This window comes from Mirounga leonina, unplaced genomic scaffold, assembly GCF_011800145.1.
Source record: "Mirounga leonina isolate KUSES-001 unplaced genomic scaffold, KU_Mleo_1.0 Mir_101414, whole genome shotgun sequence".
Lineage (NCBI taxonomy): Eukaryota > Metazoa > Chordata > Mammalia > Carnivora > Phocidae > Mirounga > Mirounga leonina.
In genome coordinates, this window is record NW_023270121.1 from 497303 (window position 1) to 641481 (window position 144179).

At 39.0% G+C, this 144179-nt stretch overlaps 1 protein-coding gene, 1 long non-coding RNA gene and 1 pseudogene across 4 annotated transcripts; 1 reads left to right on the forward strand and 2 right to left on the reverse strand.

Annotated features, from left to right (window-relative positions):
- Nucleotides 1-1913: 1913 nt before the first annotated feature.
- Nucleotides 1914-105517, reverse strand: LOC118020022. Its single transcript, XR_004681798.1, has 8 exons — nucleotides 104776-105517; nucleotides 104329-104392; nucleotides 102968-103100; nucleotides 56925-57063; nucleotides 7115-8084; nucleotides 6294-6464; nucleotides 4202-4416; nucleotides 1914-2908 (listed from the first exon to the last, which is right to left on the reverse strand). It is a non-coding gene; the product is annotated as an uncharacterized LOC118020022 (long non-coding RNA).
- Nucleotides 54441-61600, forward strand: LOC118019963 (annotated as a pseudogene).
- A 26740-nt stretch (nucleotides 105518-132257) lies between the features above and the next one.
- On the reverse strand, nucleotides 132258-133983 carry BEX3 (brain expressed X-linked 3). 3 transcript variants are annotated; one of them, XM_035015013.1, is made up of 3 exons: nucleotides 133678-133983; nucleotides 133226-133310; nucleotides 132258-132869 (listed from the first exon to the last, which is right to left on the reverse strand). In XM_035015013.1, exon 3 carries the CDS (start codon nucleotides 132840-132842, stop codon nucleotides 132504-132506), a length of 339 nt encoding a protein of 112 aa, XP_034870904.1. In that variant the 5' UTR covers nucleotides 132843-132869; nucleotides 133226-133310; nucleotides 133678-133983; the 3' UTR covers nucleotides 132258-132503. The 3 variants fall into 3 exon arrangements, with proteins under 3 accessions (XP_034870904.1, XP_034870823.1, XP_034870953.1); XM_035014932.1 differs by having other exon boundaries at nucleotides 133710-133982; XM_035015062.1 differs by having other exon boundaries at nucleotides 132258-132824; nucleotides 133710-133980.
- Nucleotides 133984-144179: the final 10196 nt, after the last annotated feature.

Sequence of the window (144179 nt, forward strand, 5' to 3'; positions counted from 1 at the left end):
ATGTAGTGTCCAGAGGGAGTGCACCAATATGGTTTAGTCAAGGAATTCCCCACTTTCCATTTTAACATGAGGAAGTTCTGGCTGGTGGGTTTGTGTCACAGACCATCCCTCCCATTTTCCGGTTACTTAGGATTCAAGCAGAAGTTCAGAATGTAGCCACAAGGTGGCGCCAAAGAACCACATCATCAAACCTCACTTTCAAGAATTTTGCAAGCTGTATAATATATAAATAAGTAAATAAGTATATTAGTAAGTAAATTAGTATCTAAGTAAATGAATGAATGAATGAATCAATCAATAAAAGTAGCATGGATGAACCTTAAAAATAGTAAGCTAAGTGAAAGGAGTCAAAAATGCAAAAGATCACAAATATGTCTGTATTTGTATTTAAAAATGATTCCATTCATATCCATGTCTAGAATGAGCCCTCCAATATGCTTTAGTCAAGGAATTCCCCACTTTCCATTTTAGCCTGAGAAAGTTCATTCTGGTGGATTTGTGTCACAAACAATCCTTCCCACTTTCCTGTTCTAGTGTTCAAGTAGCAGTTCAGGCTTTTGCCACAAGGTAGCACCAAAGAACCACCATCATCAAACTCCACTCCCAAGAATTGCCAGCAAAGTGTAAAATACATACATACATACATACATAGTAAATAAATAAAAATACAATGGATGAACCTTGAAAATAGTAAGCTAACAGAAAGGAGTAAAAAATGCTATAGACTGCAATATGTCTATACTTGTCTATAAAAATGATTCTAATTATATGCATTATCTAGAGAAAGCTCACCAATACAGTTTAGTCACAGAATTCCCCACTTTCCATTTTGAACTCCAGAAAGATTTATGTGGGGGGTTTGTGTGACAGAGCATCCCTCCCATTTTCCTCTTCCTTAGGGTTCAAGTAGCAGTTCACACTTTTGGCAAAAGGTGGCGCCAAAGAACCACCATCATCAAACTCCATTTTCGACTCTTTCTGCAAGGTGTAAAATACACAATTATAAATAAATGAATGAATGAATGAATGAAGCAGTAAATGGGTAAGTAAGAAAGCTAGAAAGTAAGTAACTAACTAAATAAATAAAATGGTTGAATCTTGAAAATATAGACTAAGTGAAAGAAGTAAAAAAATGCAACAAATCATAAAAATGTCTATATTTGTCTACAAATATGATTCCATTTATGTGTAGGGTCCAGAGAGAGTCCACCAATATGGTTTAGTCAAGGAATTGCTCACTTTCCAGGTTAACCTCCAGGAAGTTCTGTGTGGTGGGGTTGTGTCACAGACCATCCCTCCCATTTTCCCGTTCCTTAGTGTTCAAGCAGCAGTTCAGGATCTTGCCACAAGGTGGCGCAAAGGACCACCATCATCAAACTCCACTCTCAAGTATTTTTTGCAAGGTGTATAATATATAAATAAAGAAGTAAAAATTAAATAAATAAATAAACAAATAAAATGGATGAACCTTGAAAGTATTCAGCTAATGGAAAGGAGTCACAAATACAAAAGACCAGATATTGTGTGATTCCACTTATATGTAGTGTCCAGAGAAAGCACATGAATATGGTTTAGTCAAGGAATTCCCCACTTTCCATTTTAACCTGAGAAAGTTCTCTCTGGTGGGTTTGTGTCACAGACCATCCCTCCCATTTTGATGTTACTTAGGATTCAAGCAGCAGTTCAGACTGTACCCACAAGGTGGCAACAAAGAACCACCATCATAAAACTCCACTTTCAAGAATTCTGCAAGTTGTATAATATATAAATAAATAAGTAAATTAATAAGTATATTAATAAGTAAATAAGCATGGAAGTAAATGAATGAATGAATGAATGAATGAAACAATCATTCAATAAATAAATGTATAATGGATGGACCTTAAAAAGGAAGTGATGTAAAAGGAGTTAAAAATGCAAAAGAGCACAATATGTCTGTATTTGTATATAAAAATCATTCCATTTATACGCCATGTCTAGAATGAGCCCTCCAATATGCTTTAGTCACGGAATTCCCCACTTTCCATTTTGAACTCCAGAAAGATTTATGTGGTGGGTTTGTGTCACAGACCATCCCTCCCATTTTCCTGTTCCTTATTGTTCAAGCAGCAGTTCAGGCTTTTGCCACAAGGTGGCGCAAGAGACCCAACATCATCAAACTCCATTCAAGTATTTTTTGCATGCTGTATAATATATAAATAAATAAGTACAAAATAAATAAATAAATGAATAAATAAATAAAATCAATGTACCTTGAAAATATTCAGCTAAGTGAAAGGAGACCAAAATTAAAAACACCACATATTGTATGATTCCACTTATATGTAGTGTCCAGAGAGATCCCACCAATATGGAATTCCCAACTTTCCATTTTGACCTCCACAAAGTTCTGTGTGGTGGGGTTGTGTCACAGACCATCCCTCCCATTTTCCCGTTCCTTTGTTTGCAAGCAGAAGTTCAGGTTTTTGCCACAAGGTGGCGCCAAAGAACCACCATCATCAAACTCCACTCTCAAGAATTGTCGGCACAGTGTAAAATACATACATACATACATACATAAATACATACATAAATACATAAGTAAATCAATAAAAATACAATGGATGAACTTTGAAAATAGTAAGTTGAGTGAAAGGAGTCAAAATGCAAAAGACCACAAATATGTCTATATTTGTCTATAAAAATGATTCCAATTATATGCAGTATCCAGAGAAAGCCCACCAATAGGGATTAGTCAAGGAATTCCCCACTTTCCATTTCAAACTGCAGAAAGTTTTATGTGGTAGGGTTGTGTCACAGCCCATCCCTCCCATTTTCCAGTTCCTTAGTGTGCAAGCAGCAGTTCAGAGTTTTGCCACAAGGTGGCGCCAAAGAACCACCATCATCAAACTCCATTCTCAACTATTTTCTGCAAGACATAAATAAATAAATAAATAAATAAACAAACAAACAAACAAATAAATAAATAAATGATATGGTTGAACCTTGAAAATATTCAGCTAAGTGAAAGGAGAAAAAATGAAAAAGTCTACATATTGTATGATTCCACTTATATGTAGTGTCCAGAGGGAGTGCACCAATATGGTTTGGTCAAGGAATTCCCCACTTTCCATTTTGACCCCCACAAAGTTTTGTGTGGTGGAGTTGTGTCACAGGCCATTCCTCCCATTTCCTGTTCCTTAGCGCTCAAGCAGTAGTTTAAGCTTTTGCCTCAAGGTGGTGCCAAAGATTCACCATCATTAAACACACTCAAGAATTGCCTGCAAAGTGTAAAATACATAGATATATAACTACATATATAAGTACATAAATACATAAGTAAGTAAATAAAAATACATTGGATGAACCTGGAAAATAGTAGGCTAAGTGAAATGAGTCAAAAATGCAATAGACTGCAAATATGTGTATATTTTTCTATAAAAATGATTCCAATTATATACAGTATCAGAGAAAGCCCACCAATAGGGTTTAGTCAAGGAATTCCACACTTTCCATTTCGAACTCCAGAAAGTTTAATGTGGTGGGTTTGTGTCACAGACCATCCCTTCCATTTTCCTGTTCCTTAGTGTTCAAGCAGCAGTTTAGACTTTTGCCACAAGGTGGCGCCAAAGAACCACTATCATCAAACTCCATTCCCAACTATTGTTTGCAAGGTGTAAAATACATACATACATACATAAATGAATGAATGAAGGAATGAATTGGCAAATAAGTAAGCAACTAGGAAAGCTAGAAAGTAAGTAACTAACTAAATAAACTGGTTGAACCTTGAAAGTATTAGGCTAAGTGAAAGGAGTCAAAAATGCAACAGGTCATAAATAAGTCTGTATTTGTCTCTAAAAATGATTCCATTTATGTGTAGTGTCCAGAGAGAATGCAACAATATAGTTTAGTCAAGGGATTGACCACATTCCAGTATGACTTCCAGGAAGTTCTGTGTGGTGGGTTTGTGTCACAGACCATCCCTCCCATTTTCCTGTTCTTTAGTGTTCAAGCAGCTGTTCAGGATCTTGCCGCAAGGTGGCGCCCAAGAACCACCATCATCAAACCACTCCCAAGTATTTTTTGCAAGGTGTAATATATATAAATAAAGACGTAAGATAAATAAATAAATTATTGAATTAAATGGATGAACCTTGAAAGTATTCAGCTAATAGGAGTAAAAAATGCAAAAGACCAGATATTGTATGATTCCACTTACATGTAGTGTCCAGAGAGAGCACATGAATATGGTTTAGTCAAGGAATTCCCCACTTTGCATTTTAACATGAGAAAGTTCTGTCTGGTGGGTTTGTGTCACAGACCATCTCTCCCATTTTGCGGTTACTCAGGATTCAAGTTGCAGTTCAGACTGTAGCCACAAGGTGGTGCCAAGGAACCACCATAATCATATTTCACTTCTAAGAATTTTGCAAGCTGTATAATACATAAATAAATAAGTAAATAAATAAGTATTCAAAAAGTAAATTTGTAAGTAAATGAATGAATGAAAGAATGAAACAATCAATTAATTAATCAATAAAAGCAGAATGGATGAGCCAAAAAATAGTAATCTAAGTGAATTGCATCAACAAAGCAAAAGACCACGAATGTGTCTATATTTGTTTATAAAAATGATTCCGTTTATATTCCATGTATAGAATGAGCCCTCCAATATGCTTTAGTCAAGGAATTCCCCACTTTCCATTTTAACCTGAGAAAGTTCTGTCCAGTGTGTTTGTGTCACAGACCACCCCTACCATTTTCTTAGTGTTCAAGCAGCAGTTCCGACTTTACCACAAGGTGGCGCCAAAGAACCACCATCCTAAACTCTTAACTGTCAGCAAGGCGTATAATATATAAATAAATAAGTAAATAAGTAAATTAGTATGTGAATGAATGAATGAATGAATGATTCCATCAATAAATCAATAAAAATACAATGGATGAACCTTGAAAATAATAAGCTAAGTGAAAGGAGTCAAAATACAAAAGACCACAAATATGTCTATATTTGTCTATAAAAATGATTCAATTTATATGTCATGTCCAGAAAGAGCCTTCCAATATATGTAGTCAAGGATCCCCACTTTCCATTTTAACCTGAGAAAGTTCTGTCTGGTGGGTTTGTGTCACAGACCATCCATCCCATTTTCCTATTCATTAGTGTTCAACCAGCAGTTCAGGCCTTTGCCACAATGTGGTGCCAAAAAACCACCATCATCAATCTCACTCTCAAGTATTTTCTGCAAGGTGTAAGATAATAAATAAATAAATAAATAAATAAATAAATAAATAAATAAATAAATAAATAAATAATTGAATCATTAAATAAGTAAGAAACCTTGAAAGTAAGTAACTCTCTAACTAACTAAATAAACTGGTTTTATGTTGAAAATATTAGGCTAAGTGAAAGGTGTCAAAAATGCAACAGATCATAAATATGTCTATATTTGTCTCTAAAAATGATTCCATTTATGGGTAGTGTCCAGAGAGAGCCCACCAATATGGTTTAGTCAAGGATTTCCCCACTTTCCATTTTGACCCCACAAAGTTCTGTGTGGTGGGTTGGTGTCATAGACCATCCCTCCCATTTTCCTGTTCCTTAGGGTTCCAACAGCATTTCTGGCTTTAGCCACAAAGTGGCGCCAATGAACCACATCATCAAACTCTACTTTCAAGAATTATCTGCAAGGTGTATAATATATAAATAAATAAGCAAATAAATAAATAATAAATTAATAAGTAAATTAGTATGTACATTAATGAATGAATGAACGAACGAATGAATCAATCAATCAATCAAAATACAATGGATGAAACTTGAAAATAGTAAGCTAAGCGAAATGAGTCAAAATACAAACTACCACAAATATGTGTATATTAGTCTATAAAAATGATTCAATTTTTATGTTGTGTCCAGAAAGAGCCTTCCGATATGTTTAGTCAAGGATCCCCACTTTCCATTTTAACCTGAGAAAGTTCTGTCTGCTGGGTTTGCATCACAGACCATCCCTCCCATTTTCCTATTCATTAGCATTCAAGCAGCAGTTGAGGCTTTTGCCACAAGGTGGCGCCGAGGAACCACCATCCTCAAACTCCGCTCTCAAGAATTGCCTGCAAGGTGGAAAATACATGCATACATACATACATATACATAAATAAATAAATACGTAAGTAAATAAATAAAAATACAATGGATGAACCTTGAAATATTCAGCTAAGTGAAAGGATGCAAAAGTGTAAAAGACCAGATATTGTATGATTCCACTTATATCTAGCATCCAGAGAGAGAGCTCAACAATATGGCTTACACAAGGAATTCCTCTGTTTCCATTTTGTCCAGCAAGTTCAGTGTGGTGGGTTTGTGTCACAGACCATCCCTCCCATTTTCTTCTTCCTTAGGGTTCAAGCAGCAGTTCAGGCTTTCGTCACAATTTGGTGCCAAAGAACCACTATCATCAAACTCCACTTTCAAAAACAGTCTGCAAGGAGTATAATATATAAATAATTAAGTAAATCAATAAGTAAATTATTATGTAAATAAATGAATCAAGCAATAAAAATACAGTGGATGAACCTTGAAAATAGTAAGCTAGTTGAAAGGAGTCAAAAATGCAAAAGACCACAAATATGTCTACATTTGTCTATAAAAATAATTCCATTTATATGTCGTGTCCAGAAAGATTCCTCCAATATGCTTTAGTCAAGGCATTCCACACTTTCCATTTTAACCTGAGGAAGTTCTGTTTGGTGGTTTTGTGTCACAGACCATCCCTCCCATATTCCTGTTCCTTAGTGTTCAATTAGCACTGTAGGGTCTTGCCACAAGGTGGCACCAAAGAACCACCTTGATCAAACACCACTCTCAAGTATTTTCTGCAAGGTGTAAAATACATACATACATACATACATACATGCATCAGTAAATAAGTAAGTAAGTAAATGAAAAGCAAGAAAGTAAGTAACTAACAAAATAAATAAACTGAATAAACCTAAAAAATATTAGACTAAGTGAAAGAAGTAAAAAATGCAACAGACCACAAATATGTCTATATTTGTCTATAAAAATGACTCCATTTATATGTAGTTTCCAGAGAGCCCACCAATATGGTTTAGTCAAGGAATTACCCACTTTCCATTTTGACCTCCAGAAAATCTGCCTTGTTGGTTTGTGTCACAGACCATCCCTCATATTTTCCTGTTCCTTAGTGTTCAAGCAGGAGTTCAGGCTTTGACACAAGGTGGCGCCAAAAAACCACCATCATCAATTCCACTCTCAAAGAGTTTTCTGTAAAGGGTAAAATACATACATACATATATACATATACATAGATAGATAGGTAAATAAGCAAGATAGTAACTAACTAACTAACTACCTAAATAAATAAATAACATGGATGAACTTTGAAAATATTAAGCTAAGTGAAAGGAGACAAAAAGGCAACTGACTTCAAATATGTCTATATTTGCCTAGAAAAATGATTCCATTTATATGCCATGTCTAGAATGAGCCCTCCAATATGCTTTAGTCAAGAAATTCCACACTTTCCACTTTAACCTGAGAAAGATCTGTCTGGCGGGTTTGTGTACAGACCATCCCTTCCATTTTCCTGTTCTGTAGTGTTTTAGCAGCAGTTAAGGCTTTTGCCACAAGGTGGCGCAAAGAACCACCATCATCAAACTCCACTCTCAAGAATTGCCTCCAAGGTGTAAAATATATACATACATTCATACATACATACATAAATACATAGAGAAATACATAAGTAAATAAATAAAAAATAAAATGGATAAACCTTGAAAATAGTAAGCTAAGCGAAAGGAGTCAAAAATGCAAAAGACCAGATATTGTATGATTAGATTTAGATATTGTATGATTAGACTTATATGTAGTGTCCAGGGAGAGCACCCCAATATGGTTTAGTCAAGGAATTCTGCACTTCCCATTTCAAAATGGAAACTCCAGCAAGTTCTGTGTGGTGGGTTTGTGTCACAGACCATCCCTCCCATTTTCCTCTTCCTTAAGGTTCAAGCAGCAGTTCAGGCTTTCTCCACAATTTGGCGCCAAAGAACCATCATCAAACTCCACTTTCAGAAACAGTCTGCAAGGAGTATAATATATAAATAAATAAGTAAATCAATAAGTAAATTATTATTTAAATAAATGAATCAATCAATCAATAAAAATACAGTGAATGAACCTCAAAAATAGTATGATAATTGAAAGGAGTCAAAAACGCAAAAGACCACAACTATGTCTATATTTGTCTATAAAATAATTTATTTATATGTAGTGTCCAGAAAGAGCCCTCCAGTGTGGTTTAGTCAAGGAATTCCACACTTTGCATTTTAACCTGAGAAACTGCTGTCTGCTGTCTGGGTTTGTGTCAGAGACCATCCCTCCCATTTTCCTGTTCCTTTGTGTTCAAGCAGCACTTCAGGCTCTTGTCAAAAGGTGGCGCCAAAAAACCACCATCATCAAACTCCACTCTCAAAAATTGCCTGCAAGGTGTAAAATACATACATACATACATACATGAATATATAAATAAATACATAAGTAAATAACAATTCAGTGGGTGAACCTTGAACATAGTAAGCTAAGTGAAAGGTGTCAAAAATGGAAAAACCACATATTGTTTGATTCCACTTATTAGTAGGGTCCAGAGAGGGCCCACCAATATGGTTTGGTCAAGGAATTCCCCACTTTGCACTTTGAACTCCAGCAAGTTCTGTGTGGTGGGTTTGTGTCACAGACCATCCCTCCCATTTTCCTATTCCTTAGGGTTCAAGCAATAGTTCAGGCTGTAGTCACAAGGTGGCGCCAAAGAACCACCATCCTCAAACTCCACTTTTAAAAATTGCCTGCAAGGTGTAAAATACGTACATACATTCATACATATATACTTATATAAATAAATTACTAAGTACGTAAGTAAATACATAAAAAATACATAAGCAAATAAAAATAAAATGGATGAACCTTGAAAATAGTAAGCTAAGTGAAAGGAGTCAAAAATGCAAATGAGAAAAGATGGAGAAGGAGTAAGGGACCCTATTCCAACCAGTCCCCGGAATTGAGCTGGATATCTACCAGACCACTCTGAACACCCACAAAATCAGCCTGAGATGTAAGAAGATAGATCTGGATCTCTACAAACAGAATATCGCAGGCGGTTGGTTTCGAGGCACGAAGTGGGGAGCCGTGATTCTGCGGGCAGATATCGGAGGATAAATGGCAGGGGGAGGGAGCCTGGCCATGGGGATCCTACACCACCGGTGAGCGATAACCTCTTGCACTGGGGACGGGGCACAGACTCGCAGATTGGTAGTGGTGGGGAAAGGACTTTAGGGCAGCCCCCAGGACAGAAGCTGGAGCGCACGGGTGACCTGGGGGTGGCTGGCAGTTCTAGAAGCACAAAGGGCAGAGACGAGCCTGACCTGGACGCAAGGACTGGGAGCGCTGCTGAGGGGCGCACAAACCTGGACTGCAGTTTATAGCAGCACAGACAAAAACGGAGAGAGTGTGGCCTGGAGAGCTCACTGAAGAAGAGATTGCGATCTCTCTGCTCTGAGGCAGAGAGGAATCTTCTGCTCTGACTCTCCGAAAAGACGTGGAAAGCCACCAGGGAAAGCCACCAGAGAACAAAAGCCCCAAAAAAACAATTTTCCCTGAGCCCATCCCCTGCCACAGGGGGCAGGGCAACTCTGCTCAAACAGGGTTGCCCAAGTAACAGTGCAGCAGGCCTCTCCCACAGAAGACAGGCTGGGAAAACAAGAGGCCAGCAACCCTAAGGTCCCTAGAAAACAGGTGCATCTTGCTTGGGTCGTGGTCAATAATTTGGACTCTATACATTCCCTCAGCCACCCCTCAACAGAATTAGGAGGAGGAACCCCCAAAATAGGAAAAACTCAGAGATTATGACTTATGCAGCAGATTTACAAATGGATGCAGATATAACCAAGATATCGGAGATGGAATTCAGGCTAGCAATTGTGAAGACAATAGCTACAATGGAGAAATCAATTAATGGCAACATAGAGTCTCTAAGGCCAGAAATGAAAGTGAATTGGCAGAACTTAAAAATGCTATCAATGAGATCTAATCTAATCTAGATAATCTAACAGCTAGGGTAAGTGAGGCAGAAGAACAAATTAGTGACATGGAAGACAATTTAATAGATAAAAAGGGAAAAGAGGAGGCCAGGGAAAAACAACTCAGAATCCATGAAAATAGAATCAGAGAAATAAGTGACACCATGAAACGTTCCAATGTCAGAATTACTGGAATCCCAGAGAGGGTGGAGAGAGAGAGAGAGAGGACTAGAAGATATATTTGAGCAAATCGTAGCTGAGAACTTCCCTAATCTGGGGAATGAAACAAACATTCGTGTCCTAGAGGCAGAGAGGACCCCTCCCAAGATCAAGGAAAACAGGTCAACACCCCGGCATGTAATAGTAAAATTCGCAAAACTTAGAACCAAGGAAACCATCTTAAGGGCAGTTGCGGGAAGAGATTCCTTACGTACAGAGGGAGGAACATCAGAATAATGTCAGACCTATCCACAGAAACCTGGCAAGGCAGAAAGGCCTGGCAAGACATATTCAGGGTACTAAATGAGAAGAACATGCAGCCAAGAATACTTTCTCCAGCAAGGCTGTCATTTAGAATGGATGGAGAGATGTGAGCTTCTAAGACTGGCAGAAACTGAAAGAATATGTGACAACTAAGGCAGCTCTGCAAGAAATATTAAGGGGGGTTTTATAAAAGGAGAAAGACCCCAAGAGTGATATACAACAGAAATTTACAGGGACTATCGGGCGCCTGGGTGGCTCAGTTGGTTAAGCGACTGCCTTCGGCTCAGGTCATGATCCTGGAGTCCCGGGATTGAGTCCCGCATCGGGCTCCCTGCTCAGCAGGGAGTCTGCTTCTCCCTCTGACCCTCCTCCCTCTCATGCTCTCTGTCTCTCATTCTCTCTCTCAAATAAATAAATAAAATCTTAAAAAAAAAAAAGAAAGAAATTTACAGGGACTATCTATAAAAACAACATCTTCACAGGCAAAATGATGACAATTAATTCATATCTTTCAATAATCACTCTCAACGTGAATGGCCTAAATGCTCCCATAAAACGGCACAGGGTTGCAGATTGGATAAAAAGACAGGACCCATCCATATGCTGTCTACAAGAGACTCATTGTGAACCTAAAGATACATCCAGACTGAAAGGGAAGGGATGGAGATCCATCTTCCATGCCAGCGGACCTCAAAAGAAAGCTGGGGTAGCAATTCTTATATCAGACAAATTAGATTTTAAATTAAAGTCTGTAGTTAGAGACACAGAAGGACACTATATCATTCTTAAAGGGTCTATCCAACAAGAAGATCTAACAATTGTAAATATCTATGCCCCCAACATGGGAGCAGCCATCTACATAAGCCAACTGTTAATCAAAATAAAGAGTCATATTGATAACAATATGTTAATTGTAGGAGACCTCCACTCTCAGCAATGGACAGATCATCTAAGCAGAAAATCAACAAAGAAAGAAGAGCTTTGAATGACACACTGGACCAGATGGACCTCATAGATATATACAGAACATTCCACCCTAAAACAACAGAATACTCATTCTTCTCGAGCACACATGGAACTTTCTCCAGAATAGACTACATACTGGGTATGTATTATTATTCCCTGCATATTCTCAGACCATAATGCTTTAAAACTGGAACTCAAACACAAGAAAAAATTTGGCAGAAATTCAAACACTTGGCAGCTAAAGACCAGTCTGCTCAAGAATGTTTGGGTCAACCAGGAAATCAAAGAAGAACTTAAACAATTCATGGAAAACAATGAGAATGAAAACACATCGGTCCAAAACCTATGGGATACTGCAAAGGCAGTCCTAAGGGGAAGTACATAGCCATCCAAGCCTCACTCAAAAAAATAGAAAAATCCCGAATTCACCAACTAACTCTACACCTTAAAGAACTAGAGAAAAAGCAATAAACCACGCCTAAGCCACGCATTAGAAGAGAAATAATTAAAATTAGAGCAGAAATCAATGAATTAGAAACCAGAAACACAGTAGATCAGATCAACGAAACTAGAAGTTGGTTCTTTGAAAGAATTAATAAGATCAGTAAACCACTGGCCAGACTTATCCAAAAGAAAAGAGAAAGGACCCAAATTAACAAAACTATGAATGAAAGGGGAGGGATCATGACTAACACCAAGGAAATAGAAACAATTATTAGAAATTATTATCAACAACTATATGCCAATAAACTGAGCAATCTGGATGAAATGGAGGCCTTCCTGGAAACCTATAAGCTGCCAAGACTGAAACAGGAAGAAATGGACAACCTGAATAGGCCAATAACCAGTAACAAGATTGAAGCAGTGATCAAAAACCTCCCAAAAAACAAGAGTCCAGGGCCTGATGGATTCCCTGGGGAATTCTACCAAACATTCAAAGAAGATATAGTACCTATTCTCCTGAAGCTGTTTCAAAAAGTAGAAACAGGAAGAAAGCTTCCAGACTCATTCTATGAGGCCAGCATTACCTTAATCCCCAAACCAGGCAAAGACCCCATCAAAAAGGAGAATTTCAGACCGATATCCCTGATGAATATGGATTCCAGAATCCTCAACAAAATCCTAGCTAATAGGATCCAACAATACATTAAAAGGATCATCCACCACGACCAAGTGGGATTTATCCCCGGGATGCAAGGGTGGTTCAACATTCGCAAATCAATCAATGTGATAGAACACATTAATAAGAGGAGGGAGAAGAACCATATGGTCCTCTCAATTGATGCAGAAAAAGCATTTGACAAAATACAACATCCTTTCCTGATTAAAACTTTTCAGGGTATAGGGATAGAGGGAACATTCCTCAAGTTCATAAAATCCATCCATGAAAAACTCACAGAGAATATCATCCTCAATGGGGAAAAGCTGAGAGCTTTTCCCTTAAGATCAGGAACACGTCAAGGATGCCCACTCTTGCCACTATTGTTCAACATAGTACTAGAAGTCCTAGTAACAGCAATCAGACAACAAAAAGAAATAAAAGGTATTCAAATTGGCAAAGAAGAAGTCAAACTCTCTCTTTTCACAGATGACATGATACTTTATGTGGAAAACCCAAAAGACTCCACCCCCAAATTACTAGAATTCATCCAGCAATTCAGTAATGTGGCAGAATACAAAATCAATGCACAGAAATCAGTTGCTTTCTTATATACTAACAACGCAACTGTAGAAAGAGAAATTAGAGAAACGATTCCATTTACAATAGCACCAAAAACCGTAAGATACCTCGGAATAAACCTAACCAAAGAGGTAAAGGATCTATACTCTGGAACTACAAAACACTCATGAAAGAAATTGAAGAAGACACAAAAAGGTGGAAAAATATTCCATGCTCATGGATCAGAAGAATAAACATTGTTAAAATGTCTATGCTACCCAGAGCAATCTATACCTTCAATGCCATCCCGATCAAAATTCCAATGACATTTTTCAAAGTGCTGGAACAAACAATCCTAAAATTTGTATGGAATCAGAAAAGACCCCGAATCACCAAGGAAATGTTGAAAAAGAAAAACAAAGCTGGGGGCATCACGCTGCCCGATTTCAAGCTATATTACAAAGCTGTGATCACCAAGACAGCATGGTACTGGCACAAAAACAGACATATAGACCAATGGAACAGAATAGAGAATCCAGATATGGACCCTCAACTCTATGGTCAAATAATCTTTGACAAAGCAGGAAAAAACATGCAGTGGAAAAAAGACAGTCTCTTCAATAAATGGGGCTGGGAAAATTGGACCGCCATATGCAGAAGAATGAAACTCCACCATTCTCTAATACCATTCACAAAGATAAACTCAAAGTGGATGAAAGACCTCAATGTGAGACAGGAATCCATCAAAATCCTAGAGGAGAACATAGGCAGTAACCTCTTTGACATCGGCCACAGCACCTTCTTTCAAGATACATCTCCAAAAGCTAGTGAAACAAAAGCAAAAATGAACTTTTGGGACTTCATCAAGATAAAAAGCTTCTGCACAGCAAAGGAAACAGTCAACAAAACAAAGAGGCAACCCACAGAATGGGAGAAGATATTTGCAAATGACACTACAGATAAAGGGCTGGTATCCAAGATCTATAAAGAACTTCTCAAACTCAACACCCAAAAAACAAATAATCAAGTCAAAAAGCGGGCAGAAGATATGAAAAGACACTTCTCTGAAGAAGACATACAAATGGCTAACAGACACATGAAAAAATGTTCATCATCATTAGCCATCAGGGAAATTCAAATCAAAACCACACTGAGATACCACCTTACACCAGTTAGAATGGCCAAAATGGACAGGGAAAGAAACAACCAATGTTGGAGAGGTTGTGGAGAAAGGGGAACCCTCTTACACTGTTGGAGGGAATGCAAGTTGGTACAGCCACTTTGGAAAACAGTGTGGAGGTGCCTCAAAAATTTAAAAATAGAGCTACCCTATGGCCCAGCAATTGCACTCCTGGGTATTTACCCCAAAGACACAGATGTAGTGAAAAGAAGGGCCATATGCACCCCAATGTTCATAGCAGCAATGTCCGCAATAGCTAAACTGGAAAGAGCCGAGATGCCCTTCAACAGATGAATGGATAAAGAAGATGTGGTCCATATATACAATGGAATATTACTCAGCCATCAGAAAGGATGAATACCCAACTTTTACATCAACATGGATGGGACTGGAGGAGATTATGCTAAGTGAAATAAGTCAAGCAGAGAAAGTCAATTATCATATGGTTTCACTTATTTGGGGAACATAAGGAATAGCAGGGAGGACATTAGGAGAAGGAAGGGAAAAATGAGGGGGGAATTGGAGGGAGAGATGAACCATGAGAGACTATGGACTCTGAGAGACAAACAGGGTTTTAGAGGGGAGGGGGGAGGGGGGATTGGTTAGCCCGGTGATGGGTATTAAGGAGGGGCACATACTGCATGGAGCACTGGGTGTTATACAAAAACAATGGCTCGTGGATCACCACATCAAAAACTAATGATGTATTGTATGGTGACTAATATAACATAATAAAATTAAAAAAAAATGTTTATAGCAGCAATGTCCACAATAGCCAACTATAGAAAGAGCTGAGATGCCCTTCAACAGATGAATGGATAAAGAAGATGTGGTCCATATATACAATGGAATATTAGTCAGCCATCAGAAAGGATGAACACCCAAATTTTGCAGCAATATGGATGGAACTGGAGGAGATTATGCTAAGTGAAATAAGTCAAGCAGAGAAAGTTAATTATCATACAGTTTCACTTATTTGTAGAACATAAGGAATAGCATAGAGGACGTTAGGAGAAGGAAGGGAAAAATGAAGGGGGGAAATCGGAGGGGTAGATGAACCATGAGAGACTATGGATTCCGAGAAACAAACAGGGTTTTAGAGGGGAGGGGGTGGGGGGATGTGTTAGCCTGGTGATGGGTATTAAGGAGGGCACGTATTGCATGGAGCACTGGGTGTTATATGCAAACACTGAATCATGGAACACTACATCAAAAACTAATGGTGTACTGTATGGTGACTAACATAAAATAATAATAATAATAGAAAAAAATAAATATGTATGCAGCAAACAAACACAACTCATTTCTATGTTTTGGTTTATATCATCAAAGTACAAAATTTTGCTTTACAAAAGGGAAAAAATATTATTTCAATTGTCACTTCTTGGGAGAGTTTAATAATTCACTTATCATATATTTACTATAATCCTAAATCTGAAGATAATTCTGTGTGGTTTTCTACTTCAGTGCATATCAAATGGATAATTCATGATTCAAAAAAGAATTGAAAATCTATGATTCCCAGATACAAGCTTTCTTCTAGTAGGTATTATATACCAAATATTCAAGAAAGTATTTCCCAAGTATTCATAAATAATGTTCCATATATGCATGTAAAAATAAAAGATAATTCAGAACAATCAATCAATCAATGGCTGAATGTAACAAGCCACATGAAAATAAAATGCAACCTTTATAATTCTTTTCATGTAAAACTACAGGAAATCAAAACTAATCTACTGTCAGAGGAGCTCATACACAACTGCTTTTTTTCAGCTATAGTCACCCATGCCAGACATCATATCCCACACGGGATGTAAGGTGATGGGGTTTCTTTATGACCACTGTCCTTGAATCTGAAATAGTAGCTTCAGAAACCATCAGGACACAGACCCTCAGAAACTACCTCCTTTAGGTCCCTGATGTGAGCTTGACCACCAGCATGAAGAGCTGCACAGGGAGAGACAGATCCAGCACTCACTATGTTTTCCTGGAGTAATTATGTGCCCAGCACCATGCTAGACACTAACTCAGTGTCACTGACACTGCTACAATAGGTCATAGTCCTAACAATCGCATTTTAATGGATTTTCCACCAGAGCTCTTTTTTTTTTCTCCTTTCCTTATCTATCCCCTAACAATAAAGTTGAAAAGGAATAAGAAGTGTCCTTAATTCATACAGGCATTCATGATCCCACAATAACCACAGGGCCATGGGCTTGCTCCTGTGCATCACTGACTGTTCTCAGTGACCCTGTGGATGAAGCATTCTCATCCCCATTGTACAAAGGGGGACTTGGGGCTCAGAGTCATTACCCGTCTTACCTCCCACACCCCTGAATTGGAAGAAAAATAGCTCCAGGACACCCCTGGGGCAGGACCCACAGTCACTGGGGTCAGATGGGACCCCAATGGCTTTCCGTAAGTAACAACCAGGGCACCACGTCCCAAAGTCAGAAAAAGGTGACTTGGAACTGAATCCTGCTGTCTACTTACACCTCAGGGCATTTCAGCCCCCATCACCGAGACCCACTCTCCCAGATGAGTCCCAACTACCTGAAGGCAGACATGCTCTTCTTCCCAGGACATATCTGTCTCTATTAAAAAATCATTAACATCCCACAATGATGTCAGGTTTCTATAGCAATTGCAATGCTCAGGCTGGTCCTTCACATCTTGCATCCCATCTTGCAGCCATCAGTTGCTGAATCCTGAGAAGCTGCAGCCTCTCAACCACCCAACACCACAGGTTCATTAGCTGCCTGAAGAGCTTTGTCCTAAGATGCAAAAATCAGTGATTTCCCAGGACATGTTAGACACCTCCTGCATCTATTTATCCATTCATCTACTTACCAGGCATTAATACCAAACTCTATACCATCCTTTTAGTTAAGAATCAGACTTCTCCAGAATAGAAACAAGTAAAGTGTGGAAAGGGTGGAGTGGTAAATTCAGATGTTAAATCAAAGAAGAGATAGCTCCTTCCCTTTAAGATTTCAGCCTGCGCAAGTCTCTTATAATTGATGATTTACAAATATGCTTTAATGCTCTGGGCCCCTCTCCACAACTCTTGTGACTCTCCTCTTTACATATACTTTCACCTTTGCACCGAAATTCTAAGAAAAATCTCCATACTCAATTTACATCTCCATGCACCTTCTCTCCAACTTAGTCTTCATGCATTATATAACTAGGCCATGTTCCCCCATGCTTCCATGGAAATTACACTTACCAACTTAACGGCCACTTCTTTATCACATGTACATATCTATAATGATAAAATGATTGTTCAAAGGATGCAAACAACTATTTCCCCCCAAAGGGAAGGATCTCCTATCCCCAGATCAGAATTCAATTGCTTGGGTAAGACAAGGATTATATTACAATGGGATCAACTACATAAAAGCTAGAGTTGTAAAATACCTTCCATAGAATAGGAGTCAGATAACTGAAGTACTGTGCTTTTCACAAAGGGCTTTCAAATGAAGCACACATTTTCTCTGACATAGCTTATAATTTTGCTTCATTGAATGGATTTTGTAAATATGTTTTATGCATGTTAGCAAGAATTTGCTATCATCATTTCAATAGACTCTGTCATATGTTTTTATTTCTTTTTCAAGGAAATCAATCACGGAATAAAATCATATGAAAGTATAATGTCATTCCAAACTCTGCCATGGCTAAATATATTATCTGAAAGCATTGTCTAACATACCATATTTAGACAATACCATGGTAGTGATATATAATGGCAAAAGTTAGGGAACTCTTTTGCAGTTTCCTGGGTGTTCAGTCAAAATCCATTTTGTACACCAAAGAAATCATGATACTAGACCTTCTTTTGGGATGTAGCCATTTGAAAAAACCTGAGAAAATATGTATACATGAATCCATATTGACAAATATATAAATGTTTGAATTAACAAAAATGGATTCCATGATATAAACTATCTTTAAATAACTCCGAATAATATATGTGGATACCCTGCCTCCATGAGGTGAACCATATCTGACTCCCACCCCTGAGGGCAGGACAGACTTAGTGACTCACTTCAGAGAATAGAATAGGTGAATGGAAAATAGTTACTGTACACTGGAGAAACTAGACAAACACCACCCTAACCCTGTGATGAAGGTCAGCATCTCCAGTGATCAAGTGATGTCACGTGGGTATCATGTCCTCCTAAATATGAAGTGACAGAAGGGCACTTCAACTCTACGGTATTCTTTCTCAAAACCCATAACAGGAGTCCAATCAGAAGAACGACAGACTATGCCTGCACGCCTCAACACTGTCAGGGTTATGAAAACAGTCTGGCAGTTCCTCAAACAGTTCAACAGAGAGTTACTAAATGACTCAACAATTTCACTCCTAGGCACACAGTCAGGAAAAATGAAAACATATGTCTATATAAAAACTAGTATAGGAATGTACATAGCATCGTTATTCATAATAGCCAAAAGCAGAAACAACTCAAATGTCCGCCTATTAATGAATGGGTAAATAAAATGTGGTATATTTGGCCAAAAAAATGAATGATATACTGATACATTCTACAATATTTGAAACTTGAAAACATTAAGCCAAGAGAAAGACGCTCAATATGCGAAAGACAACATATTGTATGATTCCATTTGTATAAAATGTCCAGAGAAAGCCATCAATACGCTGTACCCAAAGAATTCTATCATTTTCATCCTGACTTCCAGAAAGTTCAGTCTGGTGAGTTTGGGTCAGAGCCCCTCCCTCCCACTTTCCTTCCCAGACATGTTCAAGCTACAGTTCAGAGTTTTGTCACAAGGTGGCACCAAAGTACCACTAACATCAAACTTCTCTGAAGCTTCTGCAAAGAGTAGAAAAATAATAATCTCCCAAAATCCCAGGCATTAAACTTACGAAAAATGACTCTAATTCTGTCTGGAAAAACTGCTAGGTGTAAAAGAATATCGTGAAAACATATACTTTGGTGCCTGCAGATGAAACACCTGGTAGCAGTGGTGCACCTTGGAAGATGGTGGCAGGTATTTCAAGGGTGGTTTAGGGTAGAACAAGGGGTAGGTAACTGAGAGGACAGGGAATCTGAGCAGGATCTGGGAAGCTGTGTCTTTTGTCATGAACAGGGGGTGAAAAGGGGTGGGAGAAGGTCGGGCAGCCTATACGATGTTGGGGTAATGGAGGGAGAATGCCCTATTCCCTGGTAAGGAACATTTGCCCAGTCCACACTGTACATCAGCTGACAGTGATGAGGCAAGAGATAAATCAATACACACGATGTAGTTTGGGGTCAAAAGCAAATGGATCTTCTTTAATATACATATGAATTTTCCAAGCAGAATTGGTATCATAGCTATTTTGTGGTATTTTTTACTCTTCGTAATGCACTCCTTTTCATAAAAAAAGAATAACAAAAATGGAGACAAATGTAATGTCACCTGGTGGTGAGATCCAGGATGGCAGCTCTGAGTCTCAGACCAGGGGGCTCCACACAGGGGAGGGAGGATGGAGATTGGGAGCTTGACCTCATGGGATCAGCCAGCTTTCTGGATTTTCACTTAACTGGAACAATCCCTCTGTATCCATCACTTGCCTAGAATTAAAAAAAAAAAAACAAATTTTCTGGGATGTCTAACCCTGAATTGGAGATCTGATGCTGGTCTTTACTGAGTTTCAACTATAACCAACAGGACCCACTGATGTGCGACTGTCGCCTTCTTTCTTTTTTTTAGGTGAAATTTACATAAAGTTCACCCCCCCCCCAAAAAAATAAACTATAACCATGAGTATGTGTAGGAGGTAGTAGAGCCAGAAGGGACATAGAAACACAAGAAACACACACACAGTCAATTCAGTTTTTTAAGAGAAAACAGGATAGTTTAATCTGTAAAGTGAAGTGTTGTTTGTTTTTGATTACAGCATTCAACAGGCAAATTCCATTCACCTCTTGGTACAGAAATGGCACCCTGCCTCTTCCTTGGGATATTGATCCAGATGAAATTATTCCTGGGCAACCCTTAACTTGTATCTACCAGCAATTGTCCCCTCTCATTTCTTATATATGTAAACTGTCTCTTATCCAGAATAACTGGAAAATAAGGTCATCTCTTCTATTGAGTATCCATATACAGTAGAGCACCACTGATTTGTCAATGGATTCGATATATTCTGAACTCCAGATCAAGACCTTGCATTATTTAACCTGCCTTTGATAATCCCAAAGGCACTTGAAAATCTGGCATGTTCAGCATCACTGGTTTTTGTACTGGATAGTATTAAGGAATATATAAGGTTTGCTAAGTCTGTGCTGGCTCTGGGTATCCATTCTGAAAAGAGTTTATTTGAATAAGGTCTTGACATGTTTGCTCTGTATGTCATTCTATAGGATCCAAATGAACCAAACAGGGAGCCCCCCTTTGCTTATCCATAATTGCTACATTTTCCACAATAAAAATGCATTATTTGTGTAAAGAAAGCTATAAAAACAGTGACACGAAGTTAAAGGTAAAATTCAGGGTATTTGGATTCCAAGAAAACAAGAGCTTACTGTGTGGTTAGTAGTCAGGCTGACTACACATAATTTGGTATAATCAACAATGCTTTTACACAGATTGAAATTTTGCTAAGTACTGCATATTATCACTAGCTTCAGTTTTCCCTCTTTCTCTGATTTTCACTACTACAGTCAGACACAAAGAAATTTAGCCATCAAAAATAGCTATTTCCAGGTAACTCACTCCCTCATGCTCCATATTTCCTCTAGTTTCAAACATAAATGGGATCCCAGCTCAGACAAGAATGATCCTTGCTGCACCCCTGCCACTTCATGCATCTTTTTACTCTGAGAGACTCCAGCTCACAAGAAAGTTACAAGGTTAAGGGCTACTTTGAGTTTCTGTCAGCTAATTCTTCCTTGGTTTTCAAAAAGTAAAGGTGTGTGATTCTTTTTATGAACATGTTTTTGAGGTGGAAGTCTTTAGCCATGAGCTCCTCTTCGACATCATCTAGTGCTCACTGAATGTCACACTTGGTTCTTCTCTATTGGCTCCTATTTCAGAAGCTCAGAGTCCACACCTTTCTCTGCTGATCTACTAGAAGAGAGAGTCAGGGGATCAGACAGCACATGGGATAGAGGGGAAACGGAAAGCACATGAAACACAGGGGAAAGGGATGAGCATGTGCTTGCTTATCCCTACTTAGGTCACTGGAAGCTGTGCAGTGATGCTGTGCTTCTTCCCCAGCTCCATCCCACAGCCTCCTCCCACACACAGCAGACACTGAAGCTCTCACATCATGGAAATGTGGGCTCTTCCCTGCTTGCTGCTCCATATCCAAGTATTCTCTCTGGTACTCATGCTATCATGTTCATGTCAGAGGCAGCAGGTTGACAAAATGAAGGAGGCAAAACTGGATTGGGCAACTAACATTTTGAGAGCTTTCTTCTTGCCACATAGTATAGGTTGCTATTTTTAAACTTTTAGTCTTTAAATGTTCAAAGCATTGCTCTGAGGTTGGTAACATTATTTTCTTTCCACAGACTGGGAAATACTCAGGCTCACAAAGCAAAGTACATTCTCAGGGAATTCAAGGGAGGCAACATATGGACACAGAAGCCAATTTGAAGGGGCTAACACTGCCCAATTCTGTGACAATGTGAGCATCAAAATATATAATTATAATGTCAGAGGGTAAATCTTTGAGCAAAATAGGAATCCATGAGTCATACTAAGAAAATAAATATATGAATAAATAAGTAAATGATAGAAGTGAATGGAGAGTGTTATGCTGAGCAAAATAAGTCAATCAGAGAAAGACATGTATCATATGACCTCACTGATATGAGGAATTCTTAATCTCAGGAAACAAACTGAGGGTTGCTGGAGTGGGGGGTGGGGTGGGAGGGATGGGGTGGCTGGGTGATAGACACTGGGGAGGGTATGTGCTATGGTGAGTGCTGTGAATTGTGCAAGACTGTTGAATCACAGATCTGTACCTCTGAAACAAATAATGCAATATATGTTAAGAAAAAAAAGAAGAAGAAGATAGCAGGAGGGGAAGGATGAAGGGGGGGAAATCGGAGGGGGAGACGAACCATGAGAGACGATGGACTCTGAAAAACAAACTGAGGGTTCTAGAGGGGAGGGGGGTGGGAGGATGGGTTAGCCTGGTGATGGGTATTAAAGAGGGCACATTCTGCATGGAGCACTGGGTGTTATGCATAAGCAATGAATCATGGAACACTACATCAAAAACTAATGTTGTAATGTATGGTGATTAACATAACAATAAGAAAATTTTAAAAAAGAAGTGAATGGAAAAGCTCTACCCAACATTTGAATGCTAAATTATTAATCTAGAAAGAATGATAGCATTATAAAAGCAACACTTAACCGCTATTAGAAAAATGAGTGATTCAGGCAAAAATTATAAATGTATTTTCAGATTGTACCAAGTTCCACAGCGGTCACTGAGTCACCATGGTAACCATGCTGGCCAAGGAAAGCTGGGAAAACACAAACAGCAACCATCCTGCTTTATTATAAAATATTTTGAGAGCTTTCTTCTTGTTCTATTCAGTCCTCCACTTGATTGGATGAGGATCATCTACCTTATGGAGGGCTAATTGCTTTTTACAGTTTTTTAAAAAAGATTTTATTTATTTATTTAACAGAGAGAGAGTGGGAGAGTGAGGAGAGGAAGGCTCCCTGCTGAGCAGGGAGCCCAACATGGGGCTCGATCCCAGGACCCTGGGATCATGACCTGAGCTGCAGGCAGACACATAACCGACTGAGCCACCCAGGCGCCCCTAAATAAATAAAATGTTAAAAAAAAAAAAAGAAGACATACCAATGGCCAACAGACAAATGAAAAAATGCTCCACATCACTTGGCATCAGGGAAATACAAATCATAACCACAATGAGATACCACCTCACACCAGTCAGAATGACTAAAATTAACAAGACAGGAAACAACAAATATTGGCAAGGATGTGGAGAAAGGGGAACCCTCTTACACTGTTGGTGGGAATGCAAGCTGGTACAGCCTACTCTGGAAAACAGTATGGAGGGTTCCTTAAAAAGCTAAAAAGTAGAGCTACCCTATGACCCAGCAATTGCATACTAGGTATTTACCCCAAAGACACAAATGTAGTGATCTGAAGGGGCACCTGCACCCCAATGTTTATAGCAACAATGTCCACAATAGACAAACTGTGGAAAGAGCCAAGATGTCCATCAACAGATGAACGGTTAAAGAAGAGTTAGTATATATATACAATGGAATATTACCCAGCCATCAGAAAGGATGAATACCTAGCATTTACATTGACATGGATGGAACTGGAGGATATTATGCTGAGCGAAATAAGTCAATCAGAGAAAGACAATTATCATACAGTTTCACTCATATGTGGAATATAAGAAACAGTGAAGAGGATCATAGGGGAAGGGAGGGAAAACTGAATGGGAAGTCATCAGAGAGGGAGAAAACCCATGAGAGACTCTTAACTATAGGAAACAGAGGGTTGCTGAGGTAGGTGGGGGAAAATAAATAAATAAATAAATAAATAAATAAATAAATAAATGGAAAAACATATTTGATAAAATACTTAATCAAAAGAAATATACAAATTTCAAATAAGGACATGAAATGATGCTGAATATTGCTAGTCATTAGGGAAATGTAATCTCACTACACCCCTCTGTGAATGGCTAAAATAAACAAACTGACCATACCAAGTCCTACAAGGTTGTGGAGGATGGAACTTGCATACGTTGCTGGTGGTAATGAAAAATAGTGCCAACACTTTGAAAAACATTTTGTCAGTTTATTTCAATGTTGATCCTACACCTGCCATATATGATCCAGCTGCTACACTCCAGATGTATCTACCCAAGAGAAAGAAAGCATATGTTCAAGCAAAGATTATACGCAAACGTTCATTGCACCTTTTTTTTTTAAATAAGAACAGCAAATTGGAAAAAAAATAATATCCATTACCAGGTGAGTGGATAGATCAAATTGTGGTATACCCACACAATGGAATGTTGGCCAACAATAAAAAAGAAAAAAATACTCATATACGCAACACATGGACAAATGTGGAAATAGCTTGACAGAAAGAGGAATGACAAAAAAAATACACATTTTATGAGTCCATTCACATACAATTATTGGAAAAAATCATAGTAACAGAAGATCAGTGGTCGCCCAAAAATGGGGTAGGGTGATGTAGAGAGGGAGGCTAGAGAGGTAGATGGGGGCATTACAAAGGGGTACAAAGAAACTTTCTGAAGTGATGAATATGTTCCTTATCTTGACTGTAGTATTGGATTCACAAGTGCATATAGATATAAAAGCTTATTAGAGATTATACTTTAAATATGTACAGTGTATTGTATGTCAACCAAACTTTAAGGAAATATTTGACATATATTTACATATTCATAATTTTTCGATACAATTCCATTAGGTGAAAAATTCCCATGATTATATTCTTATAATATTTTTAAAAAGATTTTATGTATTTATTTGACACAGAGAAAGAGCACAAGCAGGGGGAGCAGCAGAGGGAGAGGGAGAAGCAGGCTCTGTGCTGAGCAGGGAGCCCGACACAGGGCTCAATTCCAGGACACTAGGATCATGACCTGAGCCAAAGGCAGACTCTTAACCGATTGAGCCACTCAGGAGCCCCTATTCTTATAGTATTAATAGATTCACACTATGTCTTATCAAATTGGTCCATACTACATATAACCAAAATAGAAACAGTCATTAGCAATGAAATTTACCCAAGTATTTAGAGAAAGTTGATGTCTATTTCCTTCTGAAGTACAGAAATAAAATATTATGTATTAGGAATAATTATGATATTTATAAGTAACTGCTCAGATTATTGAGAGAGGAATAGGCCAAACTCTACTGTAATAAATATTTTTTAAAATATTAAAATCTAGGGATGCCTGGGTGGCTCAGTCAGTTGAGTGTCCAATTCTTGGTTTTGGTTCAGGTCATGATTTCATGGGTCACGAGATTGAGCCCTGAGTTGGGTTTTGCGCTCAGCAGGGAGTCTCCTTGAAGATTCTCTCCCTCTGCCCCTCTCCCCACTAGCGCTCTCTCTCTAAAATAAATAAATAAATCTTTAACAAAAAAAATAAAATATTGGGGCGCTTGGGTGGCTCAGTCGGTTAAGTGGCTGCCTTCGGCTCAGGTCATGATCCCAGGGTCCTGGGATTGAGCCCGGCATCAGGCTCCCTGCTTAGCAGTGAGTCTGTTTCTCTCTCCCCCTCTGCCCCTCTGCCCGCTTGTGCTCTCATAATACATAAACAAAAACTTTAAAAAAATAAAATAAAATAAAATATTAAAATCTAGTCATTGAAATCTTTAACACATGGAAATGTTCTGACTCTTTATTTTTATTTATTTATTTTTAAGATTTTATTTATTTATTTGACAGAGAAAGACACAGCGAGAGAGGGAACACAAGCAGGGGGAGTGGGAGAGGGAAAAGCAGGCCTCCCGCCGAGCAGGGAGCCCGATGCAGGACCCTGGGATCATGACCCGAGCCAAAGGCAGATGCTTAATAACTGAACCACACAGGCGCCCCTGTTCTGACTCTTTAAAGAATCTTTTTATAAATTGGGGGAAAACCATGAGCACTAGGGAAGAATCTATATTACCATGTCAAATTGCTAGGAAAATCTAAAAACTGTAAATTTCAACACCCTTCTAGGAGATACATGTGATTTGCCAATTATTATTTATATGGAAAGAACAATTTAGGTTATTCATTGCAAATGCATATTAAAGACCAATTTCCTTCTACAACTGGACAATTAATTGCTTTTCAGCAAAAAGGAATCCCTAATAGGGGCCTCAAGGGCTACTACACAGCAGTGTAGCTGCTGATGGACTAAAATTCCACCTGTTAAACCTCTTCTCCCATGATGAGATCAAAGTAGCTTCTCTACTTTTAGGCTAGTTTGTGAACTTCACAGGAGCTATTCCACAATATGCTTTTATTCAGATCTTTGAATACCCTTGTGTCAGATGTCGTTTCCCATTAAGGATTTGAAGTGATGGGGTCTTCTGAGGACTGCTGCCCTTGAATCTGGAGTAGAAGCTTCAGCAGCCATCAGGATACAGATCTTCAGAACCTGCCTCCTTCAGGCACCTGATATTAGATGGACCACTGACCAGAAGAGTGGCACAGGGATCAATCCAGCAATTACTATGCTTTACTGGTATAACTATGTGCCCAGCACCATGCTAGGCACTGGGGAAGGACAATGACACTGATACAATTGGGCCCTGATCATAACAACCACATGTTATTATAATGGGCTTCTTACCAGGACCTTTTCTTCTCCTTTGCTCCACTATCGCCTACAAAGTTTTGAAGGAGTAAGAAATGGCCTGAATTCATACAGGCATTCATGATCCTCCAGTAACCACAGGGCCATGGGCTTGCTCATGTGTATCACTGACTGTTCTCAGCAATCCTGTGGGTAAAGCTTTGTCATCCCCATTTGACAGAGGGGGAAGCTGGGGCTCAGAGTCCTTCCCTCTTTTACCTACTGCGCCCATGCGTTTATTTTTTTAACTTTTTTTTTCATTATGTTCAGTTAGCCAACATATAGTACATCATAGGTTTTTGCTGTAGTATTCAATGATTCATTAGTTGCATATAACACCCAGTGCCTTAAGGAGGGCACCCATGCCTTTAGAGGAAAGCATCTCCAGAACAACCCTGGAGCAGGACCCAAAGTCACTGGGACAGGGCAGGACCCCAATTGCTTTACCTATGACACAGCCTGTAACACCCAAGTATTATGGCTGGGACACTGAGCCCCCAAGTGGGAAACAGGCTTGGATCTGGATTGCTTTGCATCCCCACACCCCAGCCACTGAGGTGACCCATGCCCTCAGCTGAGTCCCAAACACCTAAGGTGGGACCTGATCTTCACACCAGGGTATGTTTTGTCTCTACTGAAAAGTCATCACGATGGCCTTAATGACGTTAGGTTTCTATGGCAATCATGAAGCACAGGCAGGATCCCCCACACCAGAAATGTGTCCCCTCAGCAATCCATGCCTTGGTCTTTTGCCAAAAGCAAAACACCTTCACTCTTCAGGCTACCAAGTGAGAAGGCATTGTAATTAGATGCACTAGACTGGGACCCCTGCTATTGGTGGAACTCTGCCCAGGTTAATGGCGCAAAGAATGTCCCTGTCATCTGGAGTTTTGTTTGCTTTGAAGAGACAGTAGGGGCATATTATCAGTACACACACCCCAGGGAGGTATTCTAGGGTTCTTGGAGATGAGCTGGCCCTTGCTGGGTGAAAATATAAAACCAAGGCTTTGGGGACGCCTGGGTGGCTCAGTTGGTTAAGCGACTGCCTTCGGCTCAGGTCATGATCCTGGAGTCCCGGGATCGAGTCCCGCATCGGGCTCCCTGCTCGGCAGGGAGTCTGCTTCTCCCTCTGACCCTCCCCCTTTCATGCTCTCTCTCTCTCTCTCTCATTCTCGCTCTCAAATAAATAAATAAAATCTTTAAAAAAAAAAAACAAGGCTTTGGTAAGCAGTTAGTCAGCCATCTGTGGCAGAAAACTAAGGGATTGTCTATAATCATGTGACTGAACCATCTAAACACACACACACACACACGCAAGTCATTTAAGAAGTCTCAGAGTTATTTCAAGGAGGCAGGTCTAAAATATTACAAATCATACTTTTCCATTGTATTTTCCTTATGTTTTTTGCTTTTGTCATGTAGTTTTTAAAATGGAATTAAATACATCACTCTTTCCCTTGTTAAACAAACAAACAAACAAACACAGAACCAAAATGGTGTTACTGTGACCATGTTCCCAAACGGGGACTTAATAACATAATCTAATTGCAGTTTCAACCTCCCCCAGAAATGTAATCTTAACCAGTCAATCAGGAATTTTCAATCAGTGCTAATTAATCCGACACGTGGGCCCTCTCCATTCTGCCCCCCAACAGTTGAGGCAATCAGTATAAGACCCTTTGCTTTCCACCCTATAGAAAAGCCAACTTGCCTGAAATAACTCTTTTCTTTTGCTAATAGCTTTCCTGCCCCACCTTCCTTCTATAACTACCTTCCATTTTTTTTTACATCTCCTAGGAATGCCCCTCTATTTGTTTGATGGGATGCTGCCAGATTCATGATTCGTTTAATAAAGCCAATTAGATCTTTGCAATTTATTCAGCTTAATTTTTGTTATATCACTCCCCAATTGTTTATGGATTGTTAGTCATAGCTGGAAAAGTTTCCTCTACCACCAGGTTATAGAGGAATTTCACTGGCTGTACTTCCCTGGACAAGAGAGAAAGTTGGATCATAGTGGGGTGTCAAGCATAAGAGGAACAGTTGAGGGGGTGACCGTTTTGTGAGAAAGGTACAGAAACCACGTTACCAACTCAGGAGAATTAGATGTTGAGATCAGGGTCCCGGTCTCAGCCTTGTCTTTGAGAACTGTCTCTCCTCTTTCTCCTGTGCATCTGAGTCCAGGCCCCCACAACCAGGAAACAAGGTCTTCAATGAAGCAGAAACTCTATGTCACCCCAGATAGACCCCCTCAGAGGACTAAATGGTAGAGATGAACTTCCTAGGATAAGACAGCCACAAAATCATTTTTGAAACCTACCACACAGGGCACCTGGGTGGCTAAGTCAGTTAAGCATCTACCTTTGGCTCAGGTCATGATCCCAGGGTCCTAGGATCGAGTCCCACAAGGGGCAGCCTGCTCCGCAGGGAGTCTGCTTCTCCCTCTGCCCCTCCTTCCACTTGTTCTCTCAATCTCTCTCTCTCTTCCTCAAATAAATAAATAAAACCTTTAAAAAAAGAAAGAAAGAAATCTACCATACAACCTGGCCATGGACTAAAGAGAAAGTAAAACTTCTAGTTTGCACCCATGAAAGAATCAAGACTGAAACCACACAAGTGTTACCTTGTCCTTCACTCTCTCTCTGGGAGTGAGGTCTCCTCAAGAGAAGGGAGTAGCCTCTGAGTGCTATTCAAGACAGTGGAGGTCTGGTTTACAAGTGGCTTCAATTTCTGAAGGTACAACTCCCCCCTTCAACTGAATTATTTCCTGTTGAAATGCTGGGTTTCTGGGACTCAGGGTTAAGCTTAGTCAAAAAGTGCTTCGAATGGAGTCTGTTTTAGGACAACCTAAACACCCCATGGGGTGCCCACTAACATCCATCTTTCCACCTGTGAACATTTTCAGTTATCCAGTCTAGATATCAAGACAGGGAAGAGGTGGATGCAGATATGGAATTGGAGTGACAATTTCTGGCACACAGTAGACATCTAATTCACATTTAATAAACATGAGATGTAGATATAGGCATCAGTAGGATATAAAATTATGTATATGTTCTTCCAGTTTTTTTATTCACATGTGAATTTTTCAAAGAGTATTCGATTACAACAGCTATTCTTTCATAATCTGGTTTGAAGAAAACTTTGCGTTACTTTATCTGAAAGTTACATCTTTTCATTAAGAAAAAATAACCTGTAGAAAATGAAATAGATACTTCTACGTAGATGTATGTGACCCTGTTTTTTTATATTCTAAGCAAGTGATACAGAGGGATTGTCCCAGTTAAGTGAAAAATCCAGAAATCTGGATGATCCCGTGAAGGCTTAATACATATTCTTTTCAAACTATTCTAAAAAAGAAGAGGAAAGAAATCTTCCAAATTCATTTCATGAGGCCATCATTGCCGTGATACCAGAAGCAGATGAAGATACAAAAAAGGAGAACTACAGGCCAATATCTCTGATGAATGTAGATGCAAAACTCCTCAACAAAACTAGAAAAATGAATCCAATAATACATTTTAAAAAATCATTCACCATGATCAAGTCAGATTTATTCCTGGGATGCAAGGGTAGTTCAATATTTACAAATTAATCAATGTGATACATAACATCAGTAAGAGAAAGGATAAAAACCACATGATCATTTCAAGAGCTGCAGAAAAAGCATTTGACAAAGGACAACATTTATTCATGATAAAAACCCTCAACAAAGCAGTTTAGAGGGAACATACCTCAAAACAATAAAGACCATATGTGAAAAACCCACAGCTAACATCATACTCAATGGGGAAGAATAGAGAACTTTTCCTTTAAGATCAGGAATAAGGCAAGGATATCTTTTCTCGCCACTTTTATTCAACATAGTACTGGAAGTCCTAGCCACAGCAATCAGACAATAAAAATAAATAAAAGACATTCATATTGGTAAGGAAGAAGTAAAACTTTTACTATTTGCAGATGACATGATACTATATATAGAAAACCCTAAAGACTCACCAAAAACTACTAGAACTGATAAATGAATTCAGTAAAGTTGCAGGATACAAAATCAATATACAGAAATCTGTTGCATTCATATCTACTATAATGAAGTAGAAGTAAAAGAAATTAAGAAAATAATACCATTTACAATTGCACCAAAAATAATAAAATACCTAAAATAAACTTAACCAAGGAGTGAAGGTCCCGTACTCTGAAAACTATAAAACACTGATGAAAGAAGTTGAAGATGACACAAACAAATCGAAAGATATTCCATGGTCATGCATTGGAAAAACAAATATTGTGAAAATGTCTATACTACCAAAAGCAATGTACACATTTAATGCAATTCCTATCAAATTACCAACAGCATTTCTCACAGAACTAAAACAAATTATCCTAAAAATTTGTATGGAATCAAAAAAGACCCCAAACAGACAAAGCAGTCTTGAAAAAGAAGAATAAAACTAGAGGTATCACAATCCCAGATTTTAAGATACACTACAGAACTGAAGTAATCAAAACAGAATAGTACTGCCACAAAAACACAGATCAACTGGAGAGAACAGAGCCCAGAAATAAAGCCATGATTAGTCAATTACTCTTCGATGAAGGAGGCAAGAATATGCAATGGGAAACAGTCTCTTCAACAAATGGTATTGGGAAAACTGGACAGCAACATGCAAAATAATAAAGCTGGATCACTGTCTTACACCATACACAAAAATAAACTCAAAATGGATTAAAGACGTAAACATGAGACCTGGAACCATAAAAATCCTAGAAGAGACCACAGACAGTAATTTCTCTGACATGGTCATAGCAACATTTTTCTAGGTGTGTCTTCTGAGCCAAGGGAAACAAAAGTAAAAATAAACTATTAGGGCTACACCAAAATGAAAAGCTTCTGCACTGCAAAGGAAACAATCAACAAGACTAAAAGATAACCGATAGAATGGGAGAAGATATTTGCAAATGACATAAGATTAGTGTCCAAAATATATTAAAAAAACTTATACAACTTAACATAAAAAAACACAAATAATCCAATTAACAAATAGGATAGGCAGAAGACATGAAGAGACATTTCTCCAAAGAAGACATACAGATGAACAACACACGCAAGATGCTCAATATCATCCATCAGGGAAATGGAAATCAAAACTACAGGTGTGAGATATCACCTCACACCTGTCAGAATGACTAAAATAAAAAAACACAAGAAATAAGTGTTGGTGAGGATGTGGACAAAAAGGAACCCTAGTGAACTGTTGGTGGGAATGCAAACTGGTGCAGCCACTATGGAAAACAACATGGAGATTCTTCAAAAAGGTAAAAATAGAATTACCCTATGATCCAGTAATCACACTACTGGGTATTTACTCCAAAAATACAAAAGCACTAATTCAAAGGGATATATTCACCCCTATTCTTACTGCTGCATTATTTGCAATAGCCAAGATATGGAATCAACCCAAACGTCCATTGATAGATGAATGGATAAGAAGATATTGCATATATACTCCCTCCCACACACACAATGGAATATTACTCTGCCATAGAAAAGAATAGATCTTCCCATTAGCAACAACATGGATGGACCTAGAGGGCATAATGCTAAGTGAAATAAGTCAGTAGAGAAAGACAAATACCATATGATTACACTCATATGTGGAATTTAAGAAACAAAAAAAACGAACAAAGGAAAAAAGAGGCAAACCAAAAAATAGACTCAACTATAGAAAACACACTAATGGTTACCAGAGGCGAGGTGAGTGGAGGGATGGGTGAAATAGGTGAAAGGTGATTCAGAGTACACTTATCATGATGAGCACTGAATAATATATAGAATTGTTGAATCACTATATTGTACACCTGAAACTAATATCATACTGCATGCTGATTACACTGGAATTAAAATTAAAAACTTAATAGAAAAAAGCATGATAAAGAATCACAACCAAAACTATAAGAATGAGAAGGAAAGAATAGTTAAAGGTAAAGAAGAAATGAATGGGTTAAGAAACAAAATCCCTGTTAAAGCTCAGAGCAGTTAGGATGGAAAGGAAGCAAAAATTAGCATTGTATGTGACGCACCCAATAGCCTTCTGGAACTGGAGGGAGGTTTACCCTTGAACTCTTCCCAACACTCCCTTGAGATTATGGATTGGGTTTTCTGTGTATGTGTATATATACACTCTACACATATACACATCATATATATGTACACTATATATATATAAATTATACACACACATATTATTTATAATACATATTATGAATGTATGTATGCATACATTTTGCTAAATTAGCAAGTTGAAGGATGAGAACATCTACTATGTTTATGTGTAAATGTGTTTGTGTGCATCTGTAAGTAATGAAATCATATAAAACATGATTTGTTTTATTCCCTATGTTTTGTTTAGGGAAGCTCTCATTCAGAATAAAGTAAGAAAGGAATGCATGGAAATGATAATCATGTCATTCTGGATACTGATTATCCTAAGGAGAAAAGGAAACAAGTGTTAAGATTTTCCTACCTGGATTAATTTCATGGCTCACAATATTTTTTAACTGAAATATTTCATAAGTAGCAGAGTTTTAGGGGATAATGTTTTTAATCATAAATATAATCCATACTCATATTAACAAATGTTTAACATGGAGCCAAGTGCAGAGGCAAAAATATCAACACTCAGTGGGTTTAGAGGGAACACACTTCAACATAATAAAGGTCATATATGAAAAACAGAGAGCTGACATCATATTCAGTGGGGAAAAAAATGAGAGCTTCTTCTCTAAGATGAGTAACAAGATAAGGATGTGCATTCCTACCACTTTTATTCAACATAGTACTGGAAATCCTAGCCACACCAGTTAGAGAAGGAAGAGAAATAAAAGGCATCCAAATTGGTAAGGCAGAAATTTAAATGTCACTATTTGCAGATGACACAATACTATAAATAGAAATCTCTAAAGATACCATCAAAAAAACTATTAGAAGAAATAAATGAATTCAGTAAAGTTGCAGGATACAAAATTAATACACAGAAATTGGTTGTGTTTCTATACACTAATAACATAGCAGAAAGGGAAATTAAGAAAACAATCCTATTTACAATTGCACCAAAAAGAATGAAATACCTGGGAATAAACTTAACCAAGGAAATAAAAGACTATACTCTGAAAAATACAAAACATTGTTGAAAGAAATTGAAGACAACACAAATAATCGGAAAGATATTCCATGCTCATGGATTGGAAGAATTAATATTGTTAAAATGTCCATACTACTCAAAGCAATCTACAGATTCAATGCAATCCCTATCAAAATGCCAACAGCATTTTTCACAGAACTAGAACAAATAATCCTAAAATTTGTATGGAACCACAGAAGACCCTGAATAACCAAAGTAATCTTGAGAAAGAACAAAGCTGGAGTTATCACAATCCCAGATTTCAAGATAAAGTATAAAGCTACAGTAACCAAAAATGTATGGTACTTACACAAAAACAGACACATAGATCAACGGAACAGAACAGAGGGTCCAGAAATAAACTCATGCTTACATATGCCAATGGAGGCAAGAATATACAATGGGGAAAAGATAATCTCTTCAATAAATGGTGCTGAAAATACTGGACAACTACAAGCAAAAGAATGAAAATGGACTACTTTCTTATACCATACACAAAAATTAATTCAAAATAGATGAAAGACCTAAATGTAAGACATGGAACCATAATGCCCTTAGGAAAAAAATATGCATAATATCTTTGATATTGGCCTTTAGCAGCATATTTTTAGATATGTCTCCACAGTCAAGGGAAACAAATGCAAAAATAAACTATTGGGCCTACACCAAAATAAAAAGCTTTTGCACAGCCAAGGAAACCATCAATAAAAAGAAAAAGCAACCTATTGAATGGAAGAAGATATTTGCAAATGATTTATCTGATAAGGGGTTAATATCCAAAATATATGAAGAACTTCTATAACTCAACACCAAAAACAAAACAAAATAAATAATCTGATTAAAATGGGCAGAGGACTTAACATTTTTCCAAAGAAGATATACAGATGGCCAACCAACACATGAAAAGATGCTCAGTGTCACTAATCATCAGGAAAATGCAAATCAAAACCACAATGAGATATCACCTTTCACCTGTCAGAATGGTTAGAATAAAAAATACAAGAAATAACAAGTGTTGGCAAGGATGTAGAGAAAAGGGAACCCTCATGCCCTGTTGGTAAGAATGTAAATTGGTGCAGCCACTGTGGAAAACAATACAGATGTTGCTCAAAAAATTAAAAATAGAAATATCATATGATCCAGTAATTCCACTAGGGAATACTTACCCAAAGAAATTGAAAACATTAATTCAAAAATATATATGCAGCTCTACATTTATTTCAGCATCATTTACAATAGCCAAGGTATGGAAGCAACCCAAGTGATAATCCATAGATGACTGGATAAGGAAGATGTGATATATATAAAAAATGGAATATTATTCAGCAATAAGAAAAGAATGGTATCTTTTGCGACAATATGGATGGACCAAGGTGGTGTTATGTTAAGTGAAATAAGTCAAAGAGAGAAAGACAAATACCATATAATTTAACTTATAAGTGGAATCTAAAAAAACAAACAAAAAATTACAATAAACCTATAAATACAGAGAACAAACTGATGGTTGCCAGAGAGGGGCTGGGGGAAGGGCAAAATGAGTAAAGGGGAGTGGGAGATACAGACTTTTAGTTGTGGAATGATTAAGTCACAGAGATGAAAGGTACAGCATAGGGATTACAGTGAATGGTATTATAATAGTGTTCTATGGTAACAGATGATAGCTGCACTTGTGGTGAGCATAGCATAATGTATACCTTTGTGCCATCACCATTCTGTATACCTTAAACTAATTTAACATCATGTGTCAACTACACTTTGAGAAAAAATTCAATATTCAGGAATCTCATAATCATCAAAATTAACATTGTACACTTTCATTTTTTTGCTAATGGATGTCTGCACATATACTATATATGCATTACATACACAATTCATGTAACTATTATCATGCCATATGTGCAGATTAGATCCTGTATTTTTGTTGGTTTTGATTTTGCTTTTATCTTAGCTTTTATCAAGTACTAACAAGTAGATGAAGCCTTCTTAAGTGACAAGCGTAAGATATGATTTAACTTTGCCTTTTGACAAACCCTTTACCAGCTGACCAACTCTTATTCTTGATCAATGCATCTGATTGGAAATGTCATACCTGTACCATATGAAATAATGTTATATGTGTGGGTCTGCTCTTGAGCTTTCCATAGAACTCCCTTTATATGTATGTCATCCACTCTATCCAAAATTTATAAAATTATAGGCTCATGGAACACTGTAATACCTGGCAATGTAATCCTCACTCCTACAGTTCATATTCCTGGGCAACCTTTAACTATGTGTCTGCCAGCAACTGTCCTCTCTCCCTTGTCACATAGATATGTAAACACTCTCTTATCCAGAAAACAGGTCTTTTCTTCAATTGAGTATCTATATATAGTACAGCACCATTGATTTGTCAATAACTTTGATATATTCTGAACACCAGATCAAGACTTCACATTATTTAACCTGTCTTTCATGATCCCAAAGGCACTTGAGAACCTGGGAGTGTCTCAGGGTCACTGATTGTCACAGGGTCACTGATTGTCACTTGACAGTATTAAGCAACATAGAGGTTTTGCTAAGTCCGTGCGGACTCTGGGTATTCACTCTGAAGACAGCTTATTTGAATAAGGTTTTGACATATTGCTCTGTATGTCATTCTGTAGGTTCAAAATGAACAATACAGGGAGCTTCACTTTGCTCATCCATAGTTGCTATACTTTCAATAATGAAAATGCATTATTTGGGTAAAGAAGTTATAAAAACACTAACAAAAAATTAAAGGTAATATGCAGGGAATTTGGATCTCAATAAAAAAAGAGTTTACTGTAGTTAGAAGTAAGGTTGACTGCATATAATTATGAATAATTGACAATACTTTTTCCACAAATTGAAATTTTGCTAAGTTTTGTACATTATCACTGGCTTCGGTTTTTCCCCTTTCTCTCCCCCTTACTGGAGTCACTAGAAGGAAAATTTAAATTAGTTTTTATAATAACTATTGCAGGTAAGTTGCCCTGCACACAGTCCTCATATTTTCTCTAGATTCAAACATAAAGGGGATCCCAGCTCAAACAAGAATGATCCTTGTTGCACATGTGCCAGGTCATACATCCTCCTTTTTATTCTGGGAGGCTCCAGCTCACATGAAACTTACAAAATTAAGCACTACTCTGAACCCAGGAATTCATCAAGGTGGGTGGATTTGTTTGGGAATAAAAGAAAATTTCACAATTAGATTCTAATCACACACAAAAAAATTGAAAGCTACTAAACTATTTCATTTTGGTGACTGATTTTCTGAAGACAACCTGTAGAATGTTCTGTGGAACATTTTACTTCCTAGGATCAATACATTGCCAATCACATCTAAAAGATAATATGGAAATCTAGGCAAATGAATATTGTGATGATGTTTCTACTTGGCAGGGATGCAGTGCCCAGATATTTGATCAAACATTATTCTGGATGCTCCTGTGAGAGTGTTTTTGAATGATATGTATATTACAATAGGTAGATCTTGAGTAAAGCAATTAGCCCTCCTTAGGGTTGGTGGGCCACATCTAATCAGGTGAAGACATGAATAGACCAGAGGGGCCATTTCCCTTTAGTGAGGAGTTCGTCCAGGAGACTGCCTTTGACTTCACTACAACATCAGTATCTCATAGTACTCAGGAAGACTACCTTCACACTCCCAACTGTAACTTTCTTGAGTCTCCAACCAAGTGACCTCTCCCATTAGATTTTGCCAAGGCTCCACACTCTCATGAGTCCATTCCTTAAAATAATTCTCTATCCACATATCAACATCCTATTGGTTCTGTTCCTTTGGAGAACCCTGACTAATACAGGTGTTAAGAAGTTTTAGGTATCTATTCTGTCCTAGAGTAACTTGTGCTTTCACCAAAAAACAATCCCTAATAACATTTGGCTACTGACAGTTCAGTAAAAATTGTAGTAAAAATACAGCCATTGACAACAGCAACAAAAAGTATGAACTATATAGAGATAATCTATGTTGCACACCTAAGTCCACAGGTGTGCAAGGCCTATGCTCTGAACGCTGCAAAATGTTACTGTGAGAAATTAAACAAGGCCTAAATAAATAGAGAAACATACTGTATTCAGGGGTCAGAAGACTCAGTATTGTTAAGGCATTTATTCTCCCCAAACTGATCTGTGGATTCAATGCAATCACTGTAAAAATCCTAGCACAAATTCTTTAAAAGTAACTGACAGTCCTACTCTAAAAGTCATGTGAAAATTCAAAAGACCTAGACTATGAAACTAACTTTGAAAAGGAAGAATAAAGTTGGAGGATAAGCACTACCTTATTTCAAGACTCATTATAAATCCATAGTAATCCATACAGTGTGGTATTGGGATGAAGGTGGAACTGTATATAAAAGGAACAACATGAAGAGTCCACAAATAGACCCACACATATATGGACAAGAGATTTTGACAAAGCTATAAAGGCAATTCAATGGAGAAAAAATAATCTTTTCAACAAATGGTGCTGGGATAAGTGGATCTATATATATACAAACATCAACTGTAATCCTTTATTGCACCATATGCAAAAATCAAATCAAAATAAATCAAAGACCTAATTATAAAAGCTAAAAGTATAAAACTTGTGGAGAACAACAGAGGAAACAGTCCTGTGATCCTATGTTAGCTGAAGATTTCCTAGATATGACATCAAAGGCAAAATCAAAACCATGAATGAACAAATTAAAAAACTAAACTCCCTCAAACTAAACACTTTTGTCTTTAAAGACAACGTTTAGAGAATTAAGATAAGCCACTGACCAGGAGAAAATATTTGTAAATCACATATCTGATAAAGGAATTGTACCCAGAATTAAAAATCTCACAAAGGAAAATAAGAAGAAAACAGACACTCCAATAAAAAAGTAGTCAACATATTTGAAAAGATACACCAAAATAGATATGCACATGTCAAACAATTACATGAAAAGATGCTGAATATCATTAGTCATTTAAGAAATGTAATCCTACTACTCCTCTGAGAATGGCTAAAATAAAAACTGACCATACCAAGTCCTGGCAGGGTTGTGGAGAATGGAACTCTCATATACTCACTGTTGGTGGCAACAAAAAATGGTGCAACCACACTGGAAAAAGGCTAAGCACTTTCTTACAATGTTGATTTTATAACTCCTCTGAGTAAATACACCTAAGTATTAAAGAAAGAAACCATATGTCCAAGCAAAAACTTACACCTAAATGTTCATAGCAACTTTATTTATGAGAGCCCCAAATTGGAAATAACCCAAATATGCATGACTAGGTGAATGGAAACACCAAATTGTGGTATATCCACATAATGGAATATAAATCAATGATAAAAAAAAGAAGGAAATTGAGGCGACTGGGTAGGTCAGTCGGTTAAGCATCCAACTCTTGATTTCAGCTCAGGTTATGATCACTGTGCTAAGTGGGGAGTCTGCTTGAGATTCTCTCCTTCTCCCTCTTCCCCTACCTCTGCTCACTCTGTCTAAATAAATAAATAAATAAATAAATAAAATCTTTGAAAAAAGTAAATATTCTTATATGTAACAAATGCATAAATCTAGACATAATTAGGTTGAACAAAAGAAGACTGATAAAAAAGAACACATTGTAGGATTCCATTCACATAAAATTATAAGAAAGGAAAACTTATCCATAGTGACAAAAGATCAGTGGTTGCCTAGGAAGGAGGTAGGGTGACATAGACAGGGACATTGGAGAGAGGCAGATGGCAGCATTACAAAGGGGTTGAAGAAGTTTTTTGAGGTGACTGATATGTTCATTATCTTGGCAGTAGTACTAAATTCATAAGTACATATATATATAAACTGATTAAAGCATATACTTATTAAATGTGTAGTGCATTGCATGTCAAGCATACCTCATAAAGTATTTGACATATATTTATATATTCCTAATTCTTTGATGCATTTAAATGAATTGTGTGAAAACTTCCCACAATTATGTTCTTATACTATTAACAGAGCCACACTATATCCAATCAAATTGGTCCACACTACATAAACCAAAGAAGAAACATCACTTGCCATGAAATTTATCCCAATTTTTAGAGAAAGTTGGTGTCCACTTCCTTCTGAAGTACTGAAACAATATATATTAGGAAAATAATAATTATATTTAAGAGAACTGGTTAATTTTTGGAAAGAGGTTGAGTATCATTGTAGTAGGGCAAATTCTAGGGTAATAAATATTTTTTAAAATATTAAATTTTAAAGAGATGTGGGAGGTACAGGCTTCTGTTGATGGAATAAGTCATGAAGATGAAAGGTAGAGCATAGGGAATAGAGTCAATGGTATTATAATAGGGCTGTATGGTGACAGATGGTAGCTATACTTATGGTAAGCATAGCATAACTTATAGACTTGTGGAAACTCTATGTTGTACACTTGAAACTAATGTAGCATTGTTTGTCAACTACATTTCAATTCAAAAATATATTAAATTCTAGTCACTGACATTTCAAACTAACATTTGGGAAATTATCTGGCTCTTTTAAAAACGTATATCTACATTTATATATATGTCATATTATATATGGCAAAAACTGCACTGGAGAAGAATCTATGTTACAATGTCAAATTGCTAGGATGATCTAACAACTACACATCCACACTCATCTATGAGATACAAGGGAATTGCAGATTATTATTTACACTGTGAGAACAATTTAGGTATATTTACTGCGAATGCATATTAAGACCAACTTCCTGCACCATCTAGACAATTTATTGTTTTCAGCAAAAAATAGGTATTTCTAAGATGGGGCACAAGGGCTACTACACAGCATGAAGTTGCTGATGGAATGAAATTCCACCTGCTAAACCTCTTCTCCCATGATGAGATCAGAGCAGCTTCTTTAAGTTAGTTTGTGACCCTTACAGGAGCTATTATACTACATGATATTCTTCATATCAATGAACCCACTTGATCCAGGGTTCATATCCCACCAAGAATGTGAAGTAATGGGGTCTATTGAGGACTGCTGCCCTTGAATCTGGAGTAGAAGCTTCAGCAGCTATCAGGACACAGATCCTCAGAACCTGCCTCCTTCAGACACATGATATGAGCTCATCTATAAGAGACAGATCCACCTATCACTATGCTTTCCTTGTGTATATGTGCCCAGAACCATGCTAAGCACTAAGTTAATAACAATGACAGTGACACAATTGTGGTCTGGTTATAATGACACATTATAATGGACTTCTCACAGGGCTTTTTCTCCTCCTGTCTCACAGGGCTTTTTCTCCTCCTGTCCTTGTTTATCCCCTACCAGCAACATGGAAAAGGAGTAAGTAGCCTGAATTTAAAGATTTTATTTATTTATCTGAGAGAGAGAATGGGAGACAGAGAACATGAGAGGGGAAGGGTCAGAGGGAGAAGCAGATCCCCCGCCGAGCAGGGAGCCCAATGTGGGACTCGATCCCGGGACTCCAGAATCATGACCTGAGCTGAAGGCAGTTGCTTAACCAACTGAGCCACCCAGGCGCCCCAGTAGCCTGAATTTATACAGACATTCATGATCCCACAGTAACCACAGGTTCATGGACTTGCTCATGTGTATTACTGAATGCTCCCAGAGATCCTGTGGGCGAAACATTCTCATCCCCATATTACAGAGGGGGAAGCTGGGGCTCAGAGTCATTGCCTGTCTTACCTCCTGAGCAGTTGCCTCTAGAAAAAAGCAGCTACAGGATACTCCTGGGGCAGGACCCATACTCACCGGGGCTGGGCAGGACCCCAATTGCTTTACCTATGAAACAGGTGGTGCACTGAACCCCAAAGCAGGAAAGAGGTGACCTGGATCTGGACTCTTTGTCTTCTCACACCCCATAACGGTTCAGCCCCCACCACAGGGAACCACACCCTCAAATGAATCCCAAACACCTGAAAGCAGGACCCTGCAATCTCCACCAAGGCACCTATGTCTCTATAAAAAATTGTTACAAACCCCAATTGACATAGTGTTTCTACGGCAACCCAGATGCTTAAAGTGTTCCTCCAACACCTGAAATGCCTGTACATACTCATCCAACCCCTTCCTTTCCCCTAAAAGCAAAACACCTTTGCTCTTCAGGCCACCATATGAGAAAGCATAGATAGTAATTAGAGGCTCTAGACTGAAACCTGGTAATTGACAGAATTCTGCCCTTGTTGATGGAACAAAGAATGTCCCTGTGGTCAGAAATTTTCTTTGCCTTAAAGAGACAGTATTAAGGGGAGTATTAACGGCATGAAGCTTCCCCAGTGCCTCCAGCTCACCTAGTAGTCTTTAAACTTTAGCAACTACCTTTAGCACATGTGAATTGATTAACCTTCCTTCACGTATCTATACATCATGCATTCTTGAACAGAGCACTCCTGTACATTAGGAAACAGGAACCAAACCCTGTTGCACAACCACGGGGCACTAAGGGACCAGGCCCCCTAGCACAACCTCCTAGCACAGAGATAACGTCTGTAGCTGGCACCATTGAGTCTGCACATAATCAAGAAATGTTATGGACCACTGTACTGCCCTTACTGATTAACTGCCCTAAACCACTTTAAAAAATCCTTGGGCCAGGCAGAAATCTCAGAGTTGGCCTTTGTACAAGAGTCCACCTTCTCCCCAGGCAGCCGGCCTTCTGAATAAAGTTCATATCCTTTCCAATCAAAACTCATCTCTTGAGTATTGGCTTTTCCATCAATGGGTAGCAGAACTTGGTTTTTGGAAACAAGTACACTGAGACCCAGGGAGGTATAGTAGGGTTCTTGGAGGTGAGCTAGGCCTTGGAGGATGAACATATGAAATCAAGGCCATGCTAAGAAGTTAGCCATGTGTGGTAGAAAACAAAGACACTGTCTATAATCATGTGACTGAAACATCTAGATACATATGCAGAAAATGTCATCCAAGAAGTCTCAGAGTATTTCAGGAAAGCAGGCCTAAACTACTAGTCAGTTAGTTAGTAGGCAGAAACTTAGTCAGTTGAACCATACATTGGTTTTATCCTGGGGAATTCTTGCCCTCCGTTCCCAATATTTTCTTCCAGGTAGGCACATCCATGACCAAACCCATCTAACCTCTCTAAACACTCCTTCCTCTACCTAGAGAATCACTTATCTGATTAGTGAGATTGGAAGGACAAATGGGTTGCACAGCCCAGGCCTCTCTCTTCAAACTTCTTGTAGCAAACTGCCCTTATGGAGCATGTGTTTTCCTCTGCCTCTTCCTCAGGGGTGGGTCCACAGCTCTTCTCTTATTCTATGTCTTTCTGGCTCTCAAACTATTCCTATGTTCTTGCTTCATAAAGCTTTGGCCTTTAAGAGACTCCAAAGTACACCCTTCTCCACATCTGGGCCCTGAGCCAACTAAAATACAGTACAAAAAAATAAGAAGGAAAATGCATCGGCTTTATTCCTCATAAAGGAGATATTGGAGAATGTGGCTTAGATTCATTATAAGGCAGGTGGTCTCCCTATTAACAAACCCAAGAATGGAACAGACTTTTCCACCCAGCAATGCTGCACAGGGACAGTCAGAAAGGTCAAGAACTACAATGAGTATTTATCTGTTGTCTGATGAAAGAGTCCTGTATACATGTATTCAGGAAAAGTGGCTTCCTTGCAAGGCTATCCCTGTAGCAGAAGAAAGTACTTTAGGACAACTTTTTTGAGAAAACTTCTCAAAATGAATAATATTCTTTGTTCCAACTGCACAATCACCAAGCCACTTTCTGAGGAAATGGGTTTCCATGTATCTCAGGGAGCAGTTTCAATAAATACCCTCTTATTGCCTTAAAAAGCATGAGTGCAGTGGAGGCTCATCTTATGGAAGGCGATTGGAATAAATTTCTAAATTCCAGAAGTAGCATGAAAATCATACATTGTGAAAATGTCTCCTGAAATACCTTCAAACAATTAAAAGAATGTTCAAAATCCACACATAAACCCACACATAGACTATAGCCAGGCAAACATAGATAAAACATGCAAGAGAATAATAGCATATTTCACATAAGGATATATACATATGTTAAAAAAACTATAAATGTGTTGAGAATGAAAAATCTAAATTCTTGTGAGTGACTACCTCTGGATAAGAAGACTACTGCAGCCAGAAAATACTTCAAGTGAGTTATAACAATATGTGATATTATTTAGTAGGAAGATATAGAAGTGTTATATTATTTTAAGAATTTCTAAAATATTTTATAAGCAATGTTTCTTTATGACCTTCAATATTGATTTTTAAAATGACTCATACTAATTTAGAAATTATGGGAAAAATAGTGAAATCTAGAATGAAATATACAATTCAATCAGCAATCCTACCATTTATTAGTTTAAAAAAAGAGTACCACATTTGTGCATTTCCTCCCATTACAAACTCTATGCATGCATCTATAATGTATATTCATTACATGTGGTTTCACATATTAATCAATATTTGTTAAAGATCATAAAATTAGTCGTCATATTTTCCTAGGTTGACAAGCAGCTTTGAGTCCAAAGTCCCTGTACCTAACCATTGGGTTTATACTCATTGTTCTGTTAGGACTGAGGCCAGAGCAGGGGAAAGGACTACCCATGGTCCTACGGGCAAGGACCAATCTGGTATTTGGGACAGCAGATCCATCTTGATACTCTATTCCTACTGTCTCCTTTCTGGGGCTCAAAGGAAGATGGCTATTCTAGTGTCAAAAGGAAAGTTGAAAAGAACAGAAAACATAAAAAAAAAAAAGAGGTGATGATTTGCTTCTTCATTTCCACCATCTTCAGGTAATTCATCCTATAAAGAAATACCAAAGTTATTCCATCATATAAATATGTATTCATTTCTTTTCCTTCTGCCCAATCTGAAAGACCGCTGTAAGATGTTCATTTTTTAGACTCATTTGTGAAATAACACAGTGAAGACCATACATATATTTGCTGAAATATTATGTATCAGGTGCTCTCTAAATGTTTGCTCATTTCCCGTAACAGTTCTCTGAGGTAAATATCAATATGCCCATTGTACAGATGAGCAAGTTCAAGCTCACAAAGGATAACTAACTACTCCAGTGTCATACACATCTTCAGAGGAAGGAATGCTGCTGTACAGAATGTGTTCATTTACACATATTCTTTCCCCAAATCATTACATTACACATATTTTAAGAAACTTCTCTATTACACATATTTTAAGAAACTTCTCTTTTTCACCAATCAATATGCTGCCTACAAGAGACTAATTTCAGACCAAAAGACACTTACATATTGAAAGTGAGGGGATGGAGAAACATTTATCATGCAAATGGTTGTCAAAAGAAAGCCAGAGTAGCAATACTTATATTGGACAAAATAGACTTTAAAACAAAGACTGTAACAAGACAAAGAAGGACACTACATAATAATAAAAGGGACAACCTAACAACAGAATATAACAACTGTAAATGTTTATGCACTCAACATGGGAGCACCCAAATACATAAAACAGTTAATAACAAACATAAAGGAAATAACTAATAGTAATATAATAATAGTAGGGGACTTTAACACCCCATATACATCGATGGACAGATCATCCAAACAGAAAATAAGGAAACAGTGGCTTTGAATGACACACTGTACTAGATGGACTTAACATATATATTCATATATTCATATATATGAATATATTCAGAACATTCCATCCTAAAACAGCAGAATTACACATTCTTTTCAAGTGTACAAGGAACATTCTTCAGAATAGATCACATATTAGGCGATAAAACAGGCCTCAACAAATTCAAGAAGACTGCAGTCATACATGACATGCATCTTTTCTGACCACAATGCTATGAAACTAGAAATCAACCACAAGAAAAATCTGGAAAGAGCACAAATACACGGAGGTTACATAACATGTTATTGAACAATGAATGGGTGAACCAAGAAATCAAAAAGAAAATAAAAAAATACATGGAGATAAATGATAATGAAAACACAAGGGTCTAAAATCTTTGGGATGCAGCAAAAGTGCTTCTAAGAGGGAAGTTTATAACAATACTGGCCTACCTCAAGAAGCAAGAAAAATCCCAAATAAACAGCATAACTTTACACCTAAAGGAGGTACAAAAAGAAGAACAAAACCCCAAACCAGTAGAAGAAAGGAAATAATAAAGATTAGAGCAGAAACAAATGATACAGAAACTAAAAAACAATAGAACAGATCACTAAAACCAGGAGCTAGTTCTTTGAAAACATCAACAAAAATGATAAACATCTAGCCAGACCCATCAAAAAACAAAAGAGAGAGGACTCAAATTAACAACATCACTAATGAAACAGGAGAACTGACAACCAACACCACAGAAATACAAACAATTGAAAAAGAATATTATAAAAACCTATATACCAACGAATTGGACAACTTAGAAGAAATGGATAAATTCCTAGAAACATATAACCTATCAAAACTAAAGCAGAAGAAATAGAAAATTTGAACAGACCAATGACCAGCAATGAAATGGAATAAAAAAATAAGTATCAAAAAAAAGTAATCAAAAAATTCCCCAAAAAACGAAAGCCCAGGACCAGATGGCTTCACCAGGGAATTATACCAAACATTTTTTTAAAAACTTAATACCTATTCTTCTCAAACTATTACAAAAAACAGAAGAGGGAGGAAAACTTTCAAATTCATTCTATGAGGGCAATATCACCCTGATACCAAAACCAGAAAAGATACCACAAAAAAAAAAAGAAAAGAAAAGAATTACAGGCCAATATCTCTCTTGTATATAGATGCAAAAATCCTCAGCAAAATATTAGCAAACCAAATCCAACAATACGTTAAAAAAATCACTCACCATGGTCAAGTGGGATTTATTCCTGGGTTGCAAGAACATTTCAATATTCATAAATCAATCAACATGGTACATCACATAAATAAGAGAAAAGATAAAAATCATATGGTCATTTCAGTAGGTATAAAAAAAAGCATTTGACAAAGTACAACATCCATTCATGATTTAAAAAAACCCTCTGCAAAGTGGGTCTAGGGGGACCATACCTCAACATAATAAAGGCCTTATATGAAAAACCCACAGTGATCATCATACTCAATTATAAAAAAACTAAGAGCTTTTCCCCTAAGATCAGAAACAAGACAAGGATGTCCATTATCACCACTTTTTTTTTTTTTTAACACAGTACTGGAAGTCCTAGCCACAGCAATTAGACAACATAAAAAAATAAAAAGCATCTAAATTGGTAAGGAAGAAATAAAACTCTCACTATTTGCAGATGATGTGATACTCTATAAAGAAAACCCTAAAGATTCCACCAAAAAACTACTAGAATTCATAAACAAATTCAGTTAAGTTGCAGGATACAAAATCAATGTACAGGAATTTGTTGCATTCCTATACACTAATAATGAAGCAGCAGGCAGTGAAATTAAGAAAACAATCCCATTTACAACTGCACCAAAAATAATAAAATACCTAGGAATAAGCTTAACCAAAGAGGTGAAAGACATGTACTCTGTAAACTATAAAACACTGATGAAAGAAATTGAAGACAACAAAAACAAAGGGGAAGACATACCATGCTCATGGATTGGAAAACAAATATTGTTAAAATGTCTATATTACCCAAAGAAATCTACACACTTAGTGCAACCCCTATCAAAATACCAATAGCATTTTTCACAGAACACCAACGAACAATCCTAAAATTTATATGGGACCACAAAAGACCTTGAATAGCCAAAGCAATCTTGAAAAAGAAAAACAAAACTGGAGGTATCACAATTCCAGACTTCAATTATATTATAAAGCCATAGTAATTAAAACAGTATGGTACTAGAATAAAAGACACATAGATCAATATAATAAAATAGAAAACCAAGAAATAAACCCACAACTATATAGTTAATCTTCAACAAAGGAAGAATGAATATCCAATGGGAAAAAAGATGATCTCTTCAATAAATGGTGTTGGGAAAACTGGACAGCCACATGCAAAAGAATGAAACTGAACCACTTTCTTACACCATACATAAAAATAAACTCAAAATGGATTAAAGACCTAAATGTGAAATCTGAAACCATAAAAATCCTTGAAGAGAATACAGACAGTAATTTCTCTGACATGGGTTGATGCCACTTTTTTCTAGTTATATCTCCTGAGGCAAGGGAAATAAAAGTAAAAACAAACTATTTGGACTACATCAAAATAAAGTTTCTGCACAGTGAAGGAAATAATCAACAAAACTAAAAGGCAAACTACTGTATGAGAAAAGATATTTGCAAATGACACATCTGATAAGGGGTTAGTATCCAAAATATATAAAGAACTGATACAACTCAACCCAAAAAACAAATAATCCAATTAAAAAATGGGCAGAAGACATGAACAGACATTTCTCCAAGAAGACATCTAGATGGCCAAAAGACACATAAAAAGATGCTCAACATCACACATCATCAGAGAAATGCAAGTCAAAATTATAATGAGGGATGCTGGGATGGCTCAGTCAGTTGAGCATCTGACTCTTGGTTTCGACTCAGGTCATGATCTCAGGGTCATGAGATCGAGCCCCACATCAGGCTCCATGCCCAGCAGGGAGTCTGCTCCAGATTCTCTCTCCCCCTCTCCCTTTCCCCACCCCCACTCTCTCTCTCTCTCTCAAAATAAATAAGTAAATCTTTAAAAAAAAAAAACTACAATGAGATATCACCTCACAGCTGTCAGAATGGGTAAAATAATAAACACAAGAAACGATAAGTGTTGGTGAGGATGTGGAGAAAAAGGAACCCTTGTGAACTGTTGGTGGGAATGCAAATTGGTGCAGCCACTCTGGCAAACAGTATGGAGGTACCTCAAAAAATTAAAAACAGAACTACCCTATGATCCAGTAATTGCACTACTGGGCATTTACCAAAAAACACAAAAGCACTAATTCAAAAGGATACATGCACCCCTATGTTTATAGCAGCATTATTTACAATACCCAAACTATGGAAATAGTCCTGTATCCATCAATATATGAATGGATAAAGAAGATGTGCCTGCTTCTCCCTCTGCCTGCCGCTGCCCCTGCTTGTGCTCTCTCTCTCTCTGACAAATAAATAAAATCTTAAAAAAAAAAAAACAGAATATTTTGAGGCATTACATATCTATATGAGGGGTGGGCAGTGGGCAAAATGACTGAAGAAGGCAAAAAGTACAAATTTCCATTCATAAAATAAAAAAGTGATGAGGATGTAATGTTGAGAATGGTGACTATATTTATTAATCCTGTACTGCATATTGAAAGGTACTACCAGAGTAGATCTTAAAATTACCACCACAAAACAAATTTTGTACCTATGTATGTTGACAGATGTTAAGTAGACATATTGTGGTGGTCATCTCACAAAATAAATACAGAGTCATTATGGTGTACACCTGAAACCAACATAATATTATATGTTAATCATATCTCAATAAAGAAGAAAAAATGGGTAGATGTAGTCAAAATGTACAAACTTCCAGTTACAAGATAAATCAGGTCTGCAGGGAGGAGGAGTTAAGATGGCAGAGGAATAGGGGGACCCCAAGTTTATCTCATCCCTCGAACACAGCTAGACAGTTATCAAATCATTCTGAACACCTGAGAAATCAATCAGAGGTCTGAGAGAACAAATCCTGCAAGTCTACAAGTAGAAAAGCGACGACCTTTTGGAAGGTAGGAGGTGTGCAGACTTGAATCCAGTGTGATATAGCTGAGGATACAGCCACGGGGAGGGAACCTGCTTATGGAGGCTACCACAAAGTATTATAAGCAGCAGAGTACAAAATCAGAACTTTTGGAAGTCTGCTACAGTGGAGGACATGCCTGGCTTAAAGGTGCTCAGGTGGCAAAGCAAGGCAGGATCCCAGTGTGACATCATGGTCCGAGGATCCCCTGGGTTGCAAGAAGAATGGGTGGCGCCTAAGTGCTGCATTGTTCCCAGGCATAGGAGTGTGGAAACCGGCTGAGAACAGTGACTCTAGGTGCCAGCTTTCTGCTTCGTATTGCCATAAACTGTGAACTTCTGAGTGGTGGTGTGACTGCTTTCTGGTTCAGGTCTGGCAAATGGCGGAGGTGGAGTGATACCTTCCCTAGGAGGAACAGCGTTGGATCTGTGCCACAGGAGTAAAATTTGGACTTTTGAAACTCAGTCATGAGCCTGAGATAAAAAAGCTCCAACACAGGCAGGATGAACACAGGATTCTGACGGAAACCAGGGAGACAAGAGTGACTGATTGCTCTTCTGTGAGGGTTCACTGAAGAGAGGCAGGCGCAAATTTTCAGCTTCTGGGCTGCCGTATTCATCCTGCCCTGCCCATCAGTGCTGAAAGGCTTCAGGGACCAAACAGTGCCACCTAGTGGAGTCTGGAGCCGCTTACACCAAGCCCTGCCTCCCTGAGTCCTGGAGGGGCGTTTCCACCAGGGCAAGTCCACCTGAGAATCAATGCAACAGGCCCCTCCGCCAGAAGACCAGCATAAACAGCTCCCTTGCACCAAGTTTACTGATCATAGAGGGCTGCAAAGCTTCAGCTCTAGGGGAAAATAGAATCTACCCTCCTTTGTACTTTTGTTTTTTATTTTTTATTATTTTTTCATTTATTTTATTTCTTCAATTATTTTTTATTTTTATATCTATTTATATATTTATATGTTTTTTATTTTTTGTTTGCTTCCATTGTATTTTATTTTATTTTTAGACTTTTTTTTCTTTCTTATTTTAAGATCTAGTTTCTTTTAACAAGCAGACCAAAACACACCCAGGATCTAGATTTTTTGTATTTTTTTTGTTGTTGTTGTTCTTGCTGTTCTTTTTTTTTCTTCTTTCTTCTTTTCTGGACAAAATGACGAGACAGAGAAATTCACCCCAAAAGAAAGAACAGGAGGTAGTACTCACAGCCAGGGATGTAATCAATAGAGTTATACAATACAGTTATATCAATATAGTTATAAGTAAGATGTCTGAACTATAATTTAAAACAATGATTATAAGGATACTGGCTGGACTTGAAAAAGGCATATAAGACACTAGAGAATCCCTTGCTATAGAGATAAAAATACTAAAATCTATTCAGACCGAAATGAAAAATGCTATAACTCAGATGCAGTCCCAAGTGGAGCCATAAACATGAGGATGGAAAAGCAGAGGAGCTAATCAGTAATATAGAAGATAAAATTATGGAAAATAATGAAGCTGAAAAGCAGAGGGAAAGAAAACCAGTAGATCATGAAGGTAGACTTAGGGAATTCAGCGATTCCATAAAACAAAATAATATCTGTATCATAGAAGAGTGGAAAAAGGGAGCAGAAGGTTTATTTGAACAAATTATAGCTGAGAACTTCCCTTCCTGGTGAAGGAAACAGGCATTCAAGTCTAAGAGGCACGGAAAACTCCCCTCAAAATCAACAAAAACAGGTTAACACAATGACATATCATAGTGAAACTTGCAAAATGCAAAGACAAAGAGAGAATTTTGAAAGCAGCTCAGGAGAAAAGGTCCTTAACCTACCAGGGTAGACACAAAAGGCTGGCAGCAGACCTGTCCAAAGAGACCTGGCAAGCCAGAAAGGACTGGCATGATATATTCAATGTGCTAAATGGGAAAAATATGCAGCCAAGAATACTTTATCCAGCAAGACTGTCATTCAGAATAGAAGGAGATAAAGAGTTTCCAAGACAAACAAAAACTAAAGGAGTTCATGACCACTAAACCAGCTCTGAAGACATATTAAAGGGAAAGAGAGACCAAAAGCAACAAAGAATAGAAAGGAACAGAGACAATCTACAGGAACGACTTTATGGGTAATTCAATGGCACTAAATTCATATATTTCAATAATTACTCTGAATGTAAATGGACTGAATGTTCCAATCAAAAGACATAAGGTATCAGAATGGATAAAAAAAAGTGCCCAAGACCCATTGATATGCTACTTATAAGAGACTCATTTTAGACCCAAAAGACAGTTCCAGATTGGAAGTGAGGGGGTGGAGAACCATTTATCAGGCTAATGGACATCAAAAGAAAGCTGGGGTAGCCATCCTTATATCAGACGAATTAGATTTTAAACCAAAGACTGTAATAAGAGATTAAGAGGAGCACTATATCATAATAAAAGTATCTATCCAACAAGAAGATCTAACAATTGTAAATATTTATGCCCCTAACGTGGGAGGAGCCAATTATATCAACCAATTAATAGCAAAATTAAGGAAACACATTGAAAAATACAATAATAGTAGGGACTTTAACACCCCACTCACTGCAATGGACAGATCATCTAAGCAGATCAACAAGGAAACAAGGGCTTTGAATGACACACTGGATCAGATGGATTTCACAGATATATTCAGAGCATTTCATCCTAAAGCAGCAGCATAAACATTCTTTTTGAGTGCACATGCAACATTCTCCAGAGTAGATCACATACTAGATCACAAATCAGGCTTCAACCAGCACAAAAAGACTGAGATCATACCATGCTTATTTTTAGCCACAGTGCTATGAAACTTGAAGTCAACCACAAGAAAAAATTTGGAAGGACCACAAATACATGGAGATTAAAGAACATCCTACTAAAGAATGAATGCATTAACCAAGAAACTAAAGAAGAAATAAAAAAAAAATACATGGAAGCAAATAAAAATAAAAACATGACAGTCCAAAACCTTTGGGATGCAGTAAAGATGGTCCTACAAGGGAAATATATAGCAATATAGACCTTCCTCAAGGGGCACCTGGGTGGCTCAGTCGTTGGGCGTCTGCCTTTGGCTGGAGTCATGGTCCCAGGGTCCTGGGATCGAGCCCCGAATCAGGCTCTCTGCTTGGCTGGGAGCCTGCTTCTCCCTCTCCCGCTTCCCCTGCTTGTGTTCCCTCTCTTGCTGTCTCTCTCTGTCAAATGAATAAATAAAATCTTAAAAAAAAAGACCTTCCTCAAGAAGCAAGGAAAGTCTCAAATACACATACTAACCTTACAACTAAAAGGGGCTGGAAAAAATGCAAATAAAGCCTAAATCCAGCAGGAGAGGGGAAATAATAAAGATTAGAACAGAAATCAATGATATAGAAATAAAAAAAAAAACAAAACAGTAGAACAGACCAACGAAACTAGTAGCTGGTTCTTTGAAAGAATTAACAAGATTGATAAAGCCTTAGCCAGACTTATCAAAAAGAAAAAAGAAAGGACCCACATAAATAAAATCATGAATGAAAGAAGAGTGATCACAACTAACACCAAAGAAATACAAACAATTATAAGAGAATATTATAAGCAATTATATGCCAGCAAATTAGGCAATCTGGAAGAAACGGATGAATTCCTAGAAACATATATAAACTACCAAAACTATCAGCTGCACAGTTCTGAGAGGGTACATTCTCTCAGCAACCAATATCACGGCTTCATTCAGCTGCAAGAAGAGCTCTGCCTGGAATGTAAATATCCATGAGTTCCCCCCCCCCGCACATGTGTGACACCTCCTACATGTATGCATGCATGCATGCATCTATCCATCCATTCATCCAATTAACAGGAATTAAGAAAAACTCTACACCATCACTTTAGTTAAGTTTTAGGCTCCTCCAGAATGGAAACAAAGAAGTAAAGTGTGAAAAGGGTGGGGTTGTTTGAAATAATAAAAAAACAGGTGACAAGAGACAAACTATCTTCATCAAATAATTCAAAATAACATATGTAGATATCTTGTCTCCATGAGGTGAACCTTAATTCCATTTCCCAACCCTGAGGTCAGGACTGACTTAGTGATTCACATCTAAAGAATATAGTAGGTGAATGGAAAATAGTTACATTAGTCAAACTAAACAAACATCACCTTAACCTCGTACTGAGGGTCAACATCTCAGTGATGCCATATTGGTATCAGGTCCTCCTAAATGTAATGTGATGCGAGGGCACTTCAACTCTTTGGTGTTCTTTCCCAAAATGCATAACCTCAATCTAATCAGGAGAAAAAATAACAAGACTATGCCTGTACTCCTCAATACTGTCAGGGTCATGAAAACACTCTGGTAATTCCTGAAATGCTTCAGCAGTTACCATATGACCCAGCATCCCACTGTAGGTACACAGCCAGGAGAGATGACAACATATGTCTATATAAAAACTTGGACATGGACGTACATAGCATCATTATTTATAATAGCCAAAAATGGAAATAACCCAATTTTCCATCAATTAATGAATGCATAAATAAAATGTGGTATATTATTTGGCAATAAAAAGGAATCAGGGGCGCCTGGGTGGCTCAGTTGGTTAAGCGTTTGCCTTTGACTCAGGTCATGATCCTGGGGCCCTGGGATCGAGTCTCGCATCAGGCTCCCTGCTCAGCGGGGAGTCTGCTTCTCCCTCTTCCTCTGCCCCTCTCCCTGCTTATGCTCTCTCTCTCTCTCTAATGAATAAATAAAATCTTTAAAAAAAAAGAAAAAGGAATAAAATAGTGATATGTGCTATAACATGGATGAACCTTGAAAATGCTATGACAGTAAAGCCAAATATGCAAAAGACCACATGTTGCATGATTCCATTTATATAAAATGTTCAGAGACAGGCCATCAATATAACTGTACCCAAGGAGTTTTCCCCTTTCCATCCTGACTTCCAGAAAGTTCTGTGGGTCACCAGCCCCTTGTTCCCATTATCCTGTTCAAGCTGCAGTTCAGGATTTTGTCACAAGGTGGCATCAACGTACCACCAGCGTCAAACTTCTGTCCTACAGAATGTTTGCAAGAAGTAAAAAAAAAATAAATAAATAACAATAACCACCCTAAAAACCCAGGCTGTGAACCTATACAGAATGACTTTACACCTGAAAAAATGATAGATGTAAAATAAGATTGTGATATACTATGGGGTCCGGAGACATCAAAACACCTGGTGGCAAGGGCGCCTGGTAGGCTCAGTCAGAAGAGCATGTGACTCTTGGATCTCAGGGTCATGAGTTTGAACCCCACGTTGTGTATAGAAATTACTAAAAAAAAAATAAATAAACTTAAAAAAAAAAAACACCTGGTGGCAGTGGCATGCTTTGGCAGTCTGTAGCAGGCATGCAAAGGGCAATGCAGGGCAGAAGAGGAAATAGATAACTAAGAGAGGATGGGGCTCGGAGTGGGGTCTGGGCAGCTGTGGTCTGTGTCATGGACAGGGGATGACAAACAGGGAGTATAAGTTGGTCTGGGTAGCCTGCAAAGATGGGGTAATAGAAGGTGAACACCCTGTTTTCTGGTAGGGACACTGCACAGTCCACAATGTACATCAGCTGGCAATAATGAGGGAAGAGATAAATCAATGAACACCAGGTAGTCTGCGGTTAGTGGAAAATGAATCTGCTTTAATACACTTATGAATTTTCCTAGCAGGATGGGTATCAGAGTAAACAAACCATTTTTCCCTGATATTTAAAAAAAATTTTAGATATCTGAATTGTGAACTCAGCCAGAGTCACCTTGTGAGCACATGAATCAGATCTTGTTGCTCCCATACTGCAACCCTCCAAACTCAGAATGACTCCAATCTCCATACACAGCCCAAAATATGTGGCTCCTCTCTGCCCTTCAATCTCATCTCTTACGACTGGCACTTTGTCTGCCAGACTCTGGCCACTTGAGTTCATCCTCTGCTCCTGGAACTAGCGCCACACACATCACAAACCAAAATACCAGCCCAGGCCCGGTTTCCTCTTGTTCAGGACTCAGTTCAAATGTCACTGCCTGAGAAACAGCATCAGTGACAACACCATCTATAACACTCCCTGTCCCCATCATTTCCTACGCAATGGATACATTTATTTTCTTTAAAGAACTCATCCCATATGAAATTCTCCTGCCTATTTATTTGCTTACCTGCTTATTGCCAGTTTTTCCAGGCTAGAAACAAAGCACCAGGGATGCTGCCTTGTCTTGTTCAATGTGACGCATCCATGGCAAGTGGCTACTTCAATGGCTGTTATAGATTGAACTGCATCACGCCCAAAAAGATATGAACCACCAATACCTCAGAACATAACTGTATTTGAAATTAGGGTTGCTGCAGATGCAATTAGTTAATACTGGAGTAGGGTCTGTCCTCAAACAAATGTGACTGGTGTCCTTATGAGAAGACAGCCATGTGAAGACAAAATAGGGACAACACACTGTGATGATGAAGACAGTGATTGGAGCCAACATCTGCAAGCCAATAAATGCAGAGATTGCCAGCAAACCACCAGAACCTAGGAAGGAGCATGGATAGTCCCCAAAAGGATTTTGGGGGAAGCATGACCCTGGAAATACTTTGATCAGGGCTAGCTTCCAGAATTGTGAGCTAATAAATTTCTATGGTTTAAGCCATCCAGTCTGTGGTACTTAGTTACATGAGCCTTAAGAAACTATGGCAGTCCTTCCCAAATAAACACTGAATAGTATGACTGAAAAGAAAGAATTGTTCCCTTTCTGATCCACTGGGAGCACACACAAATATTTAAAGCTGAGCTTCCAAAGAAACTGACATCAAAATAAGACATTAAATGATTCAAAATTTTAAGAAACCCTTGTTGCAAATTCACAGCAGTGCTATTCAATCTTGGGTGAATACCATAACACACAGGAGAAATCATTCTCACTCCACCTCCCTGTTTTGGATACAGCAGACCTAGGGTGATCTTCTGTACCTGTTATTTTAACAAGCACTCCATGCCAACTTGATGAGGGGGTATATAGACCATACTTGGAAAACTCCTGATCTAAACATCTAACATTTCTGTACCATTAATTTAATGCCTACCTTGCAGAGTTCTGTGATACGTGGTGTGTCTCTGTTAATAAATTACTCAAAAGGGCACTGGTCCTTCCCTCCCACCTATAACCACAGATTCCTTTCTCACATGGGATCTCACTTAAAGTCCACAATACTCCTGGGTGGTTGGGAGAGTTGGGTATTGTTATTCTGTTATATAAAAGACACTGGAGGAAGAGTAGTGACTTACCTAAAGTATCCCAATGATGGGACCCTGATCTTGTCGCTCTTGTTCCAGCAATTTGTCTAGCACACTGGACATCACACCTGGTTCTTCTCTATTGTTTCCTGTTTCTGGGGCTCACAGTTCACACACTGCTCTGCTTTCACTAGAAGGGAGAGACAGGAGATCATTCAGCACATGGAATAGAGAGGAAAGTGAGAGGAAGGGAGAACACACGAAAGGCAGGGAAAAGGGGCGAGGATGTGCTTGCCTGTCCTCACTCAGGTCACTGGAAGCTGTGCAGTGACACTCTTCCTCTTCTCCAGCTCCATCTCACAGCCCCCTCCCGTACACAGCAGTGACACTGAAGCTCTTACATCATGGAAATATGGGCTCATCCCTGCTTGCTGCTCCATGTCCAAGTATTACTTTTTTTTTTTTTAAAGATTTTATTTACTTGACAGAGAGAGAGAGAGACACAGTGAGAGAGAGAACACAAGCAGGGGGAGTAGGAAAGGGAGAAGCAGGCTTCCCGCCGAGCAGGGTGCCTGATGTGGGATTCGATCCCAGGACCCTGGGATCATGACCGGAGCTGAAGGCAGATGCTTAACAACTGAGCCACCCAGGCGCCCCATGTCCAACTATTCTATCTGGTAGTCATGCTATCAAATTAATGTCAGAGGCAACATTACATTCCTTCTATATTTTGGGAAATACTCCATTTTGCAGAGCAAAGTACATACTGAAAGTATTTTGGGAGGTGACAAATAGACACAGAACCTAATTTGAAGGGGTAAACACTGGCCAATTCGGTAACAATGTGTGCATCAAACTACACAATTATACTGTCAGATGGTAAGCCTTTGAGCAAAATAAAAATCCATGAGTCATACTAATAAAACAAATACATGAATGAATGAATGAATGAATAAATAAATAAATAAATAAATGAGATGGAAAAGCTCTTCCCAATATATATTTTTTTTAAAGATTTTTATTTATTTATTTGAGAGAGAGAGAAAGCATGAGGTGGGGAGGGTCAGGGGGAGAAGCAGACTCCTCGCTGAGCAAGGAGCCCGATGTGGGACTCGATCCCGGGACTCCAGGATCATGACCTGAGCCGAAGGCAGTCGCTTAACCAACTGAGCCACCCAGGCGCCCACCCAATATTTTTTTTTAGATTTTATTTATTTATTTGACAGAGAGAGAGAGAGAACAGGTAGGCAGAGAGGCAGGCAAAGGGAGAGGGAGAAGCAGGCTCCCCGCTGAGCAGGGAGCCCGATGCAGGGCTCGATCCCAGGACCTTGGGATCATGACCTGAGCTGAAGGCAGTGGCTTAACCGACTGAGCCACCCAGGCGCCCCACTTCCCAATATTTTAATGACAATTTATAAATCTAGAAGGAATGACAATTGTAAGATCAACACGTAAAAGCTATCATGGTAACGAGTGATTCAGGCAAGAATTACAAATGCATTTTCACTCTGTATGAAATACCCCAGTAATCACTGAGTCACCAGAGTAACCTGTCCAGTTACTGTCCACTTGGACAGTAATGCTGTCCAAGGAAAGCTGGGAAAAAAACAAACAGCAACTATCCTGACTTGTCTCCTAACATGTACTAGGAACTAAGGAGGACTGACATAACTCACAGTAATTCACCTCACATATTCCTCACAAGAAATATTCCTCACAGCTACACACACACACACACACACACACATTCATATGTGCTCACTCCCTCTTTTTCTTACCACCCAAGATCCAAGGAATTAATTGAGGTGGATTTGTTTGGGGATAAAGAAGGAAAACTCCACAATTCAATTCAAACCAAACAAATAAAGTTAAAAGCCACTAAATTATTTCATGTTAGTAACTAATTTTCTGAAGATGACCTGTAGAATTTCCCATGGGTCATTTGATTCCCTAGGATCAGTATATTGCCAATCATATTTAAAAGCCAATAAGGCAATCTAAGCAAATGAATATTGTGATGATGAATTTTGTGTGTCCACTTGGTGGGGCCACAGTGCTCAGATATTTCATTATACTGGATATTTCTGTGAGAGTGTTTCTGAATGTGACTTACACTGAAATGGGCAGTCTTTGAGTAAAGCAATTAGCTCTCCATAACGTGGGTGGGCTTTATCTAATCAGGTGAAGGGCATGAACAGAACACAGGGCTGATCTTCCCTGGTCTAGAGGGAATTTTGCCAGTAGACTGCCTTTGACATCATCTACAACATCAGTACCTTGTGGTTCTCTAACAGACTGCCTTCAGACTCCAACTGTAACTCTTCCCTGAGTCTTCAGCCTGGCAGGTTCTCCCATTAGATTCTGCCAAGTCTCCAAAATCTCGAGTCAATTCCTGAAAATATATCTCTATCTATCTATAAACACTCTATTGGTTCTATTCCTCTGGAGACCCTGACTAATATAGGTCTTAAACATCAAGTATTTTTTCCATCCTTAAGTAACTTGTGCTTTCAACCAGAAACATTACCCAGCAACATTTTCCTACTGAGAGTTCAGTGAAAATATAACTAAAAAGTGTAACACAAAATACTGCCATTAACAATAGCATAAAAAGTATGAACTACATAGAGAAAACTATATAGCACATGCATATTCACATGTGCAAGGCCAGTACTGTGACCCCTGCAAAACATCAGCTGAGAGAAATTAAACAAGGCCTAAATAAATGGAAGGATATATCATCTTCTTGAGGGAGGAGACCTAGTATTATTATCTATCCTCCCCAAACTGACCTATAGAATCAATACAATCCCAATAAAAATCCTAGCATACATTTTAAAACATAAGTTGACATTCTTATACTAAAAGTCATGTGGAAATAAAAAGAGACAAGAATATGAAAATAACTTTGAAAAAAAAGAATAAATTGAGAGGATAAGCACTGTCTTATTTCAAGACTCATCATAAATCCACAGTAATCAAGACAGAGTGGTATTGGGATAAAGATAGAATTGTATATCAAAGGAACAACATAAAGAGTCCACAAATAGAACCACTCATAAATGAATAACTGACTTTTGACAAAGCTAAAGGCAATTCAGTGCAGGAAGTGTAGACTTTTCAACATATGGTACTGGAACAAGTGGGTCTCCATATGCACAAACATCAACTGCGATAGATATAGCACACCATATGCAAAAGTCAACTCAAAATGAACAAGAGACTTAATAAAAAGCTAAAATATAAAACTTCTAGAAGAAAATGCAGTAGAAAATCCTTCTGACCTCAAGTTAGGTAAAGATTTCCTAGATAGGACACCAAAAGCAAAATCAAGACAATAAATAAACAAATTGAAAAACTAGACTTCCTCAAAATTAAAAACTTTGTTCTTCCAAAGACATTATTGAGAGAATTAAAAGACAAGCTGCTGACTGGGAGAAAATTTTGCAAATCATATATCTGATAAAGGACTTGTATCTAGAAGAAAAATTCTTATAAATGTCAATTAGAAGAGGAGAATTACAAAAAAGATGATGGACTAGGGGGACCCTAAGCTCACCTCATCCTATGGATCCAACTAGATAACACTCACATCAATGGAAATAACCCAGAAAATGACCCAAAGACTGGCAGAGCAATCTCCACAACTAAAGGTAGAAAAGACCTGTACCTCTGAAACAAATAATACATTATATGTTAAAAAAAAAAAAGTAGGAAGGGAAAAATGAAGGGGGGAAATCGGAGGGGGAGACAAACCATGAGACTATGGACTCTGAGAAACAAACTGAGGGTTCTAGAGGGGAGGAGGTGGGGGGATGGGTAGGCCTGGTGATGGGGATTAAAGAGGGCACATACTGAATGGAGCACTGGGTGTTATAAGCAAACAATGAATCATGGAACACTACATCAAAAACTAATGATGTAATGTATGGTGATTAACATAACATAATAAAATTTTTAAAAATGTAAAAAAAAAAAAAAAAGAAAAGAGGCCATATCAGAGAGGGTAGGAAAGGCAGAGATGCAGTTAGAAGCTAAAGGGAGCCCTGGGACCTTCTGCAGAGGGAGAGACCCTGGCATGGAGAGGGGAAAGAAACAGACTATCACACCAGGAAGCCCACACAGGAAAGATAAATCCCCATAACATTTGGCTTTGAAAGTGAGAGGGGCCAAATTTTATGAGTTGGAAAGGAAAGACTGTAAGTAAGAGTAAGAAAAGTAGGAAGCACAAAAGCAGTAAAAACTAGTATTTCTGTAAAAATCAGTCAAGGGATTCATAAAATAAAAGGATGTTAAATATGACACCATATACCTAAAATGTTGGGGAAGAGGAGTAAAGAATGGGTTCAAACTGAAGCAACCATCAACTTAATATAGACTGCTGCATGTATAAGATGTTATATACAGACATGCCCGTGGCCTTCATCAATACTGCTGGGAGCGTCCACCTGCCATCCACCAGTATGGTAACATAATTACAGTACCACCAATTGCTAAGTAACTATGGGCTACCATCTCTAGGCTACACCCAGGGAACGGGGAACAGCCAGGCTCCCAAAAGCAAATATGCTGAGTTGCTAGCCATCATCAAGGAGTTGGGGAAGGAAATTAGACCCACCTATGCAGGGAACAAGAGTGCCATGGAGAGACTAAAATGAGGCATTATTCACACCAGAGGACTGGTGTGAGAGTGCTTGGCTGAAAAGGAGTGGAATGCCAGATCCTAGCTGCCTGTTAGTGCGGAAGGTTTTCCATCTTCTTCCAAGATGAGAAGTTACAGCTCATCTCCCATGCTCAGATGAAACTTTTTTTTTTTAAAGATTTTATTTATTTTTTAGAGAGCGAGCGAGCGAGAAACAGCATGAGAGGGGGGAGGGTCAGAGGGAGAAGCAGGCTCCCCGCTGAGCGGGGAGCCCGATGTGGGACTCGATCCCAGGACCCTGGGATCATGACCTGAGCCGAAGGCAGATGCTTAACCATCTGAGCCACCCAGGCGCCCTCAGATGAAACTCTTGTTTTCAAAATGGTAGCAGTTTGTTTTCTCCTTCCCGTGTCCCTCCCATGGTTCATGAGGCTCTGAGATTGAGAAATATTTTGCAGATGACTAGGATTTACATTTTAAATAGTTAGGAACTACCCAGGATTTTTTTTAAAGCACTGATTTAAAAGTTGCATGTAAAAGATACTTATCTCACAGCAAAGATACCAGTGTCTCCCTTTCATCCTCTCTTTTGAATACAGTTAGGTTACCCAGATTATTCTTTGTTCCTTTTCATAAGTTAATACTACAACTCTGAGGGTTTTGTTTTTAGTGCATATGTTTGCCACATGGTGTGGATTCCATTTAATGTAACTTCTTTTGTGCTTAATCATTTGCTTGTATGACTATCAGTGCTTTAAGGTCAATTTAAAAAATGCACAAGTTATGAATACAGAAGAAAGAGCAACCTAACAAACCTAACCTAACAAGAAACCCTTAAAAATTTTCCTATTGAGACTGTGTATGGATTTCAGTTCCGCCTTTCCTGTAAGTTGATCTAAACATTTGGAAGAAAGTGAATAAAATTGTTTGCATCTTTGTATGTATTTATTACTTGATGTAATAAAACTTATTTTCATTAACAACAAAAAAGATGCTATATACAAACTGAACAGTAACCACAAATCAAAAACCAGTGACAGATATGCAAAAAATAAAGAGAAAGGAATCCAAGTATATCATTAAAGAAAGCCAGCAAACCATGAAAGAGAGCAAGAGAAGAAAGGAACAGAGAAGAACTACAAAAACAACCACAAAATGGCAATAAATACATACCTACCAATATCAACATAATGAAGGCCATGTATAAAGAACCCACAGCCTTCATCGTACTCAATGAGGAAAAACTGAGTTTTTCCCCTAAGGTCAGGAACAAGACAAGGGTGTCTACTCACACTTTTATTCAACATAGTACTGGAAGTCCTAGCCACAGCAATGAGACAATAAAAAGAAATAAAAGGCATCCAAATTGGTAAAACTTTCCCTATTTGCAAATGACATAAAACTATATATAGAGGGCGCCTGGGTGGCTCAGTTGGTTAAGCGACTGCCTTTGGCTCAGGTCATGATCCCGGGGTCCTGGGATCGAGTCCCACATCGGGCTCCCTGCTCAGCAGGGAGTCTGCTTCTCTCTCTGCCTGCCAATACTCCTGCTTGTGCTCTTTCTCTCTGTCAAATAAAGAAATAAAATCTTATTTAAAAAAAAAAACTATATATAGAAAACCCTAGGACTCCACCAAAAAGCTACTAGAACTGATAAATGAACTCAGTAAGTTTGCAGGATACAAAATCAATGTACAGAAATCCATTGCATTTCTACATACTAATAATGAAGCAGCAGAAAGAGAAATTAAGAAAACAATCCCATTTACATTTGCACCACAGTAACAACATATCTAGGAATAAACTTAAAGAGGTGAAAGAACTCTACTCTGAAAACCATAAAACATTGATTAAAGAAATTAAAGATGACCCAAAGAAACAGAAAGACATTCCATGTTCATGGATTAGAAAAACAAATATTGTGAAAATGTCTACATTACCCAAAGCAATCTACACATTTAATGCAATCCCTATCAAAATACCAACAGTATTTTTCACAGAACTAGAAAAATCCTAAAATTTGTATGGAACCAAAAAAGACCCCAAATAGCCAAAGCAATCTTGAAAAAGCAAAACAAAACTGGAAGTAACACAATTCCAGACTTCAAATATGTAGTAATCAAAACAGTATGGTACTGGCACAAATAGACACATAGATCAATGAAACAGAACAGAAAGCCCAGAAATAAACCCCCAATTATATGGTCAATTAATCTTTGACAAAGGAGGCAAGAATATGCAATGGGAAAAAGACAGTCTCTGCAACAAATGGTGTTGGGAAAACTGGACAGCTACAAGCAAAAGAATGAAACTGGACCACTTTCATACACTATACACACATATGTATATACATATATATATACACACAAATATGTATACATATTATATATATCAAATGGAATATTATTCAGCCATAAAAAAGATGGAGTCTTGCCATTTGCAACAACATAGATGGATCTAGAGAGTCTAATGTTAAGTGAAATAAGCCAGTCTGAGAAAGAAAAATACCATGTGATTATACTCATGTGGAATTTAAGAAGCGAAATAAATAAATAAGGGAAACAAACTGGTGGTTACCAGAGGTGAGGTGCGTGGGAGCATGGGTGAAATAGGTGAAGGGGATTAAGAGTATACTTATCTTGATGAGTATTAAGTAATATAGGGAGTTGTTGGATCAATATACTGTACAACTGAAACTAGTATAACATTGTATGTCAACCACTGGAATTAAAATTTTTAAAAAGAGAAGAAACAGACACTAAAATAAGTGATTGGGCAACATATTTGAAAGTCACCAAAAGAGATACACAAATGTCAAATAAGCACATGAAAAGATGCTGAACATCATTAGTTATTAGGAAAATGTAATCCCACTACACCCCTCTGAGAATGGATAAAATAAAAACAGTGAGCATACCACATCCTGGCAAGGCTGTGGAGGATGGAACTCTCATACACTGCTGGTGGCAATGAAGTGGTGCAACCTCTTTGGAAAGCAGTTAGTCTGTTTCCATATGATTCTATCCTATACCTACCATATGATCCAGCTTTCACACTCTAAATGTACTTACCGAAGAAGATGAGAGCATATGTCCAAGCAAAGATTATACACAAATATTCATAGCATCTTCATCTACAAGAGCCCCAGATTGGAAAAAGCCCAAATACCTATTACCAGTTGAATGGATAGAATAAATTGTATATATCCACATAATGCAATATTAGTCAATAATAAAAAAGGAAATATTCATATATGCAACAAATAAATCTAGAAATAATTAGGTTAAAGGAAAGCAAACTGACAAAAAAAAATACACATTTATGATTCCATTTACATAATATTGTAGGAAAAGAAAACTAATCCATACTGACAGCTAATCAGGGGTTGCCTGGGAATAGCGTCTGGTGATGTGGAGAGCAAGCCTGGAGAGAGGTAGATGGGGGCATTACAGAGGAGCACAAAGGTTTTTGAAATGATGGATATGTTCATTATCTTGACTGTAGTGTTGAATTCACAGGTGTATACATATATCAAAACTTACTAGAGCACATACTTTAAATATGTACAGTATCAACCCCACTTCAATGAATTATTTAACATATATTTATATATTCACACTTGTCTGATGCAGTTAAATCAGGTAGAAGATTCCCATGATTATGTTCTTACAGTCTTAACAGACCCACACTATATCTAATCAAATTGGTCCACACTACATAAAACCAAAAAAGAAGTAATCATTTGCAATGAAACTTAACCAGATATTTAGGGAGAGTTGATGTCCATTTCCTTCTGAAGTACAGATACAAAAATATGACATCCTAGGTAAAAATTATAATATTTAAGAGTAACTGGTAATTTTATGGAAAGTGGCTATCATTATAATAAGGCAAAGTCTAGGGTAATAATATTTTAAAAAATACTAAATTCTAGTAACTGACATTTTAACTGATTCTTCAAAAATTTCTGGCTCTTTAAAAAATTTCATTATATAATGGAAAACAAACATGGGTATCAGGAGAGAATCTATGTTACAATGTGAATTTGCTAGGAAGATCTAACAACTGCACATTTCCACACCCATCTATGAGATATGTGAAAATTGAAAGTTATTACATACATGGCAAGAACACTTTAGGTATATTTACTAAAAATGCATATTAAAGACCCACTTCCTTCTCCAAATGGACAATTTATTGCTTTTCAGCAATAATAGGCATCTCTAGGATTGTCCATGAGGGCTACTACACAGCATGTAGCTGCCGATGGAATGAATTTCCACCTGCTAAACCTCTTCTCCCATGATGAGATCAAAGCAGTTTCTCTATTTTTAGGCTGGTTTGTGAACCTCACAGGAGGTATTCCACAACATGCTTTTATTCCTATCTGTGAAATCACTTGAGCCAGGCATCCTGTACCACTAAGTATGTGAGGTATTGGGGTCTCCTGAGGACTTTGGCCTTGAATCTGGAGTAGAAGCATCAGCAGCCATCAGGACACAGATCCTCAGAAACTGCCTCCTTCAGGCATCTGATATGAGCTGGGCCACAAGCATGAGAAGCTACATAGGGAGAGACAGATCCAGCTACCAACATGCTTTATTGATGTAACTAAGTGCCCAGCACCATGCTAGGATAGTAGGTTAGTGACAGTGACACTGATACAATGGGTCATGGTCATAACAACCACATATTATAATGGAATTCTCACCTGGCCTTTTTCTTCTCCTTTCCTTATCTATCCCCCAACAACGAAGTTGGAAAGGAATAATAAGTGGACTGAATTCATACAGACATTCATGATCCCACAATAACCACAGGGCCATGGGCTTGCTCATATGTATCACTAAATGTTCTCAGCGATCCTGAGTTAAGCATTCTTATCCCCATTTTAAAGTAGGGGAAGATGAGGCTCAAGGTCATTATCTGTCTTCCCTCCTGTACCCCTGCTTTTAGAGGAAAGCAGTTCCAGGACACCCCTTGAGCAGGACCAACACTCATTGGAGCTGGGCCATACCCCAGTGGCTTTACCTACAAGACGGGGTCACCCAGTCCCAAAACGGGAAAAAGTGACTTGGATCTGGGATCCCTTTGTCTCCCTACACACTAGGGCAGTTCAGCCCCCACCGCAGGACCGATCCCTCAGCTGAGTCCCAGACACCTAAGAGGCAGGATATGCTCTTCTTGCCAGGCCAGGTCTGTCTGTCACCACGGTTGCCACAATGACTTCACATATCTATGGTAACCAGGATACTCAGGCTGGTCCTTCACATAGGAAATGCCTCCCATCTTGCAGCCATCAGTTGCTGAGTCCTGAGAAGCTGCATCCTCACAGCCACCCAACACCATGGTTTCATTAACTGCATGAAGAGCTGTCCTCAGATGTAAAAATCAATGACTTCCCAGCACATGTTTAACACCTCCTGCATCCATCCATCCATTCATCTGTCTATCCAGTTAACAGGCATTAGGACCAAACTCTACACCATCACTTTGGTTAAGCTTTAGGCTTCTCCAGAATGAAAAAGGAAAGGAAGTAAAGTGTTGAAAGGGTGGGGTTGTAAATTGAGATGTTAAATCTAAGAAGAGATGGCTCCTTCCCATGAAGATTTCAACCTGCTCAATTCTCTTATCATTGATAATTTAAAAATATGCATTAATGCCCTGGGCTTCTCTCCACATCCCTGTCCTCTTTACATATATTCTCCCCTTAGCAGCAAAATTCTAAGAAGAATTCTCAATACTCATTCACATCCCACTGCACCTGCCTTCAAACTTAGTATTCATCTCTAATCTAACTGGGCTGTGTTTCCCCATGCTTCCACAGAAATTACATTTGCCAACTCAGCAACCACCTCTTTGTCACACTTACAGATCAGGAATGTTGAAATGATTGTTCAAATGGAGGCAAACAGGTATTTTCCCAAGAGGAAAAGATTTCCTTTCCCCCATGACAGAGTTCAATTGCTTGGGTATAAAAGAAGATTGTATTGCAGTACGATCAGTAAAAGCTAGAGTTTATCCTAGGAATGCCCCTTTTCCTCCCAGAGTTCCAAAAAGTTCTACCCGGTAGGTTTGGGCACTTCCCTCCCAGTTTCAGCTCGGCAATGTTCAAGCTGCAGTTCAGGCTTCTTTCACGAGGTGGCACCAACGTACCGCCATTTTCTCATTCTTTAAAAAGACGTTTATTTATTTTTTTAAAGATTTTATTTATTTATTTGACGGAGAGAGAGACATCGAGAGAGGGAACACAAGCAGGGGGAGTGGGAGAGGGAGAAGCAAGCTCCCCGCTGAGCAGGGAGCCCCATGCGGGGCTCCATCCCAGGACCCCGGGATCAGGACCTGAGCCTAAGGCAGACGCTTAACGACTGAGCCACCCAGGCGCCCCAAAAGACGTTTATTTAAAGAGCCAAAAAAAAACAAACCCCCCAAAAACAAACAAAAAGCAATACCCTCCCTTAAAATCCAGCCTATGAAGCTATGTACAGAATGATTCTAATTCTTCCTGGGGTGTGGGGGGGGAAACCTGATAATATAAAAGACTAAAAACATATACGCCAGGGTCTGCAGACGATGAAACACCAGGTGGCAGTGGCGCCTTGGCAGTGGGCGGTGGGCGAACAGCAGCTCAGGACAGGTGGGAGGTGACTGAGAGAAAATGGAGCGTTAGAGCGGGATCTGGGCAGGTGTGTCCTGTATCATGGACAGGGCATGACAGATGGGGTGCGGTGGAAGAGAAGGTCTGATTTGTCTGTACAGGGGTAGGGTAATGTAACGTGAACACCGTGTTCTCTGGTAGAGAGCCCTGTGTACGACCTACAGGGCACATCAGTGGACAGTGATGAGGGAAGAGATAAATCAATGAACATGATACAGATTTGGGGTCAACAGCAGATGGAGCTGCTTTAATATACTTATGAATTTTCCAAACAGAATTGGTTTCATAGAGTACACAGACCGTTTCATGATATTTTTTACTCTGTTGCCAAACGTACCCTTAAAAGAACACTTATGGAAATGGATGTGGTGCTACCTGGTGGGAAGATCTAATACTGCAGCTGTGAAGTTTCAGATAAGGGGTTGAGCAAGGGGGAGAGCGGGGTGGAGGTTTGGGAGCTTGCCAGTGTTTCTTGCAGTTTTATTTAACTGGAACAATCCCTCTGCATTAATCACTTTTCTAGGATATAAAAAAGCACATATTCTGGAGTATCTAAACCTGAGATTAAAAGTCCTGCTCCAGTCTGAATTACACACACACACACACACACACACAGAGTCAATTTAATTTTTTTTAATCTACTTCATTATCTATCTTCATTTCTCCTTGAAATTGAATATAATGGAGACTTTACAAAGTAACTAATATATGTACACATTTCTCAATCTGTTCACAAGTCTTTTTTGTTTCCAAAATTTTATGAAAGTACCATTTTTCCTGAATACAACATTCCAAATAATAAAATATATTTATAAAGTGAAATTGTCCTGCATCTCTCACTAGACCTACTCCTACCCCCCGACCCAAATGGTCTGTTGTCAATAGAATGGTGCCTCCTAACCGCATATCTGAGATATTTGCAAACACTTTCCCCAATGTCTTCACACAATTCTTTATGGTAATTTTTACTTTTTTTTTTTTAGATTTTATTTATTTATTTGACAGAGAGAGAGAGACAGCAAGAGAGGGAACACAAGCAGGGGGAGTGGGAGAGGGAGAAGCAGGCTTCCAGCTGACCCAGGAGCCTGATGTGGGGCTCGATCCCAGGACACTGGGATCATGACCTGAGCCGAAGACAGATGCTTAAAAACTGAGCTACCCAGGTGCCCGTATGTTTTTTACTTTCAAATTTGCTTTTCAATTTCAATAATATTGTGACTTTAAAGCTTTATGGAGCATAATTTTTTTAAAGTTGAATAACACACTGGGAGCATGTAATGACGTCTTATGGAGAGATTAGAGTGTTCAGAGCCCTGGAGGCATTAAAAAATTACAGAAAAATTTCAGAGTTATTCCAAAATTAGCTGTTGATAGGGAGATGACAAAAAGCATTTCCCAATTTACATGAACTCCTCTAAAATCAGTATCCTGGTATAGATATTAGTAATAATGCTGAATAACTTGAATAGCTGTTAGGATTAGATGAGATGAAACATAAAGTACAATTTCTTAAAGCAGTTCTATACAGATCACTTTCCTTCCCTCAAGATAACCTGTCCCAAGGTCAACACCCGAGCTTCTGCCCAAACCCCACTCCCCATTTCAGGGATCAGCCAATGGATGTGGTGCAACACCCCAGGTCTCTCAGCACAAGGAGTAGAATTTCATCTCCTCTGAGTGAGTACCCAAGGGACCACAATAGCAGGGGGGTTGTGATCCAACCATTTCTCCAGCCCTGAAAACCCATCTTTGAAAGGGGAGGCTGCTCTGTGTTCTCTAGGGAGGGCAAGGGATAGAACCTCATTCCCATCTTGCCACTTATTTGGAACAATGACTTAGGCTCTGTCAACCTGAGCCTGGTCATCTGTGAAGTGGGGCTCACCATACTTTTGTACAGAACTGTTCGAAAGATTAAATGAGAAAAGTTATCTATATCATACGGCATGTAGTGGGACTTCAGGGGCCCTTTAAATGTTGAGCTAGAACAGTAGGTGCTGGCTGAGCCTCAAGGCTAAGGCAGGCACTGTGAAAAGTTGTTTCTCTTAATGAGGTTATAGATATGTAGAGGAGGGAAGAAAATATCTCTCTGACATGCCTTGAGTCAAATTTTTGGAGACAGAGGTTCTCTACTTTCTTAAGTGATTCAGAATCTCATAAGAGCTGTTCAACATCATGCCCCTGAGCAGACCCTAATACAGTTGCCAATGCTGGGAAGACAGGCTTGTCTGACTCATCTGGTGAGCTCAGTGGTGCTAACACCAGGGTAGCACACTGTGGTGTTTGCCTAACTGCTGCTCCTGGATGGCTCCATATCCTGATAGATTTGTAGGAAAATTCTGGACCCATCACAGTCACCAGTGCAGGGGTCCTCAGAGTCCTCAGAGCATGCATTATCCAACCACATCACATTAGGATTCTTGCCACCCACTGCCTCTTTGAGAGGCAACAATCCACGAATTACTAGCATTTCGCTGACATGCAATTATCCACTCTTCCATTCACCTATGGCTAAATATATATTGATCTCAAAACCCATACTGTTCCACTGGAGATGTCCCACTAGCTTCATCCTCATTCAGTCATTGACTTTCTCTCTTTCCCTCCCCGCCTTCCTCCTTCCCTCTCTCCTTCTCTCCCTTCTCTGCCTCCCTCCCCACCCACTGGCCCTCAAAATCAAAGTTCCAGAAAGCATTTTCTGCATTCCCTGTTATTCTTCACTTTCCACTGACTTCTTATCTCACTGCACTAGAGCTTCTGTCCCCAGAACAGAACGTGCTCTCACCAAGGTCACAGGCATCTTTCTGTCACCAAGTCATTATTTGTATAAATATATGAAGATATGAATATTACCTTTAATGACTACCTAAAAGATGTGTACTTTTGCAGACTGCTTCTGTCTCTTCATAACAAATCTTTGACTGTTTCCACGCTCTGGAGAATGTGGTGCTATACAAAGTTAAGCTGTCCTGCTCCTTAACTGTGCAGTCCTGGGCCAAGTCCCTATTCTCTGTGTCCCTCAGCTTTTCATTTATAAAATGAGGATGAGCAACAGTATCTACCTCATAGGGGTGCTATGAGCATTAGATGACTCAATAAAAAAAATCATTAGCACATAAGAAAAATTTAGCCATATTTGTTTTTCTTATATGTCCTTATTAGCATTACTATCCTCTCAGGCATGAAAGATAAGATATAGACTGATGTTTATCCATAATCAATGACTTTTGGGGTATGTGGTTAATGAATGTATTAGTGCTTAGACCTGCCATAACTAAATAACAGGAACTTCGTGGCTTAGAACTATAGTAAGTTATGATCTCATAGTTCTCAAGACCAGAAATCTGAAATCAAGTGTTGGTGGGACCAGGCTTAGAGCCTGCAGCCTTGAGAGGAGAATCCTTCCTTACCTCTTCCAGTTTCTGGTAGCTACTGGCTTTCCTTGGTTTGTGGCAACATAACTCTGCTCTATCTTCACATGGCCTTCTTCCTGTGTGCGTGAAATCTCCCTCTCCCTTATTTATAAGGACACCAGTCATTGGATTTGGGGACCATCCTAAATCCAAAATGACAACTTTTCAAGATCTCTAACTTAACTATATTTGCAAAGACCCTATTTCCAAATAAGATATGGAGGGGGTGGTAGAATTTGGAAATATTTGGGGGGTACACAATTCAATCTACTACAGTGAGACAAGCAAGTTATAAAGTTAAATGTTAAATAAAGATGAGATCTTATGTTTTGCACATAAATATATAAATGTATGAATACATACATAAATACATAAGTACCTGCATAAGAATACTTGAATACTTCTGGAAGAATATGATACAGATGAAAATATTAAAAAGGCTTTACATTGGGTGGTGAACTTTGAGGTATTATTTTCCTTTCCATGTCATCTACTTTTAACTATAATAAACACCAATTACTCTTGCAATTACACAAAATATTAAAATGGCTGGGAAACATAAGCATTTTCTTCCCCAACCATAGGTAAGCCATTCATTTTAGAACAGAACATCCCTGGGGCCCAGGAAGGGAGACAAGATACTGGAGGGCCCAGTGAGGGAGACAAGATACAAGATTCCACAGGATAAGAGGACACCATTCCCCAAATTCCAAACCACACTACTGAAGATCAATATTTTAAATTTTTGCCTAGTTAACCGAGAAAAAAACCATGGGACCTTAATTAGTTTTCTTTTGCTGTGCCCTAATTCAACAGTAAGGTTGAGGATCTTATAAGATGAAAAGCAGTAGTGTACACTGGTTAAATGTAGGGGCTCAGCAGCCACACAAATTCTGTTCAAATCTAGTCTTGTGACTTGCTAGCCCTGCCCTCACTCTGCCTCAATTCCCCGTTGTGTAAAGTTGAGCAACAATAGCTCTTCCTCCTAGGCTGCAGTGAGGTTGAAATGAATAAGTATAGGTTTAGCACTTCCAACAGTTTGGAGCACAGAGGGAATCAGCAATAATATTAACCTTTCTTATCATTATTAGCATACCACAATGGACCATTAGTGATTTTACTAGCATTTTTATTATATGGGCTTATATTAACTGGCAAGGATTGACCTTCATGTTTGTTGTAAAAAAAAAAAAGTAGTTTACAAAGCTGTAAGTAGGACACCATCTCATTGCTATTCTTAAATATATATGGCTATATTTGAATGGCAAAATTTCTGAAAATTACAAATTTATTAAACCACTAGTACTTATCCATGAATAGTAGACTTTCAAATGTTTCTAATGATTTTTATTTTGCTTTCATTCATTTTCCATTTTTTATTTACAATGAAAGTGCCTTGGTTTTGGAAGTTAAAAAAAGTAATCAGAAAAAATAAATATCTCCAGCCTTTCCCATAGGAAATGGGCTCAGTGTTAGAATGGGGAACATCCCTAAGCCAAAGGAATTAGATAATAGGATGGTCCTAGAACTAATTTATGAATCTACCACATGGCAGTCTTAACTGGACTGCTTCAGGGACATACGGATGCCTAGGGGAAGGGCAAGCATGTCTCTCAAATAAACCTTATATTCTGCAGTCCTACAGTGTCTCTCCTTCCCAGGATTTAGTGAAGGTCATGAGACAAAAATATTTTTACAACATGCTTCTTTCTGTTCTCTCCAAATAAAGGTACCTTTAACTAAAAGCAGGTTCATGAGTTTAACCCCCAGTTAGCCAAACAGAGAACCACAGGGGAGAGAAAGGGAGAAACTGCATGAGATCACCCAGTGCTCAGCCCACAGCTTCCAGAAGGGAAAATGCTGCAACAGCAGGATTCACGGGCAACTTTAGTCACAGGCTCCTTCAGCCTAGGGACCAGGATAACCAACACACACAGATTAAAACAGCTTTGAAATATTTTCCTTGTGCAACTAAAATAGTAAAAGGAAAGGAAAATATACATATGCAGAGCACTTGTAATACAAATTAGCAGCAATAACATGGATGGACCTTGAGGGTATTATCCTAAGTGAAATAAGTCCGACAGAAAAAGACAAATACTTCTTTCTCTTTCAAGATTTTATTTAAATTCAAGTTAGTTAACATATAGTGTAGTATTAGTTTCAGGGGTAGAATTTAGTAATTCATCAGTTGCATATAACACCCAGTGCTCATTACATCAAGTGCCCTCCTTAATGCCCATCACCCAATTACCCCATTCCCTGCCCCCATCTCCCCTCCAGCAACCCTCAGGTTGTTCTGTATAGTTAAGAGTCTCTTGGAGCACCTGGGTGGCTCAGTCGGTTGAGCATCCGACTCTTGATTTTGGCTCAGGGTCATGAGATTGAGCCCGACTTCGGGCTCTACGCTGATGATGGAGCCTGCTTAAGATTCCTTCTCTCGGGGCGCCTGGGTGGCTCAGTTGGTTAAGTGACTGCCTTCGGCTCAGGTCATGATCCTGGAGTCCCTGGATCGAGTCCTGCATCGGGCTCCCTGCTTGGCAGGGAGTCTGCTTCTCCCTCTGACCCTCCCCCCTCTCATGTGCTCTCTCTCATTCTCTCTCTCTCAAATAAATAAATAAAATCTTAAAAAAAAAAAAAGCTTCCTTCTCTTGCTCTCCCTTTGCCCCCCACCCCTGCTCGCACGCACACATGTGCACGTGCTCTCTCTAAAAAGAAAAAAGAGAAAAGAGTCTCTTATAGCTTTCCTCCCTCTGTTTTTATCTTATTTTATTTTTCCTTCCCTTCTCCTATAAAAAAAAGAGACAAATACTGTATGCTACCATTTATATATAGAATCTAAACAAACAAACAAAATAAAACTTATAGAAAAAGGGATCAGATTCGTGGTTACCAGAAGTGAGGGTTAGGGAGAGGGGGAATTGGATAAAGGTATAAACTTCCAGTTATAAGATAAATAAGTAGTGGTGACAGATGGCAGCTATACTTCTGGTCAGCACAGCATAATATATAAACTTGTTGAATCACTATGTTGTACACCTGAAACTAATATTACATTGTATATCAACTATACTCAAATTTAAAAAATAGGTAAGTAGTGGAGATGTAATGTAAAAAATGAGGACAGTAGTTAACACTGCTGTGTGGCATATTGGAAAGTTGTTAATAGGATAGATCCTAAGGGTTTTCATCACAAGGAAAAAACTTTTTTTTGTATCTGTATGAAATGATGGATGTTAACTAAAATTTTTGTAATCATTTCACAATATATATAAGTCAATCATTATGCTGTACCCCCTTAAACAAATACAGTGCTATATGTCAATTGTATATCAATAAAATTAGAAAAAAAATTTAAAAAGAAAAAATTAAAGTAAAAAAAATCAGCTCAAGTTCTAAATGGGATACATCCCTAAACCAACCAAGGGATTTGGATGTCTTTAAAAGAAAGGAAAGTGGGGCGCCTGGGTGGCTCAGTCGTTAAGTGTCTGCCTTTGGCTCAGGTCATAATCCCAGGGTCCTGGGATTGAGCCCCGCATCCGGCTCCCTGCTCCACAGGAAGCCTGCTTCTCCCTCCCCCACTCCCCCTGCTTGTGTTCCCTCTGTCGCTGTGTCTGTCTCTGTCAAATAAATAAATAAAATCTTAGAAAAATAAAAATAAAAAATAAAAGAAAGGAAAGTTTCGAGTCTCTTACGTGAAAAATCTGCAGAATTTCATTCAAGTACAATTGACTGTTGAAGAACACAGGGGTTAGGGGTGCTGAGCCCCTGCACTGTTGAAAATTGGAGTATAACTTTTGACTCCCCAAAAACTTAATTACTAATATCCTACTGTTGACTAGAAGCCTTACCAATAACATGCAGTTGATTAACATATATTTTGTATGTTATCTGTATTACATACTGTATTCTCACAATAATACCTTTTTCTTAATTTTTTTGGTATATCTAGGCTACACAATTCATCTGCTTTTTTTTCAAATTGTTGCAAATCTCCCAAATTTTCCAATATATTTATGGACCTAAGCACTGAATGCAGTACTTAGGTCCACGTGTAAGTGGACCCATGCACTTCAAACATGTTGTTCAAGAGTCAACTGTACATTTAAAATCATAGACAAAATGGATAAATTTTTTGAAAATTACAACTTATTCAAATTGACCCCAATAGAAACAAAGAGTCTAACTAGGCCAATTACATGAAGAAACAATGAATGAGTTTAAATAATTCTCTCATGAAAAAGCACAGGATGAGATCTTTCCAGAGAATTCCACCAAACCTTTAAGAGTTTAAACTATTTCATGGGCTTAGAAAATATGTAAAATGCTGAAGTATAAGACTGATTTTAAAAACAGTAACAATTTCACAAAAAAATAAATTACACAATAGTATCTATAAGAATATGAAGGAATGTTCTTTTTTTTTTTTGAAGGAATGTTCTTAAATAAAATATTACCAAACACAATTGAATAGCACATAAAAATAGATCATGACCTTATAAAGCTTGTTCCAAAAATGCAAAGGTGTTTCAATATCAGGAAATCTGTTAATACAATCTAGTGTATTAACAGAGCCAAGGAAACAATTATATGACACCTTCATTTGCAGAAAGGTATTTATCAACATCAACACTCACTCATGTTTTTAAAAAACTCCATAAAATTGGAATTGGTGGGTAATTTCTTAACATGAAAATATGTAACTTGTTGTGATGAGTACTGGGTGTTGTATGTTAGTGATGAATCACTGAATTCTACTCCAGAAACCAATATTGCACTGTATGTTATCTAAGAAAATTTTAAATTAAAAAAGAAAATATGTATACACACCTCAGACAAAAAGCTAGCATTCTACTAAATGGAGAAACACTAATGGCATTCCTTCTCAAGCCCAGAAAACTAAAGATAAATCATCATCATCATCATCATCATCATCATCATCATCATCTTGAAATCAGGGAGAAAGAATGCATTACTTAGGGGAAGAAAATGGCATGAAGGATAGCATATTTCTTGTCAAAAATTGTGTAGTGCAGAAGGAAGTGGCACATTTTTCAAGTGCTGAAATAAAGGAACGGTCAACCTCAAATTCTATCTCCAACTAAATTATCCTTCAAGAATTAATAGCAGTAAAAAGACATTCTTAAATGAAGGGAAACTAAGATTATTTGTCACCAGCAGATATACCCTAAAGAATGGGTAAAGGAAACAGAAAGGAATTGATATAAGAAGAAATTCAGGAAAATATGGAAGGAAAAAAGAACAACAGAAAGCACAAAAATATGGTTAAATATTTTCCTTTTCCTCTTGAGATTTCCAAATTCTGTTCAATGGTAGAAGCAAAAATTATAACACTATCTGATGTGGTTCTTTTTTTTTTTTTAAAGATTTTATTTATTTATTTGAGAGAGAGAGAATGAGAGACAGAGAGCATGAGAGGGGGGAGGGTCAGAGGGAGAAGCAGACTCCCTGCCGAGCAGGGAGCCTGATGCGGGACTCGATCCGGGACTCCAGGATCATGACCTGAGCCGAAGGCAGTCACTTAACCAACTGAGCCACCCAGGTGCCCTATTTTTTAAAAGATTTTATTTATTTGATAGAGACACAGCGAGAGAGGGAACACAAGCAGGGGGAGTGGGAGAGGGAGAAGCAGGCTTCCCGCTGAGCAGGGAGCCCAATGTGAGGCTCGATCCCAGGACCCTGGGATCATGACCTGAGCCGAAGGCAGACGCTTAACGACTGAGCCACCCAGGCGCCCCTGATGTGGTTCTTAATATATGTCAAGGAAATACTGAAGACTGTATCACTATAAATGGTAGATGGTAAAGGGATTGTATTGACCACACCAGCAGAAAGTGCTGGGCATGCAGGTACTCACCACTGTTTGGGGCACCTATCATTCATGAATGTATGAATCAAGAAATGAATGAGAGATATCCTGAGATAAGGGCATACCTTTTCCCCATATTCTAACTAGATGGTTATGAACTGAACATCACTTCTTAAGACATTTGGTTACTTTGACCTCAGTGATCTTTTCTCTTTCCTTAAAAAATATCTCTATTGGGGGCGCCTGGGTGGCTCAGATGGTTAAGCGTCTGCCTTCGGCTCAGGTCATGATCCCAGGGTCCTGGGATCGAGTCCCGCATCGGGCTCCCTGCTCCTTGGGAGCCTGCTTCTCCCTCTGCTTCTCTCTCTCTCTGTCTCTCATGAATAAATAAATAAAATCTTAAAAAAAAAAAATCTCTATTGGAATGCAATGCTTTCCAGGTGTTCCAAACTGTACAAATACTACATATCTTACTTCATTAGCTCCATTCCCTGGTTATTAGATACTTCTGCTCTAAGGTCAAAGGACTCAGGACAGCCTAGGAATCATCCTTTGCATGTTTGTTAATTTCTACCTTCGGTAAGCTGGCAGAAAGATGAATTTAGAGATAAATGGAAAGAGCATTGTGGGTCCACCTGGGAAAACACTGAAGCTACCCAAAAAGAATCCAGGATAGGGCCAACTGTGTATGTGCATGCAATTAACGTGACTGAAATCCAGAAAAAACCCACATCCCAGGTGAGATCCTGTGCAGAGTCTACTGAACACAGTTTAAAAGTTCGGGTAGTGTGAACACATTTAAAAAGGTCAAGTAGTATGGACAATAGCAAAATGCATTTTTGTGTAAAGTATGCAGAGCTCATGTTTCTACCACAGCACAGTTACCCAATAATCAGGGGGTGTTTGGTCAACAAATCCAGCTCCAGTTGTGGTCATGGTGCCACATTTAACCCTGCAGAAATTATAAGTGTGCAAAAGCAATATGTAAAAGACAGTGACAGTGAATGTTAAATTTTGCTTAAACTTGTCCAAGCCGTGTGGTTCTCTGATATAACCCACTGAACTTATGAAAGGAGTTGAGGCAACAAAGGAGGAGAAAAGCCTCACCGAGTGATCTCTGGGAGGATACAGAAATGAAACAAATGAAAGCATGGAGAGAGAGCTAACGCACAGAGAGAGTATTCTGGTTATGCGACTGCAGGAGGCAGGCAGAAACTTGCTGACACATGGGATTCTATGGGACCCAGGGTCAGTGAGAAACAAAAAAGTATCATTTCCAGCCAGTGTGGGGTTCTATTAATGGTAAATCCTTCCCCTTGATGTCTGCTTCTACTTTAATGAAGGTTTAGGGAGCTGAACATCAAATCAGCTTTACTACTGTCGGTGCTCCTGGTTTTTTCCTGCCCCCATGGACCAGTGAGACATATAGGGCACTTTCCTTCTCACCAACAGTTGTGTCATTTCAGTGTGTAAAGGGACTACGTAGCATCCCATGGAAGCAAATGTGTCCTTTTAAAATCTCCAATCAATCCTAAACCAGGGTGGTCTCAGCCCCCTAGAGTGTCCAGTCAGTTACCTCTGAGCCCTGTCTGCTCACCTGGGAGCCCCCATTCTTCACCAGTTTGGACTCCCTGTCCCCACCCTCCTATTCATCATCCATAACCCCTGCCCACTGTGCCAGGCCCAGTTCCTCTTTGAGGAGTGTCTGACGACTCCAGTGAACTCTTCCTCCTCTTTATATATTAAGGAGGTTCTACAAAGGTCACTATAACTTCTAAAAGGACCAGGACCCTGTGAAACCATTACCATGACCTCTGCAGCCTCCAGGCCACTGAAGGTGTGCTCAGCGAACACCTGCTTCATAGTGCAGGTCACAAGCAAGGGAAGGAACTCATCCTGGGATGGCTCAGGTACTGAGACCTGGGAAGAGCTCCTGACTCTCAGTGCAGTCTTCTTCCCTGCCAATCCCCCAGTTACCTCTTCCTGGAGCTTCCGATAGGTTCCAGACTCCCAATTATGTGCAGTCCTAATGTGAACAAGGAGGGCACCAATAGAGGAGAGGAAAAATACAATTGTTACCATGTGAAGGGTGAGGACTTTCCCCAGCCCAGCTCCTTTACACTGCATACCACACAGATGGCACCAAATTTCCTACGTAATATGTGTGTGTGTGTGTGTGTGTGTGTGTGGTGTGGTGTTCTCTACTTCTTACATTCCCAAATGCTCACTAAAATATAGTAATTCTATTGAGACTAAGAAACAACATCCTTGTTAAAGATCAGAAGAATTGGAATGGGAAGGCAGCAAACACTGGCATTGTGAATGATGTACCACATACTGAACTGCAATCTCAATGAAGTTTTCTTCTGGAACTTCTCACAACACTCCCTGAGTATAAGGGCCAGGAGGGACATATGCAACATGTAATTTTAATAAATAGATATAAAGTTAGATCATATATATATAATAAATAATAATAATATATAGTAAATATATATTACATATTATAATATTCATTACATATTATATATTATTACATTATACATTTATTAATTATATAATATATAAGTATTACATAATATGTATTATATAATTAATTATGTATAATAAACAATATATATGATATTAAATATATTTTATATATAATATGCATGATATACATATTAGGTATACATAAATAAATCATCAAGGTGGAAGATAGCTGTGTATGTATGATAGCTGTGTATGTATGCAGTGAAAATGTGTAAAGCAGTATTATATTTCGTTCATGGAAGCTAAGAGAGTAGATCTTAAAAGTTCTCATCACAAGAAAAAAATTTGTACCTATGTGTGGTAACCGACGTTAACTAGACTTATTGTGGTGATCATTTTGTAAAATATACAGATACTGAATTATTATGTTGTACACCTGAAACTAATATAATGTTATATGTCAGTTATATCTCAATAAGAAAAAAAGACAATGTACATAAAAAGCAATATAAATCCCCAACAAATACTTAGAAACACACCACACATAAGTAAAATGAAAAAAGAATCATATTTAGTCAGTCAAACAAGTCAAAAATATAATGTAGGGGGTGCCTGGCTGGCTCAGTCAGTAGAGCATGTGACTCTTGATGTTGGAGTTGTGAGTTCAAGCCCCAGATTGGGCCTAGAGCTTACTTAAAAAAAAATTTAAAAATAAAGACAATAAAAAAATATAAAAAGTAACGTAGAGTATGGGCCTCATTATGCAAAAGAATATATATCTCAACATGGATTTATAGATATTTATGTGTGATTAAATATAAGTTAGCATATTATAGAGAGAGAAAAAAGTCTGGAGAATAGGTATGAATAAATCAACAGTGACTATATTTGTATTATGTAGGGGGAGAAGGTGAAGACAGAGAGACAGAATAATTTTAATTTCTAATGCACTGTGATATTGTTTGATATGTCTTAAACAACTAAACCATTAACTGGTGATGTGACAAATACTGAAAGGTGGGGCCGTGCCTAAGGGTCACTGGCACACACGGTTAAGCAAAACGAGTACTCACTGAATCTGAAACAGAGAAAGATATTCCCACACAAGGCCACAAACCTGGCACAGGCTATGTGGGCTCTTTATCTCTTGGGATGTAAGTGTTCCAGGCCCAAGGCCCATTCTTACTATAACTGAGTGGGAGTTGAAAGACTGTGCACATAAGCCTTTCATTCCCAACAGGCAAGAATGTAGCAGGATTGCCATCAGTGTGTAGAAAACTCCAGAAAGTTTTGCCTATACAATAAAATCAATATACTACCCTCACTCTCTCCCACTACCTCACCCTTTGCCAGGTTCCCTAGAAGAGGCTTTTACACCTGCAACTGACTCTGATCACCAGGTGGCATCTTTCTCCATTTTCTATAGGTTATTTTTTTCCCAATGAAAAGGCATAATTTTTAAAAATCAGACACAAAGTGTTTTCCTCAAAGCAGATTATGAAACAATAAGTACTTAGTGATCAAATTCTCTTTGAAAAATTCATATGTTTATAAAAATACTGAGCAGACATATACATGGTTGCCTGTTCTGCTTGTTCCTACATCTCACTAATTTATTAATGTGTATTGGGTTTTTACTTTGTACCAGGCACTGTCAGTCCAATTCAATATCTGTATCCCACATCTTGTCTCTCTTGATCTCTAGACCTGCATAATTGGAAATGTCCACAGGCAGCAAGATGGGTATTAGCACTCACCCCACGGGGTGATGAAACTTGACCTCAAATGGACTCCATTCCAAGCAAGTTTAGTCCAACTTTCATCCTGAGTCCCGGAAATTCAGCATCCAAACAGGAAATCATGTGGTTTAGAGGTGAGAATTTGAACCTTGAAAAACTGTCGCACCTTGTAACCCACACCTCCTTCCTCCTGCGTAGCACTAACAGGCTCCTACTTTCTCCAAAGATCTCACTCATAGAAAGTAAAGAACAAGGTCAGTCTTGTTTCTTCTCATGGCGAGAACTACCTACACATTTTACTCTTTCCTTTAGCCCTTTGTTAGATGAGAGTGGTGGATTTCTGAACTGGTTTTGTGCCTGCCTCATCCCTGAAGGCAAGTCCTTCCCACTAGTATTCTCAGGTAACATGGAGTTTCTGCTTCATCTTAAGACTAATATAACATAATAACAAAATTATTTAAAAAATAGGAAGGGAAAATACATTAAAAAAAAACCCCTCCTCTCTCAGTTGGAGGGGCCTAGATCCACAGGAGACAGAAAAGAATAGAGCCAGAGTCTCAAAGACAAGGACTAGGACCCTTGTTCAAACATCTAATTTTCCTGATTTATGAAATAGTTTTCATAGATTTCTCACATTATATTCACTTTCCCTCAGGGTTCCTCTTTTTTTAAAAAAAAAATTATTTATTTGAGACAGAGTAAGCGAGAGAGAGAGAGCATGAACAGGGTAGAGGGGCAGAGGGAGAGGGAGAAGCAGACTCCCTGCTGAGCTGGGAGCCCTACGAGGGGCTTGATCCCAGGACCCTGGGATCATGACCTGAGCAGAAGACAGATGCTTAACGACTGAGGCACCCAGGCGCCCCCCCTCCCCCCAGCGTTCCTCTTAGAGAGCCTGTGAGGAAGCAGGATTCTGATGCGTTGCTGGAGATACAGTACAATCTCTGTAGAGGGGATTTGATGCTATCTAGTAAAAATACACAGGTATTTAAGGTATACCTACATCCTAGAGTACTATACAGCTATAAAAAGCAATGAGTACTCCCTTTCTCTACTGCTATGGAGTGATCTCCAGGATACACCGTTCAGTGAAAAACAAGGTATAGAAAAGTATGTAAAGCTGCTCCTGTCCAATGCAGTAACCACTAGCCACACATGGCATTTAAACTTAACAAACCAAATTTAAACAACACAATAAATTCAGTTCCTCATTAGCACTCACCATGTTTCATATTGGGCAACACAGATACAGAACATTTTCATTTTTACAGAAATTTCTATTGGACTGCACTGGTGCAGAATATGCCACCTTTTACCTAAGAACAGGGGTAAAAACTAATATACGTGTTATATTTCCTTATATTTTTAAAAACTGAAAGGATAGGGGCGCCTGGGTGGCTCAGTTGGTTAAGCGACTGCCTTCGGCTCAGGTCATGATCCCGGAGTCCCGGGATCGAGTCCCGCATCGGGCTCCCTGCTCGGCAGGGAGTCTGCTTCTCCCTCTGACCCTCCTCCCTCTCATGCTCTCTGTCTCTCATTCTCTCTGTCTCAAATTAAAAAAAAAAAAAAAAAAGAAAAACTGAAAGGATAAATAAAACCTGATAAAAAAAAAATGATTGTCTGTAAGGGGATAGAGGAACAGCCCATTTTGGAAGCCAGTGATGTATATATTCTCATCAAAATGTAAAATGGGACTTCTGGTTTCTGGTCCAGATGTGAAAAGTTGCAAGTTAACACACTATTCTAAAAAGTTAAAAAGCGGGCGCCTGGGTGGCTCAGTTGGTTAAGCGACTGCCTTCCGCTCAGGTCATGATCCTGGAGTCCCTGGATCGAGTCCTGCATCGGGCTCCCTGCTTGGCAGGGAGCCTGCTTCTCCCTCTGACCCTCCCCCCTCTCATGTGCTCTCTGTCTCTCTCATTCTCTCTGTCTCAAATAAATAAATAAAATCTTAAAAAAAAAATAAAAATAAAAAAATAAAAAGTTAAAAAGCTGAATGAATTGAAAAAAAAAAATCAACAACTCGTCTTAGATCCAAAAGAGATGTGAGATACTAACTACCAACCTAGAATTCTGTACCCTGTGAAATTATCCTTCAAAAACAGAATAAAGGCTTCCTCAGGGGAAAAAAAAAAAAAGAAAAAAAAAAGAGGGAATTTGTTGCCTTGCAAGGAATGTTAGAAGTTCTTTAGAGACAGGGAAAATGATGTAGGTAGAAAACTCAGATCTACATGAAGAAAAGGAAGAGTGAAGGTAAAATAAAAACTTTTCTTTATTCTTAATTGATCTAACAAGTTTGTTCAAAATAATAATAGCAACACTGTCCTTGATTATCTATGCTTATGTGTACACTTATGCTTGTGTATAAGTAAAATGAATGGCAGCAATAAGACCAGGATGGGAGGGAGGAATTAGGATTATTTCATTATTATGAAATATTTGCATTCCTCATAAAGCTGTATAATGTTATTGGAATGTAGAATTGGATTAATTATAAATATGACAACTTCTAGAACAACCACTTAACAAAGTTTTTTTAAAAAGTATAATTGAGGGGCACCTGGGTGGCTCAGTCGGTTAAGTGTCTGCCTTTGGCTCAGGTCATGAACCCAGGGACCTGCGATCCAGCCCCGCATCAGGCTGCCTGCTCAGCAGGGGCTCTGCTTCTCCCTTTCCCTCTGCCCCTCCTCCCTGCTTGTGTTCCTTTCTCTCTCTCAAATAAATAAATAATCTTTTAAAAAATAAAATAAAAAAATAAAAAGTATAATTGAGGAGCGCCTGGGTGGCTCAGTCAGTTGAGTCCAATTCTTGATTTTGGTTCAGGTCATGATCTCAGGGTCATGAGATCGAGCCCTGTGGCTGACTCCACGTGTGCAGAATCTGCTTGAGATTCTCTCTCCTTCTCCTCCTCCCCCAGCTCACTCTCTCGCTCTCTCTCTAAAATAAATAAATAAACAAAATCTTTTTTTAAAAAGTATAATTGATAGGGGCACCTGGCTGGTTCAGTCAGTAGGGCTTGTAACTCTTGATCTTGGGGTTGTGAGTTTGAGCCCCACATTGGGTGTAGAGATTACTTTTTAAAAAAAATCTTTAAAAAAGTATAATTGATACACTCTCAGAAAGGAGAGAAAATGGAATCATGTAAAATGCTCAATTAAAAGTACAAAATGCAGAAAAAGGGTAGGAGAAAAATAGAAATAGAAAACAAGGGCAATAAATGGAACACAGTGCCAACTATAGTAGATGCTAATCACCCTATATCAATAATCACTAAATGTACCAATTAAAAGACAGAGATTATCAGAGTGGACTAAAAAGCAAGACCCAACAATATGATATCTACAAGAAACCCACTTTACATATAATGACACATATAGATTAAAAGTAAATGGATGGACACCCCTATGTTTATTGCAGAATTATTTACAAAAGCCAAGATATGGAAGCAACCTAAGTATCCACTGATAGATGAATGGATAAAAAAGTTGTAGTATGTATGTGTGTATGTGTGTTTGCGTGTGTGTGTGTGTGTATGTGTGTCTGCATGCACGCAATGGAATATTACTCAGACATAAAAAAAAGAATGAAATCTTGCCATCCATGACAACATGGATGGAACTAGAGGATATTATGCTAAGTGAAATAGGTCAGACTGAAAAAGATAAATACCATATGATTTTACTTATGGTTGGAATCCAAAAAACAAAGCAAACATAAAAATAGAAACAGACTCATACACACAGAGAACAAACTGGCATTTGCCACAGAGAAGGAGGGTGGGGGGATGGGCAAAATAGGTGAAGGGGATAAAGAGGTACGAACTTCCAGTTATAAAAAAAATAAGTCAGGGGGATGAAAAGTACAGTTACAGAATATAATCAATAATATTGTAATAATTCTGTATGGTGACAGATGATAACTATACTTCTTGCAGTGAGCATTTTGTAATGTATATAATGGTCAAATCACTATGTTTTACACCTAAAAACCAATATAATATTGTATGTCAACAGTACTTCAATAAAAAAAAATTTTTAAGTAAATGGACGGAGAAAGATATACCATACTAACACTAATCAAAAGAAAGCAGGAGTAGTTATATTATTAGAGTAGACATCAGAGTAAAGAAAGTTATCAGGGATAAAAAATGGCATCATATAATTATATAGGAATCAGTTCTCCAAGAAGACATAACGATTCTTAACATGTACGTGCCTAACAAAATACTGTCAAAATATATATGACAAAAACTGATAAAACTTCAAGGAGAAATAGATAAATCTATTATAGTTGGACACTTCAACGGCCCTCTATCAAAAATTGACAGATCTAGCAGGCAAAAAATTAGTAAAACTATAGTTTAGCTCAACAGCACCATCAATCAACTGAATATAATGGACATCTATAGACTACTTCACCTAATAGCATGGTATGCATTCTTAAACTCACATGTAACATTCACCCAGATAGATCACAGTCTGGGCCATAAAACACACTGAACAAAGTTTAAATGACAGAAATCATACAATGTCTGCTCTCAGACCACAATGGAACTGAACTAGAAATCAATAAGAAGAAAGATAGCTGGAAAATACCATAACACTTGGAGATTAAACAACACATTTCTAAATGACACATGAGTCAAAGAATAAATCTCAAGAGAAATTTTGAACAAAAATTACAACTTACCAAGATTTGTGGGATACAACGAAATCAGTAGACAGAAATTTATAGTAGTGAATGCATATATTCAAAAGAAGACCTAAAGTCAATAATCTAAGCTTTTACCTTAGAAAACTAGAGAAAATAGAGCAAATTAAATCTAAAATAAAAGAAAAAAAATAATAAAATTTAAAGCAGAAATCAATGAAATTAAAAACAAGAAATCAATAGAGAAAATCAATGAAATCAAAAGCTGGTTCTTTGAAAAGACCAATAAAATTGGAGGAGTTAAGATGGTGGAGGAGTAGGGGACCCTAATTTTGTGTGGTCCCTGGAATTCAGCTGGATAGTTATCAAATCATTCTGAACACCTACGAAATCAACCGGAGAACTGAGAAAAGAATTGTTGCAATTCTACAAATAGAAAAATGACCACTTTTTGTAGGAGGTGTGGAGAAGTGAATCTGAGGCAATATATTGGAAGATAAACTGCAGGGGTGGGGGGCGAGCCTCCATAAGCCAGGTGCTCTAAAGTATTATAAGCAGCGGAGTGCAAAATCGGAACTTTTAGAAGTCTGCCTGAAAGGTGCTCAGGTGGCAAAGCGGGGCGGAATTCCAGGTGGGATAGTGTGGTCTCAGGATCCCTGGGGTTGCAAAAAGAATGGGGGTGCCTGACTGCAGCAGCGTCCCCAGCATTTGGAGCAGGGAAACCAGCTGAAAATAGTGAGTCCAGGTGATGGCTTTCTGCCTGGTGTTGCCATAAACCGTGAACTACTACACAGTTGGGCGACCACTCTCTGAGCAGGGGCCCAGAAAAGAGACAGAACATCGGCAAGAACCCCTCCCTCCCCAGAGTGCAGGTGCCCACCGCAAGAGTCCATAAAGTTTGGAGAATCGAAACAGGGTCAGGTGCCTGAGATAAAGATGCTCAGTCATAGGCTGAGTGAACACAGAGTTCTGACGGAAACCAGGGAGACAAGAGTGATTGACTGCTTTTCTGTGAGGGCTCACTGAAGAGTGGGGGGCAGGAACTTTCAGCTCCTGGGCTAGAGATTGGAGTGCCACCATTTTCATCCCCCCCATTAGTGCTGAAAGCCTTCAGGCACGAAAACAGAGCCCCATAGTGCAATCCGGGAGCCCCATACACTGAGCTAGGCCTCCGGGCAATGATGGTGCAACTCCGCCCAGGCAAAGACACCTGAGAATTACTCAACAGGCCCCTCCCCCAGAAGACCAGCAGGAACATCAGGCTAATACCAAGTTTACCAATCATAGAGAACTGCAAAACTCCAGTTCTTGGGGAAAACACTATATAGCATTTGTGGTTTTTTCTTATTATTCTGTCATCTTTCAGTTTTATATTTCTTTTTCCTTTTCAGCTATTTTATCAATTCTTTTTTGAAGTCTTTTAATTTTCATTTTTACATTTATGTTTTATATAATTTTTTTTCATTTTTGGCTTCCTTTCATTGCATTCAATTTTATTTTTGTATATATATGTTTTTCTTTCTTTCCTATTTTGGGATCTAGTTTCTTCTAACAAATAGACCAAAATGCACCCAGGATCTAGTTTATTGTTGTGTTCTGTTCTACTTCTTGTTTGATTTTTCTCTCATCATCTCTTTGGTTTCTGTTTTCTTCTGTTTTGTTTGTATCTTTCAGGTGTTGTTGTTCCTATTTTTTTTCCAAAGATTTTATTTATTTATTTGACAGAGAGAGACACAGCGAGAGAGGGAACACAAGCAGGGGGAGTGGGAGAGGGAGAAGCAGGCTTCCCACTGAGCAGGGAGCCCGATGAGGGGCTCGATCCCAGGACCCTGGGATCATGACCTGAGCCGAAGGCAGACGCTTAATGACTGAGCCACCCAGGCGCCCCTGTTGTTGCTATTTTTGTATTTTCTCTCTCTCTCGCTCTCTCTCATCTATTCTTTCTGGACATATTGACAAGATGGAAAAACTCACCTCAAAAGGAATAACAGGAAGAAGTACTCACTGCCAGGGATTTAATCAATATGGACATAAAAGTAAGATGTCAGAACAAGAATTCAAAACAACAATTATAAAGATACTAGCTGGGCTTGAAAAAAGCATAGAAGACACTACAGAATCCCTTACTAGAGAAATAAAAGAACTAAAATCTAATCCAGCTGAAATCAAAATGTGTGTATATATATATATATATATATATATATATATATAGAAAGAGAGAGTGTGGGAGGGGGCGGAGCAAGATGGCGGAGGAGTAGGAGACCTGGATTTCGTCTCCTCTCAGGAATTCAGCTGGATAGGGATCAAACCATTCTGAACACCTACAAACCCAACAGGAGATCGAAGAAAGGAATAGCAACAACTCTCTGAACAGAAAAGCGACCACTTTCTGGAAGGGACCCAACAAGCGGCAGATCCGGGGAAACTCACCTTCCTCCCCCGGGAGGAGCCCCGCGGGAGTGCACTGCAGGGATCTGCTGGGTTTGGAGACTCCACCCGGGGTCGGGTGCCAGAGATAGAAACGCGCGGTCACAGGCTGGGCGAGCACGGAGTGCGGCCGGAGACGGGGGAGACGGGAGTGACTGACGGCTTTTCTCTGGGGGCTCACTGAGGAGCGGGGCCCGAGTTCTCGGCTCCTCCGGGCGGAGATTGGGAGGCCGCCATTTTCACTCTCCGCCTTCAAAGCTGTACGGAAAGCTCGCAGGGAACAAAAGCCCCGGAGAGCAAACCCGAGCAGATTACTTAGCCGGGAGGGGGGCAAGGGCAGGGCAATTCCACCTCCGGCAGAGACATTTGGAAACCACGGCAACAGGCCCCTCCCCAGAAGACCAGCGAGAACAGCCAGCCAAGACCAAGTTTACCGATCAATGAGAACGGCAGAACTCCAGCGCTAGGGGAATACTGCACATAGAATTCATGGCTTTTTTTTACCATGATTCTTTAGTCTTTCAAAGTTAATTTTTTTTTAACTGTCTTTTTTTCTTTTTGAATTTTTCTTTTTCCCTTTTTCAACCAACATCTTATCAATCCCTTTTTTTAAAAAAAATTTTTATTTTTCATTTTTAGAGTCATATTCTATCCCTTCATAGTAGTTACCCGTATTTTTGGCTTATATATATAAGTTGTTCTCTCTTTAAAATTTTGAGATAGTTTCTTCTAACAGATTAAAATATACCCTAAATCTCTAGTATATGGTGTTTTCTATTCCCCTGCCTGATCACATCCTCTCCCTTTTTTCTTCTTTTTTCTCTTTTTAAATCCTCTTCTTTCTTTTTTCAAACAACTTCTTACCAATTCCTTTTACAAAATTTTTTATAATTTCCATCTTTACAGTCATATTCCATCCCTTCATCATATCAACCCTTATTTTTATACATATATAAGTTTTTCTTTCTTTAAAATTTTGGGAGGCACTTTCTTCTAACAGACCAAAATACACCCCAAATCTAGTGTGTGGCACTGATCTATATACCAGCCTGATCATATTTGATCACATTCTGTTTTTTTGTTGTTGTTGTTGTTTTGTTTTGTTTTTGTTTTTATCTTTATCTTTTTCTTTTTCTTTTTTTTCTTTCTCTTTTTTCTCTCTTTCCCTTTCTTTTCCCACTGCTTCAGGACTTTTCTGATTTGTTTAGAGTATATTTTCTGGGGACGCTGTTACTCTGCTAGCATTTTGTTCTCTCATTAATCTATTCTCCTCTGCACAAAAATGACAAGACAGAAAAAATCACCTCAACAAAAAGAACAAGAGGTAGTACCGACTGCCAGGGACCTACTCAATATCGACATTAGTACGATGTCAGATCTAGAGTTCAGAATCATCACTTTAAAGATACTAGCTGGGCTTGAAAAAAATATGGAAGTTATTAGAGAAACCCTTTCTGGAGAAGTAAAAGAACTAAAACCCAACCAAGTAGAAATCAAAAAGGCTATTAATGAGGTGCAATCAAAAATGGGGGTGCTAACTGCTAGGAAATATGAGGCAGAAGAGAGAATCAGTAATACAGAAGACCAAATGATGGAAAATAAAGAAGCTGAGAAAAAGAGAGATAACTACTGGATCATGAGGGCAGAATTCGAGAGATAAGCGATACCATAAGATGAAACAACATTAGAATAATTGGGATCCCAGAAGAAGAAGAAAGAGAGAGAGGGGCAGAAGGTATAATGGAGCAAATTATAGCAGAGAACTTCCCTAATTTGGGGAAGGAAACAGGCATCAAAATCCAGGAAGCACAGAGAACCCCTCTCAAAATCAATAAAAATAGGTCAACACCCCGACATCTAATAGTAAAACTTACGAGTCTCATAGACAAAGAGAAAATCCTGACAGCAGCTCGGGAGAAGAGATATGTAACCTACAATGGTAGAAACATTAGACTGGCAACAGACCTATCCACAGAGACCTGGCAGGCCAGAAAGGACTGGCAGGATCTATTCAGAGCACTAAATGAGAAAAATATGCAGCCAAGAATACTCTATCCAGCTAGGCTGTCATTGAAAATTGAAGGAGAGATAAAAAGCTTCCAGGACAAACAAAAACTAAAGGAATTTGCAAACACAAAACCAGCCCTACAGGAAATCTTGAAAGGGGTCCTCTAAGCAAAGAGAGAGCCTAAAAGCAACATAGACCAGAAAGGAACACAGACAATATACGGTAACAGTCACCTTACAGGCAATACAATGGCACTAAATTCCTATCTTTCAATAGTTACCCTAAATGTAAATGGGCTCAATGCCCCAATCAAAAGACACAGGCTATCAGACTGGATTAAAAAACAAGACCCATTGATATGCTGTCTGCAAGAGACTCATTTTAGACCCAAAGACACCCCCAGATTGAAAGTGAGGGGGTGGAAAACCATTTACCATGCTAATGGACACCAAAAGAAAGCTGGGGTGGCAATCCTTATATCAGACAAATTAGATTTTAAACCAAAGACTGTAATAAGAGATGAGGAAGGACATTATATCCTACTTAAAGGATCTATCCAACAAGAAGATCTAACAATTGTAAATATCTATGCCCCTAACATGGGAGCAGCCAATTATATAAGGCAATTAATAACAAAAGCAAAGAAACACATCGACCACAATACAATAATAGTGGGGAACTTTAACACCCCCTCACTGAAATGGACAGATCATCTAAGCAAAAGATCAACAAGGAAATAAAGACTTTAAATGACACACTGGACCAAATGGACTTCACAGACCTATTCAGAACATTCCCCCCCAAAGCAATGGAATACACATTCTTCTCTAGTCCCCATGGAACATTCTCCAGAATAGATCACATCCTAGGTCATAAATCAGGTCTCAACCGGTACCAAAAGATTGGGATCATTCCCTGCCTACTTTCAGACCACAATGCTTTGAAACTAGAACTCAATCACAAGAGGAAAGTCGGAAAGAACTCAAATACATGGAGGCTAAAGAGCATCCTACTGAAGAATGAATGGGTCAACCAGGAAATTAAAGAAGAGTTAAACAAATAGATGGAAACCAATGAAAATGAAAACACAACTATTCAAAATCTTTGGGATGCAGCAAAGGCAGTCCTAAGAGGAAAGTATATAGCAATACAAGCCTTTCTCAAGAAACAAGAAAGGTCTCAAGTACACAACCTAACCCTACACCTAAAGGAGCTGGAGAAAGAACAGCAAATAAAGCCTAAACCCAGCAGGAGAAGAGAAATCATAAAGATCAGAGCAGAAATCAATGAAATAGAAACTAAAAGAACAGTAGAACAGATCAACGAAACTAGGAGCTGGTTCTTTGAAAGAATTAACAAGATTGATAAACCCCTGGCCAGACTTATCAAAAAGAAAAGAGAAATGACCCAAATCAACAAAATCATGAATGAAAGAGGAGAGATCACAACCAACACCAAAGAAATACAAACAATTATAAGAACATATTATGAGCAACTCTATGCCAGCAAATTAGATAACCTGGAAGAAATGGATGCATTCCTAGAGATGTATCAACTACCAAAACTGAACCAGGATGAAATAGAAAACCTGAACAGACCTATAACCACTAAGGAAATTGAAGCAGTCATCAAAAATATCCCAAAAAACAAAAGCCCAGGGCCAGATGGCTTCCCAGGGGAATTCTACCAAACATTTCAAGAAGAATTAATACCTATTCTTCTGAAACTGTTCCAAAAAATAGAAATGGAAGGAAAACTTCCAAACTCATTTTATGAGGCCAGCATTACCTTGATCCCCAAACCAGACAAAGACCCCATCAAAAAGGAGAATTACAGACCAATATCCCTGATGAACATGGATGCAAAAATTCTCACCAAAATACTAGCCAATAGGATCCAACAGTACATTAAAAGGATTATTCACCATGACCAAGTGGGATTTATCCCTGGGCTGCAAGGTTGGTTCAACATCCGCAAATCAATCAATGTGATACAGTACATTAACAAAGGAAAGAACAAGAATCATATGATCCTCTCAATAGATGCAGAAAAAGCTTTTGACAAAGTACAGCATCCTTTCTTGATCAAAACTCTTCAGAGTATAGGGATAGAGGGTACATACCTCAATATCATAAAAGCCATCTATGAAAAACCTACAGCAAATATTATTCTCAATGGGGAAAAACTGAGAGCTTTCCCCCTCAGGTCAGGAACGCGGCAGGGATGTCCACTATCACCACTGCTATTCAACATAGTATTGGAAGTCCTAGCCACAGCAATCAGACAGCAAAAAGAAATCAAAGGCATCCAAATTGGCAAAGAAGAAGTCAAACTCTCACTCTTTGCAGATGATATGATACTTTATGTGGAAAACCCAAAAGACTCCACCCCAAAACTGCTAGAACTCATACAGGAATTCAGTAAAGTGGCAGGATATAAAATCAATGCACAGAAGTCAGTGGCATTCCTATACACCAACAACAAGACAGAAGAAAGAGAAATTAAGGAGTCGATCCCATTTACAATTGCACCCAAAACCATAAGATACCTAGGAATAAATCTAACCAAAGAGACAAAGGATCTGTACTCAGAAAACTATAAAATACTCATGAAAGAAATTGAGGAAGACACAAAGAAATGGAAAAACGTTCCATGCTCATGGATTGGAAGAACAAATATTGTGAAGATGTCAATGCTACCTAGAGCAATCTACACATTCAATGCAATCCCCATCAAAATACCATCCACTTTTTTCAAAGAAATGGAACAAATCATCCTAAAATTTGTATGGAACCAGAAAAGACCCCGCATAGCCAGAGTAATGTTGAAAAAGAAAAGCAAAGCCGGCGGCATCACAATTCCGGACTTCCAGCTCTATTACAAAGCTGTCATCACCAAGACAGCATGGTACTGGCACAAAAACAGACACATAGATCAATGGAACAGAATAGAGAGCCCAGAAATGGACCCTCAACTCTATGGTCAACTCATCTTTGACAAAGCAGGAAAGACTGTCCAATGGAACAAAGACAGTCTCTTCAACAAATGGTGTTGGGAAAATTGGATAGCCACGTGCAGAAGAATGAAACTGGACCATTTCCTTACACCACACACAAAAATAGACTCCAAATGGTTGAAAGACCTCAATGTGAGACAGGAGTCCATCCAAATCCTAAAGGAGAACACAGGCAGCAACCTCTTTGACCTCAGCCGAAGCAACTTCTTCCTAGAAACATCACCAAAGGCAAGGGAAGCAAGGGCAAAAATGAACTATTGGGACTTCATCAAGATAAAAAGCTTTTGCAAAGCAAAGGAAACAGTCAACAAAACCAAAAGACAACCGACAGAATGGGAGAAGATATTTGCAAATGACATATCAGATAAAGGGCTAGTATCCAAAATCTATAAAGAACTCATCAAACTCAACACCCAAAGAACAAAGAATCCAATCAAGAAATGGGCAGAAGACATGAACAGACATTTTTCCAAAGAAGACATCCAAATGGCCAACAGACACATGAAAAAGTGCTCAATATCGCTCGGCATCAGGGAAATCCAAATCCAAACCTCAATGAGATACCACCTCACACCAGTCAGAATGGCTAAAATTAACAAGTCAGGAAACGACAGATGTTGGCGGGGATGCGGAGAAAGGGGAACCCTCCTACACTGTTGGTGGGAATACAAGCTGGTGCAGCCACTCTGCAAAACAGTATGGAGGTTCCTCAAACAGTTGAAAATAGAGCTACCATATGATCCAGCAATTGCACTACTGGGTATTTACCCCAAAGATACAAAAGTAGGGATCCGAAAGGGTACGTGTACCCTGATGTTTATAGCAGCAATGTCCACAATAGCTAAACTGTGGAAAGAGCCAAGATGTCCATCGACAGATGAATGGATAAAGAAGATGTGGTATATATATACAATGGAATATTATGCAGCCACCAAGAGGAATGGGATCTTGCCATTTGCAACGACATGGATGGAACTGGAGGGTAGTTGCTGGAGTGGTGGGGGGTGGGAGGGATGGGGTGGCTGGGTGATAGACACTGGGGAGGTTATGTGCTCTGGTAAGCACTGTGAATTGTGCAAGACTGTTGAATCTCAGATCTGTACCTCTGAAACAAATAATGCAATATATGTCAAGAAATAAAAAAAAAGAAGAAGAAGAAGGTAGCGGGAGGGGAAGAATGAAGCGGGGGAAATCGGAGGGGTAGACGAACCATGAGAGATGATGGACTCTGAAAAACAAACTGAGAGTTCTAGAGGGGAGGGGGGTGGGAGGATGGGTTAGCCTGGTGGTGGGTATTGAGGAGGGCACATTCTGCATGGAGCACTGGGTGTTATGCACAAACAATGAATCATGGAACACTTCATCTAAAACTAATGATGTAATGTATGGGGATAACATAAGAATAAAAACAACAACAACAACAAAAAAAACTCTTAGTAAACTTGGAATAAAGGGGAACTACCTAAATGTGATAAAGAATGTCTACAAAAAACTTACAGGTAACTTTATACTTAATTGTGAAAAACATGAAGCTTTCCCACTAAGATGAAGAACAAGGCAAGGATGTCCCCTTTTACCACTGCTTTTCAACATCTAACTGAAAGTCCTAGCTAATGCAGTAAGACAAGGAAATAAAAGGTATATGGATTAGGAAGGAAGAACTAAAACTGTCTTTGCTCACAGATGACATGGTCATCTATGCAGAAAATCTCAAAGAATCAACAAAAGTCTCCTGGAACTAACAAACCATTATAGCAATGTTGCAAAATACAAAGTAAACATACAAAATTCAATAGCCTTCCCATGTGCCAGCAAAGAACAAGTGGAATTTGAAATTAAAAACACAATTATATATATATTAGCAACCCCAAAAAGGAAATACTTAGATATAAATCTAATGAAATATGTACAAGGTCTATATGAGGAAAACTAAAAAACTCTGATAAATGACCAAAGAACTAAATAAATGGAGAGATATCCCATGTCCATGACTAGGAAGGCTCGATACTGTCAAGATGTCAGTTCTTCCCAACTTGATCTATAGATTCAATGCAAGCTTGATCAAAATCTCAGGAGGTAATTTTGTGGAAACCAACAAACTGATTCTAAGGTTAAATGGAGAGGCAAAGATGCAGAATAGCTGATACCATACTAAAGGAGAAGAACGAAGTTGTAGGATAGACATTACCAGATTTTAAGGCTTATAATAAAGCTATAGTAATCAAGACAGTGTATATTAATGAAAGTATAGTCAAGGAGATCGATGGAACAGAATAGAGAGCCCAGAAATAGACCCAACATAAATATATTCAACTGGGGCACCTGGGTGGCTCAGTCGGTTAAGTGTCTGCCTTCAGCTCAGGTCATGATCTCAGGGTCCTGGGATCGAGTCCCATATCAGGCTCCCTGCTCAGTGGGGAGTCTGCTTCTCCCTCTGCCCTTGCCCCTACACATGCTCTCTCTCTCTCACTCTCTTTCTCTCTCTCAAATAAATAAATCAAATCTTAAAATAAATAAATAAATAAATACATTCAACTGATTTTGAAAAAGGAGCAAAGGTAATACAATAGAGCACAGATACTCTTCAACAAATGGTACTGGAATAACTGGATATCAACATGCAAAAAAATGAATATAGATATAGACCTTAAACCCCTCACAAAAATTAACTTAAAATGGATGATAAACCTAAATGCAAAGAAGGTAACATAGGAAAAAATCTAGATGATCTTGGATATGATGATAACTTTTTATTTACTTTTTTAAAAAGATTTTATTTATTTATTTGAGAGAGACAGAGATAGTGACAGAGATAGCAACAGAGAACACAAGCAGGGAGGAGAGGGAGAAGCAGGCTCCCCACTGAGCAGGGAGCCCAATGTGAGGCTCGATCCCAGGACCCTGGAATCATGACCTGAGCTGAAGGCAGACGTTTAACGAACTGAGCCACCCAGGAGCCCCTGATGATAACTTTAGATTTGACACCAAAAGCATGATCCATGAAGAAATAATTGACAAGCTGGATTTCATTAAAATGAAAATCTTCTCTAAAAAAGACAACCTCAAAAGAATGAGAAGACAAGCCACAGAGTTGGAGAAAATTTTTGTAGAAGACACATCTAATAAAGGACTGTTAATCCAAAATACAAAAAGAACTCTTAAAATTTAACAATAAGAAAACAAGCAACCCAGTTAAAAAATGGGCCAAAGACCTTAACAAACACCTCACCCAAGAAGATATACAGGTTGAAAGTAAGCATGTGAAAAGATGCTCCACATCATATATCATCAAAGAAATGCAAATTAAAACAAGATACCCCTACACACCTATTAGAATGACCAAAATCCAGAACACTGACAACACCAAATGATGCCAAGGATATAGTGCAATAAGAATTCTCATTTATTGGCAGTAAGAATACAAAATAGTATGGCCACTTTCAAAGACAGTTTGGCAGTTTCTTATAAAACTAAACATCCTCTTACCATGCAATCCAACAATCATGCTCCCCGGCATGTACTCAAAGGAGTTGAAAAGTTATGCCCTCACAAAAATCTGCACACGAATGTTTATAGCAGCTTTATTTATATTTACCAAAATCTGGAAGCATCCAAGATGTCCTTTACTAAATAAATTGACAAGTAAACTGTGATACATTCAGACAATGGAATATTATCAGTGATAACAAGTAATGAACCATCAAGCTATTAAGACATGAAGGAACCATAACTGCATGTTATTAGGTGAAAGAAGCCAATCTGTAAAAGCTATATACTGTATGATTCCAACTATATGACATTTTGAAAAAGGCAAAACATGGTGACAGTAAAAAGATCAGTGATTGCCAGGGGTTAGAAAGGGGAGAGGGATGAATTGGTGAAGCACAGAGGATTTTTAGGGCAATGAAAGTACTCTGTATAATACTATAATGGTAGATACATTTTTCCAAACCCATAAAATGCACAACACCAAGAATGAACCATAATAAACCATAAACTATGGACTTTGGGTGATAATGATGTGTTAAAATAGATTGATCAATTAAAACAAATGTAGCAGTTTCATAATGGGAGAGGCTATGCATGTGCAGAGCATGGCACACATGAGAAATCTCTATACTTTCCACTCAATTTTGTTTTGTGCCTAAAACTGCTTTAAAAAATAACGTCTATTTAAAAGTTACATATATATATATTTTATATATATATATATATATATATAAATATAAAATAAGTATTTACAGGCTACATGCATTGAAAAGGTCAAGAAACAATGGCTAACCAAGTAGCAATGAGCACCTCTAGTACCCTGACTGAATCCTCTAAAATCACGTCCCACTCAAGGGAACCAGGCTTCCTTAGAGAAATGGCTGATTCCAGGTCTGGGGTAGGAATTCTATCATGAATTATGGATCAAACTATCCTGCCAGAAAACATATTAAAAAGACTCAGAAGCCAATCTGAAGGAACTTCACTGGCCAAACACAAAACATTTTGAACATCAAAATGATTAATGACCACAATGGATTAAAACATCAAATATAAAGATCTTTGAGTTCATGATGACACTCTAACAAAAAGCAAAACAAAATAAAACAAACTCACTGTTCACCTTTGGAGGATTTTAGTAAAACAAATCATTATTTTGAAAAGTAGAAATACTGTGAAAGAATTACACATTCATCCTTCCCTTCCTATGCAAACCAAGTTTAGCACAACCTAAAAGTTGATGAGGTTAAGTTTCTTTAATAAAAGAATTTTAGCTAATGAATGCAGGCAAAATCAGAATTAGAATATCACTTTTTTGCAGCCTTTAATGAAATGTAGACCCAGGCAACAATCTTCAGAGATTGCATAAAACATGAGATGAAAAGCACATGGGAAATTTTATAATCAATGGATCAGGCTAACTCAGAACTCAGTGATGAATCTTAATGTCACAACAGGAGACAACTAGACAAAATGAGCTTCATGGTGTAATACTATAGAACTAAACAACACCACATCTAAGGTACTCGTGCCAAAAAACCTGAATCTAAATAAGCCTCTAAACCTAATTATCAATTTAAAGACAATAGAAGGGCCGGAGGAACATAATAAATTATATAATAAGGATATAATTAGCAAAACCCCAAATTTAAATTCCACAGGAAAAAAGATCTAGTTTTTTCAGCAAATAAATCAGAAGGTTAAAAAATGGACCTTCTTTAGATTAAAAGAAACTAAACACTTCAGAGAGAGTTAAAGAAAATTTATAACAGAGAAATTGAAGTTAAAGCCACAGTGACATACCACTACATGCCCACCAGAACAACAAAAATGAAAAAGATGGAAAATACCAAGTGTTGTCAAGAATTTGGAAAAAGTAGAACTCACAACATACTGTCGGTAGGAACACAGATTGGAACAACCACTTGAAAAACTGCTTGGCAGTGTCTACTGATCTCAACATAAGCACACTCTATGACTTAGAAATGCCTTTCTTTAGTATATGTCCAACAGAAATGAAAATATATATGTCTATCAAAAAATACATAAAAGAGCATTCATAGTACCATTACTCAAAATAAATCAAAAATGTAAAAATATGTAAATTCTCCAAACAGATAGATACATTATGAAATATCCACATAATGTACCTCTTACTATACCTCAATGAGAATGAACAATTTACAACTATGGACAATGATAATGTAAATACACATTATGTTGACTGAAAGATGCCAGTCACAAAAGAGTACACGCTGCATGCGAGATTCCAGGAATTTTTCTTATAATCTCCCAATAGAGATTAGGGAAGGATAATCAATACCCTATTTCTTGTTATTTGAAGAGACTAAGTGTCCTTGTATATTACTTGCAGGTTAACTTAATTTTTTACTTTTTACTTTTATTTTTTTACTCACAGGTTAACTTTAAAGAAGCACGTATCCTTTGAGCCCTTAGAGTGATTCACTGCACATAGGAACAAGGACAGAGCTATGTCTGATGTACAGAAAACTGAGTACCAGACAGGAGACAAACTTGGCCCCATAGGCCAACCTAACCTACTAACTCTAGGTGACCTTGGGTAAGTCACCACACCTCCTCTAGCTTCACCTATCAAAAGGGGTCAAATCAGCCCTGCCCTCCATCCAACAAAGCCTAGAGCACAGAGCAATGTGATTCCCATCTGAAAAGCACTTGGAGCTCATAAGAGGGGGAAAAAAAATTTACCATGAAAGTCCAAGGAATTATTTTAACAGCCAATTTGTCTAATGCATAGTAACTATCGTGATTATTCCTCTTTATATAATTGTTACCCTTGATAAAGATTTTCTCCTGGGCCAAACTCTAGACAGACTCCTCTTAGCCCTTTTCTTGACTACACCTCAACCCTGGCCAGTTAAGTCTTGAACTAAACACTACCATAGTTTTTTTTCTTTATTAACATATTATGTATTATTTGTTTCAGGGGTACAGGTCTGTGATTACATAATTCACCATAGCACATACCCTCCCCAATGTCCATCACCCAGCCACCCCATCCTTCCCACCCCCCTCCACTCCAGCAACCCTCAGTTTGTTAGTTTCTAACAGCTCAAAGCTACATTCCTAAGATGACCCTAAATCCTCTTAAAGTGATTGCCTGAGAAAACTCAAGGCTGCCAGAACAATTTACTATTTGTCCCAGCCAACACCTGAAGATAGGGCCCCTGCCTCCAGCATCTGTGGGAGAGTAGAAATCTAACCTGAATAAAGGCCAGTTAGCATACTCAGGTGGGCAAAACCCACTTCCTTATTTTTGTAATTTTTCATTTCCTTGACTCTACTGAGCCCTACTTACTACGCTCCCTATTCCCTTATACTCCCTTTAAAATGCTCAGTCACCTCTGTACAAATTGGTGATGAGTTCACATTCAACTCTTCCCTGTTACAAAAGTATATTACTGATTAAAATCTGTCCTTACCACTTTAACCAGGGTCTAGCTTTGTTCATCTATGACACCCTTTTGTTTCTATAATTATTACCTTTTTGTTTTTCTTAAATAAATACCATCTGGTGCAATGCAAATGCCTACTGAAGCATAGTTTCCACCCAAAGAGATACAGATGGCCCTGACCTAACATCACCCATCATAGGCTGATGTAGTGCAACAAATGTCTTTTTCTTTTTTTTTTTTTTAAGATTTTATTTATTTATTCATAAGAAACAGAGAGAGAGAGAGAGGCAGAGGGAGAAGCAGGCTCCCCGCCGAGCAGGGAGCCCGATGCGGGACTCGATCCCGGGACTCCAGGATCATGACCTGAGCCGAAGGCAGTCGCTTAACCAACTGAGCCACCCAGGCGCCCCCAAATGTCTTTTTCTTCTTCTAAGTGTACTGGTTAGGAATGTGGCTTCTGGAGACAGACCACGTCCAAATCCTAGTTCTGTGTGAGTCTGAATACTTTTACTTCACCTTACAGTCACTCAGTTGTCTCATGTATAAAATTGGGATTATGCAGTACTGTAGAAGACACATTTTTAAATAAATATTGCTTTGTGTTTGGTCTTTACAAGGATAAATAGTCCAGAATCCTATTATTTAAAAAATTCTACTGCAAAGACGTCAGGATACCTGGATCTCTATGATCTTAGGAGATTGAAAGAACCTGTGCTTCAGTTTCCTCTTCTATAAAATGGAGAACACAATCACCCCTACGTCATGGGTTGTTTTGTGAATTGAGTTAATACACAAAAGTACTTAGAACACTGCTAGGTACACAATAAGAGCTCAAAAATGTTAGCTACTTTAAACAAATACAATATGAGATTTGTATAGTTTTATAGTTTGTATGTGTGTTTAATAAAGCATAATAGTTTTTACCACTGAATCCTACTCATCAAATGCTGCATCTTGTAAATCACTTTCACCATAACCACTGTTGGATACCTAACTAATTATCATGAGAACATCTCAAAAGTGCTTGGAACAACTGATGTCAGGAAATAGCACCACCATTTCTGCACTTGGCTGAACAAAAAGTCAAGGGCTCATCCTTGATTCCGCCTTATCATCACATACCCCCACCCACAGTCACTGCAGGTCCCACCTGTCCTGTTGCCAACATGTCCTATCCAAGACCACCCCTGTCCTTTGCACACTGTGGCAGCACTGGGCCAATCCACCCTCATCCCTCTCCTAGACTACTGCAAGATTCTCCTAATGGTTATCCCCACAGCCATCTTGTCACTGTCTAGTCCATTCTCATCACAGCAGCCCGAGTCACCTTGTGAGCACATGAATCAGATCATGTAACTCCCATACTGTAACCCTCCACCGTTAGAATGACTCTAATTTCCTTACATGGCCCAAGTGATGTGGCTCCTGTCTGCCCTTTGACCTCATCTCTGACCATCAGCACTTTGTCTGCCAAGCTCTTGCCACTCAAGCTCATCATCTGCTCCTGGAACAACTTGTGGCATGCACATCACAAACAAAAGGGCCAGCCCAGGCCTGGTTTCCTTTTGCTGTTTAGGACTCAACTCATGTCACTTCCTGAGAAAGAACTTCACGGATAACCCATCCATAATAATCCCTGTCCCCATCATTTCCTATTAAATGGATTCATTTATTTTCTTTAAAGCACTCATTCCCATATGAAATTGTCCTGCTTATTGATTTGTTTACCTGTTTATTGCCAGGGACCCTGCCTATCTTGTTCTGTGCTGTGTCCTAGTGACTAGTTCTGTGTTTCATATGTAAATCTCTGAATAAATATTACTTACGTGAAGGAATTGTTACCTATTTGACACACAGAAGCAGACACAGATATTTAAAGCTGAGTTTCAGAAGAAGCTGACAAGGAAATTAGACATCAAAGGATTAAAAATTATAAGAAGAGTTTGCTGCAAATTCACAGCAGGACTTTTTAAACTTAGATGAGTACCAGAAACAACTGGAGATATTATTCAAAATGTAAACCCCTCCCATTCTACCTTCCTGTTTTTGATGAACTCTGAGGACTATAGTTGGAGAAATCCTGACCTAAGCATCTGACATTTGTGTACCATTAATCTCATGACTACCAGAGTTCAGTGGTATCTGGGATGTCTCTGTTAATATAATTACTCAAAAGTACACTGGTCCTTCCCTCCCACCTATGACCACAGATTGCTTCCCCCCATGGAATCACACTTACAACATGCAATATTCCCAGGTGATTGGGAGAATTGGGTATTGTTATCTTGTTGTATAGAAGACATTGAAGGAAGGGTAGTAACTTACCTAAATGGTCCCAATGATAGGATCTTAATCTCTTCACTCTTGTTCTAGGACCCAGTCTAGCACACTCAACATCACACTTTGTTCTTCTCTATTGGCTCCTATTTCAGGGGCTCAGAGTCCACAGCCTTGTCTGCTGCTCCATTAGCCAGGAGAGTCAGGGGATCAGACAGCACATGGAATAAAGAATAAAGTGAGAGAAAGGGAGAGCACATGAAACACAGGGGCAATGGGTGAGCATGTGCTTGCCTGTCCCCACTCAGGTCACTGGAAGCTGTCCAATGATGCTGTGCCTCTTCCCCAGCTCCATCCCACAGCCTCCTCCCGTACACAGCAGTGACAATGAAGCTCTCACATCATGGAAATGTGTGCTCATCCCTGCTTGCTGCTCCATGTCCAAGTATTGTCTCCGGTACTCATGCTATGATGTTCATGTCAGAAACACTGCCTTGACAGAATGAAGGAGGCAAAATTGGAATGGAGAAATAGCATTCACCGAGGACCTACTAGACGCCACATGCTGTAGGTTGTTATTTTCTCTTCAGTTCCTCAAAGTGATGCTGAGTTGGGCATCATAATTTTCTTTCTACAGATTAAAAGATAGCCTCAGGGAACAAAGTAAATGTTGAAAGAATTCTAGGGGCTCCTGGGTGGCTCAGTCAGTTAAGTGTCTGCCTTTGGCTCAAGTCATGATCGAGTCCCACATCAGGCTCCCTGCTCAGCAGAGAGTCTGCTTCTCCCTCTGCCTGCCGCTCTCCCTGCTTGTACTCACTTTCTCTCTCCCTCTCTCTCTGTCAAATAAATAAATAAAATCTTTAAAAAAAAAAAAAGAAAGAAAAAATTCTAAGAAAGTGTCGAAGAGACACAAGTCAACTTGAAGGGGCTTCCATTGGCCAATTCTGAGACATTTGAGCATAAAAAAAATAATTATAGCATCAGATGGTAACTCTTTTTGCAAAATAGGAATCTATGAGTCATACTGATATAAATTAAAAAAAAAAAAAAAAAACCAGGGAGAAGAGAAAGCCCTACCTCCAGCCAAATTTCAATTAATAAACCTGGAAGGAATGAGGAAATAAGAAAAGCAACACTTGACAACCATGATCCTAGTAAGGGATTCAGGCTAGAATTACAAAACAATGCTCAATCTCCACCAGATACCACAGCAGTCACTGAGTCGCCATGGTAACCAGGCTGGCCAAATGAAGGTGGAAAAAAACAACCACTGTGATTTGCTTCCTATTATGTGTTAGGAAGTGAACACGACTGACATGACCACAGTAAAGTAATTAACCTGAAGTATTCCTCAAAATAAAGATTCCTGGCAGCTTCCACAGTATACACATACATACAAACATACATACTTATATATGTACATGGTCTCTCCTTCCTCTGTCTCACCACTCAAGAACGCAGAATTCATCAATTCTAAGGAAAAAAGGAAAACCCCACTATTCAACTGGTTCAATTCTAACCACACATATAAAGTTGAACGCTACTATAACTATTTTCTTTTAGTGACTGATTTTTCTGGAGATGACCTGTAGAATTTTCTCTGTGACATTTTTCTCCCTAGTTTCAGTACATTGCCAATAATGTTAAAAAGCTGACATAGAAACACAGTCAAATGCTTGTTATCCATCAGGTAGCTTTTTCATCTTAGAGTAGTCTGTGCTTTCAACAAAAAACATTTGGCAACAGCTATTATTAAACATTTGGCTGCTGACAGTTTGGTGAAAATATAATACTTGGGAATTATATTTACAAAACAATGCCTTTTACAATAACATCAAAAAGTATGAAATACTTACAGATCATCTGTCCACAGATGTGCAAAGCCTGTTCACTAAACACTTCAAAACATTGCTCAGAAAAATTAAAGAAGACCTAAATAAATGGAGAGACAAGTGTCTTTGTGGGTTGGAAGATTCAGGATTATTTCAGTGTCACTTCTCCCTAAATATAGATCCACATATTCAATGCAATCCAACAAAAATCCTAGCAAATATTTTTAAAGAAATTGGCAGGCCAATTCTGAAGTTTATATGGAAACACAGAGGATCTAGGCCATGAAAAACAACTCCGAAAAAGAATCAAATTGGAGGATGAACACTTACGGATTTTAAGACTCAGAAACCTACCGTAATCAAGACAGTGTGGTATTGGAATCAAGGTAGACAAGTAGACTGAAAAGAATAGAGTCCAGAAATAGACCCACACACATATGGACAACTGATTTTTGGAAAAGGGGCAAAAGCAATTCAGTGGAGAAATGGGAGTCTTATCAACAAATGGTGCTGAAACAAGTGGATATCATATACACAAATATCAATTGTGACCCATATATCACACTACATATAAAAGTCCACTCAAAATGGATCACAGACCTAAATATATATCCTAAAGTTGTCAGTCTTCTAGAAGAAACATAGGAAAGAGTCCTTGTGATCTTGAATTAGGTGAAGGTTTCATAGAAGAGATACCAAAACTACAATCTATAAGTGAACTAATACATAAATTGGACTTCCTCCAAGTTAAAAAATGCTCTTCTTAAGACACTGTGAAGAGAATGAAAAAATGAGGCACTAAGTGGGAGAAAATACTTGCAAATTACATATCTGACAAAGTACCTGTATCTAGAATATAAAAAATCTATATAGAAAGTCAATTAGAAAAAAAATACACTACAATAAATAGAGAATAGACACTTCACCAAACATGTAGACACTTCACCAAATGAATAAACACCTCACCAAACATATAGAAATAGCAAATAAGCACATAAAAATATGCTCAACATCATAAGGGAATTGTAAATTAAAACTATAATTTGATACCACTACATCCCCATGAGAACGGCTATAATTAAAAAGATTGACCATACCAAGCACTGGCAGGGTTGTGGAGGATGCAATTCACATACAATGCTGGTGGCAAAGAAAAAATGGTACAACGAGTTTGGTAGTTTCTTAACAATGTTAATCTTAAATCTACCATGTGACCCAGCCATTGCACTCTTAAGTATTTACCCTGGGGGAAATACTAGAGAAAGAAAGCTCATATCCATGTAAAAATGTATACAAAATGTTCATAGGAGCTTTAATTTTTTTTAAAGCAACAAATTTCAAGCAAGTTGTAGTATATCTGTATAATAGGATTCTACTCATCAATTAAAAAAGAATGAACTATTTATATATACAAAAAAAATGGGTAAATCTAAACAAATAGGCTCAATGAAAGAAGCCAGGCCAAAACCAAATGCCAAAAAAAAACCTTTATGCTTCCATTTAAATAAAATTCTAGGACATGAAAACTAATCTATAGTAAGAGAAGATCAGTGCTTGTTGGGTATACATAGTGGGGCGGGTGGGGGGGCGTGGAGGCCAAGTAATAAGGAACTGAAACTGTTATATACCAGGAAAGTAAACATAACCATATTTAAGAATACTTGGTTATTATAGCAGATATGGCTGGATATAATAAATACATAATAATAAAACACTCTGAAGTATTTAAAAAATATATAAATTCTTATAACTGACATGCTTAACTAATATTTGGAAAATTTCTGGCTTCTTAAGTATTTCATTATAAAATGAATAAAAATGTAGCAGCCAAGGAACTATATTACATTCTCAATCTATATTACATTCTCAAATCGCTAGGAAGACTTTCTAATCAAATGCATTTTTCAACACCCATCTGAGAGAAACATGAGAATCACTGAATATTTACCCAGGGAGAACAACTTAGGTATATTTACTCCAAATGCATGTTAAAGATCACATTCCTTCCTCAAGCTGGACAATTCAGTGCTTTCAGACAAAAGACTTCTCCAAGATGGGCCTCAAGGGCTACTACAAACCATGTGGCTGCTGAAGAAATGACATTCCACGTGCTAAACCTCTTCTCTCATGATCAGATCAAAGTAGCTTCTCTACTTCTAGGCTAGTTTGTGAACCTCACAGGAGCTATTCCACAACATGCTTTTGTTCAGATCTATGCACTCACTTGATCCAGGCGTCATATTGCACCAGGAATGTGAAGTGTTGGGGTCTCCTGAGGACTGCTGCCCTTGAATCTCGAGTAGAAGCTTCAGCAGCCATCAGGACTCAAGTCCTCAGAACCTGCCTCCTTCAGGCACCTGATTGGAGCTGGGCCACTGGTAAGAAGAGCTGCACAGGAAGAGACAGATCTAACTATCACTATGCTTTACTGGTGTAACTACGTGCCCCCGTACCATGCTAGGCACTAGGTTACTGACAATGACACTGATACAACTGGGTGGTTGTCGTAACAACCACATGTTTTAATGGGCTTCTCACGAGGGCCCTTTTCTCCTCCTTTGCTTGTCTATCTCCTAACAATAAAATTGAAAAGGAGTGAGAAGTGGCCTGAATTCATACAGGCATTCATGACCCCCCAGGAACCACAGGGCTCTGGGCTTGCTCAGTTGTATCGCTGAAGGTTCTCAGCGATCCTGTGGATGAAGTATTCTCATCTCCATTGTACAGACTGGGAAGCTGGGGCACAGAATCATTTTACCTGTCTTCCCTCCCTAGCCCCTGCCTTTTGAGGAAAGCAGCTCCAGGACACCCCTGGAGCAATACCCACATTCACTGGAGCTGGGCAGGACCCCAGGGGCTTTACCTATGAAACAGCCGGGGCAACGAGCCCCAAAGCGGAAAAGAGTTGGACCTGGATTCCTTTGTCTCCTCACACTCCCGGGCGGTTCAGCCCCCACGGCGAGGACCCCACACCCTCAGCTGGGTCCCAAACATCTGAGGGCGGTACCTGCTCTCATTGCGAGGGCAAGTCTGTCTCCATGAAAAACTCGTCACGGTCGCCGCATGACGTCAGGTTTCTATGGCAACTGCAAAGCGCAGGCTTCTCCACTCCGGAAATGCCACCGCAAGACTCACCCACCCCCGGGAATCTCGCTGAACGTAAAACACCTTCGCTCTTCGGGCCACCACAGGACAAAGCATAGGAATTAGAGGCTCTAGACTGAAATAGGCAGTTGTCGGAACTCTGCCCAAGTTGGTGGAACAAAGAATGTCCCTGTCGTGAGGAATTTTGTTTGCTTTTTTTTCTTTCTTTTGAGTTGTTGAGACTTTATTTAGCAGGGTTTTTTTTTTTTTAATTATTATTTTTTTTATTATTATGTTCAATTAGCCAGCATATAGTACATCATTTGTTTTTGATGTAGAGTTTGCTTTAAAGACACAGTAGGGGAGTAGTATCAGCACACACACCCTAGGGAGGTATCTTGGGGTTCTTGGAGATGAGCTAGCCCTGGGAGGGTGAACATGTAAAGTTACTCGCCATGCTAAGCAGTTAACCATCTGTGGCAGAAAACTAAAAGATTGTCTATAATCATGTGACTGAATGACCAGATACATACACAAAAGGTGTAATTTAAGCAATTTGGAAATTATTTCAAGGAAGCCAGCTTAGAATATTATAGTAATTTAGCAGGCAGACTTAGTCAATTGAACAATACATTGCTTTGTACTGGAGAATTCTGATCATTCATTCCTGATAACTTCTTTCATATGGAGGGGCATCCATACATAACCAAAATACTTCTAGCCTCTCTATATACCAGCTCTTCCCCCTTCAAACCCCTGGTGGTAAGTTGCCCTTATGGAGCAAAGTTCTGCTCTACCCTCAGGGGTGGGTCTCACAGTTGACCCCCTGCTCTTCTCCCCTTTCTGTGTCTTGCTGGCTCTCAGACGTTCCTATGATCTTGCTCCAAAATGCTTGGGCTTTTAGGGTCCCATCCACCATACATCCCTGCTCCATATCTGAACTCTAAACCAACTAAAAATATGAAAAAAGAATAAGGAGAACAATATATCAACTTTCTTATAAAAGTTATATTAGAGAAAGGGCTTAGAATCTGCAGGCAAAGCATTTCCTATTAATAAACCCCAGAGTTGGACAGATTTAGCCATCCCACAGTGTTGCATTGAGATAGTCACAAAGGCCAAGGTCTGCAATGAGTATCTGGTGAAAGAGCCATGTCCAAGTTTATCCAAGAAAGAAGTTTCTTTGCAAAGCCATCCTTGTAGCCAGATAAAGTGTTTCAGGACACCTTCTTTGAGGAATACTTCTCCAAGTGTATAAATATTGCTGGTTCTGTTTTATTTTTTATTTAAATTTTAGTTAACATACAGTGCAATATTGGTTTCTGGAGTAGAATTCAGTGATTCATCACTTACATACCCAGTGCTCATCATATCAAGTGCTCTCTTTAACACCCATCACCCATCTAGCCCATCCCCCACTCACTTCCCTCCATCAACCCTCAGTTTGTTCTCTACTGTTAAGAGTCTCTTATAGCTTGTTTCCCTCTCTCCTTTTTTTCTTTTCCTCCTTACCATGTATTCATCTGTTTTCTTTCTTAAATTCCACATATGAGTGAGATCATATGGTATTTGTCTTTCTCTGACTTATTTCACTTAGAATAATCCACTCTAGCTCCATTCACATCATTGCAAATGTGAATTCTTTTTGATGGCTGAGTAATATTCATGTATATATATAATATATACACATATATAATGTATATAATATACATATATACATATATAATGTATATATGAAGTATATAATTCATGTATATCTTTTCTCTATATACATATATATGTGTGTATATATATATGTATATATACATACACACACTACTTCTTCTTTATCCATTCATCAGTCAATGGACATTTGGGCTCTTTCCATAGTTGGACTATTGTTGATAATGCTACTATGAACATTGGGGTGCATGTACCCCTTGGAATCTGTATCCTTTCAGTAAATACCTAGTAGTACAATTTCTAGATCGTAGGGTAGTTCTATTTTTAACTTTTTAAAAAATTTTTTATTTAAATTCAATTAGCCAACATATTATTTCAGATGTAGTGTTGAATAATTTATCAGTTGCATATAACTCTTTTTAAGATTTTATTTTTATTTATTTGGGAGAGAGCAAGAGCAAGAGATATCACAGAGGGAGAGGGAGAAACAGACTCCCTGCTGAGCAGAGAGCCCGACGTGGGGCTCGATCCCAGGACCCCAAGATCATGACCTGAGCTGAAGGCAGATGCTTAACCAACTGAGTCACCCAGGTACCCCTATTTTTAACTTTTTGAGGAATCTCTATACTGTTTTCCAGAGTGGCTGCACTAGTTTGTAGCCCCCCCACCAGTGTAAGAGGGTTCCCCTCTCTCTGCATCCTCACCAACATCTGTTGTTTCTTGTGTTGTTAATTTTAGACATTCTGGCAGGTGTGAGGTGGTATCTCATCATGGTTTTGATTTGTATTTCCCTGATGATAAGTGATGTTGAACATCTTTTCATGTGTCTGTTAGTCATCTGGATGTCTTCTTTGGAAAATTGTCCATTCGTGTCTTCTGCCCATTTCTTAACTGGGTTATTTGTTTTTTGGGTGTTGAGTTTGGTAAGTTCTTTATGGATTTTGTATGCTAACCCTTTATTAGATATTTTGTTTGCAAATATCTTCTCCCCTTCTGTTGGTTGCCTTTTAGTTTTGTTGATTGCTTCATTCACTGTGCAGAAGCTTTTTATCTTGATGAAGTCCCAATAGTTCATTTTTGCTTTTGTTTCCCTTGCTTTTGGTGACATGTCTAGTAAGAAGTTGCTATGGCCAAGGTCAAAGAGGTTTCTGCCTGTGTTCTCCTCTAGGATTTTGATGGTTTCCTGCCTCACATTTAGGTCTTTTATCCATTTTGAATTTATTTTTGTGTATGGTGTAAGAAAGTGGCCCAGTTTCATTCTTCTGCATGTTGCTGTCCAGTTTACCCAACACCATTTGTTGAAGAGACTGTTTTTTTTCCATTGGATATTCTTTCCTGCTTTGTTGAAGACTAGTTGACCATGTAGTTTTGGGTCCATTTATGGGTTCTTTATTCTGTTCCATTGATCCATGTGTCTGTTTTTGTGCCAGTACCATACTGTCTTGATGACTACAGCTTTGTAATATAGCTTGAAATCTGGAATCATGATGCCTCCAGTTTTTTTTTTTCTTTTTTCAGAATTGCTTTGGCTATTTGGGGTCTTTTGTGGTTCCATACAAATTTTAGGATTGTTTGTTCTAGCTCTGTGCCTTGTTCTGTTTTAATACTCACCAGGGAATCTTCTGAGAATATGGCTTTCCATGTTGCTCATTGAAGTTTTTAGCAACAGCATCTTAGTCATTTGCCAGGCATTATTGACAAGGAGGCTCATCTTATAGAGGGGGATTGGAATTAGATTCTAAATCCCAAGAGTAAGATGAAAATCATATATTGTGAAAATTTCCCATAGAGTTTTCTACAAAAAGGAATTGAGGAAATGCTAAAAAAAAAAAAAAGTCTGTATCTGCACATCAGCCTACATGCAGACAATAGCTAAAATTTTAACAGAATCCTACTAAGCCTTCAAGGATAAGAGAATCCCTATCTCATCCAATGTTAACAAACTGAAAAAGAGGGAGAGTTCAACAAAACCACATGTTTTGTACATCCGTTTCTGTTTAACAGATCACCCCCAAAACAGTAGCCATTTTTTCCTCTCAGGATTCTGTGTGTTGACTGTGCTCAGCTGGGTATTTTTCTGCTCTATTTGGTGTCTGTCACCAGGGGCTGCAGTCATCTGGAAGCTCCACTCAGCTGGGACATCCAAGAGAGCTCACTCAACATGGATGACAAGCCATGCTGGGATGGGGGCTCGGCTGGGGCTGTTGACTGGAACATCTTTGTTCTACCCCACATAGCCTTCCATATGTAGGGTTGCCAAATTAAATTTAACTCAGATAAATTTAAATTTCAGATAAACAATAAAAACGTTCTGGTGTAAATATGTCTCATGCAATATTATTTTGTTTGTCTGAAATTCAAATTCACCTAGGCATCCTATTTTATGTATGTCTACTTACTAAATCTGACAACTCTAGGGGACAAGCCTGTGAATCTGTAATTTTAAAGACCATCTGATAAGACTCTTCCAATAGGGAAAGTCTGGGGAACACAAATTGATTGAAAATAAAGACATAAGTTCATAATACCTGGTGTTGGTGGAATGAAAGGGCAACAGACACTCACATACACAGTTGGTGCTAAATGGGTTTATGTTTTCTGAGGCCTATATTGTTATAACTTAATAATTTGAATGACCTTTGATAGAGGCCCTATTTCCACCAACAAGGAAGTTTCAGGTGCGGGTTTAGGAAAGGATCCCAAAGTTGATTCTGACCTGCATTCAGGTTAATGGGCCCTGCCTAAGGGAGCAATTCAAGGAGCCACATGAGTTTCCTGCTCTGGGGAGGAAAAACAGTTATTATTTATGAACCAGATGGGGAGCTGGGCCCAGGTCCTTTCTTCACTTAGTGGCTGGATTTAATCCTCATGACAGTCCTGGTAGTAAGGTATCACTATTCTATCTTCATGGATGTATGTCAGTACAAAGCATGTGCTCCTGAACACAGACACAGACAGCAAAGAGGTTGCTCCCCATACCCACTGCCCGAGCCAGGGATGGAACCAGGCATCCTGGGCACCTTTAGTTGCTGGTTGCAGAGCTTTAGAAAGGTATCAGGACACATACTGCTGAGGTGAGTAATCTCTGTTCTGCTTTTTTTTACCCTCCCTGCAGTAGAAAGCCAGGCTTGGTGCCTCTTTCCCTTACCTCAGGGGAGGTTTGTGCCAGAGTGGGAAGTAGAAGGTATCTGAAGCCTGTGTTTCTTCCATACTTGTGAAAACTTAAGTTTGCGGAAAGGATTGGGCTTCTTACGCCTGGTAGGGAGATGAGGGTCTCTGAGGACCCAAGAATGAGAGGAAAGAAGATTTTACTTAGACAAGGGTGAGATCAGAGATCAATACGTCCTTCCAGCTGGAACCTGAGTACTGTTCCGTATCAGTGCTTAAAATGACTCCATGGATGGTCCACCAAGGCTGATATCCAGCTATGAGACAGATTGTCCTGTTTGAATTAAGGAATGGATGGTACAGAACCAGCTAGGGCAATGATCAACTCAGTCCTGAGCAGTGTGGACAGATGAATAATGATGTAGGGGCCTCCCCAACTGCATCAGGAGGATAAATTCCGTAAGTGAGACTGCTTTGTCAAAGAGCATAAACATTTCATAATTTTTAATATTTACTATCTAGTTGAGCTTTGAGATCTCTGTTAATGTGTATTCCAACCCATTACAAGATGAGAGCACCAGTGCAAATCTGTGCAAACAATGGGTTTCATGGAATTTTTAATATTTGCTAATCTGATACCTTGTTAGAATGTTAGATTACATTTTTTCTCTATTTCCCTATAAATGGTACGTTTCACATGTCCATTTCTAAATGCTCAGTTTTATCCTTACTTTATGCTTCCAAATATATATTGAAATAATTCTTGAATTTCAAAAGAAAACCTGGTCATTGACTTTGTATTTTTTTTCATTGACTTTGTATTTATGCTGTACCCTGTTTACACTGAAACTGTGGAGCCATGAGAAATCCATACACTGCTGGGGGAGAACACAGTTGTACAATCTCTTTACAGAGACATTTGGCAACATCTATGAGAAAAGGACATGAAGTCTTGTCAGTTGCTGCACTCTTAAGTTTGAACTGCAGAGTCCCGGGCACATGTGCAAGTATGTTCATGGTCACATGCTTAAAAATATCAAAACAGTCCCAAGATCATGTTATTAGAGAAATCTTAGAAACACTATTTTCAGAGATAAAAATTTCAATAAGCAATACATACATATATTACTTATATAATTAGAACTAAAAATATATAAAGCAGTTATGTGTTCTGTTTAGGGATGTATTCACATCCCTGGATAATGGGTCTCTCTAGGGATGAGGCATTCAGAGAGTTATACAGGGGCATCTACTTTCTGTAATGTTTTACTTCATAACTTTGGTTATATACATGTTTGTCTATTGTAGTACTTACTATACCTTTTTAAAAGTCTGAAATATATTTGGCATGAATAAAGCTCTAACAGGCTTTATTTCTAATTATCAAGTAACCCATTATCCATTTAGAAATGCAGAATGTGCATTCAAATACCAATGTGAATATATTCAATCACACCATGCACTATAAAAACTGTTATCATGGTAATGTATTTTCTGTAGTTATCATCTACATCCAAACTTAATGGCTGAAAGCTATACCCATTTATTAGCTCACAAGTCTGTAGGTCAGAAACCTAGTATAGCATGATTATGTTCTCTCCTAAGGGGTTCAAAAGGCTGGAATCAAGGTGTCTATGTAGGTTGGATTGAGGTCTTTGGAGATTCTGGGGGAAATCCACTTCCAAGATCATTCTTGTTCCTCATGAGTGTTGGACTACAGTCCCAATTTCCTTGATGGCTGTCAGCTAGGGGTGCTCTCAGATCCTAGAGGCTATTCTAATTTCTTGCCACATGGACCCCTCCGTCTTTGAACCAGCAATAGCGAAATGAATTTTTCTTGTGCTTTGAATCTCTTACTTCCCCTCCTGTAAACAGCCAAAGAAAATTTCCTGCTTTTAAATGGTTTAAGTCAGGCCCACCTAGATACTCTCCATTTTATCATATAACAACATAATTACAGAAGTGATATCTCCTCATATTCATTGATTCCACCTACACTCAAAGGGGAGAGGATTACCTAAGGATGAAGATCATTGGAGATTGTCTTAGAATTTTGCCTACCACATGTAGTTTCAGAACAAAACAAAAACAAAACAACACAAAAAATCTTTCAACCTTCAACTACTGATGCCCACATTTAAAGTGAGTTTTCTGACCCAAATCTCAGGCCACTGTTATAGAATTATAGAGCATCATTGTGTTAGGGCTGAGGTCAGCATAGGAGGAGTGACTTATCCAAAGTTCTGTAGTCAGTGATGTGTCCGTTGTCTTGACTCCAGTCTTCCAACCAGCATCCATGTTATTTTGCTCTGTACTGTCTCTTCTGCCTGAGAATCAATGGGAAACTCTTTCTCCGGTGTCAAACTAGATGATAAACCAAAGGGCAGGAAAGCATATGCTTTAACAGGAAATGGTGTAGTGACTTTTTTTCTCTTTCCCCAACTTCCACAGGTAACTTATTCTGTAATTCAGAACTAGCACCAAAACAAATATGTTATATAGGGATATATTTCAGTTCTTGCTACTACCTTTCCAGGTGTTCTCTATGCTAATAATGCTCTTTGATTAGGTCAATGTCATCTCCTCTCTAGGAGGGAGGACGCAGGTGGGCCAGGACTAATACGTATTGAAGTCCTACTACAGCCCATATGTATTTCACATCTTTTCTCATTTGCCCCCCAGGACAGTGTTGTGAGAAAAATATCATGGCTTCCACATCACGGATAACCAGGTTCAGGCTCATAGAGCCTAAGTCACCTTTTCAGATAAATGACAGGAATGGATGAGGGTGACATCTCTTGCCCTCCGCACGATATAACAAGCACCTTCCCATTTAGAAGATAATAGATTTATACTTCCCCAATATTGTGCCCTCATTAGTATGCACTCAACAACACCCTCTTGTTGAGTAAGATGATGGTGATTAAATTCTGCCCCTTGGGCTAAGAAGTCTGGCTATGGGGTCACATGGATTGGCTGGTCCCTCAAGTCCCTCCCAGGCCCACTGATCCCACTCCATTGACATCAAGCTTGGACATGTGACTGGATGTGGCCATTGAAATATAAGAGGAAATTGAATATTCCCTTCCAAGCAGAAGTGTTAAGAACCACTGAGGGGTATTTGTCTTTCTCTGACTGATTTATTTCACTTAGCACAATACCCTCTAGTTCCATCCATGTCATTGCAAATGGCAAAATTTCATTCATTTTGATGGCTGAGTGATATTCAATTGTATATATATATCACATCTTTATATGTGGAATTTAAGAAACAAAACAGATGAACATAGAGTAAGGGAAGGAAAAATAAAATAAGATGAAAATAGGGAGGCAAACCATAAGAGACACTAAACTCTAGGAAACAAACTGAGGTTGCTGGAGGTGGGTGGGGGAAAGGGATAATTGTGTGATGGGCATTAAGGAAAGCACTTGATGTAATGAGCACTGGGTGTTATATGCAGCTGATAAATAACTAAATTCTACCCCTGAATCTAATAATACAATATATGTTAACTAAATTGAATTTAAATGAAGAATTTTTTTAAAGATTTTATTTATTTATTTCACAGAGAGACACAGCGAGAGAGGGAACACAAGCAGGGGGAGTGGGAGAGGGAGAAGCAGGCTTCCCGCCGAGCAGGGAGCCTGATGCGGGGCTCGATCCTAGGACCCTGGGATCATGACCTGAGCCGAAGGCAGACACTTTTCAACTGAGCTACCCAGGCGCCCCTAAATAAAGAATTTTTTAAAAGAACCACTGCCAAGACTTTTTTTCCCCTCTGACTTAGAAATGTCGCAGATTTTTTACAACACAGTTTATTTCACCTAATTTTCCAGTAACACTAGAATATGAGAATTTATATGATAATAGGAAAGCTTGGGAAGAGGGAAGTTAAATGGCTTATACCCAAATTTGACCTTCTGGAAGACCAATTCAAATCTCATGCTCTAAAACTGAGTCAGTACCCAGGAGAAGGTACACATCTTACCCAACATGATGCAGAAAACAGTCAGGGACCAACAGTTCCTTCTTTTTGCTCCATTGTGTTCTCCAGAAGACCCATCATCATGATTTGTACTTCTCTGGGAATTTGTCTTTACTGACAAGATGAACCCAGATACCCAGTTAGTGTGCACTCTTGATGTTAACTCTCCAAGAGGCCAAAAGAAGTTAGTAAAGGTACATTGATTTAATAATGAGAAAACTTGGGGCACCTGGGTGGCTCAATCAGTTAAGTGTCTGCCTTTGGTTCAGGCCGTGATCCCAGGGTCCTGGGATGGAGCACCTCGTAGGGCTCCCTGCTGGGCAGGTAGTCTGCTTCTCCCTCTCTCTCTGCCCCTCCCCCTGCCTGTGCTCTCTCTCTCCCTCACTCTCTTTCTCAAATAAATAAATAAAATCTTAAAAAAGAAGAAAATGAGAAAACAAGTTTTTCCCTATCCCACCTCCATAAAACAACTCTACAACACAGAAGTGGCATTGACTCTTACACACAGTGTGGGTCTCTGTGAGTTTATTTTCCTTCCTGTCATCACATTTTCAGAAGCCATTTGTGTCCTAACTGTTTAGGGCAATGTAGTTTAAGTTAAAGTCATCTCAGAAGTAGAAGCTAGGAAGTGGGGCGGAAAGAAAACTAACACTTCAAGGGCCTATTACTGGTCAGACATCATATTAGGAATTTTGCATGCTGTTTCTCTAACTACTTACAGCTGTTCTGCAAGTTAGGTATCAGTATTCCTTGTTATAGCTCATTCCTCCCCCAAGACATGCTCTACTAATGGTCATAGAGGTTAAATACATTTTCCAAGGTCACATGCCTGGTAAGGGACAGCATGGTTATTCTAATCCACGGTTGTTGAACTCGAAAGTTCAGTTCCACCCTGAATCTATGTATATGGGATGGGTAGTAATATTTACTTTACTCTAGAACAGGTTTTCTCAAACTCAGCACTATTGACATTGTGGGTCAGAGAGCTTTTTGTTGTGAGAGTTGTTCTATGCATTGTGGAATGTTTAGCCTCTACCCACAAGATTTCAGTAGCTCTCCCAGTTGTGACTACAAAAAATGTCTCCAAACATTTCTACATGTCTCCTGATGTGGGAAACAAAGTCACCACCATTTAAGAACCACTGCTCTAGATATACATTTCTGGCAGGTACTTGAATATATGGGTCTGTAGTCTAGGAGAATGTTCTGAGATGAAGATATGGTTTGTGGGCTTGTGGCACCTGGCATGTAATAGATGTCCCATAAATATTTGTTAAATAAATGCAAATGGCTTATAGAATTTAGACTCATCAAGTCTTTTTCCATCTGTATATCAGTTCAACAAACTGAAGTAGGATCATTCTTATAAACTTCATCAAAATCTACATTTTCGGGGCACCTGGGTGGCTCAGTCGTTAAGCATCTGCCTTTGGTTCAGGTCATGAGCCCAGGGTCCTGGGATCGAGCCCCGCATAGGGCTCCCTGCTCAGCAGGAAGACTGCTTCTCCCTCTCCCACTCCCCTTGCTTGCATTTCTGCTCTCGCTCCCTCTCTCTGTCAAATAAATTTTAAAAATCTTTTAAAAAATAAAAATAAATAAATAAAAATCTAATTTTAAAAATCTACATTTTCAACCCAAATTTTATTGCTTAGGTTTTGCTTCCCTTTTTAAAAAGAATGCATCTGAAGTGGTAGAACATGTAGACACTGATTACACTACCACCAGGTATAGCCAGAGCCAAAAGTAGTTTCAACATCAAGATGGCTAAATAAAAAGTGAAGGTCCATTGTAGTCTACATTTCTATGCCAGATACCTTGCTAAGTACTTCAATGACGTTGACATATTTGATCTTCACAACAGCCTCTTAAGGTTTTTATCATCATTTATGGATCAGAAATTCAAGGTACAGAGAGGTTAAGAAACTTGTCAAGTGTTACAAGACTAGTGGGTAGCAGAGGCAGGACCCTAGCCAGGACTTTGTGGTATCAAAACCCACTGGTACTAACCATGAAGGTAGCCTATCATGTAACAAAAATATCTCTAGAGCCCACCCAAGACCTGGAAATCATGAATTTTTATTTAACTGAATTGAACTTAATATAGTGATTGAATGAAGAATTCCAGTGAGCCTATAGCATGACTCTTAAAATAATTCTTTGGACTTAACATGGAAAAGTAGTTCCCTTCTATAAACTCAAAGTGTTTTTCTGGATGGGAATGGCTTTATTCTATGGCCCCAACCTAGCTGGCTGGAAGAAAAGGCTGATCCTCTTTGACAGGTAAGGCTGCATAGAGTGAGGTCACTAATGCAACGTCATCCCAGAGTAATGAAGTGCAGTTTGCCACCAGGACCCAAGAAGATCTGGCTGGTACTGCAGGGTCCTGTCCAAAATACACAGAAATAGCTTTTGATCCTATGCAATTCCTCATCTTTCAAGGGTTCAATGGACAAGGGCTCCTCTGAAGTTATTTGCAAGAAGTAAGGGAACATGACAGCACATGGAACAAGAGAAAACCGGGTGATGATTTTCTTCCTTTTTCCCAATTCCTCCAGGGGAGGAGAGTAGAAAATTGTAGGTTTTCCAGGGTTCTCTCTCTTTGCCTCCTTTCCTACCCTTTGCCCCCATGCTTTGTGATAATAGAGGGATAAACAAAAGTCAGGAATGTGGGGTACCCTGAGAGGGGCACAGAAAGATGGGAGGTGCCTGACCACCAGAATGGCAAATCAGGAAGCACAAGTACTGGATCCCATGCTCTAGATGTTGGTTTATTCACCAAGCTCTCAGTCTCCATCTGTTTCCTTTTGCAGTGTCATCACTCTACCACATAGCAATGAAGTGCACACATGACAAAAATATCTATTTCCAAGGAAGGCTAACAGGGTGAGGTGACTGATCCATGAGACATGAACATCACAGAGTTATTATTTTGTGTCTGGCATTGGGACCTAAGGAGATCTCCTGTCTCTCTTTCTCCAGTATGCTGTCTAGCAGACACAGTATTAGGCTTTGATCTTGCCCATCAGGAGCTCAAAAGAAACACTCTTATGTAAAAAAGAGGGTAAGATAAGGGACTAAGAAAACACAGGGATGGGGTGGGTCGTGAGTTCAGTCCCTTACCCTAAATTCCATGTGTGGGGTACAGAACTCAATTGAATGAAAATGTAATTGTCTTATTCCCTTCCCCCAACCCATCAGGGCACTCATTCCACCATATAGAAATGACACTGACTCACAGCTAAAATAGAAACATACATGTATTTTTCTTCTCTTCTCCACATACTCCAGATCATGCTGCCCCTTAAATACATTCACACCTGTAGGTCAGAGTCTCCGGCCTCCTCCACCGCCAGTAAGGTAAAGCTCTGCCAGATTCCTGACTCTCAGCAGATCCACCCTCAGATATTATGAGTCCCCCTTCCTTTTCCTTTCCAATGTACCACTCAGCTTCTGTCTTCCCAGGCCCACTGAGGCTGGAAAGAAAAGAGGCCAAAGCCCCAAGTCAAGAAGTGACTGCACTGTCCCCACTGGACCGTAGGAAGGCACTAGATGTTTCCTGGTGAGCATTTTTTCTGAGCTTGGTGGATCAATCCAGAAGAGGAGGGAGGTGGCAGAATCCACCTGTGGGAGAAGGCTGTTTCTGGGCAAGAACTGGAAATCACAGGTTCTGTTCAGTCCAGCAGTTTTAGACACGGAAAGAGTTAGTCATAGAGTAAGGTGGTTCGTGGGGTAGATTGTTTTTCTAAAAGAATTAATTTAAGGGCTTTGAGATCCCAAAAGAATTAATTTAAGTCCTCCTGGCAAAGTGAGGGGAGTTTTCTTTATTGAGGGCTGGGCAAAGGGCTTTTGAAAAATTACCCCTGCTCCCTGTGAACAGTTGGGGAAGTGGATTGGAAAGAGGGCCCTTGGATGAAGTCTCTCCTCAAGGGCCCTGAGGCCAGAGGAACCTATGTTCAGCATAATCCGCCCAAAGCAAGAGTGAGGATTTGTGATAAAGCCCAGAAGGAGATAACCACATGTGGTAAAGCAGTGGTTGGACACTTTTGATGAAAACTACAGTGCTTCTCTTCCCTCCTGATGTGCTGGCAGAAAAGAATCACAACTCACTCTTCAGTACAAAATGAGGAACACTAAATACAACAGCCAGTGATCAAAGTTCTTAGGAAAATTAGCAGTAGCTCCTCCACCCGAGGCTGAACTGAAAGCCCAGAGGCTGAGGAGCAAGTCTGTATGCTAGGGTAATAAGGGAGGTTTCAGGGTGAACACCATTGGCAGGTAATAATGAAGCTGCCCCGTTGCCAGGCCAACAGACATTGAACTCCTCTGGTCAGACTCCCTTTAAACCTCTGGCCCAAATCACCCATCACTGTGAATTTAGACTGAGTGAAGAGAGGACAACAACCTGAAGGGCTCGTGGCTGTGGGAAGGCTCCTCTTCCAACACAAAATGATGAACTCCCTGATGTTGGCAAAGTGAAGAGAGCGTCCTCTGAGTGAAATATCCATCCATCACAATGGGTGATTGGTCAGATATGATTCCCTATCACTGTTTCATATTGCAGCTAATTCTTTCTCTTCTGCTCCTCATCACCTTAGTGTCACGCATGGCCTTCCACGTTTGGAAACAACTTTGGGCAACTTAACTCCAGGAGATGCAGCCTCTTTAAGATGAATGATTCTCAAACTCAGTTGTCATCTGCAGCCCTCAGAAGAAAAGAACAAAGAACACACTGAAAGGGGAGACGATCATGTAGTTCACTAACATCGCCTTTTGGTACCCAACAGCTGGCTTTGACTTTTGTTCACAAAACCATGGATCTCCTCACCATTTGACATAAGAGCAGAAAACATAAAGAAACAGCAAGTTTATTTGTGTCTGCCTCTGCATATTTTTGTCATTATCTACCTAAAAGTTTCTCAGTTTGTACAGGCGTTGTAAGTAACTTTTTCTGTAAATACTCTTTACTGTATGACAGGGAATGTGGTAAGTGCTCTTCTTGCATCATCTAATCCTCACCACAAGCCTATGAGGTAGGTACCATTTTTATGCCTGCTTTACCCAAGAGGAAATGGAGGCTGGAGGGTTTGTCCACAGCACCAGCTAATTTTAAGTGGCAAGGACAGGACTCATACCAAGACCATATGACCTCCAGAAATATACTCCCAACCTCTAGGATATTCCCTGGTGGACAGAGAATGTGACAGTCTTCTGTAGTCCTAGCCATATGACTTGGAGACATGGGATAATTTCCCCTGGTTACCCCAACTTTCCCTTAGCTTAACATGAACTCCTTTGAGGCTGTAGCCTGGTGCACACTCAACACAATCAAGCCTCTTAGCATTTCATAAGTAACCTCATGACATTTATATAGAGCAAAGGAATCCTTTACACATCAGCAAATAATGTTTTATATTTTCTTTTATTTGTTTTATTTTATTTTTTAAGATGTTCTTTGGAACACATTCCTTTGCAAATTCTTGTGGGAGTTATTGCAACGATGTGGATGGAACTAGAGGGTACAATGCTAAGCGAAATAAGTCAATCAGAGAAAGACAATTATCATATGATCTCACTGATATGCGGAATTTAAGAAGCAAGGCAGAGGATCATAGGGGAAGGGAGGGACAAATGAAACAAGATGAAACCAGAGAGGGAGACAAACCATAAGAGGCTCTTAATCTCAGGAAACAAACTGAGGGCTGCTGGAGTGGTGCGGGGTGGGAGGGATGGGGTGGCTGGGTGATGGACATTGGGGAGGGTATGTGTTGTGGTGAGCACTGTGTGTTGTGTAAGACTGATGAATTACAGACCTGTACCCCTGAAACAAATAATACATTTTAAGTCAATACAAAATAAAATAAAAATAAAATGATAAATGGATAACAACAACAAAAGATAACAAAATGTAAGTTCTTTCGGGTTTCCTTCATAAGCAATCATGTCACCTGCAAATAGGGACAGTTTTCTTTCTTTTTTATGTAAATATATATAATATATATATTTTTAAGAGAAGTAGAGAGGGGGGAAGGAGGGACAGAGGGCAGGGGAGAGAAAAAGTCTTAAGCAGGCTCCATGCCCAGCATGGAGCCCGACATGGGGCTCAATTCACAACCCCGAGATCATGACCTGAGTCAAAACCGGACACCCAACTGAGCCACCCAGGTGCCCCGGGACAGCTTGCTTTCTTCCTCCATTTCTTCTTTACCAATTTGCATGCCTTTCATTTCATTTTCTTGCCTTCCTGCAATGGCTAGAACTTCCGGAGCTAGGTTGAATAAGAGTGAAGAGAGCAAACACTCTTGTCTTGCTGCCTATTTTAGGAAGACAACATTAGGTCTTTTACCATTAAGTACAGTCTTATCTGTATGCAATTTGTCAGTATTCTGTATAAAGTGGAGGAAGTTTTCTCTATTCCTGAGAATTTTTATCATAAAATGGTTTGAATTTTGTCAAATGCTTTTCTGTGTCAATTGAAATAATAATATATTTTTACTTTGTGGATTACATTGGTTGTTTTTTGAATGTTGAATCAGCCTTGCATCTCAGGAATAAACCCTACTTGGTCCTAGTGTGTACACATCTAGACCCCACATATTTTTATATGCTATGTTCTCAGTTTATTACTCTGTTCAAAATATTTTATAATTCTTTTTGTAAGGTCTTCATTGATCCATAGATTATTTATAGTCATGTTGCTTAAATTTCAAATATAAGACGATTTTCTGAGATTTTTCTGTTATTTATTGTTAATTCCATTGCCAACGGTAACTGCACACTGATTTTAATCCTCTTATATTTTTGAAACTTGTTTATTTAAAAAATGTGTTTGAATGTTATTTAATGTTCCATGTTCCAACTGTAAATAATATTTTTTCTGCTGTTGTTGGCTGAATACTTCTACAAATTTCAATTAGGTCAAGTTGATAATGTTGTTCAGGTTTTTTTTTTTTAATTGATAGATTTTTTTTTAGAGCAGTTTTAGATTTACAGAAATAGTAAATTGAAAGTACAGAGAGTACCCATATACACCCTACCCATCCCCAAGATTCCCCTATTATTAACATCTTGCATTAGCATGGTACATTTGTTACAACTGATGAACCAATACTAATACATTATTAGTAACTAAAATCCATAGTTTATATTAGGGTTCACTCTTTGTATTGTACATTCTATGAGGTTTTTTTTTAAAGATTTTATTTATTTATTTGAGAGAGAGAATGAGAGACAGAGAGCATGAGAGAGAGGAGGGTCAGAGGGAGAAGCAGACTCCCTGCTGAGCAGGCAGCCCGATGCGGGACTCGATCCCGGGACTCCAGGATCATGACCTGAGCTGAAGGCAGTCGCTTAACCAACTGAGCCACCCAGGCGCCCTACATTCTATGAGTTTTAACAAATGTATAATGGCATGTATCCACCATTATGGATACAGAATAGTTTCACTGTCCTAAAAATCCCCTGTGCTCCATCTTTTCAACTTTGCTTTCTTTCCCCTAAATCCCTGGCAACCACTGATGTCTTTACTTTCTCCATAATTTTGCCTTTTCCAGAATGTCATACAGTTGGAATCATATACTGTGGACCCTTTCCAAATTGGTTTCTATCACTTAACAATATGCATTAATGGTTTCTTTGTACTCATGTGTAAAAAAAAAAAAAAAAACAATATGCATTAAACTATCCTCCATGACTTTTTGTGGCTTGATAGTTCATGTATTTTTATTACTGAATAATATTCCATTCATGGATGAACCACATTTTGTTTATTCATTCACCTATTGAAGGACATCTTGGTTGCTTTCATGTTTTGGCAATTATAAACTACTATAAACATTTGTATGCAAATTTTTGTGTGCTAATGTTCAGGTGTTTATATCCTTACCTTTTTTTTATCTACTTGCTCTAACAATTATTGAGAGAGGAGCCTTGAAATCTACAACCATAATTGCAGATTTGTCTATTTTTCTTTTCAGTGTTGTCAGGATTTGCTTTAAGCATTTGAAGCAATTTACTGGGTGCAACATATCTAGGATATCTATGAACTTCTGATAAATTAATTCTTCTGTCATAAAAATGTCCTTGTTTTTCTGTAGTAATATTTCTTGTTCTGAAGTATACTTTGTCTAATATGAGTATAAACACTCTGCCTTTCTTATGATTAGTGTTTTCCTTGGAATATACTTTTCTATCCTTTGAGTTTAGCCTATATGTGTCTTTATATTTAAAGTCCATTTCTTGTAGAGAGCATATATTTGGGTCTTGCTTTTTATCTGGTCAGACAATCTAGTCTTTTAATTGGAGTGTTCATGATGCTTTATGTTTAATGTAATTTTCAACAGAATTTGGTTCAATTTTACCATTTTGCTCTTTTTATCTATTTGATTGTGTCTCTTTTTCACATTTTTCCTCTTTTCCTGCCTTCACTTGAATTATTTAAACATTTTTAGTATGTTATCTCCTCTTTTGGCTTGTTACTACAGTTTTATTTTTACTAGTTTCTCTGGTGTTTACATACTGTATTTCTAACATATTACTATCTACTTCCAAATAATAATTTAGCACTTCATTTATAAATGTTAAGAATCTTATAATAATCATATTCTGTTTTCTTCTCCTTTATTGCATTATTTTTGTCATATATTTTACTGGAATATATATCAATTCTACACTGTATTTATATTATTTTAGTTTTTAAAATAATCTTTAAAAATACTGAAAATAGAAGGACACCTGGGTGGCACAGTTGGTTAAACGTCCGCCTTCAGCTCAGGTCATAATCCCAGGGTCCTGGGATCGAGTCCCACGTCAGGCTCCTTGCTCAGCGGGTAGCCTGCTTCTCACTCTGCTGGCCGCTCCCCCTGCTTCTGCTTTGTCTCTCTCACTCTGACAAATAAATAAATAAAATCTTAAGAAAAATAAAATGAAAATATTGAAAATAGAGAAAAATATATTTACATATATATTTGGTGCTCTTTAGTCCTTTGCACATATTCAAGGTTCTGGCGTTATTTTCCTTCAGTCTTAAGTACATTTTAAAAAATATTTCTTATATTGCTGGTCTACAGGCAACAAACTGTTTTAAAGCTTTGTTGAATACTGAAGTATTTGGTCATTATTTTGAAGGATATTTACACAGAATATCTAATTCTAGTTTGACTGTGTTTTTAGCACTTCAAATATCTTTCCATTGTACTCTGGCTTTCTATTGTACTTTTTTAAAAGATTTTATTTGTCAGAGAGAGAGACAAAGAGAGAGCACAAGCAGGGGGAGCGGCAGGCAGAGGGAGAAGCAGGCTCCCTGCCAAGTAAGGAGCCCAGTGTGGGACTTGATCCCAGGACCCTGGGATTGTGACCTGAGGCAAAGGCAGATGCTTAACTGACTGAGCCACCCAGGTGTCCCACTGGCAGTGTTTCTGATAAGTAATCCACATATGGTGATTTTTATCTTTGTTTTCCTTTACATGTTATGACATATTTCTCCAGCTTCTTTTAAGATTTTCTCTTTATTACTAGTTTTCAGATATTTTGTCATTATATGCTTTGGTGTGGTCTTATTTTTATTTGTGTTTTCCTACGTAGTTTCAGAGGGCTTCTTGGATCTTTGAGTTTTTCATTTTCCTTGAACTTAGAAACATTTCAAATATATTTTCTGTTCCCATATATATTTACACACCTTACTTTCTTGATTATTAGATTACAAGATCTGTAACATACACCATTGATTCAAATACTTTTTTGAGATAAAAATAAAACCATCACATAAAATCTACACATCTATTTTATGATGTATCCCCATGTGAGAAATGTTGAAAGATTTTTAAAAATAGAGCCTAATATAGAATAAGACAATTTTGGGGCGCCTGGGTGGCTCAGTCGTTAAACGTCTGCCTTCAGCTTGGGTCATGATCTTAGGGTCCTGGGATCGAGCCCCAAATCGGGCTCCCTGCTCAGACGGAAGCCTGCTTCTCCCTCTCCCATTCCCCCTGCTTGTGTTCCCTCTCTTGCTGTGTTTCTCTCTGTCAAATAAATAAAATCTTAAAAAAAAAAAAAAAAAGACAATTTAGGTCATGTTATATACACATTGCTAGGATCTCTGACATTTTTATGTATTTCTTTGCATTCTTTTTCTAGGCATGTTTGTATCAGCATTTTATTTCTACTCCATTACTAGTGGTTCTTCAGTCTCTTATTGTGCTTTAGAATTTTTCAGGGGAGCATGATAATAATGCATATTTGGGGGCCCAGCTGGAAGTATGTTTGATTCATGGAATCTGGGGAAGAGGTGCCTATGTCTGCATTGTTAGCAAAAGAGGAAATTCTAAAGCAAGAAGTCTGTGTGCCATGCTTCAAAAATCACTGGTACATTCTGACAAGGATTCCCCCCTAGACCAAAACTTTAGACGGACTCCTCTGAGCCTTCTTTCTACTAGGTCTTGTCCTTGGTCCTGGTCTTGGTCTGCAAAGCTGTTTTAACAAGGAATTCTGGTTAGCCAAGTGATCAAGAATCCCCCCCCCAACCTTAATATCCAATTAAGCTTGATATCTAATCAAGTTGCTGTTTCCCCACCTTGATACTTAATCAAACTATTCTTCATAATTTTCCATCCTCTCTCTCACCCTTCCCATTGGCCGTAAGTTCCCAGCTGTCCTTGTATTTGGAACTGAGTTCAAGTGCTCGCTTCGGCAGCACATATACTAAAATTGGAATTGAGTTCAATCTCTCCCCTCTAGGCAACAGTCTTGATCCCTATTGCAATAATCTTAAGTCTTCGTTGCTGTTTTTTAACAAGTATCTGATGCAAATTTTCTTTTACAATATGATGCAAAATTTTTGTTCATGTTTTAAATTGTTGTGTCATCCTGCCCCTGCTACACTCCTTGAGAAATGCAAGTCTTTGCCTCTAGAGAAGTGACATGAATGAAAAGAATGAAATTCTTTAGTCAAGGGTAGAACTGGGTTGGGGGATGAGGATCTCCAGAGTCATAATGGCCACATTAAACATTTATTCAAGACATACCAGTATTTCTACTCCTGAATAGGACAGAGTAACAGAGACTGGAATTACCTTCCAATCTGAAGCAACTATAAAACTGGATAAAATTTATGAACCAACTCTTCTCAAAAGAGTGGACATTGGGCAACGAGATCTGTGATCCCTGAGAGACTGGGAACAAATGAGGTTATTCTTATGATTGCCCCAGCCTACTTCCCAGAGAAAGTTTTCAGGCCACAGTGCAAGGAGTGGGAATCCAGGGGTAGCCCAGTGGTATTCCATAGATCAAGATAAGAAATTAGGAACTAGGGAGGTCAAGGCTGCTAGAGTTTGCAGGGCAGAGTATCAAAAAGAAAAGAGCTCACAGAGAAAGAATTTCAATGATCTGCTCAGCGTCCTCTTTGAATAACTATCTGAGTAGTCTAGGACCATACAACCCTGAGCATACCCAATCTCGTCTGAGTAATTATCTGAGTACTGATCATTAAATGCCTGTGAGAAAACTACCCCACACCAAGAAAAGAACCACCCCCAAAAGATTAAAGGGAACAATTTAAGTTCACACATGTTTAGGAACACTATATGTTCCTAATAGCCAGACTTGAAGACTTCATAATTCATGGGACATCAGATAGAGTACTCAGAAGGATTTTTCCTCATTAGTGGAGTACAATTAACCCTCAACACTACTCTGGTCCAGCCTTACGAAGATTAAAATCAAGAACCTAAAATATCAAACTGTTCACATGTAATTTAACTCTGTCCCAGAATAAAAACCAATATATTTACAGGGATCCAAAAATATCTAGCACTCAAAAGTTAAAATTAACAATGTCTGACATCCAAACAATTCCCAGGCCTGCAAAGAAGCCGGAAAATCTAACCCATCATGAGGAGAAAAATCAATCAAAACTGACCGAGATATGAGAAAGATGGTAAAATTAGACAAGGACATTAAAAGAGTTATTATAACTGAATTGCATATGTTCAAGAAGCTGTGGGGCACCTGGGTGGCTCAGTTGGTTAAGCATCTGCCTTTATCTCAGGTCATGATCCTGGGGTCCTGGGATGGAGACCTGCATGGGGCTCCCTGCTCAGCGGGGAATCTGCTTCTCCCTCTCCCCCTGCCCCTCCACCCCGTGCTCACGTGCTCTCTCTCTCGCTCTCAAATAAATAAAATCTTTTAAAAAATAATAAATAAAATAAAATAAATATTTACTATATCAAGCACTATACAAAAAACTGAGCTCCAGGGTGATTAAAACAAAATCATTGGTGTAAAAGGGCATACGCTTGCACAGAAATGATAATGCTGGGGCACCTGGGTGGCTCAGTCATTAAGCGTCTGCCTTTGGCTCAGGTAATGGTCCCAGAGTCCTGGGATCGAGCCTCACATTGAGCCCCACATCAGACTCCCTGCTCGGCGGGAAGCCTGCTTCTCCCTCTCCCTCTGCTTGTGTTCCCTCTCTCGCTGTGTCTCTGTCAAATAAATAAAATCTTTTAAAAAAAGAAATGATAATGCTTAGCTTATTTAATAACATAATTATTATATACTTGTTAATAAGAGATTCATAATAATGCATTAATTTAATAGGATATTTTGAAAGATAAGCAGTACTAGTTTATAGATATATATTGATTGTTTAATGCAATCTAATTTTGGAAAGGTATATTCATTGTATTATCAATAAGCAAGGTAATTTAGATCACACTGTAAAATGCTGTAATCACTGCTAGTGTTTCTCTATGCCTATGTTGTCATAACTCAGATGCATCAGAATCACCTGAGGAACTGTCAAAACAGTAGTTCCTGATCAGGTGATTCAAGAGGTGATAATGGGGGTTGAAAGTGGGAAGAGCACCCAAGTGTCAGCATTTTTAACATTCTCCCTAGGTAATTATGATGCAAGTAAGAGGTCTGTGTTTACATAAATGCTGGTATATAAAAGGTTTTTAAAAGAAATTACAGATCTTGGGGGTGCCTAGGTGGCTCAGTCAGTTCAGTGACCAACTCTTGGTTTCAGCTCAGGTCATGATCTCATGGTCATGAGATCAAGCCCTGCATCAGGCTCCATGCTAAGTGCGGAGTCTGCCTGAGATTCTCTCCCTCCCCTTCTGCCTCTCCTCCTGGCTTGGTTTCACTCTCTAAAATAAATAAATAAAATCTTTTAAAAAAAGAAGAAATTAAAGATTTTGGGTTAGAGACTTTTCTTGCCATTTCCTCTGGAAAGTAAAGGTAGTACTTTCCAAGTAGTTACTTGCCTCAGTATACTTGATTAAGGACAGTCAGTTAGGAACAATATTAAGCTGGGCTCCTAACTCCATTATAGTTAACCAATCAAAATGAATAATTATCTGCTATGTCAGGCACTATACTAAAAACTGAGCTCCAAGATGATTAAGACAAAATTATTGTCATAAGAAGGGCATGCACTCAGATAAAAATTTTAATGCCAAATATTTAATATAGTTTTATTATGTTGTTAATCACCATACATTACATCATTAGTTTTTGATGTAGTGTTCCATGATTCATTGTTTGCATATAACACCCAGTGCTCCATGCAGAACGTGCCCTCTTTAATACCCATCACCAGGCTAACCCATCCTCCCACCCCCCCTCCCCTCTAGAACCCTCAGTTTCTTTTTCAGAGTCCATAGTCTCTCATGGTTGGTCTCCCACTCCGATTTCCCCCCCTTCATTCTTCCCCTCCAGCTATTTTCTTTTTTTTAAACATATAATATAGTTTTTAAGAACTTACAAAGCAATTTCATGTTTCAGGTGTGGAAGGGATAAAAATGGGAGTGTTTCAGCTTTAAAATGTGTCTCCCTAATGTAATTTGGACATCTTCTAGGTAAGTCTGTTAAACTGGTTGGGTAAGCCTGCCCAGACTCTCTTTTGAGAAAATCCCCCCAAAGGGTAAAAACACAGGCAAAACAAAGCTTTCAGCCTGTTTGTGTTTGGGAGGTTTGAAGTAGTGGAATTCTAGACACACCATGGTGAGACATCTAGATATATCTCCTGAGCTAGGCCCCAGCGCATTGAAGTCTGAATTCTCCGAAGAGGAGCACAAAAATAATACCAAAAAGGGCTATTTTGTTAGAACCAACAAAAGACCAAGAACTGTGGGAGTGGTACTCACTTGGATAAATATAACTTTAAAGGGGGGAGAAAAGAGTTTCCAGACAGTAGTCAAAGGAGCAGGGTTTACCTCACCAGGGACTCAAGAGAAATCAGTGGGTTTTTGCTACCTTGAGGACTCACATCAGCAATGAAAACAGAATCAGAACCCAGAAGAAGGTTAAGTATGCCTAGCTGACATGGCACTAGATCAGGGGAGAAGTACTGCAAATATCAAAGAAATGACAAGGTGGGAGCCAACTATTTTTGCCCTTTGGACAAAATGTAAACATAGGTGAAAACTCTCTTTGGTCCTTCCCAAGTACCTGATGGAGTTGCATAGTAGGCAGCCCAACACAGTTCCACACCTCATCTATTCCACTCAGCTGCCCTGTAAGGTAAGCATTATTCCCCATTTCACAGAAAAGAAAATTGACTTTTTTTTAAAGATTTTTTATTTATTTATTTGACACAGAGAGAGAACACAAGCAGGGGGAGTGGGAGAGGGAGAAGCAGGCTTCCCCCTGAGCAGGGAGCCCGATACGGCACTCGATCCCAGGACCCTGGGATGGACCTGAACCGAAGGCAGACGCATAACGACTGAGCCACCCAGGCGCCCCAAGAAAATTGACTTTTAAAAGGTATGTATCGGGGCGCCTGGGTGGCTCAGTTGGTTGGGTGACTGCCTTCGGCTCAGGTCATGATCCCAGAGTCCCGGGATCGAGTCCCACGTCAGGCTCCCTGCTCGGCAGGGAGTCTGCTTCTCCCTCTGACCCTCCTCCCTCTAATGCTCTCTGTCTCTCATTCTCTCTCTCGCAAATAAATAAAATCTTAAAAAAAAAAAAATTTAAAAGGTATGTATCTCGGGGCACCTGGGTGGCTTAGTCGGTTAAGCATCTGCCTTCGACTCAGGTCATGATCCCAGGTTTCTGGGATGGAGTCCAGCATTGGGTTCCCTGCTCGGCAGGGAGCCTGCTTCTCCCTCTCCCTCTGCTGCTCCCCCTGCTTGTTCTCTCTCTCTGTAAAAATAAATAAAATCTTTAAAAAACAAAATAAAAATAAATAAAAGGAATGTATCTGTAATAAAGGGTTTATTCTTCCACTTAAAACTGGAAAATTCTTTTTTTTTTTTAAAGATTTTATTTATTTATTCATGAGAGATAGAGAGAGAGAGAGGCAGAGGGAGAAGCAGGCTTCCCACGGAGCAGGGAGCCCGATGCGGGACTCGATCCCAGGACCCTGGAATCATGACCTGAGCCGAAGGCAGACGCTTAACCATCTGAGCCACCCAGGCGCCCCAAAACTGGAAAATTCTTAAAGTTCACTCTTAAAGTTTGTTGAACCAGTATTATATACCTGTACTATATTTGGACTCCTTGAAAAATTGTTTTTGCTTCTAAAACTCCACATAAGAAGAAGAAAAAAGTCACATATTATCCAACTACAGAGAAATGGTACCCAATTAACACCCTGAGACATCTTATTTCTGATTGGGGGGGTCATATAATATATACATATGCTTTTAAATGAGACAATAATAAATGTATAGGTTGCTTTTTAATTGCTTTATTAACTTTACACTTTTTCATGCAACTGGGTGACTCTACTGTTGACAGAAACTTAGACTGGGTGCCAAGGCAATCTTCGATTGGAATCTGGTAACACAGAACCCACCTGACACATGAAAATTACATAAGGTTCACAGCAAACGAATCAGTAAAGGTATATCAGGAAAATGCAAGGAAAAAGAAAACAGTGTTGAATCACAGTATTAATCTCATGGAAAATGGCAGGAGTCAAGGCATAAGGCAAAATTCATCATGATGGTCATGGTGATTAGAGAGCTCCCCCATCAGGATACGCAGACAATTCCTCAACTGCAGCTCCCTAAGTTTTCTCCTGATTTCTCTCATCTCCTCCATGAACATTTCCATATCATCTCCATCTCCACCCATCCCATCATTGACCTGCCTATTGGGTATGGCCCATCGGAAATTTGGAGCAAGTCGGCGAGCCTGTCCCCGTCTATTATTTCCTGCAGGTTGGTGGCCTTCTCCCCCTCCCAAAGGGCGGTCTTCCTCTCCATTCTGCATGGGCTGCTCCATTTCTTCGTTTTCCTGGTGGATATTTGCCATGAGATTTTTTTTTTCCTGGTTGTTTTTCTTTGAACACAAGTAAGACAAAGGCAAGGAGAGAGACTGAATGCTTGGTGCACTGACCAGCAGGATTCAGAGCTCTGATATCTAAGGTTTTGTAAATTTTATTTTTTTTCCCACCTTAGGAGCTTCAGGCGTCCTCTAGGGGGCCTCCGAATCGAGCCCCTCCCTCCAGCTCTCTCTTTTTCCCTCCCTCCCCCGAAGCCCACCATTTTTCCTTTCCCAGGATTCTTTCCCCGAGCTCCGCAGGCACCAAAATGGAGGACTGGGGGGCAGGGGAATGGGGTGGATGAGGTAGATGGGAGGGGGGGTCTCAAACTGGGCTCTGCACCCGCCCCCCCTCCACTGTCCCCCGCACCGACCTGGGCCTATCCTTGCTGTCTCCTCCTTCTCCCGATTCTCGCCGTGAGTGCGCCGCCACGACACTTGACACCTACACCCGCAGACCTGCAGAGGGCCGGCGTGGAGGGAGCGGAGACTGTTGCGAAGCGCTTGGCGCCGACCGGCCACCACCTGGTCCTTTCCGGGTCCTTTCCGGGTCCCGGCCCCCCCGGCCGCCCCCCATCTGCATTCCCGCCCTCACACCTAGCCCCCCCATCCTGCCCCGGAGGTTCACCATTTTCCTGTAGGAACTTGGGGGTGATTTCCAGTCGCTCTTAGTTGCTCTGCTGCCCCCCCAACGGCCGCCCCAGCACCCCCACCCCAGGGGGCCACTACTGATGTGCCCAAGAATGCTGGGTGTGGAGAAAGCTGCCCGGGACCCGCTGCGCCGACCCCCTGCGCCGGCCTCCGGGGTAGGCCGACAGCTGCCTACCTGGCCTCGGCGCGCGGCCCCGGAGCCCTTACCTGCTCCGCTTTCCTCGGGCCCGATGCCAGCCCGCCAGGCGCAGGACCGCGGGGAGCCGGTACCCAGACGGGAGTGACGACTGCACCGAAGGCTGCGTCGCTCTGCAGCTCCAGGTCACGTGAGGGCCCCGCGTCACCAACGCGCTCGCCCCCCAACTCCAGCGGTTTGTGCGGCGGGAGTGCCTGCCTCCACCCCTCGCCTCACGCACAAGCGCAGGCAACCCCCTCCGCCTGCTTCTGCGCTGAGCCCCAGCGCGCACCGCCCTGTCACTCAGCTTGGTCCTCTCCTCCCTGCGGCTGGAGTTTACCCTTCTCTGGTTACCCGGGAAGGTCTGCAACACCCTCCACTCCTCCCACTCCCGCCCCGGGCCTTGAGTTTGTCCAGTTCTGCTTTCTCTCCCCTTCTCGCTGGCCGCACCCCCTCTTTCCCCCACCCACCCTCAAGTGCACCGCCACCATTGCCACTGCGTCCCCTGAATTCAGATCCCCAGGAAATTTAGAATGAGGGCTGGGGTGGGGTGGGAGCAGGGGACTTGTCGGAAAGAGGCCAGGAGACAGAGTGAATTCTTCCAAAGAATTTCTTTTATTTCCTTTTTTAAAAAAAAAAAAAATCAGCATGCCTCAAAAAATTAACAGTTGCGAGATTTCACTTTTGAAAGAAACGCTTCATCTTGCGGGATGAAAAAGCCACATTTACTCATTATATTCACCTGTATAACACAGAAAATATTTTCTGAGTTCCACACATTAACATCCCTCTTGAAACATACTAGCTTGTTTCAAATTTCTATTTTGAAAAAAGAGGCACCTTTATGTACACAGTTGGTATTTTCAAAACGATCTGTAAAGTAAATCTTTAGGGAGAAGTCCAGTTGTCAGATATTGGCCATTTAATGTAAATTTGTGATGTTTTTGATACCATGGTCTTTGGAGAAAAGGAGCCTTTTTTACTCCCTGCTTTCCTTTACAAACTTTCCAAACCACCCCTACAAATATCTTCTTAGAATGATCGGAAGTATACAATATGCAGAAGTTAGTTCCACAGCCATCTGCCTTTTGATGTAAATGAGAAAAATATTAGAAATAAGCAGGGGGTTATGATCTCACTGATACGTGGAATTTAAGAAACAAGCAGAGGATCATAGAGGAAGAGAGGAATAAATGAAACAAGATGAAACCAGAGAGGGAGACAAACCATAAGGGACTCTTAATCTTAGGAATCCCTTGAAACTGAGGGTGGGCTGGAGGGGAGGGGGGATGGGGGAATGGGGTAACTGGATGATGGACATTGGGGAGGGTATGTGTTGTAATGAGCACTGGGTCTTATATAAGATAAGAATCACAGACTTATACCCCTCAAACAAATAATACAGTATATGTTAATTAATTGAATTTAAATTTAAAAAAAGAAAATAAGCAGGGGGTATATGAAGCAACTAAACTTGAGACTGAAATTCACCTTGAGTGAATTGAGTAAATGTTCCTTTCTCCACCTTGGAGTAAGTTAACAAATTTTATCACAGTTAGAAAACAGATGTCTTTAGGAAAGTGGCATTTAATATAAAAAAATACTTACTAGATATTGGTTGTGATAAAGGAACCAAAAGAATTGTATGCACTGAGTCAAGACAGGCCAGACAAATGTTTACTGCCTCTGGTTTTGGTTCCAAACTCCTGTGTAATCTCTGACCCTGTTAAACTAGCTGGGACATTGAATAAAGAAAGAATATATGCCTAGTGCATACATAGTTTGAGGTTTTTATGTTTTGGAGGTATTTTGATATGTAGCTTGTGAAAAAAACAAAATTCAACCAAGTAAATTTGAAGATTTAATTGGCTTGTTAAATGATCCATGAATCAGGAAGCATCCCATCTAGCAAGTAGAGGGGAGCTCTAATAGGCTACAGAAAAGGAAAGGTTTTTAAGGGCAGTACAAGGAAGTCATAAACAGAAAAAAAAAAAAAGGATTATTTCACCTGAAGTCACCTTCATTTGGGGACAAATGGGTCTTAGTATATGAATTTCTTGATTTTACTTTGGAGGAATGAAGAGGGCCCGTGTGACAGATTACCTTATTGGTGCTGACCAGAAAATTCCTGACTGACTGGTTAAAGGTTACATTCCTAGGGGGTCAAAACTGCGGTTAGATTAGGTATTAACTCTTGGTTTACTACTGACTTGGGGCCTTAACCTAAGTGATGCCCTTTGGGGCCTGTGGTTCTCTTTTTAACAAGTTTCAAAAGCTCAAATTACATAATCACACCCAAAATTGTCTTTTAAAGGAATAGTGATTCCTGGATTCTGTTTCACAGTTCACAACTCTTCATACAGATTTATTAATGACATTGGCTGAAAGGATGCTGATTGAAAGCATGAGCTGTGGTATCAGAATGTCTGGGTTTAAATCATACCTGCTACTTATTTGAAATGTGGCTTTGCATCAATTACTTATCAAGGTCTTTGTGCTTCCTCTGTGAAACAGGGGTTTTGTTAGAAGTAAATTACACATATCAAGTACTTACCATAGAACCTAATAAATCTTCAATAAAAGTTGACTCTTTTTTACCATTATTAGATGGTTTCTAACAAGATTTGAAAAGTAAGCAGATCATAATTCTTTCCTTAGCTAAATCCACTTGTCTTTAGGGTGGGGGGATGGGTTAGCCTGGTGATGGGTATTAAAGAGGGCACGTATTGAATGGAGCACTAGATGTTATATGCGAACAATGAATCATGGAACACTACATCAAAAACTAATGATGTAATGTATTGTGATTAACATAATATAATAAAAAAAAGAAAAGAAAATCCATGAGGGCCCAAAACATATCTGCTTTATTCTGCTTTGCATACCCAATGACTTATAAAGTTCCTTGTACAAAGTGGGTGATTAGTGAATATTTGTTGACTGAATGCATCCACTACTGAGGTTAACTAGTTGCTTTTCATTCAGGGGACTGAATTTAGAGCAATAAAAAAAAAACTTTTATGAAAATTAGTAATTACCTAGAAAGAATCCCTTGAAAGTAGGAAACCATTATGATGTAACTATTGAATATAAAGTTTAGCAAGAGGATTTTTATTTCTCACAGTGGCTAAATGCTTTGCTGTTGTCTTTTTGACCCATCTTGAGTAAGTCTTTTGTTTGACACTACCAAATTTTCTTGGATAAAAATATACATTTGTATATTTTTCCAGATCAGATATTATGCTATATAGGTGGTTGGTTGTAATGAAGTGATGTTTTAAAAATAGGTGAAAAATGTCCTGGAAATGATGTTATCTTTACTAACATGTTTTGAGTTGTTGATTGAGATCTTTTCTTGGTCTTGGAGTTGTCTGAGGAGTTGGAGACAGGTAGCAACCTGTTGAGAAGAAAATTTAAAATTTCCCAAGGCTGAGTTAGAAAGACAAAAGAGTCTTAGTTTGGGACTCATGTGCCCCCAAGGACAGAGAGAGAATGAACTAGTTTGGTGGCTCTTACCCCAAAATGATAGAAGGGGAGTGTAGTACTGGGAAAGAAGAGACTAGGTTCACATTTTAGGAAGTGTAGTGTTTGTGGAAAGAACCTATCCCCTCTCCGTATCTCCTGTAATTATGGTAGATGGTGGCACTTGATTGGTTCCCTTCCCCAAAGCCAAGGGAGTGGGATCCCAAAAGAATTGTACATCAAGTTTAGGGATATCTACAAGATGGTAAGATTTCCTTCTTATTCCTCTGCTGGATATCTGCTTTACCACTGGGATTTTGAGCTACCTATAAGCTACAGAATCCTGGAAAGAACATTTTAAGGAGATGATGTGGTGGTATGGCCAGGTGGAAAAGAGCTAGGATTGAACCCCTACCTAAGTTCTCAATTCTGGAGAGGCATGAGAAATAAATCATACCATGCCTATAGGCACTGGAGTTGGAACTGGGGAGGGGATTTATTGAGATATAGGCTTACCAGAAACTATTAGAGTAAGGCAAAGAGACCTATGAATCACAGGAATGCCTTGTGAGGGTCATCAACTAGGAGTCACATGCAAGATATGGCCCAGTTTTCCAAGGTGCTAGCAAAACCTGAGGGAGCTGCTTGCATGTGAGTCCTTATCAGCAGGCTCTATAGAAATTAAACTTGAGCTTCAGTGGTGATTAGTCACACAGGGACAGCAGTCTTACACTAGGTAGTCTGATAAAGAATTGTTTTTGTGTCCCCATCCTCCAAACTCTCAAATCATCTGAGTAAACACAATGAAGGAGGGTATGATGGTTAATTTTATGTGTCAACTAAACCACAGGATGCAAATATATCTGGTTAAACATTATTTATGGGTGTGTCTGTGAGGGTGTTCTGGAAGAGGTTAGTATGTGAATTGGTGAACTGAGTAAAGCAGATGGCCCTCCGCAATGTGGGTGAGCATCATCTAATCCTGAATAGAACAGAGAAGCAGAGAAAGATTGAATTTGCTCTCTGCCTGAATGCTTGAGCTATGGCATTGATCTTCTTCTGCCCTTGGTATTCCTGGTTCTCAGGACTTCTAACTAAGACTGGCATCTATACACCAGTTCTCCAGATCTCAGGCCTTGGAACTATACCATTGGCTTCCCTGGCTGTCCAGCTTGCAGACAGCACTCTGTGGGACTTCACAGCCTCCATAATTATGGGAGTCAAGACCTTATAATCAATCAATCAATCTCTCTATCTATGGATATAAATGTAGATAGATAGATATAGAGGATATTGATATAGATCTCCCAGAGGGATAAGGAGTATTCTAAATTACAACTGAGATTTGCATTTTAAAATACCTAGAACCAAATTTTTAACAGTCCAACAGAGACTATTTTAATAAGCAAAAGTGACTAAAAAGTTGGGGAACAGGATTGAGATGTAGTTAAAGAAGCCCATTGCCCAGTAGAAAGAGGGGGAGGGGCTTGACAGAAAGAGCACTACTGAGACAGCTACTGGGAAAAAAACCTGTTGTGTAATTTTGCCTTAACTAGTTATCCCTTAATCGAACCGTGGAGATGTCAGATTAGTATCCCATCAGAGGAAGCTCTTTGCTGAAATCTTTTTGCATGTTGCCATGACATAGCTCACATGTATTTGGCTGGAAATACACCCAGTTGGATTGTAGTTATTATCCTCTTTTTCTCTCATTATCTCCTCCTGTGTGAATTCCAGGCTTGGGAGATGGTGGTCTGAGACCTGGTAGGCTCTGTGGGTGTGGGTATCTCTCTTCCAGCCTAGAGTAGTTCTCTGGGTGTCTTCTTGAGGCTTCATTGCTGCAATCTTACTATAGTTCTCTCTTTTTCTCTAAATTTAAGCACTTATTAACAAATTGAAACGAAGTGTTAAGAATATAAGAAATTATGCCTACTCTAACTTCCCTATAAGTTATGGCCATTATAACTGTGATGCCAATAACTTTGAGAATGGAGAATGGACCCGATGAAATTTTAAGTGTGTTCCTGTAAGAATTTGGAACATTTGGGAGATAATATATTTCATTCAAGAGATCTAGTCTGAAATAATAACATAGCTATAAGGCTAAGATGTCTGAATGTGAAAGCAACAAATATTCAGCACTTCATTATCTATTAGAGAGCTTTTCTTTATTTCAGGGGCTGCAGATGATATCTTGAGACACCAGAGACCCATGGCCACTCACTCCTGTTGTTTAAGACTCTGGTGGAAAAGAAGTTCTGTCCTGTATAGTTTCCTAAAGTGATTAATTGAGCTGGACTATGTATGGGCCAAGAGAATTCACTTGACCCTTCTAGCTTCAGATTTTAGCTAGTACCATTCCTACCTTCCCGTAGACTCTGGGATGAACTTAGAGGAATATCAGGAAACTTACATATCAGTGTTCATGAGATGACTTTACCTTGCCTTACTGTTGCTAGTCCCATGTAAATTCCACTGATAATACAATTTTAGCACCTAGCAAGGTCCTAGTGCCCAGTAGACCCTTTTGGTTCAAGGATTGCAACTCACATGGTCACAAGTAACATATATGTGAGTGAAACCAGCTAAGCAGGAATCTGGTTAAACTGGAGAGCACATGCTCTAGCAATATGGGACAGCCTCTGCTTACATCTTGCCAATTATTGTTAGGCGATTCAGGCCCAAGGTTGCCAAATATTCCTTCTCTTTTTCAAGAGATATCAGAAATACAAAAATGTATGTGATTCTCCCCCGCAAAATGAACTGCTAAGTTAAAACTCTGCATTTGTTTTCTCACCTTTTCTCACACTTGCCCAATTCCATTTGACTGACTTGATAACACATTGGCTTCATGACTGTTGTGTGCCTGTGGCTAGCACCTGCAGCATAACATGTAGCTCTTCCAAGTTTCTACTGATGGGTAACAACTCTCCCAAAATTCACTGGTGTAAACTACAACTGATATTTATGCTCACAGATTCTGTGAGTCAGAAATTCAGAAAGTACATATCAGGGACTACTCTTCTCTGCTTCAGGACGTCTGCAGCCTCAGCTACGATGGCTTGGCTGAGGGTACCTGGAAAGGCTGTAAATGACTCAAACAGCTGGATCCTGGAACAACTGAGACTGAGATGGCTTAGGGACCGGTTCATTTGGGACTATCAACCAAAGTTCCCATATGTAGCCTGTCCAACATGGCCATCTCAGGGCTTTTAAAGCAAATCTTCCCTGTAAACAAGGTGGAAGCTATATGGCCTTTTATGATCAAACCTTGGAAGTCACACAGAATCAAATTCTATACTCCACCGGTCAAAATAATCATAAGTCCTCTTCTAAGATTCAAGGGGAGGGACTATAGATTCCAACTTTTGATGGAAGGAGTGCCAAATAATTGGTAGCCATGTTTTAAAACCATCACACACCTTACTGGTATGTGCCTCTTACAATCCCTTTTTTACCCTGCAGCTAGACAAGGCAGTCAATATGTTAAGTGACACTTGTTTGATTACAATTATCAAGTACAAAATAATTTTTGAGTAGGACCTAAAATGGAATTTCAACAGCCTTGTTCCAGCAGTATTTTTCCTACCTTAAGGATTTCTAAGAAATTAATTTTTTTAAAGATTTTATTTATTTATTTGTCAAAGAGAAAGAGAGAGAGCACATAAGCAAAGGAAGCGGCAGGCAGAGCGAGAAGCAGGCTCCCTGCCAAGCAAGGAGCCCAATGCGGGACTCCATCCCAGGACCCTGGGATCATGACCTGAGCCAAAGGCAGACACTTAACCAACTGAGCCACCCAGGCATCCCCTAAGAAATTAATTTTTACTAGAAAAAAGTTTAGGATGTTTGTCTACAATTATCCACCTGTGTACTGATTGGGTACTGATGTGCAAAGTCATCAGAAAGGATAGGAAATAGAACAAAATAAACTGTGAGGCCAAAAGAATGGATTAGTAGGCTTATAAAACATTAGATTTTATAGTCATGTTTTCTATGCCTTTGCCTAATCTTGGATTTACAAAGTATGATTTATATTACAGAGTATGATTTGGATATACAGAGTATGATACTGCTAGTATCACTAGGAGTCCTAAGCTTTCACAGATCATGTATTGTTAAAACTAGAACAACCTTGGGGCGCCTGGGTGGCTCAGTCAGTTAAGTGTCTGCTTTCAGCTCAGGTCATGATCCCGGGGTCCTGGGATCGAGCCCCTGCATCGGGACTCCCTGCTCAGCAGGGAGTCTGCTTCTCCCTCTCCCTCTGCTCTCTCTCTCTCTCATGCTCTCTCTCTCTCACTCTGCTCTCTATCTCAGATAATTAAATAAAATCTTTAAAAAAAGCTACAACAACCTTAGAATTATTTTCATTCAAGAGGCTATTTTAGAAATTGGGAAACTGAGAAAAATTAAGAGGCTTGCCTAAGTTTATCAGAGAAGATAGTGGCAGAACTAGAAATAGAGCCACCTATGCTTTCTTGGTTAATACTGTTTATTTGTTTGTTTATATATTTGTGTATATACACATACATATCACATACCTTGTAGGTTTATGCATATTGTATTAAAATTAAAAGAAATACACTAATATTTTAATTATAACTGCTTTTGGCTTTTGTGGTGATGGGTGATAAGCCATAATAATAAATCTTCTAATTTATGATGATCCACATTTTCCAAATATTCTACAATAAATTAAGAGAATAAGCAAGAAATTATTTTTAAAGTCTAGTAAAACCAATAATTTTTATGTGTTGGTAGTACAGATGATTTTTATATATCTCTAACAAAAGAGTAAACTCTCTGTCACAAACACATGGGCACATCTCTTCCCATTCTCCCTTCCTCCTCCCCCTTTATACCCCTACCCCAGCTTCTGAGTCAGGGGCTACATTTCCCAACATGTATCTGAGACTCAGGCAATAGTAGCATGACAGTATCTTGTACCATATTTTATACTTAGAAACCTATGCCTAGTGACTTGATGCCCTTGCTCCTCACTCATCCCTTCCCATTTAGTGGTCCTCATCTTTGAGATTAAAGATGCATTTCAGATGCTGGTCATCAGGTGTTGATTACCCCTATCAACTAAATTATCTTCAAGGAGAATGTATCCTTTTGGTAAGTAGAAGAAAAAAATCATTATTTTTCTTTTAAATTCACATTATGAAATAGCATGTACAGAATTATCCCACTTTTTAAAAACATATATAGTGATGAACATAAACAGCACTGGGGTGCACCTGGGGGGCTCAGGCAGTTAAGCATCTGCCTTCAGCTCAGGTCATGATCCCAGGGTCCTGGGACTGAGTCCCACATTGGGCTACTTGCTCATTGGGGAGCCTGCTTCTCCCTCTGCCTGCTGCTCCCCCTGCTTGTGCTCTCTCTCTCTCTCTCTGACAAATAAAATCTTTTTTAAAAAAGAAAATAAACAGCATTTATATAAATGCTGATATATGCCAGGCATATATCCTACGAGGTAGGTACTAATATTATCCCCCATTTTACAAATAAGAGAATTGCAGGACAACAAGGCTAAGCAACAATAGGAAATGATAGAACAGGAATTCAGATTCATGTAGTGTAGTTCCCAAGTCCATGCTCTTAACCTCTACTCAGTTTTGTTTATTAATAAGTCCCAAATCTATATCTCATTCATTCTTTTATCCATCCATTGTTTAAGCCCTTTTCTGTGCTAAGCACTGCCTGCCCATTTCACATCTCAATCTCACTACCATATTTAGCAGTGATTCTTTTTTTTTTTTCAAGACTTTATTTATTTATTTGACAGAGAGAGACACACAGAGAGAGGGAACACAAGCAGGGGGAGTGGGAGAGGGAGAAGCAGGCTTCCCGCAGAGCAGAGAGCCGGATGTGGGGCTTGATCCCAGGATTCTGGGATCATGACCTGAGCTGAAGGCAGATGCTTAATGACTGAGCCACCCAGGTGCCCCGATTTAGCAGTGATTCTAAGGACATAGGACTTTCCACTTAATAAAAATATAAGAACTATACTTTTAGTTCAACCATAATTTATTGAGCATCTACTATGTGCCAGGCAAGGCCCTGGAGATATAAAAGAGAACACAGCAGATATAGCTTTTATATTCTTTTGGAGCTCATGATTTAATGGGAGGAAACCAGAGGAAGAGTGTAGCAAGTACTGAAGGGGCAGTTGGAACACTTAAGAGGACTTAATCCATTTGCCAGGGAAGTCTTCCAGGAAGAAGCAATGTGTAGAAGGTCAGTTTCTGGAATGACAGCATGAGGAGCTCTGTGAACCTGCTCTCCAGTGAAACTGGTGAAAATTATAAAAACAAAACAATTTAAAGCCTCTGGAAATGGTCTTAAGGGCATATATCAAATAGAGAAACATCTATTTAAGAAAATCTATTAAAAAATCCGTAAGAAAGTGAGAGTCTGTGGTATTTGAGCCTAGACCTCTCCCTACCTTCTCACTCCCAGGTCGGGGAGGCACAAACTGCACTCCTAACCATGAGCCAAGAACATAGAGCATCCTCTTCCTGCAGCTCCCAGCTATGGATCTTTCTTCCTGGGAAGAGGAAGACGTCAGCATTTCTCATCCTGCCCCAATGACTGATATTGTAAGGTTAAGCTCCAAGTGAGTGCATTTGAGAGGTGAGTGCTCTCTCCTTGCAACCAGCCCCCACTGATAGAATGGAGGCTGTCCTGTGAGTGTGACATCACTGAGAATACCGGGGCCCTATTCCCTCTTGGCATGGCTCATAAGGTATGGTTTCGCACTCTGAGAAGCAAGCTGAGAGGACCTCAGGCTGCTGTTTCCTCCCTGCCTCCACTGAGATATTAGCTCCTGAAGCACGAGTATCACTCTGAGAAAAGAGTGCCATTGTCCTCACCCCCAGATCCAGAATCCAGGCTCAGAGATTTTGCCTGGGAAAAGAAGAAAGCCATAAAGCATATAGGTTCAAACATTTCCTGATGAAACTTACTTAATTTTCAACAGACCATGGAGAAGTTCAAGCCACAAGTTGCTCTAAAAACAGTGATGGTTGTGGTGGAGG

What these genes read in the sequence shown, in the direction of transcription:
- BEX3 (XM_035015013.1), bottom strand. Translation starts at nt 132,842, where the DNA reads ATGGCAAATATCCACCAGGAAAACGAAGAAATGGAGCAGCCCATGCAG.